Source organism: Genypterus blacodes, unplaced genomic scaffold (assembly GCF_046128005.1).
Source record: "Genypterus blacodes isolate CSIRO-AG114 ecotype Tasmania unplaced genomic scaffold, CSIRO-AGI_Gbla_v1 ptg000154l_1, whole genome shotgun sequence".
Lineage (NCBI taxonomy): Eukaryota > Metazoa > Chordata > Actinopteri > Ophidiiformes > Ophidiidae > Genypterus > Genypterus blacodes.
In genome coordinates, this window is record NW_027466956.1 from 666,750 (window position 1) to 810,928 (window position 144,179).

Below are 144,179 nucleotides of genomic sequence, written 5' to 3' on the forward strand. Positions count from 1 at the left end.
GCCCGGTGCTTGGTGCCTCTTTCCTTGAAGTTATAAATATGTCGCTCTCTACGGGGGTTGTACCTGCAGCTTTAATATTCTCGAGCAATTGTTAGCAAATCAACTTACTAACTACCTTGACGCAGATAACCTTCTCAAGCCGCACCAATCTGGCTTTAGGCCACTAGCTTTTTCAGTTCTAATTCTCCTTCGATACTGTGGATCAATCCTACTCGACCGCCTTGAGACCCACATTGCCATCTTCCATGGCATCCCAACTTCCTCTCTATCTAACCTCCCACCGTCTGCTCCACCAAGCTGCCCCCCCTTCAACACCCTCAACTACCTGCATGTACCGCTGCCGAAGGAGAAAGTCTCTCAAAATATAGGACTACATTTTACTGTGCTTGACCTTTCTCTTCATCTCTCTCTCTCTGTCTCTCTCCCCCTCTCCTTATCTCCTTTTGCCGCCTTTTGTACCTCTGTATAATTCCTGTTTACTATTCCCCATTCCTCGTCGATATTTTATTTGTAAAAATAACATACAAAAATATTTCAGTCTCTACTGATATGTAATCATATGGCAACAAACCACATCAAAACAAGTTGTCCAAAAGTGCATGAGCTTTAGCATAATAAAACGTTTTCAACTTTCATTGTTGAAGTGTTTAATGTTTTAGCAACACATTTATAAAAACACACATTACAGATATTAGCAGAAATAAGTTAACGCACCTTCTGGCGGGAAAGCTAACCCCGAAACAACACGCCTTGCAACAGTGTATAAACAACTCTCCAACATTCCTTTTATTCAAAATCTTAACATGACTTAGTCGAACTTTGTGTTAAATAACATTGCATCTTTCTCTCAAAACGTTACTCACCTGCAAAGCAGATAAAACAAATGAGCACTTTGCGTCTGTATTGCTTCACCAATGAATCAATACAGGTGCGTATGAGCCGTAAAATGATTGCCGCAAAAAGACTGCTGTGACGTGCTGCAAACAGTCGCTCAAGTAGCACGATGTGCCCCCTGCTGACTACAGCAAGAAATGTTCACAGAGCAAACAATGAAACAAAAATGAAATGTTGACTCACACATGCAACACGAAAATATATGTGTTCAAGCATACAAAAAGAATTTGCACTACTGTGACCTACACTTAAGTGGGCGTCACACTAACAGCTGATCCCTGGTGTAATTAATGCGTCCATGTTAACGCACAGGATCTCCGGACACGATCTCCGGACACGATCGTCAGCAGAATTAGAAAAACCACCAGTGCGAGCGTCAGTGTTTTGGTGTCCATTGTTAAAAGAGGACTTTTTCCTTGCCGCTGTTGTCAGTGCTGCTTATTTCGGAATGTTGTTCTTCTTTCAGTGCTCTTTATGTAAAGTGCTTTGAGATGAAGTTTGTTGTGATTAGGTGCCATATAAATAAAGTTTAATTTAATTGAAATTTTAACTGTGGTGATTCCAAATACCTATGACAGGAAAGGTGAGTGGGTTAGTTTACTCATACTGATGGATTTTGTGCAAGTGTAAAAATGTCAGGTTCTGTCTATGTCTATGCTCGTTGCACTTTGGCCTCATGTCTGGGTCTCTCTCTCTCTCGCTCTGTTAATTGTTCCTGGCTGAGCATGGTTACCTGGTCCCTGTTTCCGCCATATCATCCAAACACCCATCCACCATTCATCTATCATCAGCTGCTTGTATTTAAGCACTGGTTCATACAACCATTCTTTGCCAGATTATCCTGTCTACTTAGGTGGTATTCTGGTGTATTGGCTTTCCTTGTGGATATATCCTCTAGTGCAGGGATTCTTAACCATTGGGCCGCAAGCGCCCCCCAGAGGGCGGTCAAAAAAAAATCTGTTGTGCATCTGTGGGCCGTGAGGGCCGCGAGGCGCTCAGTTGTAAAACATCTCCCCGCCACTTGTTGGCAGAAATGCGTCAGTCAGTTGCAACCCTTGAATTGGGCTGGAAATTGGCAACCCTGCTAACAAGCTCAAGCAAGCAAGTGACAGCTGCTAGTTGAAGTCAAGTTTTTGAAGAGAAAAAATGATGAGGAAAGTGATGCCAACCCCTGCCAAAAGGCCAAATGTTTTTTCCACAAATACAATTGTGACTTTACGCTATCAAATGAAGCACTGAAGCCGTCAAAACTGATGCGGCATCTACAAACGAAACATCCAACACTCAGACTCACAGACTACCAGGGGCGCACAAAACACTGTGAGTGTCGTTTGAGAGTGGCCTCAGACATACAGAATCAGCTACTCGAAATAATAAAAAGTAGCCCATGTTTCTCTTTGCAACTAGATGAGTCCACTGATGTCACTAATGCTGCACTGATTTTGTTTTTTGTCCGCCATCGCTGGGACAGCAGTTTGCATGAAGACATACTGTTTTGTGGAGAGCTACCAACACGAGCTACGGCTCAGGAATGTTTCCGATGTATTGATAAATACTTCACAGAGAGCGGTCTAGACTGGCAGAACTGTGTCGGGGTGTGTAGTGATGGTGCAGCATCAATGACTGGCAGGCATAATGGCGTCATCAGGCAGATACTGGATCGCGCAACAGAAGCTAAATGGACTCACTGTTTTCTCCACCGTGAGAGCCTTGCAGCCAAAAAGATGTCCCCTGAGTTCCATGAGGTAATGGATATTAGTGTGAAAACCATCAACTTCATTAAAAATAATGCTGTAAACTCCAGGTGTTTTGCTAAGATGTGTGAGGGCATAGAAGCAGAACATGTGCAGCTGCTTTATCACAGTGAGGTGAGATGGCTCTGAAGAGGACAGGTCCTCGTGCGTTTGTTTGAGCTGAGAAATGAGGTCTTCTCTTTTCTCACTGAGAAAAAATCTCCTCTTGCACATTACTATGCCAACATGAAGTTCACAGCTAAACTTGCCTACCTCTGTGACATTTTTTCATTGCTTAACCAGCTGAACATCTCACTTCAAGGGAGAAATAGCAACATATTTTTTGTTGCAGACAAAGTTCAAGCTTACAAAAGGAAACTTGCTTTGTGGACTAAGAGGGCCCAGGAAGAGAGGATGGACATGTTTCCACTATTGTCTGACATTTTGGAAAACTCCCCTCAGGTGAAGATCAGTGACTCAGTCTCGCAGCACCTCTCACAACTGGCAAGGAAATTTGCTGAATATTTTCCTGAGGATCCTAGAGAGGGACACATGTGGATTTTGGACCCATTTTCTGCGGATCCTACTAGACATGATGTTGCTTTGCCCTCAGATCTGGAGTCCTAGCTTCTGGAAGTTTCCACAGACAGCACATTAAAGTTGAAGTGGACCTGGGCTCCTTCTGGATCGCTGTCTCAAAGGAGTACCCATGTCTAGCACTAAGGGCTGTGAAACTCCTTCTCCCATTCAAAACTACATACTTGTGTGAATCAGGATTTTCCATTGTGGCCAAAACTAAGACCAAAGCCCGAAACAGACTCCGATCAACACTAGAGGCAACTCTGAGAGTTTGCCTTTCCTCCATTCCACCCAGACTTGATCTGATCATGTCTGAGAGGCAGGCCCAAGTGTCTCATTAAGAGGTGAACTTTATAAGGGAGTTGTGTAAGAAGTAAAAAAATGGAGTTGTGGCTGTTATTTTTTATTTGTCACTGTTATGAAGAGCCCGTACTGGCTCTGCAATGCACTTTTAAATTAATTTGCAGATTAGAAGGCTGTATTTTCATTTGCACTTTACATTTACTTATACAGTTTATTTATTTAAGAAAAAACATTATTTGAAAGTATTTATTTTATCACACACCATAAATTTATTTATCACATGTCCAGTTTTTTTCATCAGTTTGTATGAGTCCCTCGTTTTTGTTGTGCGGCATGTTGTTTGTTTGTTGTTGTTGTATGTGCTGGTTTATGTTTGAAAAATAAATAAATATCTTTGTGATGAGCACATGGTTCACGTCATTTGACAAGGTTTAGCCCTGTTAAACTATAAGTAGATAAGATATAGTTATTGAATACAATCCAATTTAAGAGTAAGATAACCAATTCAGTGTTAATATTTGAATGGGCCCCGGGCCCGTCTGTACTGGAAAAGTTGGGCCCCGAGATCAAAAAGGTTAAGAACCCTGCTCTAGTGCTTTCTAGTGATGTCTGTGATCATCTTATCCTGATTTGCCCTGTGGATCTCCAGGGTAAACACTCCAGCCTCTGGTCTTTCTGTGCCCAGCCTCCACAGCCTCCAGCTGGCCGACTGCATCCTTGTTCCTGACAACGGCTCCATTTCCTGCTCCCACAGCTCCCCTGTGCCGCTCAGATTCTATCCCTGTTTTTTTTTTTGCTTGTGTTGTGCATTAAATCTCTTGATTTCAACTCAGCGCTCCACATTTTGGGTTGATTTTCAAAGCTACCCACTTAATCACAACACTATCTGTGGTAGTAACAAAACAAGCATGACCTAATTTTTGGATATCTTTGATATGTGTACCTTATGCAATGGACAGTCATAATTTAACTTTTTATTGTAAAAGTTTAAGTTTAGTAATCAATGAATTAATTCACCACCTTTGCAAAAAAAAAAGATGCAAAAAAAATGCCTGCAATGAAACAGGGAGTACCAAGTCTACCTACAAGTTGTATCATATTTCCAATAATGATCTACAGGCAGTGTCCCTCCCTCCAGATCAACTAGAATGCCACAGTATGGTTCTATTGTGAATCAACAGCGTTTCTATAGGGCCTTATCAAGGCAGAAATATCACTTAATTTTAACATTATATATTTAAATGTATATGTACTTCTAATCATTATCTTATAATACTGTAATTATGCTGACAATTACTTTCATGTGGTCATTGACAGATTGTTATCAGTCATCAACAACTTTATTTTTTGTAATCTATAATTGTTAGAATCGATAGATTCTTACCCAAAATAGTACACAAAAATGCCTGCTCTGGGACAAAGAATATACCAAGTTTATCCACTGCTTGTATGTACATACTTCTGGTTCTCAAATAGTATCTCTACACCCATAAAGTAATCACAATAGTTTTATTTCATCAATTACAGATGTGGAAGGTTACTGACACAAAAACACAAAAATGTAATCTTTGTTTATTAATTTGTTTGGGGTCCAAGCACATAGTGCTGGATTCCAATTGTTTTTGCTCTGGTTTTTATTATTATTAATATTTTTTTTCCACCAGAATTGACCTAAACATGATTTTTCAGTCCAAAAGATGCAACATGTAAATGTGAAATTTGAAGACATCACAGTGATGGAGCATAAGATCTGGACATGTGAGATAAATCACACTTGATAACCATGAGGGGGCGCTGTAATGGACAACAGTTGATCTTAGCACATGATGGTTTATAACTTGCAAATTGGAAGGCTCTATCTAACGCGTTCCATTAATAGATAGAATACAATCAGCATGGGCTACAGCTTTTTCTACCAATTGCTTTTTACACGTCCTTTTTCAAACTACTCCCTGGGATTTTGACATGTAGTTTGCGTGAAACGATTCGTTGGAATGTTCTGTTCAAAATGATCAAAAAAATTGTTTCAATTATGATGTTATATGCTAGCTATGTAGATCTGAACTAGACATTTTTAGTTCCTAGAGTTTTTTCAAAATCATTCCTCTAAGGATTCTTTGAAGAATGAGGATTTGTTTGATATATGATTTGTCCATATTCATATTCTAGTTTTTCTTAAATTAATCTTTAAACTTGCATGAATTATAAATCAACGTGTTTCATTATTATTCATTATTCATTTATGACCTAATTTGTGATTTTGAGGTTTTGGTTCTTATGTTCTTCAACAATTGATGTATTATCTGTAATTCACAATTTGTCAGTGGGTTTGGAAGGCATTTTGTTTTTAAATTGCTAAAATTTCACATCTTATCAAAACAGTTTTCCATAAGGAAGAATACATCTGTGTGAGACTGTGACTGTGGGTTGACTGTAGACGCTCCACTCAGGGGACAGTCACTCTACTCCACTTTCAGGAAATGACCCACAGATGAGGTGGAAATAATCTAAATCTGCTTCTTTTCTTCTATATCAATGAACTAGTAACGGACGGATTTGTGCGAATGTGTGTCGGTGTTGGAGTGAACTGCTCTGACTGGTACATAACTTGATCAAGTTAGCGCAAGGATGCACAAGTGACTACAACCTTTTTTTAAAATAAATCATAATGAAATCAATCTGTGGGTCAGTTCGTATCAGTTTCTGCAAGGCAGAGCACGTTGCAAACCCTGGTCTATTGATTGTGTATGTGCTGCGCGTGACGTGATGGCTGCTGATACTGTTACGGAAGAACTGTCACGGCTCCCTCTCCCACTTTGCCCCCCCCACCCCATCCCATCTTCCAGGTTATCCCACCGTCTGCTCCACCAAGCTACCCCCTGCATTGATGTTTTGAGATGCTCCCAGCGCTTGCTTTCCGGCTTTATTCTTTTTTCTTACCTCTAATTGTATCTTTTTGAGTTGTTTATGTTTCTGAAGGTTAAAGGTTCCAGACTGCACAGGTTGGGTGGAAATGTGCTACATGCTCTGTACAAGGTGGGGTAGATATGTAATGAACATTTTTCCTTGTTATTTTTCTTCAAGAGTTGGCAAAGCCGACAGCCGTACACAATATTGTATCTTGTCATGGTCATGTAGGTTAGAGTCTGAGGGTCATAGCCGGTAAGCAGGATTGTCAACAGGTGCCAAGGCAGGAGCACAGAGGGGTTGTAAACAATCAGTGACACAAAGCTTGTAAGCGACCAGCAGAACGTTATCTGAACAATCTAAAATAAAAAAAAACTTTATGAACATGTTAGACGAATAGATAGAAACCAATCAGTAAAGGCCCCGCTGCTTTCTGTCAGGGGCTTTTTACACAAATTTGCAAAAACAGAAGAATTGCTTTTTCCGGTAAAATCCCTGGATTTTTTACTCAGAGACATGTAATAGGCGTCAAACTATTCTTTAGAATGTGTTCTCAGAAAATATGCTAGCTCCATAGATCCCAACTTTTGTTATTAAATACTTTTTTTTAAAATATTATTTTCCAAAACATTCCTCAAATAATTCATTAAAAAAAATTGGATTCGATTGATATATGATTTATTGGTATCAATATTTTAGTTTTTTTACATGAAGTTTGAAAGATTGCATTAATTTTGAATCAGCGTGTTTCATTTTTATTCCTAAAATATGACCTAATGTGTGTGTTTGAAGATGAAGTTGTTATTTTCCTTAATAAGTGATGAACAACTTTCACAACTTTCCAGTAAGTTTGAAAGTTTTACTGTGCAGGAGTCGACTTGAATCGTGTGGTCTTTACTGTCTCTGATGATTCTTGACTGGCCTCAGATGACACGTACTTTACCACCTGCTTCAAGCTCTTCTTTAACAACCACACTTTCCTCACTGCAGCCCATCTGGATTTTAGTGTGGGTATTCAGCAGGTTCCGAATTCCGCAACCAGGTTGTGGACAACGGACATCTAAACAGCAATCCCAGCAGTACCTCTAAAATGTTACGCCCCTGAAACGGAGAGAAATAATCATGAGTGATACGGTAATGTTCTCTCATTTAGTGTTTCACTCCAATGAAAAGCACAACATGCGATAACTGATATATGGAAAATATGTAAGGTTGAGAAAATAACTATTCAGGTTACAACGGCATACATGTGAATTTTACAGTTAGGGTTGCAAATTGCGAAATTGTCGGCTGCACTCGACACGACAGGGTGCTCTCCTGTTCTGTAGAGGGGCTTAGCTCACACAGATACATTGCTAAAATTCACATAACGTAACTATTTTATTCAAAATGTCACCTATAAACAAAACTCTCACTCCAACTCACATTTACAACACACCTGAAACGACACAGTGATGTTCTCTCATTTAGCGTTTCACTCCAATGAGGAAAATATTTCCCCAGGTACTTGGGTGGAGACAAGAGCATTCGATCCCAGATTAAGACCACCAGATCACAGACAAACTCTTTCACATCTTGAATTTAATAATAATCTTTATAGCATTTAAACCATTTTTGAATTTTGCTAATCTGACACTTTTACAATTTATGGTTTTAATCAATTCCTATGACCTATTACTCCTCTGTATATGATTTTTTAAATCTCGTTTCAGAATTTAACATACTTAGTATGCTTTTTAGATTAATGGCTATGACTGTATCTTCTTTTAACGTCTCACACTATGGTGAGCTCTAAATTTAGACTGAAAATCATTGAACAAACTATTGATAAGATAAGATGAGATAAGATGAAAGTTTATTATCCCGAGGGAAATTACTGTGGAACAGTACAGTACAGTGCAGAATGAAACTAGATTACAGTACAAATACATAAGGAGGACAAGGGTACTGTTAGGGTATTGTTATGTAAAAATTCACTTAACTGACTGGCGGCTGCTTTTTGGAGGATCTTGGAGAGAAACGGAAGGTTAGATATAGGCCTGTAGTTGGCCAGTATGCCTGGGTCAAGTTTTTCAATAAGAATTTTAACTTCGGCTACTTTAAAGGACTGTGGTACATAGCCTGATATAAGAGAAAGATTGATCATATTTGGCAGAGAAGTGCTAACTATTATCTTCAATGATTTTAGATTAAGAAATCATCGATAATAATATTTGATCTTTTCTATTAGTAATGAGTAATAGGCCTGTAGGCTCTAAGGCTGTCTTGCCAAATTGATCACGAATATAAAGCTGAAGCAATTTGAAGAATTTGAAGCAATGCTGAATTTGAAGCAGTTTCTTTCATCTGGTAAGGAAGAGCTTACATTTTCTTCCAGGTTGATCAAGTTTTCTCCGATAATATGTATACAGCCTTTTAGTTTTTTGTTTGATTATAATCTCCTTCTATAAAGCTTTCAAGAAAGTGCTCTACTTTGTGGACAACAATTTGTGTCACGTGCACTTGTGGCCAAACAAAGGTTCCTAATCTTTTTGCAAGTCAGATCTATTAATTAAACATTGTTTCTTGAATTAATTCCCTGTCTCTCTGTCTCGCTTCATGTTTGCTCCTTTATTCTTCTTGCACTCCTGCAGGTTTGATTATACAAATGACCTTGATTCTGTTTTGAATGCCTAAATTTAATTTAATTTGATGATATATACTTTGATAAAAACTCTTCATTCTGACATGAACTTTGCCATTTTGATTTCTGAAGCTGTAGATTAAATCTATGCAGGTGCATGCAGCTCTGATCACATGGTGCAACATAATCTCCAAAGGAAATCAAATTCAACGTGGCATTCTGATTCAATTAGATCAGGAAAAATATTTGTCTCGTGTTGAAGATTAAATATGTATAATAACAACTGCACTGGACAAAAACAGCTCCTCCACCGTCATGGTCTTGTGTTGATTTTTTGACAGTTGGCATCCAAATTGTTGCATTACTGCCATCTGCTGGACTGTTTATTGCCCTGTGTAATGTTCAAGGTTGTAGCATGTTTCAATAAGAGCAAAAGGCGCACTATGGCATCATCCCAGCAGGTATTTGCCTGTGTGAATACTGAAAATCACCAGCAGTGCCCAGCATTATGCAGTTTGTGAAAGGGGCTTTGGTGAAGTTACTAATGCGTCTTTCGTTTCATTCTCCACTGTACTGTGACTGTTGCACAGCAATTTCCCTCTGGATAATTAAGTTTTGTCTTATCTTATCTTATTTAGATGTGACTACAGTCAGAGAGCAAATGTTCCACTTTCTGCCCATGATAAATGTTTGTGTAACTAAAAGTCCAATCTGCCTCACACCTTTGGCAGTATCCCCTCTTGGATCTGTTTAGTAACACCTCAGTCATTCCACTATTCAGCTCTCCTCCTGTGCTTGACTGAGGCTGCCAGTGTTTCTCTTCAGGCTTCAGTGTTTCCAGGGCAGAGTTGCTTAATCCCCACACCTGTGGCTGATAGGATCCTTCTGGAGTACAAAGGCTCTGATTTATAGCCCCAAGGAGCAGCAGACCCAGCTACAGCTGCACACGGGCCGGGGGGGGGCTTTACCAGCAGCAGTCGCCATGCTCTCAGTGCAGGCCAGCCCCTTGAACTTCAGTTAAAAGACAGCTGGCAAAATAATGCATATTATTTAACCAGTGAGTACATTGCCTTTTTGTACTTTGCATTTGCATGTTCAATAGAATTCCTTTCTGCAACTAAATGAGAATGTATGTATGGAGTGTTGATATGGTGCTGCTGCAGTTAGGGGAAGAGGTGGGGGATGGTTGGGGGTTAAAGGGAGAAGGGTGGTGACTGCTTTAGGGTTTGGTCTTCACTCACTGTGTGACATGAGGCACACCCATACAGTGAAGTCAACTGAAGTCAGCATGCACTCATATCAGTTTAAGGCATGTTCATTTCAAGTTGTTTGCAGGCTCTCTTGACAGCACATGTGGAATTTGGTGAAGAGTGAGTCCATTGGTTAGTTAAGTCCTGAGCAGTGCCTTATAAAGACAACATTTCCATTCATTTGGCCCATAGTTGTTTTTTTTTCTGTTTTGATAATCCATATTGTTTCCTTTAGTTTGTTTTGCTAAATGCTTTACATTTCTATTTTTACATTTTACTGTATCAAAATGCTTACATTATGTAAAGCAATTTGTAAGCTGTGTTACAAACAAAGTTTGTAAAGCACAATCATTCACAAAATAAATGTAGTATTATTTGGCAAAAACTATTAATAAATTTAGAAATTAAAACAATAACAGTAATAGTTGTAGTTGATTAGTTTGAATTAAAATATTTTTCAAATTCTCCAGAACTCATGGACAGCAGGCAATCAGAATGAGCATCTGTCACAATGTCAGTTCTGCATCACTTCCATATGTAGATTTTTCAACAGTTTTCTAAAGGTTTTGCTGCCTCGGTGTTTGAAATCTGAATCTTCGTCAAGAGCAAAGAAAAGTCCTGATCAGTTTGTTTATGTATGCTGTAGATAAGAGATGTGAATGCACATTGTGAAAATTGTGAATTTGTTGGCTGTTGCATTTGGAAAGATGTATGAGCTTGAAAGATTATTTCTGTCCACTTTCAGGGAAAAATAAAGAAATGTTGAGCTCCTTTGCACATGTGAGTTTGGAATGTAAGCATGGAACACGCACGGTGAAATTAATGCATTTCGTCATTCCCTTTCAAATCATTTCCATATGGCATGTTGTCATAGCTCATGCACACTGGAAAGAACGTTTGTGTTAGCAATAACATATATGTCATCAGTTAATCCAACTCATTACCAGAAGTAAAAAATATATGCAGGGAGTACAACGATGTTTTACTACTTCAAAATGTGCAGGTAAATAATTTGGTCATATTTATTTTTTACTGGTACTTTATTCAAGTGTTTGAAAACATGTCACAGTTTTAGATAAAAGCTGTGTAGAATCTTGGTAGATCTCGGGAGAGCTCATGATTACTTTGAATAGACAGTGGCTCTCTTAAGACTCTAAATCAGTGACATATGGCTAAAGGAGGCCGTGCTGTTACTCCTCGAACCTTGGCACACTGATCCTAGACACAGCTGTCTTGAAACCCAGTTCTCTTGTTTGTGTTCCCATTTGCACATGCATGCTTTGGAGTTTTATTTACAGATCCTTGAGTATCACAGCTATGTTGCCATAACCAGACCACCTGCAACAATTATAAATGACTCTGCAGCTTGCTGCCTCAGTGGGGTTCTGATCAAGACTGAATTATATTATAAAAAGTTGTTGTTTTGCGAATGTTTATAAAAGTGGATCTGGTTTCAATCGCCTGGTGTGATCTAGAGCTGAGGGGCCATGATTTCATCACAATGTTCTATTTCTAACAGTAATGAGTTAACCATGGATGCAGAACATATTCTACAGCAGGAAGGTTTGTTAAATCAATGCTTCTCAAGTTCAAGTTTCAAGTTCATTTTTTATTTCTGACTGCTGGCCACAATATGTCATTCACAAAGTCCCTTGACAGGCAGAAGTTCGAGAACAAAATGAGTGGCTCTCATTAGAAGCTAAAAAGCTATATTTGTGTCTATGTGGAATGAAAATCAACAACTGTGCAGAACTAAGAAAGCGCTGCATTTTTAAACACAAAAATAACGCAACTGACATGAGATCCTGTTGTAATTAAATCAAGGAGAGCCGCTCCAACTACAGTGCACATAGGTGGAACAAGTTTAATCCCTAGATTGGCAGCATCATGATCAAAGGAACATATTCTAAAGAACACTGATCAAACAGTCTGGAGTAGCTTGACAATGTGGAGTCTGTCCCTGGACCTCATCCTGCGCGATGATTAATATTAGGGGTCCAAGCACAAACCAGAATGTGTCCCGATTTTGCCATATTGTCATATAGTACTGCAACTGCAACAAACAGTTACCTGCAGTTACCTGCTGCAGGCTGTGTTTCACTGGAGGTAACTGGAGTGCTGGGTGTTGCTTGACCTGCAGCTGTATTCAAACATACTGTATATCCACACTGTACACCACTGCATTAAGTCCTTTGTGTCATTCTACTGCATAGCAATGTACAAATTTAGGTTGAACCTGCTTCAGAGAGTGGTGTTAATGGGAGAACAGATGTTCCTTCTCCAGCACCTGGGGACTTCGGCAAATATTTGTAGACTGTCTAGAGTAGATAGCCTATGAAAAACATGTAGCTGCAGAGCAGCACAAACAACTGCTCTAACCTGTTGCACCAGCTGTGTTCAAACTTTGCCTAGTCATAACACATAAATTGTGATTTATATATTACTAAATTGATGGTGGTTGCATCACAGAGATAAGTAACTTTTATACATTTTTAAACATCACAATATTGGTTTCTAGGAGGAAGAAATTATCCAGCTGCTGGCTTGCTATTCAGATGTTGGGCCATACAAATGTTTTGGGGTCACTTCTTATGTCCTGCTGCCACCAGGCTGTCTGTGATGTGCCTCAAACAGTAACCCATCCCTCACTCTCATGTGCTCAGCACAGGTGAAGGCCAGGGCCTTAATGTGTGAGTTATAGGGGCAAAAGTGTATTTCTTTCTTTCTTTCCTTCTTTGTTCATTTGTTACATAAAGGTAGAAAATGAGAAAAGGTGCCAACAGTGAATTAATTATTTATTATCTTTCTAGGGCTTGCAGTTCCCACCAGAAGGGAGGGTGACACCCTGGGAGCAGTGGCGCCTGCAGAAATTATTCCTGGGGGTGGCCAGAAACGTCTGCGATCCTTGTTGACAGATGAATAAAGTATCTTATTGGAAGTGTTGTGGAGTTATCTTTCTGCTGTAATGTTGTTTGTTAGGGATTAAATGATTAATAATTAATCTATTGGGGAGAGATGAAAGAATATCAGTGTACATGGGTCATTGGTGATCTAGTTAGTACACATCCTCTTTTGTTTTGTAGAGAGAGAGGGAGGGAGAAAGAAGATGGAGAGAGAGATATCATGAATGTGTGTATGTATGTCCACTTCTTTGGTGGCTATAGCAATGAGCATTTATCCTTTTCACACTAAATGAATGGCCACAGTATACTGTAGAAGAAGAATAAACTTTATTGGGTCAAATCACATGCAAACACATCAATCTGTGACAGAGGGGTCAGAGGGGTCAGCGCAGGGCAGCCATGGGTTATAGGCAAACTGGCAACTCTGCAGACTCTGTGAAGAGTGAGTCCACTGGTTAGTTAAGTTCTGAGCAGTGCGGTATAAAAACAACATTTCCAAAACTTACATTATATTACCACCCTTCGCAGAGGGGGGAGCAATTGAGGGTTCGGTGCCTTGCTCAGGGGCACCTCGGCAGGGACTCGAGCCGGCGACCCTCCGATTCCCAGGCGGAAGCTCTACCGACTGAGCTACTGCCTCCCATATTATATTTTACTGTATCGAAATGCTTACGTAAAGCAATTTGTAAGCTGCGTTACAAACAAAGTTTAGCACAATCATTAATAAAATGAATCTAGTATTATTTGGCAAAAACTGTTCATAAATTTAGAAATTAAAAAGTTGAAGTTGATTAGTTTGAATTAAAATGTTCTTCAAATTCTCCAGAACTCATGGACAGCAGGCAATCAGAATGAGCATCTGTCACAATGTCAGTTCTGCATCACTTCCATATGTAGATTTTTCAACAGTTTTCTAAAGGTTTTGCTGCCTTGGTGTTTGAAATCTAAATCTTTGTCAAGAGCAAAGAAAAGTCCTGATCAGTTTGTTTATTTGTCCTGTAGATAAGAGATGTGAATGCACATCGTGAAAATTGTGAATTTGTTGAAAGATGTATGAGCTTGAAAGATTATATTCAAAGTTATTTCTGCCCACTTTCAGGGAAAAATAAAGAAATGTTGAGCTCCTTTGCACATGTGAGTTTGGAATGTAAGCAGCTTGCAGTCCACTTTCTTGATCCATACAGGACTTGAACCAGCGACTGGTTCCCAAGCTAAATCCCTATGGATTGATCTACTGCCGCTTGAAGAGAAACAATAATGCAGAAACAATGGCGGCTTATCTGCAGCCAGTGTAAACATTGGTTAACATGGGTGCCAAAATGAAAAAATAACTGCGTGCCACAGACGATCACAATTTCGCCAGTCCATTGACATGCCAGTTTTCATGGGCTTTAAACTTCCATCAACTTGTTGGTCATGTTACGGCTGTGTGCTATTTTACCTAAGGAGAGATTTATGAATGAGTGGAAATTATCACGGCAACTACAGTATTAAATATAGAGACATGTTTATAGCAGCTGGCGAATTCAGCAAAGTGAAGTGAAGTTAAATATATTTATTTTTACATTTTGACTGAAGTAAACCTGTGCTGTAGTGGCAGTGGCAGTGTTTTGGCATGCAATCATAATGATTTTCTTACAATGAGAAATGTCTTGCGGCACATATCACACAGTTTTGCAGTAGTTGCTAGTAGAACTCCAGATTGGAGTGGACCACGTGTAATAAAATTGCACTTTAGTTCCAAGTCTAAATTGTGGATAGCTGAAAACACAAATTTCAGCCCACTCACCTTATTCATGTAAGTCATCAGTTTGGCCAGAGGTTCAAATTGGGAATGCGTTTTTGTGATAAACATTTCCTAATCGCTAGCTCTGTATCTTAATATAATGACAATATGTAATTACAACTGATGATGCCACATCACACCATCTAGCTAAACTCTAATTGATAAGTGTTTGATCATTAATTGGCTGTGTTGGCTTCTTTCTTTTGAGTGGTAATAGACTTAAGTAGTAAAACACCACATAAATGGTCTTAGGACCACAGAAATGCTTGCCTGCATTGTTATTCCCTGAGGTAAAAATTACAAACTTCCAAAAATTAGAACAATGTGTTGTCCATTAATTTACAACAATGCAACACAGAGGCAGCTGAGTCACAGCTAAAGCAAATGAGCAGGTGTGAGTCCATAAAATGCCTCTTTGATATAAACAGCAGCAGGACCAAGCTGAGTCCTTCAGTCAAGCTGTGAACATGACCTCAGACATGGAGGAACTACTCACATCTTCAGTCAGCTTACCACAGTGCTGTCATAAACAGAAACACGGTTTCAGTAGACATGTATTTATGTTGAAGACTAACAAAGAGGCAATTTTATCCAGAATAAATGCCTGTTCACTCCAAAGTCAGGAATAAGATGACCTGACGTCACATGACATGAAGAGATGAAGTACTTTTCACATCAAGTCCAACATGACTTGTTACAATTTTATAAGGAAATGTTGCACAGTAAAAAATGCAGCAGCATGATTGTGGCTCAGTTTGAGTCACCACTCACCAAATTGGCAGCAGACATATTGCAAACAGCAGACACATTTCCAGAGCCGGATGAACCCTGAGGAGCACGCACGCACGCACGCACGCACGCACGCACGCACGCACGCACAGGCCCCCGTCACCTCTTCATAATTTTTCATTGCTGCTGATACAGGTAATGTCATACAACAAAAGACAGCGCCTCGTGAGTGGCAGCTCCTGCTCCTGAGCATTTTCTGAACTCATTTTTTAAATTTTGTATGCTGTGTAGACTAGTAGTTTCAATGATGGACACCGTAATCCTGACGTTCGCACTGGTGGTTTCTACTTCTGCTGACGATCATGTCCTGAGCCACCAGGGATCAGCTGTTAGCAACCCGTAGCATGTCGATGCCAAAAACGGTAGACCCGATGTTCCTCGTGAGCTTGAAAGAGATTCTCAACAAGCTGGGAAAAGTAGATGGGGACCTCGTGCTGGGGCTGCGGTGCAAGCGAAAAGGAGGCGCTACAGACCTGTCCTCCTGTCGATCATTATGTGGAATGTAAGATCTATTTCCAATAAAATGGACGAGCTACCAGCGCTGACCCGGCACCAGAGGGAATACCGAGAGAGTAGCAATATGCTGTTCACCAAGACATGGCTAACGGAGCTAACACCGGACATTGAGGATGTAAAGAAAGTTCACACATAAACACAACACACTAACACATTTGCCTTAACTAAGAATGATTCACAGACCCCATATGAAGAAGGAATACTGTTGCCTCGCCCAGGTAAGGGGCCCCCTCCTGGAGTCAGACCTGGGAGGGGAGCTTTCCAGCAAGTGTCTGGTAGCCAGCCCTTGACCCACCCTGTAGACAACAAAAGTTTTGTCCGCGACCGGCAGATCGCTCCACAAATTTCGAAGTGCAAATAATTTAGCATGGCCCCTGAGATCAGACCGTGTGTGCCGCCGAGTGTGCCGCGGCAGAGGCCGAGTGTGGCGGCGCCGGCAAGTGTGGGATATTGTGAGTGATGGAAGGTCAAGTGGCTGATGGTGGCGCCACTGCTTCCAGTTTGTTGGTGACATGGTTGTTTCATCTCTGGACCTGCTCACTTACTTCTTTACATCTTGATGACTGTTAGCTTGATTTAATGTCAAAATGACACATCTTCCAAGCATGTCTTGAATATACCTTTGAGCACTGGCTAAGCTTATGAAGTAATGGGCATTGTGAAGTCAGTGTATAATATTCTAATTTATAGCTCAGGTATAAACAAGCTCTTAGAAAGAACCCCCCCCCATGGCAGCTACCTCATAAAGCATTTCTCTCTCACTCACATTAGCAGCACAGATGCAGCCTTAAAGGCATTTATGACTACATCTGTAAAATGGACTAATGCTCAAGACCAGCATCAGTCCCTTTTAACGTGAAATTTGCACCTGCTAGCCTAATGTAATCTTCCTCTGCTTTGTGGGAGAGGGCTCCTGATGTTTTAACACCTTTGAGGAGTCCCAGCTGCATATTCCTCCTCTCTTCTCCTGGCCCACTCTTTCCTGTCCATGTTTTTTTAGTGTTAGGAAAAGGCATGATCACTTTTTAGCAAATGCCATGTCATTACAACTGTGTGATCTATAGGTGCAGATATATTTGATTGTGCCAATCCATTTATGTATATAAAATGGATATGCTGTGTAACCAAATGGATATGTTGTTTAACCACATAATAACAATATTTATAATAACAAAATATACTTTGAAATTAGTTTGCAGCCAGTATAAGGAGAACGATACGGGGACACCACCTGGTCACATTTATGGGTGCCAGTTAAAATCTGAGCTGAAGCATTTTGTACAGGCTGTAAGCAAAGACTATGTAGTATACTATGTACTATGTGCTTAGTAAATATGATGCCAAACTCAAGGCAATCTACCCATTACAATTTTATATATTTTTCTGGACATGATGGACATGATACTGGTGGTAATGGCAAGCTGCTGATGCAGTTCTACCCCTGGATTAGGACAAAATCAATCAGTTCAGAACTTGTTCAGTAATCTCGCCAATTAAAACAAACTGAACCTCTAGTGTAAAATAAGTATGAACCCAGCAGTTAGAGGTGCACCCTTGTCAATTGAGACTGGTTTTGTTTGTTGCTTAAAACATACTGCAATAGGCAACCTGAACAACAATCGTTTTACCTCAAAGGTGTTTCAAGAGTTCTATAATTATGTTCATGTTGTTGATTAATAGGGACACAGCTAAATGAGCACAGGTGGAAGATGGTTAGGTAAGTTTAATAATAACTATTACAGTGGGGAAAAAACTGACATTGGCACTTTAAGGGGCATATTTAAACCTGATCTGTGCAGAGTAAACAATGTTTTCTTTTTATGAGTCTGACTCATAGCTCACATTAAAAGCTTCACTTTTACACACACCGGGAACCATCTGCAGTCATGCATTGCTCACTGTCTCTCAGCAATCAAATTAGACATGCTTTGCAGTTTACGACACACTACATTATTGCATCAGAGCTGACATATGCTATCTCTGCTTATATACACATTTAAAGTGGTTTTGCTTTAAGTATGTCATTTTACTGTTATTCTACTCTACATTTTCTGCATTAGATAGTGGAATAAAACTGCATTACAAACTATTGTGCTACACAGAAAACATGTTGGGCAGAATGCTGTATAAATGATGCATGTGAGTGAGTTTGCAGTTGAATGGTTGACAGTTGGGTATGGCCAGAGTGCTTGCAGCAGAGGCAATGTTCAACCTACCTCATCACCCATCCCAAACCTTTAATCCTATTAATGCTTTATTTATTTGTTTCTTTCCCCACTTATTGCACAACTAGTTATTCTAAGAGATGGTATGTATTTGAATTGCAGCCCTGTTTTATAAGTGCTATACAAATGGACTTGACTTGACCTATTCTGTAAGGAGTTTATTTCTGGCGTTTTTTCCCTTAACTACTTAGAAAGCTTTGTGCTGCTTGAGAAACACTGAGGACAATGTGGACTTGTAAGGACACATAAAGTTGAAAACACTGGATGTGATATTGTGGGAAAAAATAAACTTTGCTCTGGTGCAGAATGAGAAGTACAGACTCTTCACATCTACACAAGTCTGTGTGGTTACACACAAACAGTGATTGGAGTTCTGGTCAGGGTCCTATGGATGCTATTTCAAATAATAGCCCATCCATCCCAAGTTTCACAGTACAAACATGAAGTCCGTGTAGAATTGTTGTACAGGTTAGTCAGATGATGGCGGTTTTTTAATGATTCAAAACAAATGTATGTGTGTATTGAGTGGGAGACATATTAATATTTATCTTGAGTCACAACATAACCAACAGCCACAAAATGGATGGTATTGGCTTTGGACTGCAGCAGTACTGCTGGCTTTCCTGCAATACAATGAGGGTTGTTGAAGCTAATCTAACAAATCGCTAAGTTACATTGTGATGTTCAAGGTCAAATCAGTGCGACTTACTCATCTCTTCATCTTTCAGCAAACACACAGTGTAGCTAGAGCCCTGTTCATTTAAATATTGGCCTTGCGTAATATGTTTCCAGGTTCCAACTGTAATGAGGGGTTCCAATGCGTCATTTTATGTTCAGTGATATAATTCCATCTAGTGGACAAAATGCAGTACTGCAGGCATCACTTGCGCGTTAGCACTGATAATGCTGGTTTATAGAAAATCAAAAATCACTCATTTGGAATTCCATATGACAAAAGAAATAAATCTGTCTACGAATCACAGTAATTCCCCTGCTCATATACAAAACAAGAAGAAATACTTCAAAATTAAACAGACTGCTAAACTTACCATAAACTCCCATCTGTATCATCATGTGGCTATGATGAAGATGAATCTGCATTTGTCTTGGGTTCTAAGACTGTTTTTCCACAATATTGTAGTTAAGCTTCAAATGATTCTAAATTATAAATATTTATAGAATCTTGTTGAGGTTAAGTGGTCCAGTCAGTGTCACATACAGGTGTATCATGGCCTCTAATGTTGTTGCCCAGCCGGCCAGAGGATAACGGACTGTTATGAGTCAGTTCATTCTATGTACATGTACAGTATTGGTACAGTTTGATTATCCTATATGTTTATTGCTACCAGGGGTGAATGTAGGCAAAAGTTCTTGTCGGTACTACTACCCCATTACTGAAGCTTATAGCGAGATTACATCTCTGTCTCCATGTCTCCTCTGCTCCACTGTGTTGTCTGTCTCTTGATGATGCAGTTGCAGGCTGGAGCTGACGCATTTAGCTGAATGGGCTGTCCCTCTTGCCGCTATGCAGTACTGGCACTGGATCTTTTAGCAGTGTGGTGTACTAGGCCATACTGGCCTACTTTCACACCTGATTGTACCATCTTAGTTCGGCGGAAATTCTCTTTTGCACTACAGTGACAGTGTGTGTGTGTGTGTGTGTGTGTGTGTGTGTGTGTGTGTGGTTTGTGATATCTGCATTTCAGAATAATTACAATATCTAAGGGCATCAACTTAAGACTTATATTGTATTGATTACACAATTAAACTTCATACTACCAAATGACCACTAGGAGTCAGGGTATTCTCATTAACAAACAGTATGGCTGTATACTACACAGTTGCCCTCAGCAAGTGGCAGGTCAAGTTACCAGGCTAGACTGACGGCAGTTGCTGTGTTCATTGCACTTCAACAATTCCCCATGCTATAATTTGTAACACACTGATATTTATAAATGAAGAAAAGTTTATTAAATAAATAGTCAATCAAATGAATGTGTAGTCATTTTACAATGACAGATTGTAGCATATAATGAAGCATAAATCTCTCTGCTCAATAACTAGGTGTGGCACCCCGTGAGTTAGGCTAGTAGCATGCTACTTACCATCCAAACTTTTAAACATTACAGAATAATTGTAATGAAAATGTAATATAGCACCATGAAAATGTAACGTGAAGCATTGTTTATGATCATTTAAATGGTCACCTATGCACACTGTTAAGGGAATAAAGAAGATTGAATAACGGACTAGCTGAGTGAGGGAATTAAATAATCACATAGTCAAGTCTATAACGGAGTGTGCACAGAGTCAGACTGGGAGTGGCATGCTGTGACGTCGATTCTCTTAGAGCAAGAGATTTTATACAGCTGCTCCCCACATTTATAATCCTGAATGTGGAGAAATACAAAGTCCCTGCTGTCGTTTGGGGATGTTCTTGCCATCGTCTAGCATCTTAGGGCGCAAAACCAGCTTGGTGTCTGCTGACCGAATCCTTACAGATGAACGCAGGAGACCCTTCTAATGGCCCAGAGAACCCTGGGATGCTGTGGTCAACTACCATGACTTAGTTGGACAGCAGTGGAACTTTATTTTCACATTATTTTAGACTGGATGGACAAGGTTAGCTTGGCCTGGGCTCCAGTGAGTGCAGCCCATAGCTTCATTGACAACTGTGATGCCATCATGAATGACACATACTGTATGTGTGTGAGTTCTCTACTTGCAGGTAAGCTACTGATCTGTGGGCTTCTCAAATGCGTCAAAAGAATGTGGACGTACATCACTGAAGCATCATGATCAGCATCAGCCGGCACATAGCTCACCTTCCCAGGCCTACCACACTGGAAGGCGTTTGTCTGTAATAGGTTATTTATTATTTTATTTTTTGTTTATTTGAATAGGGACAGGTATGTGACATAAACCAATGCCACACAGCATTTATAGCCTGAGCTAATTTGCAATGCCCGTCCCTAGAGGGGCCTTTAAAACACATAAAACATGAAGACAATACACAAGCGACAGTAAAAGACCAACCTAACAATAAGTCTGTTTATAAAACATAAAACTCAGAGCTTGACAACCAAACAGAAAAAACAGCACAAGATAATGCAATAAAGCACCATAAAACAGAAAGCATCATTAATGAGTACAGGACTGCTCCCTCTCTAAAAACTGTTTCAGTTACGATTTAAAATGATCCCACCCTGGGTCCAGTTTGAGTTCAGTAGGGAGGGAATTCCACATGTTGATCCCCCGAACAGAAAAAGCAGTTTGTCCAAAAGCAGATTTACGTAAAAGGACCTTACAGTTTCCATTGGATGCTCCACAAGTTCCTGAGCCTGAAGCTCTGAGTGGAAGCACGGAGTCACTGAACACCTCAGAGGCCGGGCCATGTAGGCATTTATACATAAGTTTAACATTGGAACATTTTATAAAATTATCAAAACTTAGGATGTTTAATTTCTTGAGAATATGGTAATGATGTTGTGATCTAATTGATTTTCTGTCCAAAAATGTAATTGCTTGATTGTATATCATCCTAAGAGGCCTGGTTATTTAAGGTGTTGGTTGTGACCAAGAGGTTATGCAGTAACTTAAATGTGAAAAAATCATAGAGTGCATGAAACTATTTGCAGCATGAAATGGAAGGCAGTCTCTGATCAGTCTAAAAGTGTGTAAAGTGTGCTTTTGCAACCCTGCTCGCTCTCATGACATGTTAATCAAATTTAAATTGAGAATCCAATAAAAGATAGAGATATTTGACCTCTGAGACCTGTTCAATATGGTGCCCATCAATTGTAAGATCTAGCTCAGTTGATTTTATTGTAACCGCAGTATTGTGAGAGAAACAGACTGAAACACTGAGACATGAGTTTTTAAACCATGTTGCTATGGACTGTAAATGTTTTGACAGCTGTGTGGAGACTGATAAAGTGGTTTTACCAGATATGTATATTACTGAATTATCTGCATACATCTAACAACCTGCTCCAAGACATGAAAGTGGTGTTGATGTATAAACTAAAAAGAAGTGGACCAAGAACAGAACCCTGTGGAACTCGTTTTGTTGTGTAAAGTAAGTACATTTTTCATTATTCAAAATAACACACTGTTCACGGTTGGAGAGATAAGATTTAAACATCTCACGCAATGCAGGCGTTTCCCCAATAGATGGCGCACTACTAGCTACTTCGCTTTTTCACATTTCCCTACGAGCCCTTCTGTAAAAATGAGCGGATCAAAGAAACAAAAAGTGGACAGTGAGTGCCGAGTGTTTAATACGGAGTGGACAACTAAATATTTTTTCACTGAAGTCCGATCAAAGGCTGTATGCCTGATATGCCAAGAAACTGTTGCGGTTTTCAAAGAGTATAATATCAGCCGTCACTTTGCTACGAAGCATGCTAACTACGCTAGCAAGCAGTCAACGCAAGAACGGGCGGCTACGGCCCAGAAGTTGGCGGAGAATTTACAGACTCAGCAAAAAAATTTCACCGACAAACTGCGATTCAGGACTTAACTACCGAGGCAAGTTTTTTGCCGGCATTCAAATTAGCAAAGGCCAGCAAGCCTTTCTCCGAAGGCGAGTTTTTAAAAGAATGTATGGTGGAGACAGCAGGTCTCTTGTGTCCGGAGAGCAAAGGGAAGTTTGAAAAAATCAGTTTATCACGCAGGACTGTGACTCGCCATGTGGAACTGATTGATGAAGATATAGCAAAGAGAATTAAACAAAAAGGCAGAGGCCTTTTAATTCTTATTCACTGGCACTGGATGAAAGCAATGATGCCAAAGACACTGCTCAGCTCCTAATTTTTATCCGAGCCATTAACGACAGTTTTGAGATAACAGAGGAGTTTTTAACCAGTCCCTGAAAGGAAAAACGCGGGGAGAAGACTTGTATAACCAGGTGTCTGCTGTCATCAAAAGAATGAAGCTACCTTGGAGTAAACTTGCCAATGTCACAATGGATGGATCGCCAAATTTAACTGGAAAACATGTCGAGCTGCTGAAAAGAATCAAGGATGAAGTGAAAGAGGAAAACCCTGACCAGGTTGTTATTTTTCTCTCATTGCATCATCCATCAGGAATCTCTGTGTAAGTCTATATTGCAGCTTAATCATGTCGTGGAGCCAGTCCTAAAACTTGTTAACTTTATACCAGCAAGGGGACTTCGGCATCGTTTATTACGTTCCTGGAGGAAACTGATGCTGATCATCAGGACTTACTGTACCACTCTCATGTCCGCTGGTTAAGTTTGGGAAAAGTATTTCAACGAGTGTGGGAGCTGAAAGAAGAGATCAGTGAATTTTTCAAGTCAATGGAGAAATCTGATGAATTTCCTGAGCTAAGCGACAAGAACTGGCTTAGTGACTTTGTGTTTGCTGTGGACATATTTTCACACATGAATGAGCTGAATGTGAAACTGCAGGGAAGAGATCAGTTTGTGCACGACATGTACAACAATGTTAGAGCCTTCAAATCCCAGCTAAATTTATTCTCCCGACAAATTGCAAACAAATCTTTCGCTCATTTCCCCACACTTGCCATGCAGAAAGAGGCGACGTGAAACGCAAAGAAATACAGCAAATCACTTGACGACCTGTACGGAGAATTCTGCCGTAGGTTCTCTGATTTTGAAAATATTGAAAAGTCACTTCAGCTGGTGTCCTGTCCCCTGTCACAAGACCCTGAAACAGCGCCACAGAAGCTGCAATTGGAACTGATCGATCTTGGATATGACTCCGCCCTGAAGGAGAAGTTTAATTCTCTTAAACTGAATGACTTTTATGCTTCACTTAACAAAGCCACGTTTCCAAACCTCCGGAGGACGGCACAGAAGATGCTGACTTTTTTTGGCTCAACCTACGTTTGTGAGCAGACATTTAGCGTCATGAACATCAACAAAGCGTGTCACAGATCCAAGTTAACTGACCAACACCTCGGATCTATCCTGAGAATTGCCACAACAAAAATAACTCCAGACTTTGATGCACTGGCAAAAAAGGGAGATCAACAACACTGTTCTCACTGAAACTGAACGTGAATTTCTCTACTGTGTTTATGAAAATAAAATGTCATTAAAATAATGCATTTGGAAAACAATTTGTACAACGAGCCTTGTATTCATGCTTTGCTGCCTGTTAAAGGCCAAATACTTTCATATAATAGCTTTTACATGTCATTTATATTAGTTCACACAAACACTCCATCCATCCTTGACTGGCTCGGCCCCTCAATTTTAGTCAAAGTCACCCCTGATCTAACTGGTCGGCCACAGTTTGTCAGACTGCAGGGTTGTGTGTCTGACACTGTGGTGTGCAACACTGGGGCCCCTCAGGGTACGGTCCTATCACCATTCCTGTTCACCCTGTACACACCCGACTTCCAATTCTGCCCGGAATCCTGCCACCTGCAGAAATTCTCAGATGACTCTGCAATAGTAGGCTGCATCACCGAGGAGAAGGATGAGGAGTACAGAGGTGTCGTGGTCTCCATGCTACTACTATACTACATGCTGCTGTATATCATTTATACACACGTGTATGCTGCAGTTATATTACCAGATGCACATCTGCACTTGTACCCTTGTCCTCCTCATGTATGTGTACTGTCATTTGTACTGTCATTTGTACTGTCATTTGTACTGTATCTGTACTGTCATGTACTGTTGCCCGATTGTATGTACTTCGTACCCCTTATTGTGTGTACTTATTATGTTGTACTTAGTATCTGCATGCACTCTTGCACGTTTTCTATATTGCACTAGTTTGGTGAGTTCTCGTTCTGGTTTTATTCTGCACTTTACTGTAACTGTTGCACAGTAATTTCCCTCGGGATAATAAACTTTCATCTTATCTTATCTTATCTGATTTGCATCTTACCTATTCAAAGACGTGTTCTTACAAAGACTCTCGTTGACCAGATGAGTATGATGACAGTTTCTAGGTTGGCAGAGATTCAACTGGCACAGATAGAGAGAAAACCAGAATTGTTCCCTATTCCAGATTACATGCAGGACACGGATGCTGACTCAACAGACTCAAGGGAGACCGACGCACAGGCGCCTGTCTGAACACGAGTGGTGAGCTCTGAACTCTTGAGGTCACTGAAGGAAGTGGTTTAAACAATATCCCCCGTGATAGTGCTAGTAACCTCTCCGGGGTGGTTGCTCAGAATGTGTAAAAATGCACATAGAGCTGAAGTTTTGCTGAATGTGCAGACATCACACACTGACATGAATAAGGACATCCATAACACCATATGTGAACTTTGCCTGTATCAGCATTTGGTTTGATATCATAATCTGTTATATATACACGGTAGCCATAAAGTTGGAATTATTTTTTATTCCAACTTTATAGGCAACAGTGTTTATGTTGCATATAAAATATATAAAACAGTATATATATATATATATATATATACTGTTGCCCATAAGGTTGAAATAATGGTTTATTCCAACTCAATGGGCGACCTTGTACTCTGTATCAACATATTAACATGCATTTGTAACTCGTAGTATTTGCATCTGGATTGAAAAATGCAGGACCTACTTTTTCTACTATTTATTTCTTGCAAGTGGTGTGATTGTGGAAGGTTATGTGAATCTCATTTGGAGCCAATTTTCAGTTAAGCAGATAATTCTGGGCTCCCATGCATAGAATGGAGAGTAATTATAGGATATACTGTTTTTGTATTTTGTATGTATTGTTTTTTTTATTTTTGAAGTACGCACAACTACACACCGTAGGCAAATGGTTGACATGATCTGCCAGGCTTACATTTCATTTGTAACCTATTTTATATAAACATACTGTATATTTATGTTTGGAACCAGTATCAGCGCAAAACGTGATCACCCATGATTTAGTTTGAGGAAGGCCTTCGCACCCACCCCTACAATCATTTGGTATTCAAATCTCTATTGCTCTTGGCAGGTCTTGGTGTATGTATTCACTCCACCTTGTGATGCATCTCTCATGTATGAATGAATGAAAGAAGAAGCCTCTCTGCTAAATGTAGAATTGAAACATTATTGAAGTTTCCAGTGATCAGTTAACTAAGGGTTGTTTTGTTTACATATACATACAAAACAGTGTTCAGACTACGCATCATAATTAATGTTGATTTTGGCTCAGAGTCTGCTGATTTACTGGAATATTGTAGATGTTTAACTAGAGGAGGCGTGTCATCTGTCAGTGAGTGTGTAAGATTCCATCTGCTGTTTGTTTGATTCTCCTCCTCTTTGTTCTCTACACCCCTTGGCACCACACGGACAAGGTTTTGATCTCCTCACACAGATAACGGTCCTGAGCAGGAAGCCTCCAGCTCTGATTTCAGGTCAGCTTTAGATCAGTTTACGTAGGGAAAGTTGGTCAGTTTTTAATCATCCAGAGCTGTCGTCAGAGTAGGGCACGTTTGCTCTGAACTGTTTTTCCGCTGCAGTGGCAAAGTCTGAGGACCACAGACTCTCACCATGATTAACAACATGGACTTTGAGAAGCAACAGAAGCGCTACTGCATTGCTGGTAAGCATGTAATCATTATCTGCATGACAGTGGTGGTCTGTTCTTTGGCAGTAGGCCTTGGTGTGGGCCTCAGCACATCAGCCACCATCACAACCACTCCACCCACCCTGGCTCCCACAGAGGAGCCCCTACCTGACAGAGGGCCCTGCAAGCCTTCTAGTAACTCTGGTGGGGATTGGAGGAATTTTAGACTCCCTAATTACATCAAACCAGTTCACTACGATCTGCACCTGGAGCCCAACCTTATTGATGACACCTACACAGGCACTGTGAAAGTTCATTTGAAAGTCGAGAAGCCCACACACTACCTATGGCTCCACATCAGGGAGACATTTGTTAGCTCTCTACCCAGGTTATGGCTAGACAGTGGTGCAGGTCAGAGGGAGATTGCAGTGAAAAGCTGCTTTGAGTACAAACCTCAGCAGTATGTAGTCGTGGAAGCCACAGAAGAGCTGGCGGCCACTGGCCCAGGAGAAGTGCACGTGCTCAGCCTGGACTTCCAGGGAAGCCTCGATGGCTCTGTGGTGGGTTTCTACCGTGTCACATACACTGAGGAGGGAGTCATGAAGTAAGTTCTGTCTAATTGCTTTTATTCTGTTAAAAAGTTTTATTGAAGAAAGCATTTGACATGACAATGATGTAGCCCATACAGTTATGGGACATTTTGGAGATTGTATTCTTTATATTGTATGGTGAAAATATATATGCCAATAATAAATACAATGACGATTGTAGGGTCAATATAAGGTTTAAATTCACAACCAAGGTTTTCGCTCCGGCAGTGGTTTTGTTTCAATGGATAAGGAAAGAAAAATACAAAATAAAGGCACATAAAACAACATAGATATAATCAGTAAGAGGTAGATATTGTTATTTAATTTTAATGAAATGTAATGTAGTGTCACCCAAACTGGGATTTTTTGTATGAGGATTCAGAGTATAGAGTTCCGATGCTTGCACTGCTTTTGTTGCCCCTCTACCACCTACCGATTGGCAGTAAAGTAAGCAGTGAGTGAGCAGGATGGAAGGGGTCGTGGGTCTTTGTCCTGACTCTGACTCTGCAACTGCTCTGGGAGCGGGAGATGACCTCCAGGGAGGGCAGAGAGCAGCCAATGATTTTCTCTGCCGTGGATATCACCTTCTGCAGGGCTTTCCTGTCTGCTGCCTTGCACCTGGCATACCATACAGTTATGCTGTATGAAATGACACTCTCAATGGTAGAGCAATAGAAAGTCACCAGTAGCTTTTCCGCCTTATGTGGAAAAATCTGATGCAACCCCCACTGGGACTTTTTAACCACCAAGTGGGGTCGCATCCACTCTGTGCCTCCTAAAGTCTATGACAATCTCTTTTGTTTGTAGGGTGTTGATTGAGAGATGGTTCCTCGCTGAGTGTAAGGGTGGAGGAGCAGTGGGGGTTGGTTTTAACATTTTGTGGACAGCTACTGAGGAAGTCCTTAATCCAGGCGCACAAAAGGAACCATGTCGAAGGGTTAACTGGATTTACACTGACACATCACATGATGTACTGTGGTCGTCCACTGTGAAATGAAATGAGGATGTTCTAGTCTTTAGAAAAAGGGTGTCTGCTTCATTCTCAATTAATGGGAAATAATTGAATGTCAGTACTCAGAAAAAGAGGTAATTAGAAGTTTCAAGTAATACACAACATGTGAGGTTTAAAGCGTTTATATTTTCGTTCAGTTGTTTTAAAATCGCATGGCAAGAAAATTCATATGGAATGAAACTCACACTGTATGCAATGCAAACCTGATAGATATGGAATGAAATCTAGAATATATGGAATGAAAAGCGATATATGGAATGCTATATTGATATATTTTGAATGAAAGCTCCCTGACAGAATCGGTCTCCTCGTCTGATGAGCCTGTGTCTAACTGCTCTTTAGTTTCCACATGTGATAGTTTAGAGTTGGTACAGTGGGAATAGAATGTGGTTGTCAACCATCACTTCACATATTAAGATACAGTACATTTTGGCAGGCGTGAAAATAGTCAAAAAAATCCCTGTTGTTGAAGTTGTGATTTCCAGGATAAAATGGACACATGATCAGATGTCACCAAGTCCAGGTAGTGCTTGGGGTGGCTTTGTTTGTGTTTAATAATGGAACTCTGAAATCAATGTACTCCATCATGTTAAACCCAGAGTTATGTACATATGTATTAAATTGAATCGCATGCATTTCAAAATACATAGCAATAAACAAATCACAATTTCTCAGATAGTTGGGTAATTGTGATTATTTGTGAACATTGTAGGTGAAGTGATTGATTATTGTGACCCACATTACCAACATTCTGTCCCCCCTGTACCATTTCTAAACTATCAAACAAAAGACAGTCTTGACAAAATCAACTGCATAAATGATGATGATAATCATGAATAATAAATATTGACACATGATTTCTCCAGAGTTTTAGGTGCATATGGTAGTTGAAGCTGAAATTGGTGCTCTCTAAAGTACAGTTTATTGTTTTGTCTTTCTTTAAAACAAACCCTCTATCATATTATCCTGTATTTCTGTATTCATCCACCCCCGTTTTCAAGTCACACTAGAGGAGCAATCTACAACTCATTTTTCAGTAGCTGTCTTTCTTTTGGAATGAATCCTGCTTTGAGTTTTTTCTCTTGCTTTGGTACTGTTCTAGTGTTAGTGACATGGAGAAAAAGGAAAGACAAATACCGATCTAAAGTTTAAAAAATAGAGAGTGAAGAACAGTTAGACCCACAATCACCAGAAGAATCAGATTCTTCAGGGGGAGCTTCCATTCAAAATATATCAGTTTAATTCCATATATATATATGTATCACTGTTTAATTCCATATCTATTTCCATTTCAGAAATTAGCTTTTTAATCCTTATATACTGTACATGATGATATGACCATGAATGAACCAGGAAGGAAATGCGCTTACGATTTCTTGTGACCTGAAGTCACAAGACTTCAGGTCACTTTGGATAAAAGCGTCTGCTAAATGACCGTAATGTAATGTAATGTAATCCATGACCTTGAATAGAAATCATGGTACCTAGCACATTATGACTTTTAGAGGACAATACACACAGAGTTAAAGATAAGATGAGATAAGATAAAAAGGCTTGTAACATGACTTTGACCTTTCAAGTTAGGGCTTGAGTACCAAGACTTCAAACTTACATGTCATTTGCAAAACAATGAGCTGACTCTGGTAAAAATTAGAAGGTGGATGCCAAACCTCTTGTCTTTCACATTCTACAACACTGTATCCTTTATTCAATTACCAGAAAGATTGCTGCAACTGATCATGAGCCTACAGATGCCCGAAAGTCGTTTCCTTGCTTTGATGAACCCAACAAGAAGGCCACCTACAGCATCTCTATTACTCATGATGCTGCTTATAGTGCTCTATCCAACATGCCACTGCAGGTATGACTCAAAGCTGAGGTAAACATTAAACACAACATTCAATCCACTAAAGCAGGGGTGCCCAATACGTCCATACGAAGGTAATGTGGGTAGATCGCATGGCATTGAAAAAAAACGGCCACTTGACCTTCCATCACTCGGGGGTCGGAAGAGGAGCGATACGAATAATTACTGCCGCAGTAATGAATGAGGCGATACCTCGTCTCGCTGCAGGAGAATGAGCGTCCAGAACTGTCAAGTGTGATTTGAGCCTTAATGGCAGTGCTGTGAACATTACAGGCATGCACTCAATCTTGTTTTGGGGCACAAGTTATTACATATTAACCCTGTAAGGCCTTTTCATCTACCACTTCAGGATTCCCCTCAACAACTGCCAGGCAATAAAATGAAGACCTTCTTCCAGAAGTCTGTTCCAATGAGTACCTATTTGGTATGTTTTGCTGTGCACCAGTTTGGCCATGTGGAAAGACTGTCGGCCCGAGGAATTCCTGTGAGTTAGCCACTATTATGTTTGAAGCATCCTCCAATCAGTTCTCAACACGTACAAATTTATTGTAAAAAAACATTTTTTGTGATGTGGTATGGATGCTTTATAATCCATTTTTTAATTATGAAAATAACATTTCAATTTTACTTTGCTGCAGTGCTGTGTGCTAGCACCCATAGATTATATCTACATTTGAGTTTTCTGAGCTTGTATTGCATTTGTTTTTCATGTGAATTTGTTTTTCATGTGCCACCTTATTTTTGAGAGAGGACAATTTTCATCTTTTGAAAAAACATTTTGATAAACCAGGCAATTTTCTGATTGTTTGGAGGAAATAATGTGGTTCAGAAGAAATTTACCAGGGAAGAATGTTGGCATTACCAAAACTAACTAAGAATTTGAGGAAGGCTATTTAACAAAACTTTTTATGCTGAATTATTATTTTCTAATTTTATACAAATCCCACTTCCAAAAAACTTTGAATATTGTGTAAAATGCACATACAAAAAGAAAGCAATGAATTAAAAAAAAAAATTAAGCTTATACTTGATATATAAGTACAAAAAAAAAAGTTGAAAAAATGAAAGATTATCCCCAGTTTTCCCCGGTTTTCCAAAGAAAGTGTATCATGCAAAGTCTTTGCTTGTAAACTTACTGACTTAAACTGTTTTCTGTTCTTTCCAGTTGAGAATCTACGCACAGCCAAGTCAACTAAAAACTGCAGAATATGCAGCCAACACCACAAAGGTCATCTTTGATTACTTTGAGGATTATTTCAACATGTCATACTCCATCTCAAAGCTAGGTAATTTCACAAACTTTAAAAACTTGATGGGTGATCATCCCCTCTGATCATTCCGCATCATGATCTTATTCAGAAAATCACAATGTTGTTACAGGTGGACATACATATATTTATATTCAGATGTTGCACCTCCGAGGGACAGCAGTCCTTCACATATTAATTATCAATTAGTTAATTCCCCATATTTTGTTGAAATAGTTCAAAGCAAAATCCATGTTACATTCATACATGCAGTACTGAAACCACACACACACCTATAAACGCACCTTTCACACACAATTGAGAAACCTCCTGCATACACACGGATGAAATTGCACATAAAATGCTGGTAAAGTGCACACACACACACACACACACATACGAGTGAACTTAAGATAAGATAAGATAAGATGAAATTTTATTATCCCGAGGGAAATTACTGTGCCACAGTTACAGTACAGCATGAAAAAACAAGACCCAGAAATCAGAAATCAGAAATCACCCAACTAGTGCAATAATGAAAAAGTGCAAGAATGCAAGTAGATAATAAGTACAAGATAAGTACAAACAATAAGGGGGGTACGAAGTACATACAATGGGGGGAACAGTACATGACAATAAAATAAGTACATAAGGAAGTGCAAGTGCAATGTGCATCTGACTGAGGTATGAGTAATGACAATCTACAACTACAGCATACACATGTGTATATGTGACATACAACGTTTAGTGCAATATACTATAAGTGACAGTGAAGCAGGTTGGGAGGGGGGGGGGGATCGGGCTCAGATCCCTATGTCCCCACCGTCCCACCTTGACCCGAGGTAGCTTGTTTCAATGCGAGGTGATTGTAGTCTGTGAGTGAGGTAACACCCTTCCACGTGTGCGCTCGTACTTGTGTATGTAATTTGTCACCCAAGAGGCGGGGTTTGGGGGCCGCTGAAGGGCACTTCACTCCTCTGCTCTTTGTAATTCACATGACGAGTTTTACCATAAATAACCTCATATATGTATTACGTGTTGTGTTCCTAACAGCTGTACATGTATGTCCACTGCTTCGGTGACTATAGTCACTCGTTTAAATTTCTCCACAGTATATAGGAGTGTTTGTTATCAGCATTGTGCAGTTCAGTCTGTAGCAATAATATAACATATGACATAAATATATTTAATTATATTTTGTATTATTGTATTATTTTGTATATATATTTATATTATATTGTATTTTGACTCCAAGCTGCTCCTATGTCTGACTGTGTCCAGCTTGACACATTTTCTCATAGAATGAATAGACCAGACACAATCGGTTCTTATCAATTTTTTCAAGAGGGATGTGTTGAAAAGATGTAGTGTTTATGCAGTTCTAGACCTCACATAAGATATGGCAAGAAAGCTGAGACAAAGTCAGCCTCTATCGCTCTAAAGTGATAACATTCCAAATGCAATATAGTATTACATGATAAGCGGTAACTCCAGCGGACTTCTTATTTTGTTGTGATCCAGATAAGATAGCCATTCCTGACTTTGGTACTGGTGCCATGGAGAACTGGGGCCTCATCACATACAGGGAGACAAACCTGTTGTATGATGAAAGCCAGTCATCTTCCTACAACAAGCAACGTGTGGCCAGTGTCATTGCCCATGAGTTGGTCCACCAGGTACTGCACCATCATTTAACACCTGTTTACCGACTATGTCTGGTAGAGATGAGTCCAATCTGTTGACTAGATAAGCCTTTTCAGGCATATAGCAGAATTCAATTATAAAAATCTCTTTATTTGTCAAAAATCAAAAATTAAACTTATAGTTTAAGTATTTCCTAATAGTTAAATCTGACCCCTAGCCAGAAAAATGTGAGAAAACATCCAAACCAAAATATTCCTCCCAACCCTACAGATCAGAAGGCTGTAGACCAGGGGTGTCCAAACATTTTTCACCGAGGGCCACATACTGAAAAATATATGAAGGACTGGGCCACTCGCTAGAGGCGGAGTATATTGCCTCACCTCAAGTGTAATAAAGTTAGCAAAATCAATCAAATGTAGATAAATTATGCCTGAGAATTGAATGTGCTTAAAGAGTCCTGTGCTCCTGAAAATTCCTCAGAGGCAATTATTATGTGATTTTCATAAATTGTCAAAAATAAAAAAGAAATAACTTTTCCATACTTTATTTCCTGTATCTATGATCATGATAAAGATCATGATGTTGAACCTTCGCAGATAATGATAAACCTCTTTTGTATCTCATGAACAATACTGGCTGACAATCGGTAACATGGACAGATACACATGTTATGAATGGACAGCATAATGCAAGAAGCAACTTAATCCAACTCATTAACTAACATGACATGGAGGTTAAACATCAGCCCATCAGTGAGTACGCCGCCACATTCGACCTCATTTGGTTGGAAGAATCCATGGTTAGATAATGTCAGTGAAAAACAACAACAATAAAAATATTCCATTTTGTGTACTGAAAGGATTATCCTAACATATACAGTTCAGAGCTAAAATATGACTATAAAATTGTCTGAAACAATCCAGAAATTAGTGCTGTAAAACCCCTCACCACTCTCTAAAACACTATTTACAACAAACAACCCAGTTATTAATGACTGATGAGACATTTTGGGATTCAAAATATATTTGGGGTTGAAAATTTAGTAAAGAGACTAATGTAAAATATATGAAAAGTCTAATTAAATCTAAAATGCTGCAAAGGGAGATCGTATAGAGTAGAGGTATGGTGATGCTGCTGTTTCTAGAACTGCATCCAGATTTTTGCTATTGTTTCAGTAGAGTAACTTTCACACTGACAGAAACAACTGTAAACTGTAGCTCCCTTTTCACCTTCAGTGACATAATGCCTTTATCTGTATTACACATCTGAAAGATGATGATTGACCATGGAATGATTCCAAAGATCAAGGTTTAGTGTGGAAATTGTTTAGAATTTGTTGTTATGTTTCATGACTGAACATTCATTTACAACATATCAGTTGTTTCATCATGACAGCAAACAAGATTTCAGTAAAATTTGGCAGGATAAATACAAACTGCCAGCACAGTTGCTGAACTCATTACAGTGCTCATCATTGACTCCCCTTTTTTTTTTTTTTTAAAGTAGCTCCAATTCTGTTAAGGCTATGAAAAAAGTAATTAGTTAGTTGCTTCAGGACTTGTAGCTAACTAAACCCCAAGACTGCTGACTTCAGTGCTGATTTCACTGTAACTCACGGTAACGGTACACGGTAGGGTATCAGAACTTATCTTGGCAGGTGTACCACTGGAACATTAATGGCTCAGTTACTATCGTTCCAAGATGAAAATGTGTCTGATTCGTTGTTGCAGAATGTTCCTGTACTCCAGAAACTGACTTTACACTGACAGAAACGACTGCAAATGATGGAAGAGACGGACAAGTTGTATTTGGGTAGCTCTCTTTTCCCTTTGCAGTGACATGATGCCTTTATCTTTATTACACACCTGAAAGGTGTTGATTGACCATCATATAGTTCCAGAGCTCAAGGTTTATTGTTGATATCTTTACAAGCAGTTCAATTATGAAGGCAAATAAGAGTTCAGTAAATTTCTGTCCAAACACAAGATGTTCTATTATATTCTTTCACACACACACATTTTAAATCTTAGTCACAGGATCATATTCTGAAGAAGTTGTGCTGCAAAAATGAGAGTTTCTACAGCAGGGGTCGCCAACACGTCGCTCGCCAGCTACCATTTGTGAATTTCTATCTAATCAAATTCACAAACATTCCGGCCCCTTTTGTCACAAAACGATCATGAACCACTCAGCTGTCAGTCCAACACATCACGCTGCTGTCAAGTTTGGTAACGTGACACTGTAACATTCGACTAGCAAGCGCACGCTGGATTTGACGATGACAAGTTTCAAGATTCAAGTTTCAAGTTTCAAGTTTCAAGTTTATTTGTCATCTGCACAGTAAAACACAGGTCATACTAAACATTGAAATTCTTTATGACGTGGCAACAACAGCAGCATATTGAAATTGAATTTAGTGCAATAAAAAGATTGAGCAACATAAAGGCAGAATGCAGAATGAAGCCGTCACGTCGAGCAGGGTCCACAAAAAACCTTCACAGACATGATAACATGTGCATCCAACAGTTCAGTTGGAAGAAAAAAGAAGCTCCAGCCAGGCTCTCGATCCAGTGTATGTTCTTCCAAACAGGAAAACACTGAAAAAAAACATTCCAAAACTGTACGACAGAGAACATGCTTCACTGCAAGAACATTTCAAAACTATTTTAATTCCTAATGGAAACAGTACCACACTCTCTGTCATCTCACTAACATCAGAACAGACTGAATGCATGTGAAGTACAGATGATATTGGAACTACAGGGAATTCCCTGAATTACAGAGAATGTTATTCAGCTGGTTTGGGTGGAGAATCAGCCATGTGGATAAATGTTTCTAATAATGTAAAACATGAGTAGCTCTCGGACACTTTTATTTTGTCAAAGTAGCTCTCAGAGACAAAAAGGTTGGAGACCACTGTTCTACAGTATATTTATGACCTCAAGCCTCAACAACAACACTTGTAACAACTGATTGGAAGAATGCTGAATATTGTCACCTTCTTAAACTAATGGCCTGAGTCATATTTTGACTTAAATGTTTTTGTTGCCTAAATCATCTCTTCATGATGCTGACCACCTCTGGTAAAATTGCCTACATCCTTATTCAAATGTGACATAGGCCATTAGTTTAAGGTGGTGATGATATGTGATCTAGACAATGACATTTGCATTTACAGTATGCATTAAAGACAATTATGTATTGTATTGTCTGGATGCTGACTGGGTGAGGTTTTTTTTTTAACTTGTTTTCAAAATCACCTGAATATATCCTACCTGCACACATTGAATTTACACCTGGAAAGCTGTTAATCAGAATCTGACCGGCAAGTTAAATCCGAATGACCAACACAGGTATCGACAGGTAGAAAATTGTTTTTTATGTCTCTAATATGACATTTTTCTTCACACTCAGATAATTCAATGCTATGTATTTCACAACAATTGTATTCAGATTTTAAAAAAGAGTCAATTTGTAAACATCGTGGACATTCATTTCCATGTCTAAAAATTTGTGAGGTTGTAACATAACATGGCTAATATTGTTACACATTATTGGATTCATGGAATCATGTCAAATCATTCTTCCTCAACATCAACATCAAGTTGGAGAAATTTTGTAGCATTGTGAGGGAAGTGCTCATACAGACTACATTTCCCAGAGGGCTGAGCAAGATATGACTGTGGGATATGTTCAAGTGAGTAGCAGTGCTGCTAGTAGTATTGACTGAGTTTTGAAGTTAACATTTATAGCTCATTCTTAAACTCCCCCTTGAATACTCATGGAAAAAATATTGCAGGAAATGCCACATTGTTTTGAAAATAGCTGTCCTTCTGTAAAGCCTCTGAAAAAAGTAATTAGTTTGTTAAACACTTTGCTTGTAAGTAACTAAACCTCAACACAGCTGATTTCACTGTATCAATTACAGTCACTCCAGGAAGGTGTACCACTGGTGGTAGTTGACATGCTCCCTGATGGTTCAAGTCAAGTCAATTTTATTTGTCTAGCCCAATATCGCTATAAGATGGTATGGGTTGGGGGTGGCAGAGGGAGCCGCAGAGTCCTGACAGCTCAGAAGCCATGGAGCGGAAAATCAGCTGACCCATGGACACCACACAAGGGTGTGGGGCCCATGGGCCAGAGAGGTGATCATTACAGACATGGAATGTAAAATGAGCAGATTAAGGAAGGGTGGAGAGAGAAAATCACATAATGTGCCCCATCCTACACTCACAGTACCACTGACCAAGAGTCACTGGATATCTTTGGAATTTTCAGCAGTTACAAGAATTATTACTAACTCTTCATTATTTTTTTTCAAAAATCTATACAAATGTTCAAAATATCAAATGAATGTGTCATTTTTATATTCAGTATAGCAACCTTTACAAGATGTAACATTGTTTTGACACTACCGTGTAATGTTTAATATTTTTTAGTGGTTTGGGAACATTGTGACTATGGATTGGTGGGATGATCTCTGGCTGAACGAGGGTTTTGCCAGTTTCTTTGAGTATGTCGGTGTGGAGGAAGCTGAACCAACCTGGAGAATGGTGAGTTTTTCGAATTACTGCATGACATAGCAGCTGGACATGCAACTGGACATGCTGTTTAGACCAGGGGTGGGGAACCTATTTCCTATCGTGGGCCATTTTGATGTCACCATCACCCCACAGGGGCCGTACTAGGCCGTACTGGTTTAGATGATCAGAATCAGAATCAGAATAGCTTTTAATGCCAATGAAGTTATCACTCAAAACTATTTTTTTGTGGTTATTGGTGCAATATAAAACATATGAGACATAAGACAACAAGACAACAACTATGCAAAGAAATTGAAATAGATAAATTAGAAAACACACAAAATTTAATAAATTAACTAAATTGAATAAGATTAAACATACAAGTTGCTAGGGAAATTATGTGGTCAGTGGCAGACCTGGGCCTTGTTGATGTGGGCCACTGCAGAGGGGAAGAAACTGGATTTGTGGCGTGAGGTTTTGGTCCTGATGGACCTCAGCCTCCTGCCAGAGGGGAGGGGTTGCAAACAGTTTGTGTCCAGGGTGAGAGGGGTCAGCCACAATCTTGCCTGCCCGCCTCAGGGTCCGGGAAGTGTGCAGGTCCTGGAGGGACAGCAGATTGCAGCCGATCACCTTCTCTGCACAGCGTATACGGATGACACACGAACCAGACGGTGATGGAGGACGTGAGGATGGACTCAATGATGGCAGAGTAGAAGTGCACCATCATTGTCTTTGGCAGGCTGAACTTCTTCAGCTGCCGCAGGAAGACTATCCTCTGCTGGGCCTTTTTGGTTAGGGAGCTGATGTTGAGCTCCCACTTGAGGCTCCCACTTGAGGTCCTGGGAGATGATGGATCCCAAGAATCGAAAAGACTCCATGGTGTCAACTGGGAGTCACACAAAGTGATGGGGCTGCGTTCAGTCGGAAATCCACGACCATCTCCTTTGTTTTTAAAGCATTAAGCTCCAGCTTGTTCTGCCTGCACCAATTCACCAGACGGTCAATTTCCCGTCTGTAGGCGGCCTAGTCCTCATCAGAGATTAGTCCAATTAGGGTGGTGTCGTCCGCGAACTTCAGGAGCCGGGCCGGCTGAAGACTGGAGGTGCAGTCATTGGTGTACAAGAAGAAGAGCAGAGGGGAAAGAACTCAGCCCTGAGGGGAACCGGTGCTGATCTTGGCTCCTGGCGTAGGTTCCTGCGGAGTCCAGGTGCTGGAGGGTGAAGTGGATGGCCATGTTGACAACGTCGTCTGCAGACCTGTTGGATCTGTAGGCAAACCGCAGGAGGGGATCGCCGAGGGATTTCAGGTGGGGCAGCAACAGAGGACTTCATGACTACAGAGGTCAGAGCGACGGGTCTGCAGTTGTTAAGTCCTGTGGTCCTTGGCTTCTTAGGGATGGGGATGATGGTTGATGCTTTGAAGCAGGCTGGTAAGTAGCATGTCTCCAGTGAGGTGTTAAGGATGTCGGTGAACACCAGAGACAGGATGGAGGGGGAGACAGAGTCCGGACGGGCAGCTTTGCAGGGATTCTGTCTCCTGAACAGCCTGTTAACGTCCCTCCCTAGAAGTGAAAGGGTCGTTGATGAGGTGGGGGTGAGGGGGCCTCTGTGAGGGCCATATGTGAGGAGGTGGAGGGGAAGGTGGGAGGGAGGGGGGGCCTGGTGATGGCTGTAGGTGTCATGTGGGATGGTGTCAGGGCTGGCAGCTTGACCATCAAAGCGACAGTAAAACTCATTCAACCTGTTTGCAGGGCACAGATCATTTAAAAACTGAGCAGGTTTAGGCTTGTAGTTTGTGATTCCTCTGAGACCCTTCCACACAGCTGCAGTGTCATAAGCAGCAAACTGCTGCTTCAGTTTCTTATTACATTACATTACAATCATTTGGCAGACTCTTTTATCCAAAGCATTACATTGCATTACACTACCACCCTTCGCAGAGGGGGGAGCAATTGAGGGGTCAGTACAGTCAAAGCACGCCTGAAGATACTCCAGAGCCTCACTGGTCCACTTCTTAGATGTCCTCACAACAGGTTTACTACTCTGGTCGGACATTTTAGAATTGTCTATATTTGGGGAGTTCATAGCTGAGATTTCCTTTGTAAAAGTCGCCGAGGACAATAACTAAGGAGTTCGGGTTGGTCCGTTCCACACACAGTATCTGCTGAGCTGTGCCTCCTGTGCATTGGCGTGCGGTGGAATGTAACACCGACCACAATGAATGACGCGAACTAACAGGGGGAATAAAAGGGTTTGCAGTTAAAGATGAACGTTTCTAGAGTAGGAGAGGAGTGCTGTAGGATCACTGCCACATCGTTGACACTGATCACATCGTTGATCACTACTCATTCAAGAACCTTCATCCTAGATCGGTCAGTCGGGGACAGTTACATTTATTCTTTGAGAGTCTTTCACGCCTTTGACCAGTACATATGGGTGTGATATTGAACTTGTTATGAATTCTACATTACAACATATATACTGTATAACATGACATAAATAATTAAATCATGTTTGTCACTGTGGCATTTATATGTGACAAGGTCTTCATGTGAAGAAGATCTGTATTCTCACCTAACTTCTCCAGCCTCCATTAAAGGTCATGTCTAGATGAGGAAAAGCAGTTACCAGTCCTTCCAACCACCGGGAACAGCGGGTTTGCCGCAGCGGGTGTGCCGCAGCGAGTGCGCTGGGGGGCCAGAGGTTTTCCAGCTGTTCCCTTTTAAATGGTTTCCCATTTGTAAGGAACATGCATTTGTGGGATGAGCAGTACAGCTGAGTATGTAGGTAGCGCTCATGAAAAATTTGCCAAATCTTCTCTGCCAATGCCAAACAGCTTATTCTGCTGTTGCTATTGACTCTTGTTTGGTGCTGTTTGGTGGATTGGATGACTGAAGTCTTTCAGTAACAAGGAAGAAACAAGACATATTGGCAATTTTACAATATGAGAGTTGTGCATGAAAATGTGTGAGTATTGGGAGTTCTGAATGGTAACTTGCGCACCCCACCTTTTTTTACTTGTATTCTCCTCCTCTTTCATGCAGCGAGACATAATGATCATCAGTGATGTGCTTCCTGTAATGGAGGATGATGCTCTCCTGTCTTCTCACCCAATCATTGTGGACGTGTCAACCCCTGCAGAGATCACCTCTGTCTTTGATTCCATCTCATACAGCAAGGTGATCACAGTGACAGGCCCCTATATGGGGTCATAAACGGCCTCTCATGTGTAAAATGACATGTCTATCGCTGTATCAAGAAAACTAATATCAACTAATATTGATAAAAAATATTTTGAACTTTTTGCAGGGGGCTTCTATTCTCAGGATGCTGGAGAACTGGATGGGGAGAGATGTATTCAGAGATGGCTGTCGAGTAAGTCAGAAAACATCTACAACATAGAAAATCTATCTATCTATGAATAGTTTCGTTCTGAACAAGAGTGATACGTGCAAAGCCACGTTGTCCTGGTGCTGTTAGCTTGGTCAACGTGTGTACAACATTGCTATATACAGACGGGGGAGAGAAGCAGAGACGGGGAGAACGAGGAGAACTAAAGCCATAAAGCAAAACAGGCTGTGTGATGTTCAGGTTGATTAAGAAAATGGGATGACAAACAAAGCGACAGCAGATAGCCACACCATGCAAAGGTTATGTTGACAATAATGTAATCACAGTTACAATCCTGTAGGTACAGATTTTACATGTCGACATCATTCAACAGTGCAGCCTCAGACCGCATGGGCTGTGGTGGGAGAAAAGAGAAAACAAAATTAAAAAAGGGGGAGACACAGGGAGAAACAAAAAAGAAAAACGTTAAGGGAAGAAATCCCACCCAAAGACCTGTCCCACCACAGCAGTCATACAACCCCACATCCACACACCCCCACCCTGGCCCATCTGCCATAGATAAACTATTTAGCGTTCAAGTCTGGTCTGGCATAGCCTGTAGATCTGCGAAGTAGGAAAGAAGTGGTTGCAATCTGTGTTGGAGCTTATCCGGATGTCCCCACAGTGTATTTTACTTTCTTGAGTTTAAGAAAAAAACATTGTGTCCTTCAGCGATTGTGAAATAGAGGGAGGAGAGAGGGATTTACACTGGAAAAGCAGGTGCCGTCTAACAAACAGAGATGTGAAATTGATCATTTCTTTTTGCACAGTGTTTAGATGACATAATTGGAGTTCCCAAGATGGTTATATGAAGAGAACGTTGAAGCTGCGTTCCCAATATGGTGGACATTATGTTAAAATAACCAGACCAGTAATTGTGTTACCTAGCGCAGAAGAAGAAGCATATGGCTTAGATTGAAGTGTGGGTTTGAACATCTATCACATTTTCCCTCTACCTCTGTGTACATTTCAGTCTTGTCTTGATTTGGAGAAGTGGACCCTGTGTATAACCTCAAACTGGATGAGTGCAACTACTCACTATGCGTTGGGCGACAACTCACGATATCATGCTATATATTATATATATACCTGTAGAAATGAAGACCCTGTCCTGCTATTTGTATTAATATCATTCGTCATATTTACATTAGCACGATCGTTACTAATTACTATTGTTTTTGCTGTGCCTCTCTGTGTGTCTGTCTCTCGCCTTTCGCTGTCTTTCTCCCTCTTTCTCTTTCCCTCTAAACCCAACCGGTCAAGGCATATGGCCGCCCACTTTGAGCGCGGGTCTGCCTGAGGTTTTTTACCGTTAGATTAGTTACCTTTGCGCTGTATAAATAAAGTTGAATCAAATTATATTGAGTATTTTGAAAATTAAGATTTGTTGAAATAGAGGGTTGAAATTACGTTTGTTTCCCAATTAATGGAAAAAATATATAGGAGCTGGTAAAGACACATATACTCCCTACCCTTACGCGTGTGGGCCCCTTAATCAGCTGTTTTGATCAACTCTGAAGGTATTTTAAACCCAATATAGGCAGTAGCATAGGCAATTAAATTGCTTCCTGTATCTCATACACGAGGAGTGTGCGTCTCTCTCTCTCTCCCTCCCTCTGTCTCTCTCTCTCTCTCTCTCTCTCTCTGGGGCCAATAATACTTTCTCCTTCATCTTCAAATGTTTTGTCTTTGTTGCGAGTGATTTTGTTTTTACACCTTATGAATGATAATCATACATTTTGTGATCTGTAAAGATTTTTATCTCTCACCAGCAATACCTCAAAGGCTACCACTTTCAGAATGCCAAAACAGCCAATTTCTGGGCATCTCTGGCTGAGGTTTGTTTAAATTTGATGTTGCCATCAATTTCTGAAGAAATAACTTAAAATTGATTTTGCATATTTTCATTGGAACCACACTTATATGACCAACTCTGCCTAGGTGAGTGGGTTGCCAATTGCACAGGTAATGGACACATGGACCAAACAGATGGGCTATCCTGTGCTGGACTTGACTTTTGCAGATATGAATGCCACGCTGTTCCAGAAGCGTTTTCTCCTGGATCCCAGAGCTGATGCCAGCCAGCCTCCTTCACCTCTGAGGTTAGAGATATAAGATAAGATAAGAAATTACTGTGCAACAGTTACAGTACAGTGCAGAATGAAACTAGAACGAGAAAACACCAAAACTAGTGCAATATAGAGAAACGTGCAAGAGTGCATGCAGATAATAAGTACACACAATAAGGGGTACGAAGTACATCGGGGACCAGTACATGACAGTACAAATACATAAGGATGACATGGGTACAAAGTGCAAATGTGCATCTGGCTATATAACTGCAGCATACATTACATTACATTACGGTCATTTAGCAGATGCTTTTATCCAAAGCGACTTCCAATAAGTGCGTTCAACATAGGTAGATTAAAGAACTTCAGATATATACACGTGTGTATATATGATATGATATACAGCAGCGTGTTGTGCGACATACTATTAAGTGACAGTGAGGGGGGGCTCAGATCCCTATGACCCAACTGTCCCTGCCTGACCCGAGGTAGATTTATTGTAAAGTCCGATGGCCACAGGGAGGAAGGATTTCCTGTGGCATTCAGTAGTACACCTGGGACACCTGTTACTGATGGTGCTCTTGTATGAGGCCAGCACCTGGTGGAGAGGGTGAGAGTCGTTGTTCATGATGCTACATAGCTTGCGCAGCATCCTCCTCTCCGACACACGCTCAAATCAAGTTCAACCCCCAGGACGGAGCCAGCCTTGCTGATGATCTTATTGATCCTGTTGGCGTCTGATGACCTCGCCCTACTGCCCCAACACACAACAGCAAAGAAGATAACCACTTCTTCTTCTAGATAGCCTAACTATACAGTAGTGGCTGAGAGTAGCTGTGGCTGCTGATCATTCTTCAGGGCCCTTGTCTTAAACTCATTCAAAACATATAGATTGGTTAGAAACAAACTTAAGAAATATATGCAATAATATGGCCTTTATTCCTCTGATATTTAATTCTAAATATTAATAGTCCTTTTCATTTTTTTAGTTTATAGCGTTGTATGTTTTCTTACTGTTGAAACTTGAATTATGCTTTGATAAAGGCATACTCGCTTTTTTCAAGCCCAGACATATGTTTACATATAAGTGTCACACTTTCTTACCTGATGACTGCACAGGTGCCTGCCTTCATTTTGAATTATTTTAATTCCTCTCTGCCTTTAAAAAAATGGAGATCCAACTCTTTCATGAAAACCTTCATACCAAACCTTTTTAAAAAACAAACTAACAAACAATATCTTGATCTGCCTCCAGGCACTGCCACTTGGTACCTATGTCCTGTTGTTCTCTTGACTAGATAGTTGCTTGTTATACTCAAATCTGTACACCGCTTTGGATAAATCTGCCAAATGACTGATGTTTCATTTTTATAGTCCATGAGGTCCTGCTACTTGTGCAAAATGGACATAAGCATAACCACCTTCCCGGGAGGAAATGGTTCACGATGTGACAAAGATCCAATGTGCCCTCAGTTACACCATGCCACTTAATGTAGCGTAGAGTGATAGTATATGAGAAAACGGTTATATGCTACATGCAATGGCACAGTGTCAACGTAAGCAGAAACATGTTGCTGTGTTATTTATGAACACAACAATTTATGAATAGGTGGCAAACCTAAAGTGTAATTTGCGCTATACGTACGTTTTGCTAGGTGTATCTAGGAACAAGTTAGGCGTGTGTGGTATTGTGTAGTGGGGATGTTAAATTAGATTAGATTCAACTTTTTTGTCATTGCATGTCACAGGTACAAGCAACAAAATGCAGATAGCCTCTAACCAGAACTGTAAAAATGATAATTTAATACTATATTACAATAAAGTATGTGACAGATAGGGGTATTTACAGTAAGACCAGTATATACAATAGTGCAAAGGCAATACAGTAGTGCAAGGATCTATGAAATCAGAATTTTTACAGTAGTGAAAGGATCTATAAAATGCAAATTTTACGGTATATACAGAAGGAGGTTTTTACAGTATGTACAGTAAAACAAAGTAAACGTGAACGTGCAGTCAGTGGCGATCACATAGATCCAGTCTGGGAGGGGTTGGCGAGTGTGCAAGTGAGGAGGTGGGGGATGGGGTCTGGCGAGTAGGTGTGAATGTTTGTGAAGGGGGGCGGGGTGACAGGGCAGAGTTCAGCAGGTAGACTGCTGAAAAAACTGTTCCTGAACCTGGTGGTTCTTGTACGGCGACACCTCGCCTCCTCTATGTAGGCCGACTCACCGTGGTGTCGTCCGCAAACTTCATGATGGTGTTGGAACCATGTCCAGGTCTTCAGTCTTGGGTGAAGAGGGAGTAGAGGAACGGGCTCAACACAGCCTTGTCGGACGCTGGTGTTTAGGGTGAGGGTGGAAGGGCAGTGGTGGTCTGACCAAACATGTTGGGGCCTGTTGGTCAGTAAGTCCAGAAACAGGTGGAAGCTGTGATGCCCACCTGTTGTGGGTTCATTTAAAGTTTAAATATGTCTCACGGCAGTACAAGCTGTGTGTTTATTTAAATCACGGTTAGTTAAGGCAAGACAACTTCCTACATCCTTTTGTGGTTTATTGTAGTCCATTGTGACATAATTTGTAAGGTACTGTATTTTCATGGATTTAAAGGAAATGTAGTCCTTATATGTGGAGTAAATGTCGTATTGAATGTATTTGGTTCAATATGTAATTGAATGCTGTTTAGAACTATGGCATTTATTACATGTATTTCATCCAGTAGTAGCCTGTTTAAGCTGTGCAACCAACATCACTAGTGATTTGTTGTTGGTTGGTTGTGGAGTGCAGACCGTAGAAAGTCAGTGCAGAGGATTACATTATTGTTGGCGCTGCAAACATAGTCGTATGTTGATTTTCTCAAGTCTTTATGTTTGTTTGACTTTTATTATTAAGTATCAATTAGAGCTAGCGAAATTCTACAGAGCCAAGCAGCATGGGATGAATGGAGGGAGAAGGAGTCTGCTGAGCAAGAGCATTGCTGGAGAAACTTTTCACCCAGAGCAAAGCTTGATGAAGCAAATCTCTGAGGTCATGAAACTGAAGCGTTCCATGCACTTCAGCAGTTCAGGCCCTGACATGGAGGTCTGGATCAGAGAGCTTCATCCAGAGACGGGTGAAGAGGCAGCTTAGCTTACTTAAGTCTTAAGCAACTCCAGCCAATTGAACAAAGGCTCATTTAGAAGTATGTGGTGTGGCTCTTAGTCTTGCCAAGATTATGGCCAACACATACAGCAGTCAAGCAAAATAGACAGGAACCAAGTGAAAATCTCAGATTTGTTATGTCATTTACATTACATTACGATCATTTGGCAGACGCTTTTATCCAAAGCGACTTACATTACCACCCTTCGCAGAGGGGGGAGCAATTGAGGGTTCGGTGCCTTGCTCAGGGGCACCTCAGCAGGGGCTCGAACCGGCGACCCTCCGGTTCCCTCCGGTTCCCAAGCGGAAGCTCTACCCACTGAGCTACTGCCTCCCTATGTCGCCAGACATTACGATCATTTGGCAGACGTTTTTATCCAAAGCGACTTTAAGCGACATTACCACCCATTACAGAGGGGGGAGCAATTGAGGTGCCTTGCTCTGGGGCACCTCGGCAGGGACTCGAGCCGGCAACCTTCCGGTTCCCAAGCGGAAGCTCTACCCACTAAGCCACTGCCTCCAGACCACACACCATGCACTCAGCTCACTTCAATATTGTTACTTCCATTCCATTCGGTCTTTATAAAATGCCAGTCATCACAAGCTCTGGTAGACACTGGTAGTCGACAGACCTTAGTGCTGTAGAGTTTGTGCCTAATGGGGAATGGAAAGAGCATTTTTCTTGCTGGTAGCACCATGGTACCATACTTACTTCATTCTGTTGTGCTAGGTCAAAACCAGCCCATTCTTGTTGACTTGCAGCCATGGTGCAAGGCCGGTAATGTGGTTACACATGCTCAGAGTGCATACAAACATTGAGTGAAATACCTTTTCATGGTGGGTATTTGGAAGCAAACCCAGGAGAGTCGTTTTACAGGAAATGGGCTCCTGACGACACTCTCACACACACCCACAGGTATTAAAAACCGTATTTGTTAAGTTACGCAGGTGGGTGTTGAGGCCCAGGGGTCCCAGTTTGCTTACCAGATGCTGGGGAGTAATCGTGTTGAATGCTGAGCTGAAGGGCAGGTGGAGCGCAGAAGAAATAGCGTCCTCATCCGAGCGGTTTGGGTGGTTAGCAAACTGGAGCAGGTCAAGTGTGGGGGGAAGTCTGGAGATGATGTGGTTCTGAACCAGCCTCTCAAAACACTTCATCATGATGGGTGTGAGTGCTACAGGGCGGTAATCATTTAGACCTGTAATTTTAGATGTTTTTGGCACAGGAACAATAATTGCAGCCTTCAGACATGATGGAACAACAGCCTGGTCCAGTGAGGTGTTGAAGATGTCTGTGAGAACATGGTCAGCGCACTCCTTGAGGACTCTTCCTGGTATATCGTCAGGGCCAGCTGCCTTCCCAGGGGTGACTTTCCTCAGGGTCCTCCGGACTTCTGCTGTGTCAAGGCTCAGTGTTTGTTCATCATGGTGAGGAACAGCTTTCCTCGCAGTGAAGGTGTTTAGTGCCTAAAATCGACCAAAATATTTATTGAAGTTATTGAGGATGTTTGAGTTGTCCGCACAGGGTGGAGGAGCAGCCTTGTAGTCTGTGATGGTCTGCATGCCTTGCCACAAGCGACTGGTGTTCATGGGGCTGTGAAGCAGCTGCAGATATTCTAGTCTTTGGCATCTTCTACTACGACAACAACAACAACAGCTCTGTAACAGCCCTCCTCCCCATTCTTACCAGTTGCACCTGTCCTTGTCTCACCTACCTGGAATATTTAATTAGCCTAAACACCCATTCACAATACCCTGCCATTGGAGCTGAAACAGGGTGAAAAAGGTAAACGCATCCCTGTAGGTTCTTTTCCAGAAAATATAGGTCCACAGAGCATTGTTTCACTGTCGGAGACTGAGAGCTATAGGCCATCATGGGTCCAATGCATGAGTGGAGGCACTGGCTGCACCTCTCAGCAACTTCATTCTGGTATGGGTCACTCATCAGCACTGTCTGGACGTGGGTCAATTTCAGGTCTGGAGTCAATAATCAACTTAAATGGAACAGGACTCTGAGGAAGTATGAGTCTGGCAGGTAATTGCGATCTATGAGCAGAAATGGAATACATGTTAGTTTTTTAAATTCCTTAGCTGCACATATCCAGTGACATGGTCTCTATTTACTGATACTATGGTAAGAGCTGCCTGACTGCACTTACTACAGATGCTTCTAGACAGACTCAACAACCTTTACAAGTTCACCATAGAGAGCATTCGGGCTGGTTGCATCAGGGCGTGGTATGGCAGTTGTTTTGCTTGCTACTCAATTATTATCATTATTAGGTTCTATGTGGCCCCTGACATGCTTTGCCACTTTGAGGTTATGACTATTTTAAAGATATTGTGGCGAGCTTGGCGGTTGAGAGAATCACAAACCACTGAAGAGGTTGGTAAACGGAACAGTGCCCTTTGCTTGAATCAACTGGATGAAGTTATATTGCATTTGAATCACATACACATTGCCGTCTCAGATGGGGAGTCACTCACAAGCATAGAAAAATGCAAAAATAACCCTCCTCACACACTAAATGTATGTGGTCATCTCCTTTTTGATCAAACTTAGAAACATAATATACTGAGATTGTGATTTGTCAGGGCCCAGCTTTAAATGCTGATCTGAGTCGTTTTATTAGCACTTCAGATAAACTACCTGAAAGCAGCTCAACATATTTCCTCCTTTGAAAGAATTAAATGACTGCCCACCTTCTTCAAGTGTCCAATTACTTTGACTATTTTATCAAGCCTGTACTGGAATTGAATGAGAAACCCTAATTTCTACGTTTAATTTCTTACTCTGAAAGCTGATATTACTTACTAAAAAGCTATCATTTTGTTTAATTTGTCCGATACACATTTTCCAAATACTTAATATTGTTTGCATGCATTTTGACAAACTTCAATCTGGCGTATTTATGTTTGTATTTCAAATCAGGGTTTTTATGGGTCTTCCTCCATGGAGCCCGGTTTCATTCACAAATGGGGTCATTTATCCTATTGCGGCCACATCCACGGAGGTTGGCCCATAGATCTTAAACTTTTTTTTTTAGCAACTGTGGTCATAGTACCATCAAGCTGATTGTGGCCTTTACCTTGACCATGCTTGGAGATTGTTTTCTTGCTTATTTTCTCCTACAACTCTCTTCTTTTCTTTCTCTTGTTCGTGCTCAGTGTGGTGCACACAAACAGCACAGGGATATCATTTCTCCTTTCTATTAGCACATCAAATGGCTTGCAATAACTTTGTCAGGTCCATTTCCATTTGTTTCATCATTTGAAAAAATATCCTCATTCATTGTAAGTCAAGTGTCAGTTCTATTAAATGTGGTAGATAGCTACCAGTCAGTTTAAACTTATTCCAGTTTTTTTTTTTTTTTTTGGAAAGGTACCAAAGCTTTTGCCAAGTCTTTAGAAAATTGTGCTCTTTGTCAGTGAATTACAACTACAAAATCTGTGTTTTTATTACAGCTACAAGTGGACAATCCCAGTGAAATGGCACTCTGTCAAAAGTGACAAGAATATGTTGGATATGTTTGACATGACGAGCACAGGTAGTATGCCCAATTTATATTATAATTACCAAAACATTTCTATTACCATTGATCAGTGCAGCTTTAAAACCAGTGGCCTGTGTCATATTTTGTCAGCATTTTGGTTGCATAAGGTGCTTTTAAGCTAAACTAAGGAACTACTTTAAAGTTTCTTTCTGATTCTGAATGGAAATTATTGACATTATATCTAGTAGCAGCTAAAGCAGGGGTGCCCCCACCCCCACCCCCATCCTCTCATAATAAACTGTGTAAGATCTTCAAACAAAATCTGTCATAAAACAAAGGCAAAACAAAGTATGAAAAGTGTGAATATTCACTACTGTTTCTACATACAAAAAAACTACCAAACAGCATTGATAACTGGTTGCAGCTGGACTTGACACTCCCAGGCCTGATTACTTCCGGCTTTTTTCATTCAAATAATCACATAAATACACTATTTTCTGAAGCATAAAGCTAGCTAAATAGTCTCACCAGTAGCACACATTACATTACATTACCACCCATTACAGAGGGGGGAGCAATCGAGGGTCCGGCGACCCTCCGGTTCCCAAGCGGAAGCTCTACCCACTGAGCTACTGCCTCCAACTACACTATACCAAAATCTTAGGACTTTGCAGAATTGATTAGGAAGGATGTGATAAATACATCAATCTGGGAAAGGTTACCAAGCTATTTCTCAGGCTCTGGGACGCCATAGATCTACAGTGAGAGAACTTATATACAAATGAAGAAGACTTGGACCAATCCAAGATTCCAAAATTCTTCCAAGAGCACAGTGACATTTCATCCAGGGTGTCACAAAAACAAAAAATCCGAGGAACTGCATGCCTCTCACCTCAATAAAGGTCAGTATTCAAGACTCCACTTTCCGAAAGACACTGAGTAGAAACAGCATTCATAGGAAAGTGGGGAAGCGAAAACCACTGCTAACCCAGAAGAACATTAACGCTCATCTGAATGTTGCCATAACATGCCTCGATGACCCTCAAACTGTTTTTGAGAATGTCTTGGTGAAAGGACTGATGAATCAAAGGTTCAACTCTTTACATCAAACACAGAATTACCCCCCCCCCCCCCTGAACCTGAACCCTATTCAAATGCTGTGGCAGGACCCTAAAAGAACAATCCGTGCTCACCATATGTGTCTCGAATGTGGCTACACTAAAGCAGTTCTGCAAAAAAGAGTAGGCCAAAATTCAAACACAGCAATGTCTGAGGCTGATCTCAGGTGAGTGCAGACATTTGGTTGCAGTTGTTGCTGTATGGCCCAACTAGCTATTAAGTTCAGTGGGTGATTACTTTTTCACACAGGCCTAGTTGTTATTGCATAAACGTTTTACTTCAATGAATATAATAATAAATTATCATTTGTGTTTGCCAATGTTGCCTTTGTTTTATGTTAGATTTTGTGTGACAATCTTTTGTGTGGCATTATTATTATGACGCACCTATACAGAAGAAATAAGGAAGGGGCTGAATACTTTTTTACATTGTGACCACCACATAATTTCCATAATTCAAACATGCATTACATTCTATGATAATTCCTTGTGCAGACGACCTGCAGAAGTTTTAATCAAGAAGACAATTTATTTTCAGTGTAACAGCGTGAGCTAGAAAATATTTGATAATTACTGTTTCAAGGAAAAATGCCTTGTACTTCAGTTTTACAGTGAGTGACTCTGTGCTGATTTTCAGAGCTTGTTCTGCATAACTACTCGGCTGCATCAGATGGACTACTGAAGGTGAACAATGATCATGTTGGGTTCTACAGAGTGAACCATCAGGAGCAAATGTGGAGTACTATTAGTGAACAGCTTCTCAAAAATCACTCGGTAAAGTTCTGTTACATCATACACATACACATACATGCAGCATTTCAACAGTCAGCAATAAAGTGTCAGCGTAGACATCCAGAATGAAATGGCCAAAGACACAAGTGATTTGTCTGACTGAGGTATCATTACCTCATCCTGAATGAGTGACTTGCCATAATGTAAAATATTTCTTCGGTGTTTATTTGAATTAAATTAAAAAAATGTATTTGCTGTATAATTAAAGATTAGTTGTGTGTTATTTAAACATCCTGTTTGCTTAATAGGAATTTGATGCAGCCGATCGTACAAGTTACATTGATGATATATTTGCACTTGCAAGGTAAGTTTACACCTAAAGACATATAAAAATGCATCTTGTAATATATTCAATGATTTTTCTATGACAAACTGTTTTTTGTGCTAAGTTGTGTCCTATTTGATCTTGCTTTTCAGGGCCGATGTTGTAGATTATGGCAATGCATTCAATCTCACCAAGTACCTGAGCAATGAGACTGACTACATAGTGTGGAACCGCGTGGCCTCTTCCATCGCTTATGTTCGTGATATGTTGTCAGGAAAAAATGAGCTCTACCCCAGTTTTCAGGCAAGTGAATAGCTGACTTTTCAATGTTCACCCTCAAACAGAAATGTCATTCACACTTTGTGTTTCCATCATTTCTTGGACAGGAAATGTCACAGTATGCTTTGTCTGGCCTACGGTGTGTTCACGTCTTCATTTGTTGGAAGTTATCATCTCTATTTTGATGGACAGCAACAGTTGTCTGTTGGCTACATTGTTTGTTCATCACTTATACGTTTTATCAATTCCAGCTTAATTCTATGTAGATGGTCTGATATCTTTTTTAAATAGCTATTTATAAAGTTGACAATCCCTCCCAATTGAAAGCTTTTGCCAGTTCTACCTGTTCAAGCTGACTTTTTTTCCTCCAAACCGGCTAGCTAGCTAACAAATTTCACCACCAGTTTGTTGGGGCTCAGCTCGTTCATCCAATACTCAATCCACTACATGTATGTGTGTCCGGGTATCCCCAGCCTCCCTGCTGTCCAGTTACTGTTAGCCTCCATTGCTAGCAACTGTCATCTTAGCTGCCAGCTCAAACAACAAACTGACTGAAAATTGGATATCCAAAAACCAAATCTGATGTGCTGGCATGCTGTGTTTTCTTGAAAAATTGTCTCTGTGGCCTAGGGGGTGCATTCGTGTCCATATGTCATCATCACAACAAAGAACACGTATGCGCTGACTGTCTGAGAGCTGTGGCCAAAGAGCCTCGCCCTTCAGAAAACGGTCCATTCTAAAACACTATTCAACAAGCACAAGCACTTCACAAGAACTATTAAACACGCTTTAAATAACCAATTTATAATAGACCATACGCTTGATTTCCTGTCTCACTGAAACTTGGCAAAAACAATTATTTTTTGTTTAATGAAGCCACTTCTCTCAGATAATCATATGTTGACAAACCTCAACATAAAGGTTGCCGTGGTGGAATCGGCATTGTCCACCATCTGGATATCAAAACCAGACTGCAAAACAATTGAACTTCTGGAAATTTTGACATATTTTAACATTACATCTCTGTCCAGTCAGCTGTCTCAAAACATTTCAGGTTCCCCACTAATGCAGAATGCTTGAACCCATTCTGAAGTTCAAGCATTCTTAACACCAAACTGGTCAACTTTTATAACACTATACTCTCCTCCTGCCTGGACCAGCATGCACCCATGAAAACAAAATTTGTCACTGCCACAACCTCCTTGAACGAACACCAAAATCTTTGTAAAAACATTCCTATGGAAAAAAAATTTGAGTCCTTCACCATAGGAAAATGCAATAAATGCTTACACGAAAACTGCCTTTTTCCACCCCAGTTACATTGCCACTCACATTCACATCCAGACTTGACTTCTGCAACAGCATGCTAGTATCCTTTATGGCGCATAAACAATGTCCTCAACAAACTCTTCTGCCTGCCTTCTTATCAGTACCCCCTCAAGTGACCATTTCAACCTAGTCCTCCACGACCTCTAGATGGTGATGGCTCCCAGATAAAAAGGATACACATGATAAACTTTAAGATTCTACTCATCACCTACAAGGCCCTCAACAACCTGGCTCCACTCTTCTTGTCCCACCTCCCCCATCAGCACCCCTAAGTGTTTTGTATACACACATGGTGACTGCCTGAAAGGCACAGTAACAGTAAGGGTTCGCTGTTCAACTGTGTAAACAAATCCTGGGGCCTTCTGGCAACAACTAGATGAATGTTTGCAGATGAATTCCCTCTCATGACAACAGACAATATCGTGGCGCAAATAACATCCTTTTTGTTTTTGCCTCGGACGCATTGGGAGCGCTAGTGGAGGGAGTGACGTAAATATTGAGTCTTAAATATGTTCAAGCAAGTATAGTAGTAGATCTTGCACTTGAATGTGAAGGCAGGCTTCCTTTAAGGATCTCAGCCTTTACAAGGGAAGGAAACTACAAAGGAAACAGTCCTTGGCCTTTTTTGCATAAGATGGCTTCACAAAATAGTTTAGGTTTTGCCATGCTGAGATATGGACTTGGAAAATGTTTTTATTGTGTCGCTTACTTATTGTCATGATTTTCATTGAAGAAAAATAAACAAAGCAACTTTGTAGTGTTCTGATCAAAGATATATGGAAAAATTAAAAATAAAGCTGACCTACATGGCTCCTTGAAAAAAACATGGCTTCTGTTGAAAAAATCGCATGCAAAAAGCACTTCATCTGTGTCAGAGTGATCGGATCAGGACCTCGGACTTATACAATTTTTTAGCAACAGAAGTGTGCGATTGTCTGTAATGTTGAGTCTCCTTGTGTAATCACTCACACCAGGGTGACGTAACACCAAGGTACAGAGCTGTGTTTTTATGCCATTTGTGATGATATCACATTTTGGGAAAGTCCTATGAGAAATCTTACAAAAACAATATGATATATGCAAAGGTTTTGTATTTTCCTGGTGTTAGTTAAGAATGTTCTTTGCTCCTTTTCACTAGAAACTGTTCCGTGACCATGTTGAACAAATCTCAGCAGAACTTGGTTGGCAAGATGAAGGCACACAGACACAGAGGTATAGTTGGAACAATATATAATTTCGAAATGTTTTGCCAGGCTTTGAGGTAAAAGGGTTAGTCACATGGCAACATGCGAAAGCAGGGATTTCAAGTCTGCTGCACTGCAGACTGCATCCAATTTACGTCGGTAGTTTGAAGTGGGAGCTAGGACTAGCATTATACCCATACATTTTATTTGTTCAGTTACAACTTGGAAAACCAAGATGGACGGACTTCAGGAAACACTTTTTTTGTTAAGTTAGCCATTGTTAGAAGTAAAAGTTTATAACCACACATTGCGCAGTATTTATGCGCAAACACCGCGCCAATAGGTCCACACATATGACTGCAAGGTGTAAGTGGGGCCTACCATATATGCTTTATACAACTTTTCATATCTTGTATGAAAAGTTGAGATTCTTTTCTGCGGATAGTGCTACAGTAAAGCCTAAAAAAGATTTTCTTTGGACAGCATTTGAACTGATCAGTAGAGCTTATGCTCACATTTTTGTCAGTGTCTGCTGTGTTTTACGCTGTTTACTGTTGCTGTGAGATGGAAACTTTGTTTGGTGGATGTGTGACAGGTTGCTGAGAGAGACCGTGCTTGGCATTGCTTGTCAGATGGGAGCTCGGGACACTCTGAAGGAAGTTTCACACATTTTTGACCAGTGGATTGAAGGAACTCTCAGGTATCATTATAATTGTGTATTTAGGTCTTCAGTTAACCACAACCACATAAGGTTCATGTTAATGTCATATGTTATCGTGTAACCAATCAGATACTACAATTATTTTCCACAATCACAAGGAATATTATGCTGAAAACTCAGACTACTCTTATTGACTGAGTCCTCTCAGTCCTCTAAATGCAAACTGATGCTCACATGAAGCCATGATATGGCGCCCATAGAGCAGTGTTGGGGGTTCGGTGCCTTGTCTAGGGCACCTCAGCAGTGCCCTGGAGGCAAACTGGCAACTCTCCAGCTGCCAGTCAACTTTCTTGGTATATACAGGACTCAAACCGGCGACCCTCCAGTTCCCAAGCTGAGTCCCTATAAACTGAGATACTGCTGCCCTAATAGATATGTTTATCAAAGCTGAAACTAAATTTTAGGACAGATACAAACTCTCCTGTAATGCACCCCCCATATACCACCTCCATCATTCATGACACTGTTAATGACATCATTCCAGTTGACATACACACTGCTTTGAGAGCACATTGGAGAACTCATTGAGCACCATTCCTCCCATTGCCTCTCAACTTGCCAAATATGCAATAGTTCTATGTGAATACCAAAAGAGGAAAGTACCCAAAAGGTGATATCTTTCTCCCCCTGCACCTCCTGCAACAGGGGGAGGCTTTTTACATAAGGGTCAGCATGGAAAGCTAGAACCAAAAAAAAGGGCACTTTTAAGGGAAAGTGTCATTATTAAACATCAGCCATGATCTCAGAGTTCAAGCTTAAATATTAGGGAGGATATTACAGGGGGGTCAGCGAGTAAAATGAGGAATGGATGTGGACAGTGTCCGAAGGGCGCTCCGCTTTAGTTATTATTTTTTGGGGTCGAAGCATTAAGTGGTGGAATTATTTTGTTTATTGTTATTGTTATTGTTATTGTTATTATTATTGTTATTATTATTATTATTAGTAGTAGTAGTAGTAGTAGTAGAAGTAGTAGTAGTAGTAGTAGTAGTAGTAGTAGTAGTAGGATTGATGAGGCCTGTACCGAGAAAGCCGACTCACAAAGCTGACTCACTTCTGATTACACTCAAAGTCAGCAGTCAAGAACTATATCACATCCATCTTACAAGCACAATTATTTATTGTTGATATATATATATATATATATTACATTTTCTTTTCTAAATAAAAATTATATTACTTGTGACGATGCAGTACAACAAAACAAAGACAGACACCAGAGTACATAAGTTAAATTAAATTATATGTCTCTCAAGGGTGTGCTGACCTCGGTCAGATACCTAAAATGAAGGCGCATTTTGTCTAAAGAGTTGGAGAAAGGGTAGGAATAAGGGAAGGTAGGAATAATACTTTCTGCAATTGAAACAAGTACAGAAATTTAGGGAAAACATGCATTATGATGTTATTAATCGTTTCAATTAAGGAATGTGAAAGTCAGATTTCTGATTTGTGATGAGAGGGCTAAAGTCGACAGATGATAGGCCTGAGATTTTGGGCGTCACATCGATGCTGAGATAATTCAACCCACAACAACTGAGCTTGAAGGGCAAGTCAGCTTGACAAATGTAAACATAACACGTTCATGTGGTAACAATCAATCTTTTCAAGATTTACTTAATACCCAATTACTAAAGGTTTCCAAAACAAACAGGGTGGCTGGAAGAACAGATACAGGGTCAGTCATGTATTTCCTGGATAGGAATACTTAGTTACAAAAGACAACTATATTCAGTACATATAATTATCCGTCATGTTCCCTACATACAGTATATACCATAAACTTGACATTTCCATTTATTTTGCAAAAAAGGTGTCAATGGTGCGTGTAGGCGACCCGATGTTAAATTATGGAATATAAAAACAAAAGATAGAACCACATTTTCATTTTCTACACAGAGACTAACTTAAATTCAAGGTCTGTAAAACATCATTCTATAAGACAACAACTGACACTGGAATGCGATATTGGACTGTTATCTGCTTGCCATAATAAAAACATCAACTCATCTCTGGACTGAAAGTATCTGAACTTCCTTTCACTTCCATCTTGTCAAGAGACCTGGAGTTACAACACTGCAGATTTTCTCCCAGTCAAGACTTTGGAATTGGATTTGGAAATCATTTTCCTTTTTGGAAAGAGACTATGGGACACAGTGATGTCATCAACTTATTTCAATAAGATCAAGAACACTCGCCAGAGGGAGCTAGAGTCTTGGCGGTGGAGCACCCCGGCATCCCTCTGGGAAAGCAGCAGGCTATTGCTGAGACAGCTCAGGAGCCACAGAAAACAGGAAGGATAGAGAGAGCCAAAATCAGCCAACGTGCCCCATCCTATCACTGACCAAGAGTGGACAGAGTTTATCTAAGCCCTAAACTAAACATGGGTCGGCTTATCACTCTCCTGCAAGTAGAAGACTGTGCCATGTAGCAGTTATCTAGATGCAGTGCAGTGCAGGAAGTACATTCCAGAGAAATGGAGTGTGGTACGAAAATGCTCTTGGTTTGACCTTTGGGATGACAAGCAGAACTGCCTGCTAAGATCTGAAAGATCGCGCGGGAACATAAATGGCAATAAAGTTAGAAATATAAACTGGAGCTAGGCCATGTAGTATCTTATATGTAAGAAGTAAGACCTTAAAGTCAGCCCTGGCACTGATTGGAAGCCAATGTAGCAACGCTTTCAATTGAATTGAGTATATAAAGAGGCCCAACATTCCCCCATGAGCAAGCAACAGCAGCAAGGAAAAAACTACCCTTCAACAGGAAGAAACCTCAGGCAGAACTGGAGTCTAGGTGGGCGGCAATCTGCCTTGACCGGATGGGTTGAGAAGGAGAAAGAGAGGCACAGTGACAACGATACAAAAGGGGGGTCTTCAACAGGGGGTCCGCTTTGTGGTTGAGTAGACAATATTCTATTTTTTTAAACCATTTTTTTTCCCCACAAATTTAAATGTCTTTAAATCAGTGGTCTCCAACAGGTCGCTCACCGGCTGTTCAAAGAATACATACATTTGACAACACGTCACTTGGTAAAGCTGTTAAAATTTCTATCCAACTAAATTCACAGAGATCCCGCCCCTTTTGTCACAAAAGGGTTATAAGCCAATCAGCTGTCAGTCCAATAAATGACTGCTGTCAAGTTTGGTTACGTGACACCTTAACATTCGGCTAGCAAGCGCACATCAGATTTGAGGATGACCGTGGAAAATGGCCCAGATAAAAGGCAACAAATATACTATCTTCATAAGGAATTTAAAAAAGTTACGAATGTGAATGACAAGTGTGTGCGTGTCTCGTTTGCGGGGAGAACGTGTCTGTGGAGCGCCACTTCACCACGGTCCACAGCAACTTTTCACGGGACTTTCCGACTGCTAGCAGGGCGTCATGTGTCGTTAGCGAATGCAGCGGCTCAAAGAGCTGTTTTTATATTTTCTGCAACTTAATACAAGACAGAATGATAGGTTGGTCTTCTCCGTGCCATGAACACGGGGAAGACTGGACGCTTGAACAGATGTTGTGCCGTCCGACCAGAGAAGCAGAGATGAACAAAAGCAGCATTTGGATGCATTTTAACAATTGTGACAACACAAAGGCAGAATGCAGATTTTAGGGGTCCGCTTTGTGGTTGATTAGACAATCTTTTATTTTTTTAAATATTTTATTAAACCTAATTGTTTTCCCACAAATTTAAATGTCTTTAAATAAGTGGTCTGCAACAGGTCGCTCACCGGCCATTTCTGAGTAGCTCGCAAAAGGTTAAAAGAATACGTACATTTGACAACACGTCACTTGGTAAAGCTGTTAAAATTTCTATCCAACCAAATTCACAGACATCCTGCCCCCTATAGTCACAAAAGGATTATAAGCCAATCAGCTGTCAGTCCACAAATGCTGTCATGTTTGGTTATGTGACACCGTAAAATTCGACTACCACTCAAAATGTGAGTGTTGGATATCGAAATTGTGTAAATGTTCATACAGAAAACGCTTATTCAGCTGGTTTGGGTGGAGAATCAGCCATGTGGCCAAATGTTACTAATAATGGTAGACATGAGGAGCTCTCAGACACTTTTATTTTGTCAAAGTAGCTGTCTGAGGCAAAAAAGGTTGGAGACCACTGCTTTAAATACACATGTTTATACAAAGCACTAGGCCCAGTTTGATACAAAACACAATTTTATACAATATATATAGTAGGGGGTCCCCGCTCCATCCCTCCATCAGTTTGGGGGTCCTTGGCCTGAAAAACGTTTAAGACCCCTGATTTAAATAAAGTGAAAGAACACAGAAAACTCTGGGGGAGAAGTAGAGTTAGTGGAATGCAGTGTTAATGCAATGATATGAATATGCACAGATAGAGAGGGGAGGAGGAGAGAGGAGCTCAGTGCATCATGGGAAGTCCCCCAGCAGTCTAGGCCTACAGCAGCATAACTAGGGGCAGGTGCAAGGCAAACCAAGCCGGCCCTAACTATAAGCTTTTTTTTTCATTTTCTGAGATGTGGTTCCACAAGAGGGGAGCCGGATAACTGAGAGCTCTCCCTGATGTGATATGATGGAATCTACAGGCTTTTGTCAAGAGTCTTGCTGAAGTGTTTTGAACAACCTGCAGTCTTTTAAGGGCAGAGGAGTTCAAGCCAGAAAATAGGGCATTACAATAATCCAGTCTGGAAGTGAGAAATACTGTACCTGAATTAGCGTTTCAGTATCATCTTTGCTAAGAAACGGTCTGATTCCTCTGTTATTCCGGAAATGGAAGTAAGCAACCCTTGTCACAATAATAAGGCTAATGAATGTTACGCCCAGATTCTTTGCCGTTGTGGAGCAACGGATGGGACCATCGTCAAAATTAACTGGAAGGTTTTGAGATTTTCTATCTCTGCTTTTTTGGGCTCAAGATCAGCATTTAAGTTTTATTGACGTTAAGAAGCAAATTTTTTTTGTCATCCAGCCTTTAACGGCTATGAAACAGGACAGATTGAAAAGAGTAATGGGCCTGTGGAATGTCAAATTTTACTGGGTAGCGAGGCAAATGATAGTATTATTATAGTGTTATTTAATGAGAAAAAGTGGAACCTATTTGTTCAGTAGGATCTAAAACTATACCATGAATGACAATGTGATTTTCAAGACGACTGAGTAGGATATTATGATTCACGGTGTTAAAGGCTGCTCTTAGATCAAGGAGGATTAGAACCAAAATAGCACCAGAATCAGCGGTAAGAAGTAGGTCGTTTGAGACCTTGGTCAGAGCGGTTTCGGTGCTATGTAGAGGCCTAAAGCCAGATTGGTGCACAAATCATTTATGTGAATCAAGGTAGTATGTAAGCTGATGTGCTACCAGCAGCTCAAGAATTTTGGAGAATTTTTTTTAAAAATAGGTCTATAATTGTTTGGGTCTGGGTTCAACTTAGACTTCTATAGCAGAGGTTGGATGACAGCTGTTTTAAAGGCAGCGGGTGCAACCCCCATGGAGAGTGACTTATTTGTAACGTTATTGCAAAGAGGCCCCAAGATCCGGGGGAGAGGAGAGAGCAGGGAGAGGATCAAGCAAGCAGGTAGTGAGCTTGGAGGAGGCAACTAATTTGAAAAAACTGGCCAGTGAAACGGTGTCAAAGAAGCTTCGGCTACAGGACAGAGGGTCCTATCGAAGTTTCCATTGATTAATTAACTGAGACAGAGTTGAGAGGCTTCTAATTTTATTCAATCATACAGGAGTGTTGCATCACAAGGCAACAACAAAGATGTATATTAGAGTATGTAAGGGCAGTTGCAAGAGATGTAAACATTTCCTGCTATTGTAAGTCCTGGTAAATGAATATAAAATAAATGAATTACCTTACTTACTTTACTGAAAATGAGATTAACATAAATTTACAAAATCAAGATAACATAATAATAATAATAATAATAATAATAATAATAATAATAATTATAATTATAATTATAAATTCATATGATGTGTCATCATGGAATATTGTAGCTGTAGGTGCAAATACTATGACTAAACAAATGCATGTAAATATGTTTATACAGAGTATACATATACAGTATTTAGTATACATTACCCATTATGATATCAAACCAAATGCTGATACAGGAAGTGCAAAGTTCACATATGATGTTATGGATGTCCTCATGCGTTGCAGTGTGTGATGTCCGCACATGCAACAAGACTTTAGCTCTTTGTGCATTTTCACACATTCTGAGCCAGCACCCCGGAGAGGTTACTAGCACTATCAGGGGGGATAAACATATTAATGCCACAGGTGCAAGTAGCAATCCTTCATGTGATCTCCACACACTCCTTTAGTCAGCTGACGCCCCTCTCTGCCACCACGTGCTATGTTCATTTGGGCCAGCTTTCTTCTGCATTAGAATTATGTCCTCTGTGGTGGTAACCGGCACCAGGGACACTAGTGGTGCCAAAATGGCCATTTGACTTTTAGTTTCAAGTTTTGCTGCCTCATCCGCTGCATTGTTTCCTCTTATGATGTCATCCTTTCCTTTCCTATGTGCTTGGCATTTGATTATGGCAAGTTTTGTAGGCTTCATCATCACTGAAATTAGATCAGTAATTTGCCTCGAGTGCTGAATTGGTGTCTGTTTTCTTTAATCCTCTCTGATTCCAGACGGCTCCGAATAAGTGACATACACTATGTGTGTATATACACTAGAGTCAGTGTACATATTAGCAACCTTTGACTAATTTAAAAGCTTACGTTTAGGCTTTCAATTGAGCTTGTTGTGCTGAGCATGGCTGTTCACACTGCTTGGCTTTTACAGTTGCAAAAGTTCCCGATTCCTGCTCTACAATAGCAAAGCTGGCATGATTAACTAAGTGGTCCCTGTAGCAGTTACGTTACATCTGCATTTAACAATGAAGTGGACTCCAGATGTGGTCTCAGTCTAGTGTATTTCATTGCTTCAGCGACACATTCATGTGGTTCTAATTAATAGAGTGCCTTGAAACAGCCCCCTCTGCTTCTGAATGACATTCAAAAATACACTGGTGGCGTGTAGAAAAAGTAGTAGTTGCTCCGTGGTTCCCTTTGTTGGTGCGTTGGTGAGGATGAGGAGGTCGCTCTCATCTGAGACTTTATGATCTTACCCGGCTTCCTCCCAGTATCATCCTGTGATAGAAACGCCTCGTAGCAAAGAATAGAAACATGAATGGAATAGCATCAGCAGGATTTATTTTTAAACATTTCTTTATGGTAACATCTGGATATGTCAATAGGGGAGTGTACTGTAGGCATCTTGCTTGAGTTACCACAAATTTCCCTTGGTTTATCAACTCAGTGTTTATGATGTGTGTATATGGTAACTGGATAACACATTGTTATTGTTGATGCCTTTCCATAAGTGTAAAGTACATCCAGGCCTTAATAGCAAGGTGGCCTTCCTACTTTTGGCTCATTTGTCCAGTTTCATCATCATCATCAGCAATGTTTCCCACTGGGCCTGAGGGGCACGTCTACTCAGGGAAACGTTGTTGAAGCAGAGGAGTAAATTCTGTCCTGTTCATCATCTTTCTAGCCTGTTGGGGATCGACGCCTAAGAGGTCCTTGAGTTTCACCCTTGTTCTCTTGTCAAAGAGAATCTGCTTCTGCATCGCATCATTTTCCAAGCGGCATACATGGCCCATGTACTTTAAACATTGAACGTGGCAGAAGTCTCAAATGGAGTGAGAGCTTGTAATTTCCCGATATCGCTCATAGTATCTTGAAAGACCAGTTGATCTGTCCTTCGAGTTGGGTTGCTGGGTCTATACCCTCCTTGCGCTGGCTACAGGAAGGAGCATTCTCTCTAGCGTATCCTCCTGCCACCATCTTCCTTAAGAGTCCATTCCAGACACTTTCAATCTCTTAGAGATCTGAAGCCAACAACTCCCAAGCTTGAATTCCATACAGCAAACGAGACCTGACGCACTCGTCTTCATACGAGTGCTTAGATATATTTCCCTGTCAGTCAAGCAGCGTTTCAACACGTCCCACTTCTTGAAAGCTGATGAAATTCTCAAAGGCATTACATTACATTACATTACGATCATTTGGCAGACGCTTTTATCCAAAGCGACTTCCATTACATTACCACCCTTACATCCCCGCAGAGGGGGGAGCAATTGTGGGTTTGGTGCCTTGCTCAGGGGCACCTCGGCAGGGGCTCGAACCGGCAGCCCTCCGGTTCCCAAGCGGAAGCTCTACCCACTGAGCCACTGCCTCCCCAGTGCAGCGCTGCTGATGACTTTGCAGTATTATATAGACAATTCATTAAATGTAACCAGGGTGCACCAGGGTGAGCTTTAACAACGACAAACCCTGGTTCACGGTGAAACTCAGGCAGCTCCGCTGGCAAGAGGAGCAGGCATTTAGGAGCGGGGACAGAGGTGCGTTAAAAGAAGCTAAGTACAGATTTAGCAAGGCGGTGAGAGATGCTAAGAAACTGTACTCTGAGAAACTGAAGCAGCAGTTTGCAGCTAATGACATGACAGAAATCACCAACTACAAGCCTAAGCCAACTCAGTCTCTAAATCATCTATGCCTTGTGAGCAGGCTGAATGAGTTTTACTGTCGCTTTGATGGTCAAGCTGCCAGCCCTGACACCGTCCCCCTTGACACCTACGCCATCTCCAGGCCCCCCTCCCTCCCTTCCTCCTCCCCCTCCACACATATGGCCCTCAAAGAGGCCCCCTCCTCCCCCACCTCATCAACCTCATCATCAACCCTCTCACTTCTAGAGAAGGACGTTAACAGGCTGTTCAGGAGTCAGAACCCCCACAAAGTTGCCGGTCCGGTCTCACCCCCCACGCTGAAGCACTGCGCTGATCAGCTGTCTCCGTTGTTCATCTTTAACACCTCATTGGAGACATGCCATGTACCAGCCTGCTTCAAAGCTTCAACTATCACCCCCATCCCCAAGAAGCCAAGGACCACAGGTCTTAACGACTACAGACCTGTGCTCTGACCTCTGTAGTCATGAAGTCCTTTGAGCGCCTGGTGCTGTCCCACCTGAAATCCCTCACCGACCCCCACGTGCCCGACTCCACCTGCAGGTGGATCACAGACTTCCTGACTGACAGGAAGCAGCACGTGAATCTGGGGAAACAAGTCTCGGGTGCACGCACCATCAGCACTGGTTTTCCTCAGGGCTGGGTTCTTTCCCCTCTGCTCTTCTCCTTGTACACCAATGACTGCACCTCCAGTCATCAGCAGACGACACCACCCTCATTGGACTCATCTCTGATGGGGACGAGTCCGCCTACAGGTGGGAGATTGACCGTCTGGTGAATTGGTGCAGGCAGAACAAGCTGAAGCTTAATGCTCTAAAAACAGAGGCCCCGCCCCATCAATCTGTGTGACTCCCCAGTTGACACTGTGGAGTCTTTTCGATTCCTGGGATGCATCATCTCCCAGGACCTCAAGTGGGAGCTCAACATCAGCTCCCTCACCAAAAAGGCTCAGCAGAGGATGTCCTTTCTGCGGGAGCTGAAGAAGGTCAGCCTGCCAAAGACAATGATGGTGCACTTCTACGCCATCATTGAGTCCATCCTCACCTCCTCCATCACTGTCTGATTTCCTGCTTGTTTCATGATTTCTCTGAGTGGAACAGTTTTGAAAGCATAGTCTGCGATCCAATCTGAACTGAAACCTGTCATCCCTAAAAATGTCATAATTTGTCCTACTGTTTGTGGCTGTGGTGCCTTACTTACTCCCTCCAACTGTGCCGGTGCCACTGATATGGTTCCCTGGGAAATGACTCTTCCCAAACACTGAACTTGAGATTGACAGTATTGCAATTTAGTCTGTGAGTCTTTGTAGCCCCCTTCTGCTAGTTTTTTAAACAATTTAATTGTGTCTCGATGACAGTCACCTAGTCGGTGTTGGTGAACAAATAAATAAATAAATAATCGTCATCGTTAAAAATAAATTGTCTACATATTGAATCAGTGTACTGTTAATCATCAGGTCGTCCAGATCTTGTTTGATGAAAAGTTAAACTTAATTAGCTTCTGGGGTTTTATTTGCTTTCATCAGAGCCTTGGTTGAGGTTGAACACATGAGGGCTGTGTCTAATACGTTGTGGCATTCTTGTGTAGCAGTACTACTTACCTCTATATCTGAATGCAAATAGTCATCTGGATTCTTCAGCCAATTGAATGCTAAAGAAAGCTGAACACATATCAATCACTGTAAAAAAAAAACTTTGCTACAGCTGGCACATTTGTTAGAAGCATCAGGGGATTTGGCACCTCTGCCAGTCAATCTTGTACTACATCATTTACTGCCCATAGGTCAGCACACGGCGGTATTTGGATTTGTCTGCTTTTAACACTGGTAATATTGGAGTATTGCAAGGGCTTTGGGTCTCAACTAGCACCCCTGCATTTAACAATCTTTCAATTGTTTTACTTATTCCCTGTTCTGCTGTATGTTTCAAAGGATATTGAGGGTGCCTCAGCAGTATTACATTTGGCTTCAATTTTATCTTAACTGGGTTAGTTAGGTTAATCGGTGTCATGCTTTGCACAAGTAACTCAAGCAACAGTAAACTTCAAACCTTAAAGACCTTGCAACTGAGCCCTCAACCAACTTAGGCGTCCACAGACCAGATCAGGTGTGTGGAATGCACTGAAAACCGTAGGGATTGAAAATCATCATCATTTCATCGCTCATCAAACCTGTCAAAATTGCCTTCATCGCTCGGTCACTTCAGTGAAAGAGAGAGCTGCTGACTAACTCTGATATGAGATTGATTTGATAGAATTGTTGAAATTTAATATAATCGGGTTTGATTAATTTCCCCCCAAATTTTTAACTAATTTATCCATTGGTAATTGTGGCCCAACAACGATTGCAAATACAGAAGTATTGCTGTCTTTCTCCTAGACAGGGAAGCAGTTCCCCCTATACCCTGCTTGCCTCCTTTTCAATTAAGTTTTACATCACTGAGGGGGAACACAATCTTTTTTTGGCTGGTTCATTGGCTAAATTGGCTCCCAACTATAATTTAAACATTGTTTACATGTGTCACTTGATGTGACACATCAGGGAGTTGTCAGCATCAATGTTGATGGTGCCATAGCACAAATATTGGAAATGTGGCGTAATGCCAAAGATGTTACAAAAACTTTGTGTAAATGAGTTTTATGTGTTTAATGATTAATAACAGAATAGAATACCACCATTTCTTTGTATACACAAGTTCAACTCTAATTATTCCATATTCTAATGAGTATTCTCCCTTTATCTAATTCTATTTGTGTCCCATGGGTTGTGTAGGATGGGAGAGGCTGTCGATGCAAGGGGTTGAACATCCTTTACTACTTTTTGCTCTTCTTTTGTATGTAAATCCCCTGTAAAGTTACAAAAGAAAATCAGCTGACAGATATTCTCCGAATTCCATAGCTAGATATATGCACAAATGTGGAACTGCTTTGTCCCCCATAATGCTGGTGGCCATCTATAGGTTTGAAGACCATGCATGTCTCCCTGATGGTTGTGGAGTTAAGACATATTGTCTTGTAAAAATTAAGACCTTATGTCAGTCTGATGGTAAATTATAGCAGTTTGAAATGAAGGGATGTTTTATACTGTGGTACACGTGTTTGTGATCAATCGAATAGCCCACTCAATTCATTATTCAAGTCATGTCAAGGTGCACAATTCAATTTGTGCACATTGAGAGTTCTGATCTGCTCTCACACACATTCCTATTGCACTGTGCCTTCCTCAAGCATCAACCCATGCACTCTGCCTCTCTCTCGTTCACACACATCAAACCACCCCATTGCTACATTTCTCTTGTACAATGACTCAGCAACACAAATATTTGTGTTCTTTCAAGGGCAGATCACTAATACAGAGAAGTAAGGTCCTTTGTTGTTTTTTCTTGTTGGTAAAGTTATCCCAAATTGCTTATTAACCTAAGGGGAGCTTAATAGATAAGTTTCAATAATCAAAGCACTTGTTTTGTGAGGCACTCTTCTTTCTTTTTCTTGTACTGTGCACATTATACACATTGCATATCACGAACACAAATACACTCCATTAATTCTAGTAAAGACGGGCATGTGGATGTAAATGCAGACATGTACAGTATGTGATACTAAACTTCTTGAACTTTTAACTTCCAGAGATGTGGCAGTGAACCTCAGGCTGCTGGTCTATCGATATGGCATGCAGATCTCAGGAACTGAGGAAAAGTGGACCATCATGTTTCAGAGATACAAAAATGCTACACTGGCTCAGGAGAAGGATAAACTGCTTTATGGGCTGGCATCCGTGCAGAATGTGAAGCTTCTACACAAGTAAACAACAGCACCTCTAGTACTAACCCATGGCAATACATTTTGTCTTTTATTGGTCCCCTATTACTCAACAAACTGAATTTTTACTTTAAGAATTGAGACTAACTGCTAAGACTTAGGTTGATGAGATCTTATTCAAATGAATTTTAGAAGTTTGTCCTTGTCTTCCTCAAGAACTTTGGACTGGAGAGAGAGCTGTGTGGGTCTGTGAAGCCCTTTGAGATATTGTATGTGATACTGGGCTATACAAATACATTTTACTTGACCCTAAGTAAACATTTTTGATACCCATAATTCTATCTTCACTAGTAAGAATTAATTAAATATATCTCTAATCCAGTAATAAATATTGTTGATCTCCAACCTGTTCCCATTGCAGATACCTGTAATGCAATTTTTACTTGTTAAACTTATTATTGATATCAGCTATGTGAGATATTAAATTATATCATATTATAGTTAATATGATATTAACTTAACATATATTATATTACATTATATATTATATTACATTATATATTATACTAATACTGTATATATTGTAATATATATCATATATATATATATATTCCAGGAGCTCTTGCGCTCTTCTTTTTTCTAAGTGTTTTTGTATGTCTTTCAGTTTATTTTTCATACTCAAACTATGCTGCCCATTTCTGACCATAGATGTGCACAAATTGAGTGTAGTTCCATCCAAAATTATGTGGTGTGGTCATTCTGGACTTCAAACTTCGTCATTTACACTCGGGACCAGCTACGGTTACTGCCATGAAGAAGACCTGCGGTACCTGCGGTTATATAGCGATGGAGATGGGGCTGCAAAGCAGGGACAAAGTGCCAGGAGAAGAAGAGGCAGTACAAGCCTTCTGTTCCCTCGGTCATCATGGGCAACGTGCGATCCCGCACGAACGGGGTGGCCGAGCTAACGGCTCTGATCCAGGTAGACAAGGAGTACAGAGAGGCGAGCATCCTGTGTCTCACCAAGTCGTGGCTGAGCGGACTTATACCGGCCAAATTGAAATAAATGGCTTCATTAGCGAACAGGGAAGCTGAAGGATGCGGTAAGAGGAGTTGGTGATGTTTGTAAAAACAGGTTGTGCCACGTGGGTTTTAAGGAGCAGCGCTGCACTAGAGACATTGAGCTGCTGGCTGTCAGCATGCGGCCATATTACATTCCGCTAGAATTCTCACATGTTATCACTATAATTGTGTACATCGCTCCTTTAGCTGATGCTACAGTTGTTCTGTTAATCTCGGCACTCTGTAGTGTCCCAACTACAAACATCCCATTTGAATTATGCCTACCTGTCCTCAACTCTCCCCACCTTTACTCAGTAAGTCGACTGCTTCACAAGGAACAATAAAACCCTGGACTTGCTGTATGCAAACACCAAAGACGCATACAGCATTAGGACCACAACCTTGTCCATCTTCACTGCGTTTACATGCCAATGGTGAGGAAACAACCCCCCACCACCAGTTATATGAGGAGATGGACAGAGGAAACTAGCGAGGTGCTAAGGGACTGCTTTGAAAACAACGCCTGGGACATTCTCTGCAAATCCCAGGGGGAGGACATCAACAGTCTGACCCATTGCATCATAGACTAAATACGTTTCTGCACAGAGAAAATTGTACCCACCATAAAGGTACAGCATTTCTCTAACAATAAACTGTTGACGACCCCTAATCTGAAGGCCCTGCTAAATGAGAAGAGGAGGGTCTTCAGATCAGGGTACAGAGAGGAGCTGAGGAGAATGCAGAGGGATCTGAGGAGGGAAATACTGAATGGTAAGGACAGATATGAGAGGAGGAGGTGCAGGTGAGGAGGGGGCTGGAGAGGGTCGTGACAAGAAAGGCTGTAGGCCCGGATGGCATTCCCTCTAGATTGCTCAGGGACTGTGTGGATCAGCTCTTAGGAGTGGTCCTGCACATCTTCAACCTGACTCTCAGTCTGGAGAGGGTGACCTCCTGTGTGGTGCCTGTCCCAAAGATAGCACATCCCAGGGAGCTCAACCAGTTAGGACTGGCAGCTTTGGCGTCTCACCTGATGAAGACAATGGAGATGTGGGACATTACACTGTAAAGATAATGTTCTTATTCTCCAGCGCTTTCAACACCATCCAGCCATTACTGCTGAGGGCAAAGTTGGAGGGAGCTGGAGGGAGCAGGAGTTAGCGGTCCCCTGACTGTATGGACCATTGACTGCCCAACAGACCAGCTTCCCAGCTGTGTGTCAGACAGGGTGTTCTGCAGTACGGGGGCCCCAGACGGCAAAAATAGGAAACTAGGAATCACGAGAGGAAATGCCACGGAGGACAACAAGAAAAACACAAGTACGCCTAACATAGCAGAGGGTGGTGGGGGTCCTTGGTCCTAACAGGGGCAAAATGTCACACTGGACAAAACAGAGAAACCAGCTCTGGTCGCTGGCCACGACCACTCAGGAGGGCGGCCTGAAGACCAGAGCTCTATGCGGGAAGGCCGCGCAGGAGGGCGGCCCGAAGACCAGCGGTTGGAGTGGGGACGCTGCTCAGGAGGGCGGCCCAAAGACCAGAGACTGAAGCCGGGAGACTGCTCAGGAGGGCGCCCGAAGACCAGAGACTGAAGCCGGGAGACCGCTCAGGAGAGAGTCCGAAGACCAGAGACTGAAGCCAGGAGGACGCTCAGGAGGCTGGTCTGGCATCCAGAGGTTGGAGTGGGTAGACGGCTCAGATGGACGGCCCAACGTCCAGAGGCCAACTTGAGATGGCAGTTCAGGAGGGCAGTCCGATGGTGGCGTGGGGACAAGAGCCAACCTCAATGTCCCAAACATCAAATCCGACACTGCAGCAGCACTGGATTCTTTAATTTCTCTTGAGGATTACACTCCTCAATCAGAGCCATGCAATCTTAAAAAGTCCCTGGACCCGAGTTTTTCAAGAAAATGTGTACTAAACTCTCACCCCTTCTTCTTTCGATGTTTAATGAAGCCCAAGAGAAAGGCACACTTCCTCCAACGTTGTGTCAAGCTTCAATAGCTCTCCTCCTTAAAAAAGACAAAGACCCCACCGCCTGTGGCTCCTATAGACCTCTATCCCTATTAAATGCTGATGTTAAGATCTTAGTGAAAGAATCGCTCTTCTCTTGGAAAGGGTCTTCTCCACTATTATCTACAACAGGGGTGGGGAACCTCCGGTCTGTTTTTGAAATGCGCACCCCGCCGTCAACAAAAGTTTTGTCGGTAACCGGCAGATCGCTGCAGGTTGCGGACAACAGGGAACATTTACAACTTTACAATTATTGGGCGTGAGCTATTTTTCTGTCACTGTGTCATGCATTCACTTAAGATGACTAGATTTGCCTCATACAGGATTGTTGGCATCCTTTGAATATGTTGAGATGGATGAAAAGTGGTTAAGTTGAATACATTTTGTTATCTCTTACAGGCTACTGGAGGTGTCCAAAGATGAGAGTGTAATGAGGAGTCAGGATCTGTTCACCGTGGTGCGCTATGTGTCCTACAATCCATTGGGAAAGACTATGGCTTGGGACTGGACCACACTCAATTGGCAATACCTGGTCAACAGGTCAGTGCAAAAGGAAAATTTAACTCAGCAGAGTCAAATCCACTGAGGTCACATCTGCTCTTTTGTCATACACATTAAACAATCCAATCCACAGAGACACTTAGATTTGGGCAAGTTAGGAATACATGGTCCACTGAAGATGGGCCTTGGTGACTCGGGGGAATACAAGGGGCACTGTTTTAATGACAGTAGGAAGATGTGTATGAGTATATGCAGAGCATAAACTGCCAGGTTATCATGGAGACAGGAGAAGGGGAACTTGACGTTTTGGATGAGGAAATGGTAAGAGTTAGTGTTATTAGTATATGTTTTTGGGGGGATTTTTGTTGCTTATTTTAGTAATTATAGAAATGTGTCGTTTTGTCTTTACATTTCATTTTTAATGACACAAACAAACAAGGAAACAGTGTAGAATAAGGAGTCACAACCAGTCAGTTTGATGTGCATGAGAGAACAGAAATTAACCAATTTTGATTTGTTCTATATTTAATTAGATTAATTAGATGGATTACCATAATTATGCACACACGGTCTACTAATTGCATTTGCTGTGTGAATGAGAGTTCAAATTGTGTAGTTCAATGGTGGAAGCTGTCCAACATAGTGCCCTCAACAAGCTTGTAAAACAAAAGACATTCTAAATTCAGGGGTATTGAAATAGAATCGATGAAGTAATATTAAAACAAGGATGTAATTCAACTTCATCTGCTAAACTGAATTTGGGTGTCTATTACTCATGAAACCAACAAGAGTTGGCAGAAGAACTATGTCATGGAATTTCTGTTATTAAATTAGGCTCATGGTCCAAGAAGAGTTGTTAATGGTCTTAATGGGCACTGGGTAATCAACACCGCAACATTTGGGAACAGAGCCAAATGGAGGAAAATATTCTTTGATGCCAGAATGTCTGCGGTTTCTTCCTTAGATTACTGATGATCACATATAGGTGCTAATTAGATTGTATTGTTGTTGCGTAACAAACAGATGCTAGATGAAAACATCTCAGATCATCACAGGAGGAAGGGGGTCTGGTCCTCACGCAGCAGGGGACCAGAGCCAGGGCAAGACAAACAGTATCTTCAAAAGGCACATAGAAATCTGATGACATCATGCCCACTCTCTATTTGAGTCAATCCAAGAAACATTTCTAGGAGTTTTCCAGTAAGCAGGGGCTCCCATGTAGTAATGCTGCAGTAACTGCTCGTTGCTTCGTGACATAGACGGAAAAGTATATTTGGATCCTGGTATACTTTGTGATGGGAATTCAAACGGTAATGACTAGTGATATTTGTGTAATTATGAGACAGGCATCGCAAATTAGCCCAGGCTATAGATGCTGTGGTGTGTGGCATTGTTCATGTTAAATACCTGTCCCTACTTAAATAAACGAAAAATGAAACTTTCAAACGTTCAAATGTTAAATAAATTGATGATTGTTAAACTTCAAAATACTTCTGATATCATTTATGTGATTGTTTTAGTATTCTCTACGGGACTCGTATTTTCACAGGACGGGATCAGCTTTCTCGGTCAAGATTGACTTGCAGTCCGCGTTATGCACCGCCAGCTCTGAACTGATGCGAGCCTGATGGTCGAGATAATCCCTAGTTGAGCAGGACTGGCATATAGTTAATTAGAAGGAATTATTTCGTTGGACTAAGGGTATTGCCTGTTAAACATACATGTCTCTGAATTGAAAGTTTTACATTAGTCTGAACTGCTCTCGAACATGCTGTAAGAGTGCTTATAACCCGGCCGGTAGCACTCTTTAAGCGATATGAGTGCGCCCTGTTTGAACGAACAATCCAGCTTCGGCGTAATTACGAATGGATAATTAATACTAGGTTAATGCCGAATTCCCGAACTAATATACTGATCAGAAACTAAACTTCTCATTCTAAACAGAGAATTGGCACTCAAACAGAATCAACCACTCAGTGTAAATTATCACTAGACACAAATACTTATTATCTTATGGAATCAGATAAATGAGATCATTAAACAACAAAAAGAATAATATCACGTTGCCGAGTTTGGAGATTCTTCGCCGCTATTATTGGCTGCCGTCTTTGGACCGGGTTTTACAGTACAGAACAGCAAACAGTGTCAGTCTGGATGGCTGCAATGGATAAAGTAACTCTCTCTCTGTCTTTACTTTATACTCACACAGTGACATGACATGGATACACAGTTACCCAGACCTTTAACCTTGGTACCTTCTAACAATATGAGGATGTCTTTTCTATCACTGTCATCCTGCCTAACCTTTCCATGAACGAGAGTAGGAGAATAGGCACCGCCTGTTTTGTGTAGACCAAAGTAAAGCTAATATGCTGCACATGCATTGGTTATTTGACTTTGTGTTGTTCTTCTTTCATTAACTATATGAGTGTATATAAAGGCAATAGTCAATGTGATTTTCCCATTACAAACTACGGCTGAAATACACTTGTGAATTAGGTAAAAAAGGAAACAAAGCAACAGCAACAAAGCCACAGCCAGTTATGATGAAATGACATGACAATCTAACACTGGAGTTTCAGTTGTCCTCAATGCTGTACGATGATATCCCAGATGCAAATTTTTCGCAGAATGACATGATATTAATCAACTTCTGATGGAATTAAAGAAAGAAAGTAATCATCAAGTCCCAGCATTTTCTGGGTGTTTCACAGAGGTAAATGCAAAGGCAACAGTGAAGAAGGGTCAGATCTCTGTTCCTGTGACTGTATTGAGGCTACTGACATATTCACTCCCCTACAATGCTCTATTTGCAATATTTGTGATGTACATGTGAATTGAGACAAATGAATAACAAACATAGCGACAGCCACTAGTCACAGCCAGTAAAGATATGGTGAAATGTCAAGACAATGTAACCATTGAGAATCAAATGACATCAGTGTTGCTAATACGATATTTCAGAGGTGTGCAGTTTTTACCGCAGGGGTGTCAAACTCATCTTTGTTTAGCAGCCACATACAGCCAAATTCTATCTAAAGGGGGCTGAACCAGTAAAATCATAGCATAGTAACCTATAATTGGATGTAAATGGAAAACTCCAAGTTTTCCCTTTGTTACAGTGCAAAGAAGTACAAGCACATATTGAAAATGTTTACATTTGATGAACTATATTATTTTACAAATAATAACAATATAATATGTATGGAACAACTTTCAAGAGTTAGAAATTATTTTAAAGGTACATAAATGTCCAGATATTTGTAGAAATGTGAACTGAACTGACTCAACACACCATACAAATTTCACATTTTAATTTGCTCCTGAAACTTGGCATCTTTTAGCCTTCACAACTGCATCTTATCATCTTATCAGTACCAGGCCTCAAATCCTGAGTAGCTGCCAAACATAAATGTGTTCAAGCCTGCCCTAGGCAAATTTGTTCTTCAAATCTGTGTCACACTGCAAGTCAATTATCTCAAGTTTGATGTTGATGGGCAGATCAGAAGCCTTGACTGTGAATGACGAGCAAAAAACTGAATTCTGTCTTAAGTTCACCCAAACAGTTGAAACCTTGCGAACGTAGGTAACCTTTTTAACACTGAGAAGGCTGTCAAACTGACAGTGATTCAGATCTCTGGCTTGGATGAAATCCACAGTTCTGACAACCCATTCCATAACGTGATCCCTTTTTAACGACTTGCAGCACAATGCCTCCTTGTGCAAAATACAATAAAAAGGCCTCAAAACCATGTCCTCCATTTGCGGCCTGTACTTTCTCCCTAATTTTGACACACCTGCTTTTTGACAGATTATTGAAAGGCATGCTGATGGGTTGATGGCATGATTTGAAATCTGCCACAGTTTTTCTGGTCAGGCTAATGTTGGTAAAAACGTGTCACTTTTCAGGGCACATGATTTCTGCAGCCTTCAGCATGCATGTTTTCACAAACTCATTTTCAGAGTATGACTTTGATGCTTACGCTATTTTGCTAGCAATAAGGTAGCTAGCTTTCACTACTTCATCACTGATCTCTCGGCTACAGGTGAAAACAGACTGTTGTTTCATCAGACTACGCTAAGACCGCTAAGAATTAGTTTATTGTCCCTCTTCTCCATTTTCCTCTCAAGCTGTTGTATTTTTCGAGTTTGAGCGGTACTTCCCAACTACGAAAGACCCACTTCCATTTCCAACATCCTCACTCACTCGCTCACTCACTCACTCACTCACTTACAGAAAGAAAAAAACAAAGACAACACAACTGCTGGGACAAAAACTGGAAACAAAAGATAATGATGATAACCCACGGGGAAAGTGCTTCACCCATAAAGTGTAAATTTTAAAATGTTTTTGTGTCACTGCTTTAGTCTGACTCCAGTCCAATGCATCACCACAAGATTTTCCATTTATTTTGGAATTTAGGGCCAAAAGGCCTTGTTTAATACAATATACCCTATTTTTGAGTTTAAAAAATAAATTCAAATTTAACTTTTTTTTTTGTAAATATTTGGTATGATCTTGACTATTTGACACGAATCAGAGTGGAATATGTCAAAGTTTAGTGATGGTGCCGTTTTTGAATTTTTTGAATTTTTTGACAATATGAAAAACATATGACAATCTTGTACACCAGAGAAAAATCAGTGAGTACTCGAGCCGAGCCGCACGTCAGCCGTGGGATCAATAGCGTTTTGCTGCCCCTCATATTTCGAATCACGCGTCAAACCAACTACTCAGCTCCTGAATCAGTCACGTGGTACGGCAGGTTCGCGAGGCTTTGAACGTCACCACATACGTCACCAACATACGCCTTGTACGTATCTGGATTACTCGACACACGTTTTGAAGCCTCTACACGAAAGGACACATCACTAGTTAAGATAAATGTAGATACCATTGTGCCTTGGATTGCCAGGGACAGGCCTCCAGGTGCGCCTCTCCTCCCACTGTCGCAATGTCAGTCACCAAAACACCCACCTGGCAGTCATCTGCAAAACTCAGCTTGTGCTGCAGGAAAGTCTCACAACAAAGGCAAAAGGCTGAGCTTTGTGCCAGTGCGCCTGTAATAAAATCGACCACTATGAGTGTGCTTGAATACATTACATTACGGTCATTTAGCAGACGCTTTCATCCAAAATCGACTTCCAATAAGTGCGTTCAACATAGGTAGGCAAAAGAACTTCAGGTCACAAGAAATCGTAAGTGCATTTCCTTCCGAAACCAACAGCTAAGAGCATTACTAGTGCTAGAGTAGGAGTAAGTTAGGTGATTGATAAATCCTTAAACCATTGCACTGTGCAACGACAGCCACAAAATAGGCCAGAGAGGGCCCTGCTCATTCTTTGAGGCTCAAGTAAGTTTGGCTCTGTTGAAAGCCCAAATGAAAACAATCAATGGGATTATTTAACTCCTTAAACTTTGTAAGAAGTATAGTATATCTGACATTTCTAGTTAGATTTATATAGATCATTATATTAGTGTGTAATACTATTCATATACACTGCCTTTGTCTAAGTCAGGGGTGGCTAACCAGTCAAGCTCAAAAAGCCACAGCGAAACCCAACACCATTTCCAGTTACAAGACGATCAATGGCATGAAATACAGTATTTCAACATAAAATAAGAGCCATAGAGAAGAGGTGATGGAGATTAAATCAAAATACAGGAGAGCAAGGTGGAGGTAAAATAACTAACAACACACACTCTCACTCACTCACTCACTGCCCAGTGACTGCCAGCGAGTGCGGACGGGAAGAGAGTGAGGAAGAGACCGGCCCAACTCATAATAAGTCATGTTTACAAATATCACATTAAAATCTAACAGCTTTTTGTCTGTATTGCCAAATATAGCGTATGCATTTTAGATGTTTATTTTACAGTATGAAAATTCAGTACACCAAGAGAAAAATCTGTGAGCACTGGAGCTGGAGCACAGCCGCACGTCCGCCGGCAAAGACCCGCATGCGGCTCGCGAGCCACCCCTGGTCTAGAGTCTAAGCACTGTGTACAAATTCCAATCTTCAGAAACATCATTATATCTTACAATTACTTTAGTAAACAGCTGGCCTCTCAGTTCTCACTATGATTTACAAAATGTTTTATTTTTATTAAACTGGAAACCAATATTGTTTTTCCTTGCTAGGATGTTACAGAAGACGGTGCTGTTTATGTTTGTTTGTGTGTGTATTTGTGTAACCTGAGGGAAACTCAGGAAGCCATCCCTGTTCTTACTCCTTATTGTTTGGTACGATTTGGTTTTGTCATACTTAAATGTTATTTTATCCGAATAAATGACAATGTTTGTGGTTTGCGATGTGCCGTTTAAATCTTATATAGCTGACATATTTATTATGTCATATATATTAACTTTGCAATACAAGGAAAGAAAATAAATTATAGTAACAATGAAACAGTGTTCTTCGCCAAACATTAAAAGATAGATTTCCTTGTGTGAGACTCCATCAGCTTTTACTCCTCTTTAGACAGCGGGCTAACAGAGATAAAAACGAAGCAATAAAAGGAAGAAAAAACCAATACTTTAATATGAATTTTTAATCATGTGTTTAATTTTTTTGTAACAGATACACCATCAATGATAGAAACCTGGGTCGCCTACTGAGTTCAATTACAACCACCTACAACACAGAACTCCAGCTGTGGAAGGTCAGGACCAACGGATGTTTGTTATTGCTTTATGTTTTATGCTATTGTATCAGTATGCTACCGTGCTGTGTACATGAAGAAGAGACAAAGGACTCACTGTGATCATTCATTCAACGGTTGCTAAACTTCAGACTCAACATCCCCCTTTTATTATAATTACTGGTGACTTCAACCATGTCACTCAGGATAAAATTTTACCAACATTTCACCAGTATGTTAACTGCCACACCAGAGACAAAAGAACAGGGGTCTCCAACCTTTATTCTTCTGAAAGCTAATTTGACAAAATAAAAGTGCTACTCGTGTTTTACATTATTAGTAACATTTATCCACATGGCTGATTCTCCACCCAAACCAGCTGAATAAGCGTCTTTTGTGTGAACATTTACGAAATGTTGATATCCAACAGACATTTTGTATCAAAAAGCACTTAAATGCAGCGACATGAGCATGCTTTTTCCGTATACATTTTCAGTGTGTCAAGCTCACACTATCATATTATCATATTAACCTCATATAAAACAAAACACTTATTTTACTTATGTATTTCATATTTGTCGGTCCACATATCACTGTCACAATGTCCCTTCCCTGTAACTTGGGAATTCCCTGTAGTTCCCATCTCATCTGTACTTCACATGCATTCAGTCTGTTCTGATGTTGGTGACATGACAGAGAGTGTGTGGCATCTGCTGGAGTGAATCCTCTTAAGTTCACCCTTATGGAGCTCTTTTACGTTCTCTGTTCATAGCCTGCTAGCAGCCAGAAAGTCCCGTGAAAAGTTGCTGTGAACTCTGTTGAAGTGGCGCAGACATTGTCAAATCTGGCGCGTGCTTGCTAGCCTGCCTACATCGTCTAATGTTATGGTGTCACCGAAGTAATAAAACGTGACATTTGTTCGTCTAACAGCTGATTGGCTTATAATCATTTTGTGACAGAAAAGGGCAGGATGTCTGTGAATTTGATTGGGTAGAAATTCAAACAGGTTTACCAAATGACACAAGTGTTGTGTTGTCAAATGTGTGTATTTTTTTAGTCTTAAGTGAGCTACTCAGAAATGGGTGGTGAGCTACTGGTAGCTCGTGAGCGACGCGTTTGAGACCCCTGCAATAGAACATTGGACCTCCTGTGTGCACATAACAAGGATGCATACAGTGCCACTGCCTTTCCCCCCCTTGTAAGATCGGACCACAACCTAAGTATGTCCCTCTGGTTCAACGGCTGCCTCAAGTCCACAAGGGCTGTGAGGAAGTGGACTCAGGAGGCTAATGAGGCACTGCAGGATTGCTTTGAGTGGACTGACTGGGATTTGTTGTCTGTGCCACATGGGGAGGACATCAACAGCAAGACTGACTGCATCACAGAATATATAAATTTCTGTGTGAACACCACCCTGCCGACCCAGACTGTACGCTTATTTCCCAACAACAAGCCCTGGATCACCAGTGACCTGTAGGAGCTTCTTAAGAAGAAGAAGAGAGCCTTCAGATCTGGAGACAGGGAAGAACTGAGGAGTGCACAGCATGAGCTGAGTGACAAGCTGAGGGCTCCTACAGGAGGAAGCTGGAGGCCAAACTCCAGCAGAACAACACCATGGATGTGTGGACTAGAATGAAACAAATCACCGGCTTCAAGGTGAAGGAGAGACAACCAGGAGGCAGCATGGAGAGGGCAAATGAGCCAAACTTTTTCTTCAACAGGTTAACTTCACAGCCATCTGCTGCCCCCTCCGCCTCACACCCAGGCCTCCACACACCCCCACTGCTCCCAATGCTTGTGCCCTCCCAAAGTGCTTGCTCATGGGGGAATTTTGAGTTTCTTTAATGCTCTGTATGTAAAATTCCCTGGGAAAACATTTGTTGTGATTTGGCGTTATATTAATAAAGTTTAATTGTGGGGAGGCAGTGGCTCAGTGGGTAGTGCTTCATCTTGGGAACCGGAGGGTCGCCGGTTCGAGCCCCTGCCGAGGTGCCCCTGAGCAAGGCACCGAACCTTCAATTGCTCCCCCCTCTGCAAAGGGTGGTAGTGTAATTTAAGTCTCTTTCGATAAAAGCGTCTGCCAAATGATCATAATGTAATGTAATTGAATATAATTAAATGTTATACATCTCATAATTACCAACATGGTTCTTGTCTTTCAGATGGAGCATTTCTTCAGTCTTACTACAGATGCGGGTGCGGGGGAGAAGCCCAGGGAGCAGGCACTGGAGACAGTGAGGAACAACATCGAATGGGTCTTGAGGAATGAAAAGGAAATTGAAAGGTGGCTGAAAAACCACTTTGCCTAAAACAGCAATGCAAAGACCTGTAAGAAACAACTCTAATGAGTGGACACACACACAGTGTACATCCATGCACCTTTTTACTTTTTAATGCACTGAGCTTATAGTCTGTGTTTGACAACTGATGGTGATGGATGGAATTTTCCTTTTAAAAAGAGCAATTGAATCATCACTAGAAATGACTAAACAATCAAAGAACTCACTTTTTAATAGTTAACAATTAAATTACAGTATGGATCGCAGCAAACTGTAAGACCCTGTTCACACATAATTACATGGATTCAATGTATTATTCAATATCTGGATAAACTCTTGATGGGGACAAATCCCATAAAGATGCCAGTATAAAGCACAGATCAGAATCAGAATCAGAATCAGAATCACTTTATTTGCCAATTAAGTTTGCACTTAAGAGGAATTTGCTGTGGTGCTGGGTGCAACGTGTAACATATAGAAAAAGACAACAGAAGACAACATATAAAACAACATAAAACAACATTTACAAACAGCAGCTTGGTGAATACTCAAATTAAATTAAAAACACACTAAATTAAACTAAATTAAATAAGTTAACTAAATGAGTGCTGATGAATAAGGTGTTAAAAAACGTGCAGGGGATTATTGAATAAATTAACTTAAGACTACTGTTAAATAAAGTCAATGTGCAGGGGTTTTTGTGAGGTCAGTGGAGGACCTGGGCCTTGTTGGTGAGGCCCACTGCCGAGGGGAAGAAGCTGGATTTGTGGCGTGAGGTTTTGGTCCTGATGGACCTCAGCCTTCTGCCAGAGGGGAGGGTTAAAAACAGTTTGTGTCCAGGGTGGGAGAGGTCGGCCAAAATCCTGCCTGCCCACTTCAGGGTCCGGGAGGCGTAAAGGTCCTGGAGGGACGGCAGGTTGCTTTCCCTGAAACAACCTCAAGAGGTAAAGCTCTGGGAAGAATAACACCTGATTTCATTGATCAGATACGTGAAGGGCAGGGAGAGATGAAAAATATGTTGTGCTGGGGGCCCCAAGGAACAGGAATGGGAACCACTGCCTTTGGTAACGTGTAATAACATCATATTCAATCATATTTTTTTCCAGTGTCTTCAATATATTTCGGCAAACCTTTTCTGCACATAAAGCTCTACAAGATTTTGTCTGCAAACTTAAGTACGCTACACAATTTCACATTTCTTTAAGTCTCAGGGGTTTGTGTGGTCATGGCAACAGAAGTTGCGTTTGTATTGGAAATTAGGTCTGAAATTGTCATGAGATGTAAATGTGGGACTGTAAGCTTTGTTCCAATGAAATCAATGAATAAATATTTACTTAACTGACTTTGTGTGGTTTTCTTCTTGTGTGCCTGTATGGAAGCCTGTTCGTGCCTATCTGAAGCAGAGTTTGTCTACCCATGTCTACTCTGTCTACCCATGCAACTCAACACAAATGGTAGAAATGATGCGAAAACAGACACTTTGTGAGGCATGCCAATCATGCGCAAAACATGAAGGATCTGGCCCTAAAATGGCATCTGAGACCACATGCTTCCTTGTTCTGGAAGACAAAGGAGAGCCTTTCCCAGGATCCTTCACGTTTCCACACAATGGACCCTGTTTTCAACCATCATTGGTCAAGTGTGACCACCGACCTATGATGTCATTCTATCCATAAAACCATGAGACCGTTTCAAATGGACCTCTCTTTGTGATGGTCCGGCTTGCTGTTAAGTGACCTATTTTCCCTCCCCTCCCCGAAGAACAGAGAACTATGTTTCCTAATCGCAACAATTGGTCACAGTAGAGTAACATTAACTAGTCTTCGATCTAGTATCTCAAGTAGTATTTGGAAAGTGGTTGTTTATTTCACTCACTGTAAAACCACAGTAACTTCTCTTTTTTGGACAAAAAAGGCAGCCAGCTCCCCTTTACACTGTCGTTTATGTCGATGATTCCATCTTCCACCACTATGACTAAAGATTTGAAAGCAGAATGTGTCTTCGCGCTGATGAGCATAAAACAAAAGGATCAGGCCATATTGCCATTTCAACCAACTCAATTCAGTCTAGAAACCCAACGGATGTACCTTACTTACCTTACCTTACTTGCAAATTGCTTTCCTCCACGTTTTCTGTTTGACTTAGACTTTCCTGCCTGCACTGCCAGTTATGTGGTTTGTCTTCACTTCTTAAATTGCAGATTCAGCTCCATTGTTCTGGACCCAATTCTGCCATCTTACTTTTCACTTGTAAGATAACAAATAAACATCTATTTATTATAGAATAGGATAGCTTTTATTGTCATTGTACATGAGAATACAACGAAATGCATTTGTGCTGTGCCTGAACTTTAGAACAGTAATAAATAAACAGCATAAACAGAAATAAACTATAAATAAACAACAATAAATAATAAATAACAATAAATAAATAACACATAGTTCCATTCATACATTAAAACATAAGTTGTCCCATAGCTCAAGATGTTCCAATATTGCAATGGACTTTTGGGGTAGTAACTTGTCTAATGGTGTTGGCCCTGCGGAGACAACAAGTCTTAAAAATGTCCTCCAGAGAGGGCAGGGGAAGTCCAATTATTTTTCCTGCTGTTTTAACAGTCCTTTTGAGTTTTTTGCGATCTGCCTCAGTGCAGTTTGCATACCAAGCTGTCAGACAGTATGTTAGGACGCTTTCTATACAGCATTGGTAGAAGGCTCTGAGCAGCTCTGCAGACAGGTGGTTCTTCTTCAGTGTGCGGAGGAAATAGAGTCCCTTTTGACAAGGGCCGAGGTGTTCACAGTCCAACTGAGGTCTTCGCTAATATAAGGCCCCAGGAACTTGAAGCAGCGAACTCTCTCCACCTCCTCTCCCCTGTTGACAAGGGACTGTGGTCCTCATGGTGTCTCCTGAAGTCAATGATGAGTTCTTTTGTCTTTTTAATGTTGAGTGTGAGGTTGTTGTCCATGCACCAGTCTGTCAGATTGTCTATTTCCTCACGGTAGTGGGTTTTCGTTGTTGTTTGAAATGAGTCACACCACAGTTGTGTCGTCGGCAAATTTGATTATTGTGTTAGTTGGGTGTGTGGAAATACAGTCAAAGGTGTAGAGTGAATACAGCATTGGACTGAGTACACAGCCCTCTGGCGCCCCAGTGCTGGTGGTAAGACTGGGAGAGAGCTGTGAACCGAATTTGACTGTCTGTGCGCGGTTGGAAAGAAAGTCTTTAATCCACATACAGAGGGAGCTATCGAAACCAAGGCCAAGCAGTTTGTTGACCAGCCTGCTGGGAATGATGGTATTAAAGGCTGAGCTGTAGTCGATAAAAAATTCTCACATATGTACCATTCTTGTCAAGGTGCTGTGTGGAGGGTAAGGGGAATGGCGACCTCTGTGGATCGGTGTGCTCTGTAGGCATATTGATGCTGGTCCAAGTTGGCAGGGAGACTGGATTTAATGTGTTTTAAGACCACTTTTTCAAAACATTTTGTGATGATGGGAGTGAGTGCTACTGGTCTGTAATCATTCAAACAGGTGATGTTACTCTGTTTGGGCACTGGGATGATTACGGCAGACTTGAGGCAGGTGGGTATGGTGGCCTAGGACAGTGATAGATTGAAAATGTCTGTGAATACCTCTGCAAGCTGGTGGGCGCAGTCTCTGATCACTCTCCCTGGTATTCCGTCTGGGCCCCCTGCTTTCTTTACATTCACTGAGCTAAGGATCCTCCTTAGCTCATGTGTCTGCAGGGTCAGAGAAGGATGAGCAGCATCCAGTAGGGGTGTTGCTGAGTCAGTTCCACTCTGCCGTTTCACAGCGAGCAAAAAAGTGGTTATCCTCCTCTGCGAGGTGTGTATCGCTCTCTGGCAGTGGTTGCTGATTTCCCTTGTAGTTGGTTATTTGCTAGATGCCTTGCCACATAAGTGCTGGTTCTCTGTTGGAGAAGTGGTCCTCAATTTTATTCCTGTACGCGGACTTGGCCTGCTTGATGCCCATCTTCAGGTTGTGCCTGGCTGCGCTGTACCGGTCTCTGTCCCCCGCTTTGAAAGCTGCATTCCGCTCATGTAGTAGAGCCTGCACCTCCTTACTCATCCAGGGTTTCCTGTTTGGGAAAACTCTGATGCAAGTGTTTGTTGTTATTACATTACATTACATTACGATCATTTGGCAGACGCTTTTATCCAAAGCGACTTACATTGCATTACCAACCTTTGCAGAGGGGAGCAATTGGGGGTTCGGTGCCTTGCTCAGGGGCACCTCGGCAGGAGCTCGAACCGGCAACCCTCCGGTTCCCAAGCGGAAGCACTACCCACTGAGCCACTGCCTCCCTTGTTATGTTCTCAATGCAGGTCCTGATGTAGCAGAGAACAGTGGTGTTGTAGGTATCAAGGTCAGGGTCGGAGAAGAGGTTCCAGTCAGTCCTTTCAAAGAAGTCCTGTAGTTGTAAAGATGCGTCTTCCGGCCATTTCACAACAGTTCTAGTGGTGGGCTTTAGCCTTTTAGTAATGGTGCGGTATGCTGGTGTCAAGAAGAGTGACAGGTGGTCAGATTGACCGAAGTGGGATAGGGGATAAGCTCTGTATGCTTTCGCGATGTTAAAGTAGACACAGTCAGTGTTTTGGCTCCCCTGGTTGCACATTTGACTTGTTGGTCGAACTTCAGCAGCACACAGTTCTCTGCACTTCCCTTCTGGCTTTCTGCCACCGCTGTTTGGCGGTGCTGGATGAGGGGTTTCTTAGGGTTTCTTGATGTGCTTTGTGCATGTGGTTTAGCAGGTTTTGGATGGAGTCTGAGTTGTTATCAAACCAGTCTTGATGGTTCTTTTTCTTATAGCCAATTGTTTGAGCTGCTGCTTTATGAAGGGCTTCGGCAATAGAGGACCATTGTTGCTCTGTGGCAGTCTCATCACTCAGGAGGAGTTCCAGTCCACCTAGATTCTCAGCCAGGGAACAACGAAACTCACTCCTAGCAGTAATGTCTGCCAGGCGGGCACAGTCTAGACGCCTCCCATTGGTTCCACTTTTTCGCATGGGGGGACGCACTTGCATGCGGACCTTGGTCATGATCATGCGGTGATCTGTCCAGCATTCTGCACCTCTCATGGCCCGGGTTATGAGTACGTCACTGATGTTGCAGCGTCTCACGATGGCATAATCAATCAGGTGCCAATGTTTGGAGCGTGGGTGCATCCATGATGTTTTAGATTTGGTCTTTTGCTGGAAGATGGTGTTGGTTATGGTCAGGTTGTGCTCTGAGCAGAGGGTAAGCAGCCTCATGCCATTTGAGTTAGCCTTACCAATCCCATGGTTGCCAAGTACTCCTTTCCATATCCCACTGTTTTGCCCAACACGAGCATTGAAGTCCCCAAGAAGGAGTATCTTGTCGGTCTTGGGGATCCGGCAGAGAGCCTCATCTAATGCTTGGTAGAAGGAGTCTTTCGACTCACTGTCAGATGGTAAAGTTGGAGCGTACACACTAAGGAGTGTGGCATAGCGGTCCTTCACCAGAGGGATACGGAGGGTCATCAGTCTTTCACTGATGCCCACAGGTGTTTCAGGGAGCCTTGATAGTAGTGTGTTCTTAATGGCGAATCCCACACCATGCAAATGATGATGTTGTCCACCTGCGGGATAGCCTTTCCAGTAGATGGTGTAGCCCATGCCCTCCTCTGTTAGCGACCCTTCATCAAGGAGCCTGGTTTCGCTCAGGGCAGCAATATCGATGTTATACTTGCTCAGCTTGGCCGCAACCAGGGCTGTCCTTCTATGGGGTCTTTCAGACCGGCCATAGGAGTGCAGGAGGGTTCTTATGTTCCATGTTGCCAGTTTAACGTTGTAGGACTTGTTTTTACTGTTTTTAGTTTTAATTTTTCTGTTTCGACCGCAGAGGTGGAATGCCCGACAGGAGCGGTAGCCTGTCCAGGCTTAAGTTGAGTGGGCATTTTTTAGGCCACCTTTTCTAGGCCTTTCCTCACTTGAGGTGAGCAGTGTGGTCCCTAAATAGGGGCTGCTCAGTCACACAGGGGTCTGCCGAGAGCAGCTGCCACTCAATCCCAGCTGCTAGCGACCAAATACCCTGTGCCGCTGACGTGCAGGGTTCTGACTAGGAGCTTCCAGACTATTCAATCCTGCTCCCGTCGCCACTGCCCCAACGCCGCCAGACTTCAACCAGATGTAGGTCCAGGAAGAAAAGGTTCACTGTGGTCAGAGGTGGATACCTGCGCCAATGACATTTTTAAAGTGCCGTAGGGGGTGCGCTATCCCCAGAAGCACTATCTTCACCATGATGAGGTACGTCTGGTGGCATGGGTAAGCCCAGGACAACCAGCTCCCCATCCTGGCTGCAGGAGGCTGCCGGAACCAAGCTCTGTTTTGGCCCGCCTATTGCGCACCGCCAGCGCGTTTCTTTTCTGTTGGGGTGTGCTCCCTTAGCCTTGCCTCAAGAGGCTATCCCACAAGGCAGTGGGGCTATTTGCCCATAGCTGGGGCAGTGGTTGATGGGTGCCAGGACGTGTCCACCGTAAGGTGGGCCTGCACACCGCATCTCTGGGGCCCACCGCTGCTCCGAGATCCCCTGCAGTTTAGCCTGGGACTGCGAAGTACCCAGTTACCATGTGTTGCCACGAGGAGGCACTGCAGAAGTCTTGGTGGTGGAGAGGCTATGTACTGGCAGAGGAGGCTTACGCACTCGGCTCCTCTTTTCACCTTAAGGAGGCTAGCCAGCGGCGGTAGCTGAAAGCAGAAAGTTGCAAGCAGAAAGCAGCAAGCAGCAAGCAGAGCAGCATGCACTAACTACAAGCACTTCTACCGTTCTGCACTAGACGCTTCACACACACCCTGTGTCACACACACACTCCCCTGGTTGCACATTTGACTTGTTGGTCGAACTTCAGCAGCACACTCTTCAGATCGGCACGGTTGAAGTCTCCAGCAGTTATGAAGACGCCATCCGGATGCATGTTCTGTTGTTTGTTTACAGCGGTTAGCAGATAGCCGAGAGCTAACTTAGCATTAGCGTCCGGTGGTATGTAGACGGCATCATAATAACTACTGATAGCTCCCGTGGAAGGTAGAAGAGTCTGCATTTTAGTGCTACATACTCCAGGTCTGGTGAGCAGTGGTGATCTATGACAGTGGCGTTTGTGCACTATAGCCTAGTAAGGTGCCCTGCACGGCATCCTCTCTTCTGTTTACATTCTCTGCCGCACATGTCTCTTGGTCGGCAGAGTCATCCACGGAGATGTCGGTGGTCTAGCTATTCCCGCAGGAATCTGATGCGAGTGGTGAAAGTCACTCGAATTTCCCATTTGGTGCTAAATTCCAATACTTATAAGTTCATCTCGGCTGTAAGAGAACTGCAATTCTCTTGACACACTCAATTCCATACTTATCAACGCACATAAAAGTATCCACATAAAATAATCCACAAAATTTCAGGAAGCACTGAGCAGCTGCGACTATGCGGGCGGCCGTACGTAGGTTATATTCACACCCAAGATACCGGCTCCAATCGTCTGAGCCCAATACACAACACCCAGTAGACTGATGGCCTTTCACCACGGAAGGCCCGGGAAACATGCATATGACTAGAGGTGGAGGAGAAGTACCTGAACTTCAAGACAAAGGTTTTTAACACTTCGCCCATCAAGGGCTCGTGTCTTTTTCACACACACGCACACGCTTGCTTGCTTGTGGTTGTCCATCGAGTCCGATGATGACGTCCACTTCTGACTATCGGTGAGTTTTTTGATGACTGAAAAGTCCAATCCTGGATCCGTAGGTTTTATTGCAGGTTGGGCATGTGAGCGTAGTGTTGGTGTTGCTGGCAGTCACAGCTACGTTCCTCCTGAGCCTTTTCTGCTGCCTCCTGGCTGTCCTGTCCTCCTCCAGTGATTGGGTCCCATCAAGACACATCTGCCGCCAGGTGTTGCGGTCAGCAGTCATATCTTCCAGGTCCCCAGGCTTAGTTTTGCATTTCTTTAGTGCGGATTTCAGTTTGTCTTTGAACCTCTTTTTCTGTCCTCCCGCAGAGCGCTGGTCGTGGTGTAGCTGGCCGTATAGGACTCTGCGAGGCAGACGATTGTGGGGCATTCTAATGACATGCCCCAGCCACCGCAGTTGGTGTTGAGTAATTGTGGCCTCAATACTCCGGCAGCCTGTTCTACTCAATATTTCAGTGTGAGGCACACGGTCACGCCAAGTGACCCCCAGGATGCGCTGAAGACAGCGGATGTGGAACTGCTCCAGGGACTTGACATGACGGCTGTAGATGACCCAGGCTTCACAGCTGTAGAGCAGGGTGGTGATGCAGACGGCCCGATACACAGCACTTTTTGTTTGGAGATGGAGGTTCTTATTCTGAAAGACCCGGCGCCTGAGTCTCCCGAAAGCAGCTGATGCTTGTTTAATCCGGTTTTGCACTTCAGTGTCGATGGTGTTGTCTTCTGAGAGGATGCTCCCCAGGTATTTGAAAGATGGTACTACAGACAGCTTTTTGTCGTCGACAGTGAAGACAGGTGGTGTGGGTGGAATGTTGGCACTCCACTGGCAGACTACCTCTGTTTTGGCAGTGTTGATGGTCAGCCCCATCCTGCTGTATGCCCTCACTGCTGCATCCAGGACAAGCTGGAGGTCTTGTGGAGAGTGAGATACAAGCGCGCAGTCATCTGCATACTGCAGCTCAAGTATTCTTAATTTGTTCAGTTTGGTGGTTGCCTGCAACCTCCTGATGTTGAAGAGGTTGCCATCCAGCCTGTAGACAATTTCCACCCCACTGTTGTCTTCAATCTCCTTGTGGAGAAGCTGGGTGACACAAAGGAGGAAGATATTAAAAAGTGCAGGTGCTAGTACACATCCTTGCCTTACTCCTGTACGCACAGAGAAAGGGCTCGACTCTTGACCTCCTACTCTCACCCTGGCAGTCATTCCATCATGGAACTGACGCAGGATGTTAACAAACTTCCTGGGGCAGCCAAACCGGAGGAGGACGCCCCACCAGAGATCTCTCTGTACAGAGTCAAAGGCTTTGGAGAGGTCAACAAAAGCCATAAACAGGTCTTTATGTTGCTCCCTGCACTTTTCCTGCAGTTGCCGGGCTGTAAAGACCATGTCGACCGTACTCCTGCTCTTTCTAAACCCGCACTGTGACTCAGGTAACAGAGACTCTGTGATGTTACTGACCAGCCTCTGAAGCATCACCTTGGCCAGGACCTTGCCTGCCACAGCAAGAAGTGCGATGCCCCTATGGTTTCTACAGATGGCTCTGTCACCTTTGTTTTTATATATGGTGACAATGCTGGCATCTTTCCATTGCTGGGGGATGCTTTCATCAGCCCAAACTTTGGTGATGTAATGGTGTATCGATCTTGTGCAGAGGTAACCTCCCTGTTTCAGTAGTTCTGCTGGGATATTGTCAGAGCCAGGTGATTTGTTGTTCTTCAAGGAGCGGATGGCTGTCAGGACCTCCCGGAAGGTTGGAGGTTGGCTGAGGTTGTCAATGGGTGGAAATTCAGGCAATTCACGCATGATGGTGTAGTCTACATCAGCGTTCTGATTTAGTTAGGCATTGAAATGTTCAGCCCACCTCTCCAGGATGCTGGACTGATCTTTCAGGGCTTTAAGCCCATCCGATGTTTTCAGGGGAGTGATGCTGTGACTTGTTGGGCCGTAAATAGATTTCACTGCATTGTAAAAGTTGTGCATGTCATTTCTATCAGCGAATGTCTGAATTTCATTGGCCTTCTCCATCCACCATGTGTTCCGCATGGTTCGCAGAGTTCTCTGCACTTCCCTTCTGGCTTTCTGCCACCGCTGTTTGGCGGTGCTGGATGAGGGGTTTCTTAGGGTTTCTTGATGTGCTTTGTGCATGTGGTTTAGCAGGTTTTGGATGGAGTCTGAGTTGTTATCAAACCAGTCTTGATGGTTCTTTTTCTTATAGCCAATTGTTTGAGCTGCTGCTTTATGAAGGGCTTCGGCAATAGAGGACCATTGTTGCTCTGTGGCAGTCTCATCACTCAGGAGGAGTTCCAGTCCACCTAGATTCTCAGCCAGGGAACAACGAAACTCACTCCTAGCAGTAATGTCTGCCAGGCGGGCACAGTCTAGACGCCTCCCATTGGTTCCACTTTTTCGCATGGGGGGACGCACTTGCATGCGGACCTTGGTCATGATCATGCGGTGATCTGTCCAGCATTCTGCACCTCTCATGGCCCGGGTTATGAGTACGTCACTGATGTTGCAGCGTCTCACGATGGCATAATCAATCAGGTGCCAATGTTTGGAGCGTGGGTGCATCCATGATGTTTTAGATTTGGTCTTTTGCTGGAAGATGGTGTTGGTTATGGTCAGGTTGTGCTCTGAGCAGAGGGTAAGCAGCCTCATGCCATTTGAGTTAGCCTTACCAATCCCATGGTTGCCAAGTACTCCTTTCCATATCCCACTGTTTTGCCCAACACGAGCATTGAAGTCCCCATGAAGGAGTATCTTGTCGGTCTTGGGGATCCGGCAGAGAGCCTCATCTAATGCTTGGTAGAAGGAGTCTTTCGACTCACTGTCAGATGGTAAAGTTGGAGCGTACACACTAAGGAGTGTGGCATAGCGGTCCTTCACCAGAGGGATACGGAGGGTCATCAGTCTTTCACTGATGCCCACAGGTGTTTCAGGGAGCCTTGATAGTAGTGTGTTCTTAATGGCGAATCCCACACCATGCAAATGATGATGTTGTCCACCTGCGGGATAGCCTTTCCAGTAGATGGTGTAGCCCATGCCCTCCTCTGTTAGCGACCCTTCATCAAGGAGCCTGGTTTCGCTCAGGGCAGCAATATCGATGTTATACTTGCTCAGCTTGGCCGCAACCAGGGCTGTCCTTCTATGGGGTCTTTCAGACCGGCCATAGGAGTCCAGGAGGGTTCTTATGTTCCATGTTGCCAGTTTAAGGTTGTAGGACTTGTTTTTACTGTTTTTAGTTTTAATTTTTCTGTTTCGACCGCAGAGGTGGAATGCCCGACAGGAGCGGTAGCCTGTCCAGGCTTAAGTTGAGTGGGCATTTTTTAGGCCACCTTTTCTAGGCCTTTCCTCACTTGAGGTGAGCAGTGTGGTCCCTAAATAGGGGCTGCTCAGTCACACAGGGGTCTGCCGAGAGCAGCTGCCACTCAATCCCAGCTGCTAGCGACCAAATACCCTGTGCCGCTGACGTGCAGGGTTCTGACTAGGAGCTTCCAGACTATTCAATCCTGCTCCCGTCGCCACTGCCCCAACGCCGCCAGACTTCAACCAGATGTAGGTCCAGGAAGAAAAGGTTCACTGTGGTCAGAGGTGGATACCTGCGCCAATGACATTTTTAAAGTGCCGTAGGGGGTGCGCTATCCCCAGAAGCACTATCTTCACCATGATGAGGTACGTCTGGTGGCATGGGTAAGCCCAGGACAACCAGCTCCCCATCCTGGCTGCAGGAGGCTGCCGGAACCAAGCTCTGTTTTGGCCCGCCTATTGCGCACCGCCAGCGCGTTTCTTTTCTGTTGGGGTGTGCTCCCTTAGCCTTGCCTCAAGAGGCTATCCCACAAGGCAGTGGGGCTATTTGCCCATAGCTGGGGCAGTGGTTGATGGGTGCCAGGACGTGTCCACCGTAAGGTGGGCCTGCACACCGCATCTCTGGGGCCCACCGCTGCTCCGAGATCCCCTGCAGTTTAGCCTGGGACTGCGAAGTACCCAGTTACCATGTGTTGCCACGAGGAGGCACTGCAGAAGTCTTGGTGGTGGAGAGGCTATGTACTGGCAGAGGAGGCTTACGCACTCGGCTCCTCTTTTCACCTTAAGGAGGCTAGCCAGCGGCGGTAGCTGAAAGCAGAAAGTTGCAAGCAGAAAGCAGCAAGCAGCAAGCAGAGCAGCATGCACTAACTACAAGCACTTCTACCGTTCTGCACTAGACGCTTCACACACACCCTGTGTCACACACACACTCCCCTGGTTGCACATTTGACTTGTTGGTCGAACTTCAGCAGCACACTCTTCAGATCGGCACGGTTGAAGTCTCCAGCAGTTATGAAGACGCCATCCGGATGCATGTTCTGTTGTTTGTTTACAGCGGTTAGCAGATAGCCGAGAGCTAACTTAGCATTAGCGTCCGGTGGTATGTAGACGGCATCATAATAACTACTGATAGCTCCCGTGGAAGGTAGAAGAGTCTGCATTTTAGTGCTACATACTCCAGGTCTGGTGAGCAGTGGTGATCTATGACAGTGGCGTTTGTGCACTATAGCCTAGTAAGGTGCCCTGCACGGCATCCTCTCTTCTGTTTACATTCTCTGCCGCACATGTCTCTTGGTCGGCAGAGTCATCCACGGAGATGTCGGTGGTCTAGCTATTCCCGCAGGAATCTGATGCGAGTGGTGAAAGTCACTCGAATTTCCCATTTGGTGCTAAATTCCAATACTTATAAGTTCATCTCGGCTGTAAGAGAACTGCAATTCTCTTGACACACTCAATTCCATACTTATCAACGCACATAAAAGTATCCACATAAAATAATCCACAAAATTTCAGGAAGCACTGAGCAGCTGCGACTATGCGGGCGGCCGTACGTAGGTTATATTCACACCCAAGATACCGGCTCCAATCGTCTGAGCCCAATACACAACACCCAGTAGACTGATGGCCTTTCACCACGGAAGGCCCGGGAAACATGCATATGACTAGAGGTGGAGGAGAAGTACCTGAACTTCAAGACAAAGGTTTTTAACACTTCGCCCATCAAGGGCTCGTGTCTTTTTCACACACACGCACACGCACACGCGCACACACACACACACACACACACACACACACAGATAGCTGACTAGAGGTGGGGGATATCAATTGTTGGCCACCTGTCTGAGGTCTTTTCTTTAGATCCATGATTACTGTAGAAATGCAGATTGTATTGTATAAATGGTTGTGTAACATGTTTGCAGACAGGAGCACTCAGGACAGAAAACATCTGTGCGCACCCAGCAAGACACATCCCTATCAAAAGAATAGTAATTTTATGACCTCCTGCTTAGTCTCTATTTTAGGCAGAGAAGAAAATAATTCTAGGTTTTTTTTTCCCGCTAACGGGAGACCCACATATGCTCTGTGTTCTGCGTACAGCTTTGTGTTAGACTTTTGGGTTCATTCTGTTATAGGAGGTCCCATGTAGTAATGCTGTGTTAACTGCTCATTGCGTCGTGACATAGACGAAAAGTATATTTACATTCTGGTATACTTTTGTGATGCGAATTCAACTGTTAATGACTAGTGGTATTTGTTTAATTCTGAGACTTTCAAAACCTTCAAATGTTAAATAAATTGATGATTGTTAAACTGTGATTTATCTCGGATTACCGTTTGTGTTATGATTGCGGCATTTCAGAGATACTTTCGTGTCAGGGATCTATGATCCTTAGTTCGGGAAAGCGGACCCACAGATGCGGACACAACACCAGAAGTTCGGATCCGGAAAAAGGGAACAAAGGTTTATTTTGCGTTGGGTCCGAGTAGCGTTCAAAAAACACAGGTGAGCTGGGTCCGGAACGTCGGTAGGGATGGAACCGAATCCGACACGGCAGATGAGGACGAGCAGCCGGCGTGGTGACTGGAAGCAGGGAGATCGTGTCTACAAAAGGAGCCCATGAGGAGACACAGCACAATTACAAAAACTGACGAGCCAACAAAGGTACAAGCCACTATACACCACCTCTATGTGTCTCGTACAGAGCAGCGAAGCATACGGAACTATCTGGCGAAGACTGGTGGGATGATCCGGGGTTTAAATACTTCCAGCTGATGAATCCTAAATGGCTGATGAGCCTCAGGTGTGTGGAGAAGATGATGGCAACCGGAATCAGGTAACCACGCCCCGTCAGGAATGACAACACAGGTAGGGAGAACACAGAGAGGAAAACAGGGGAGAGAAGAAACACATAACAAACAATAGCGATCGCGATCAGCTCCTGACAGTACCCCTCCCCTAACGGGAGCCTCTTGGCGACCCAAGCCTGCCAGGGTGATCGCGGTGAAAATCCTTAATCAATCGGGGGTCGAGAATAGAAGAGCGGGGCACCCAAGACTGCTCCTCAGGACCATAACCCCATAACCCTCCCAGTTCACCAGGTACTGCAGGCCCCTGCCCCGATGGCATCCAATAATCTCCGGACTGAAAAGGCCGGATGTTCATCAATGATCCGGGCGGGTGGAGGCAGTCTAGCCGAAGGCACAACAAGCTGGTCAACACCGGTTTCAATTGGGAGACATGGAAGGATGGATGAATTCTCAGTGATGCTGAAGCTTAAGTCTTACCACACTAGGGTTGATGATATGCTCCACCATGAATGGCCCAATGTAGCGGGGGGAAAGTTTCCTGGACACGGTCTTGAGTGGTATGTCCCTGGAAGACAGCCAAACTGACTGGCCTGGCTGGTAAGTCGGTAAGGGAACCCGGTGCCGGTCCGCCAGTCGTTTGTTCTCCTCCGCCGTTCGTAGCAGGGCACGATTCACCTTCCAGGTCTTGCGGCAGCGACGCAGATGGTGTTGCACGGAGGGAACGGCCAAATCCTCTTCCTGGGCGGGAAACAAAGGAGGCTGGTAGCCCAAGGAAGCTTCGAAAGGCAACACTCCAGTGGCAGATGAAGTTAGCGAATTGTGGGCATACTCTACCCACGGCAGGTAGTCACTCCAGGCAAAAGGGTTGGATGCGGTGAAAATTAACTGTAAATTAATCTGTCCCATGTCCTGCCATTTCAGCAACTGAATCAGACACTGAAAATGTAAATGGGGAATACTTTAATTTTAAACCGATTTCAGTGTCAGAAGTTCATAAAACCCTCAGAGACATTGTTCACAAAAAGTCTGCAGGTCCAGATAATCTGGATCCCTTCCTGTTAAAAGTGTCAGCTGACTATATTGCTGAGCCCATAGCGCATATTTTTAATTTGAGTCTTCTTTACAACTCTATTCCCAAAAGTTGGAAAGCAGCCTATCCTCCCTTTACATAAAGGTGGAGACGCATCAGAATTGAATAATTACCGTCCAATATCAAAACTCTCTGTTCTGTCCAAGATTTTGGAATCACTTGCGAATGTACAGTTAAAACAGTATTTAGCTGACAAAAACATTTGAAATAATTTTCAGGGTTTAGAAGTGGCCACGGCACTATCACCGCTGCTACATTTGTGACAAATTATATTATTGGGGTCTTAGATAAGAAGCAACACTGTGCTGCATTATTTGTTGATCTTTCCAAGGCGTTTGATTCAGTTGATCATGTATTGTTAATGACCAAATTACGTTCGTGGTTTAAGTGAGAAGGCTGTTGCATGGTTCCAAAATTATCTTGTAGATCGTACTCAATGTGTTTATGCTGAAGGTTATAAATCTGATTTTCTTGAGATAACCAAAGATGTCCCTCAAGGATCAATCTTAGGACCCATTCTGTTTTCAATTTCTATAAATGATTCAGATAGAGATGTTCAAGCCAAATTACATTTATACGCTGATGATACAGTGGTTTACACCCAGGCTTCCACCATTCCAGCAGCAGTACATGAACTTCAGGCTGCATTCCAGGCTTTGCAAAATACACTATTGAGTCTAAAACTGGTTTTAAATACACAGAAAACAAAGTTTATGGTCTTCTCAAAAGCTCGAGCACAGCTACCTGACAATTGTGGCCTCTTGTCCTTAGATGGGAAATCAATTGAGAGAGTGTCTTCATACAAGTACTTGGGGATATGGATAGATGATAAGCACTCCTTAAAAGTACATATTACTGCTTTAGTCAAGAAACTTAAAGTCAAGCTTGGCTTTTATTTTAGAAACAAATCTTGTTTTACTTTTAGTGCTAAGAAGAAACTTGTGGAAGCTACTTTTCTGTCTGTAATTGATTATGGGGATATATTGTACATGCATGCTGCATCTTCCATCTTGCGTCATGTGGATTCAGTGTACCATGCATCACTACGATTCATAACAAATAGTCCCTCACCCATCAGTGCATTCTTTATGATTTAGTTGGTTGGACATCACTTAAAATTCGTAGACAACAGCACTGGTATATCTTTATCTATAAAGCTATACTTGGCAAACTTCCACTGTACCTCTGTAACCTCCTCTCTGTTTGCTCTGGTACCTATTAGCTGTGCTCCTCAAAGTGGTTGCTTTTTAATGTGCCACGAGTTGCAACCGAATTGGGAAAAACTGCTTTCTCCTATTCAGCACCTTGGGGATGGAATAATCTACAGAAAGAGCTAAAATTAGAAACCCTCGTGTCCATAAATGAATTTAAAACTACTGTAAAGAATGTAGTGATGGAGACATGTTCTTGTTTTTCTTGAGAGGCTCATTGTGTTTTTAACATTTTGTACTTCTTTTATCATTAAAATGTAACTTGTTGCTTATTATGTATGCATTTGTTGTGTGGTTTGGCTGCTACCTTGGCCAGGTCTCTCTTGAAAAAGAGATTCTGAATCTCAATGGGACTTCCTGGTTAAATAAAGGGAAAATAAAAATAAATAAAATCCTTCTTCGCAACAAAAAAGAAACCTGCACCCAGCTGAGAAGAGGATGGGCGAATAATTCCAGCCATTTGGGACTCGTGAATGTTCTTCTCCATGGCCTCTCTCTCCGGACGAGAGAGACTAAATAATCGGCTAGAAGGGAGCGGAGCCCCCGAAATAAGATCTATGGCGCAGTCATATGGTCTGTGAGGAGGCAAGGCTAGTGCGGAGTCCTTGTCAAAAAACCCCTTTAAATTATGGTAATCCACTGGCACAGATGACAGGTCCTGACTTCCCGAGTTGAGGTTCTGAGGAGGAACACCGCCACGGAAGGAGTCTCAAGCTCAGAAGTGGGGGAAAAACTGGATTGTTCCAACAGAACCCCCACGTCTACTGATGGAACCTGTCTTTTGGCTTCCTAGGACAGGTGGGAACGAAATGGCCACGCTCACCGCAGTACAGACACTCACCCGAACGAATCCTCCGCTGACGTTCCATGAGCGAAAGTCCAGCTCCTTCGAGGCAGTCGGCGTGTGAGCGGGGTTGGTAATGGGGAAACGAGGACCTCCTCCCGGCTGGAGCTCCGAGGAAGTGAGGTGTGGGACATCGACCGGTCCCGACGGCGGAGCTGCAGCCTCTCATCTATCCGTAGAGCCAGGGAGATCAAGGAATCCAAATCCGGCGGGGCTTCTCTGGACGCCAATTCGTCCTTCATCCTCTCGCTGAGCCCTTTCAAAAATGCCCCCTTCAGTGCCTCCCCATAACATAACATAAATAATCCTTGTCTGGTCGGAACAAAAAGTTGATGGGCGCTGTTGAAACATAAGCGTACATTGAAGCAAAAAGCCCCTACACTTATATCATATACCATATCACCTGAAAACGGCTCCGGGTTTGGAGCAAAGGACTCGTTGATGGCCTGATGCGGTGAGGCGGAGCTCGCGGCGGGGATAGACGAGCCGGTCCTGGCAGTGAAAAGGCTGTGGCGAGGGCGCCGATCTGGGCGGTGAGCTCGGCCATCTGCCGTCCCAGTCCCAGGCAGATCCCGGAGAGATTATCCAGCTGATGACGGTGTTGGTCAAGCTGCACTTCGTGGCTGGCGACAGCTTGAAAAATCGGGGGGGACTTCTGGCATCTCACGAAATGGCCACGCCAGGTGAGCTGGGTCCAGAACGTCGGTAGGGATGGAACCGAATCCGTCATGGCAGATGAGGACGAGCAGCCGGCGTGGTGATTGGAAGCAGGGAGATCGTGTCTACAAAGGAGCCCATGAGGAGACACAGCACAATTACAAAAACTGACGAGCCAACAAAGGTACAAGCCACTATACACCACCTCCATGTGTCTTGTACAGAGCAGCGAAGCATACGGAACTATCTGGCGAAGACTGGTGGGATGATCCAGGGTTTAAATACTTCCAGCTGACAAATCCTAAATGGCTGATGAGCCTCAGGTGTGTGGAGAAGATGATGGCAACCGGAATCAGGTAACCACGCCCCGTCAGGAATGACAACACAGGTAGGGAGAACACAGAGAGGAAAACAGGGGAGAGAAGAAACACATAACAAACAATAGCGCTCGCGATCAGCTCCTGACACTTGCGTGTTCGCGTTACTTAAACTGGTACAACTTTTACCCACGTGTGCGCAAAAAGGCTACCGTTAGGACAGATTCTGATAAACTAGGCTTGAAGAATCTTATGTGTACCACGCCAACAGATTGGCAAGAATTATGATCGCACACGTTTTTATGACATATTGTTAACTACACCTCTGAGGTGATAAAAAAACATAGCTTGTCAAGCGCACTTGAACGGCCTCTGAGTCGGTAAGAATATGTTAATTCATGTTTTTCAGGACAAGTTATGAACATGTCTCTGAGTTAATCAAGGAAAACCTTATTAAACATGCATGCATGGCAATGTGAATTAAAACCGCTGAGTTAAGTAACCCATATGGCTTATTCGAACACGCTTGGTTGAACCGCTGAGTTAGTCAAGAATATGACGTATATTGCCACCTAAACACGTTTGTACTCAACGTAATGAGGAAGAAGTCGTTGTCTTCCTATTCAGGAATAACAGAATGATCCGAAATTAAAACTTCTTATTCGTAACAAACAATTGGCGCATCTATTTACAGAATCAACCGAATAGAGACTGAATTATCACTATCAAACAAATATTTTATCTTATGGAGTCAGATAAACGAGATCATTAAATTACAAAAATAACAATACATAAATTCAAGTTGCCTAAGTGGAAATTCAACCGGCCTTCCTCGCTGCTATTGGCTGCGGTCGTTGGCCCAAAGGGCGGGTCTTCCGAGTTTTACAGTGGCGACATTGCGTGATTTCTAGATCCGGTGGAATCTCCATGGCGACAGACGCAAAGCACACGCTGTCCTTTCGGCAACAACACACAGCATGAGGTTTGAAAAACTACCCATCCTTCAGTGTCTGTGGTGAGTAAGCTATTCATCCTTTCTTTCAGTGTGGGTTGAAGAAAATTGCACTTTTTTTTCAAATCCACTTATTGAATGGGTAGGCATACCCATTGTGAAACTGAGGTAAGCGAAACTTAAGTGGTGTTGAATTGTAAATACAAAGCATGGCTGACTAGGGAAATGATAGTGGTAACATTGACCGAGGAGTGATGAATTCTCTTGCTGTGAATGTGAAGGACTTTTTGACGCAGACGCGCACCAACGGCCTGATTGTAAATTGAGATAGTAGTCAACTGTTGTTTTGGTATTCCACGCAAGGCTGTGCGTTGGAATCTAAGAAAATTCCATAATTTACCCCCAGCTGTATTGTTTTTGTTGCGGCGTAACAATCTTGTGGAGCTCACAAAAACGGAGCGGTCACGTCGAGGTGTTGAGCAATCTTAAAGCGGCTAGAACACAAGAGCTAGCCCGGTTGCAAGCTAAGGTTAACACGTTTATCATAAAAAAAGATACATCGCCAAACTGCTGAGTGCGCATGTCAGAGATTTGCAGGAGAAGTTGCAACATGGGCGAGAAGTACGCCAACCACGTACAGAGCATTTGTGATAACGAAAGTTGTTTTGTTGTATTTCTGGTTTGCACTTTTGTCAGACAGCTGTAGAAGTGTATGGCTCTGAGAATAGTTATGAGGATGATTTCGTTAACACTTTGCGAGGCAAAGTGAAAATGTGTCGATTCGTGAGGCTTGCAACCGCAAAAAACTGGGAAAGTAGATACTGATTATCAAGTTCACTTTTGAAAACACAAATTTTGAAAATCCATTTGTGAAAGTTGATTCAGTGTTATGTGAATACGCGTATACTCTGATGCTTCATATGCTTTCACAGCTGTTAATACTTGGGACACTTAGATTGTACACAGCAGTGTTTGGGATACTAATGCTTTGTAGTTGTTCAACATCTATTGTTTGCACTACAGCATTCAGGATTTGTCTATGGGCCATTTGCAGGCTGTGTATATTTCTTTGCATGCGCAGTATCAGAGTCACATGGTTATTTCACAGATATCAATGTTGTGTAGCCAAGATATTCAATACATGAACTGTACAGATAAGTTGTCACTGTTTTCAACAGATATGTCAATGCTATTCGACTAGGCCTGCGGTAGCTAAGTTTGCTGTGGTTGTGGTCATAGCCCTTTACGTATTCTTAGATGCTAATTGTAATTTTTAGACATTACATTACATTACATTACGTTCATTTGGCAGACGCTTTTATCCAAAGCGACTTACATTACATTACCACCCTTCGCAGAGGGGGGAGCAATTGAGGGTTCGATGCCTTGCTCAGGGGCACCTTGGCAGGGGCTCGAACCGGCAACCCTCCGGTTCCCAAGCGGAAGCACTACCCACTGAGCCACTGCCTCCCCTTGTGAGTTGTTTGCACATGGTGCATAGACGTCCAAGTTGTTTGAAAGACATTTTCTGTGTTTTAACAGTGAAAAATCTTGCACAAATGTGGCGAATGTTTGGCTTTTCTAATTGAGTCAACTCTCACTGACACCTTAAATGTAACAATTTAACGCAATGAAGTTTTAACCCTGTCTCCGTTGCAGCTGTTCAGCTGTTTTACATACTCCTTGATAGTCACTGGTTCCACTATCTTGAACTGGGTCCAACATTTTGTTTTCATTTCCTATCCTTTACCATACACACTCACACTCATGCTTGCCGGAATGGTGCCTAGCCTTATATATCCTTGGCTTATCAGTTTAGACTTACTGTTGTGTTTAGGGTGACACCTGACACCTGTTCACCTACTGCAGTATTGACTGTAAAGTTGTTGCTGCTAAATTGTAAATCAGTCTATTGTAAATGCCTTTGTGTGAATGTTGGTTTGAAACCACCCTCTCATGACAAGTACTAAAAAGTTCTGTCACTTTGGTGGCACTATAAACTCAACAAGTAATCCGATTAGTGTTGAGTTTAGAAACAAATATTCCCTTATGAGGATTTTAATAATAAATAAGATATTCCAAATTCCTGGTGAATCATTGATTAGGCTAGATCAGTAATTTGTTATCTATTTTTCCCTTTGCAAAAGGCATGGTGGAAGGATCGTGAGGAACTGTAATTTAATTAGCTCTAGCCCTGGCCCAACTTCCTTGTGGAAATCCATTACCTGTTCCACCTACACACATCGGGAGGAAACAGTTGCATTGATTAGCAATCAGAAATAGAAAGTGTATTTACTGTACATTGCAGTAGTCCATAGGCATGCACATGACACACATTGTGTAATTTAAAAGGCAAAGAAAAGTCCACGACTTTTTGTTTGCAGATAGAAATTTCGCTTGGGTGTTGAAATCAGCATATATGATGAACAGCCACACAGAAAGTCAGAAATGATTTGCATATGGTTCACTGCTTAATATATGTATAGCAGTCTGAAAATACTGGTTGGTGGTCAGTTTAAATAACCCACCAGTTGAGATGTCATGAATGGAAGCAGCAATCTGAAGCTCTACCCAGTTGGCAACAAAACACACCAACAAAAACCGACTTTGCTTTATTCAGATCAGTAAGGACTCATGTTCTCATCCGGTTTTGTTAATATGGCACAAAACAAGCTGCATGTGTGTGGAGGTTGGTCCTTACAGATGGCTCATACAGATGACACATTGTGCTCATGTTGGTAACCTGAATGTACAACAAAAAATGTGTGTGCCTTTTTTTATATTATGTATACATAATTACCGTATTTCCGGACTATAAGCCGCTACTTTATTCACACGCTTTGAACCCTGCAGCCTATACAATGATGCAGCTAATCTATAGATTTTTACGGGCTAACGGCCACCAGGGGTGGCTCTAGCAGGAAGCGCAAGAGCGAGACAGACAGGTGCAAGAGATAATACGCCGAGGAAGACGCTACAGTAGTTTGATTGTTTTGAACAGACATTTGCACATCATGCACACCCCCCCATTATGGAAAACACACAAAGAAATGCATATGATGCAGCTTTTAAGTTAAAGGCAATCGATCTAGCTGTCGAAGTAGGAAATACAGCTGCTACACGTAAGTTTGGCATCAATGAATTGATGGTGAGATGTTGGAAACGGCAGCGTGAAGAACTGACTCAATGCAAAAAGACGACAAAAGCATTCAGCACCAGGACACCTGCGGCTTATAGACAGTTGCGGCCTATTTATGTACAAAGTTTTTTTTCTCTTAAAATTTAGTAAGTGCGGCTTATATTCAGGTGCGCTCAATAGTCCGGAAATTACGGTAATGTGTGCCAGGACATGTGCTGCAAATTCAAACGGGTAGGATCTGATTTTCCAAATGACCAAAAGAACAACATACAACTTCCAGTGCGCCGTAGAAAGGCTGCACTGACGACGGCTCCGCAATCAGCATATAGTTATGTGATTATTTTTATTTGCACTACTTTTACTTTCATAGATTCTGCACTGTTGCTCATCCAATATGACCGACTAGCACTTTTGGCGATCCGTTCTTCACTGGATACGGACTTTTTTAATACTTTCCGGAGCGCAAGTTGGGATTCCCTTTGTTCTGCCGCCATTGTGTTCACCTACACGCCGACGGTACACCTATAGAAGTTTCAGAGAGTTTTAGTTGACATGCCAAACTTCTTGAGTCTCCTCAGGAAGCACAGGCATTTCTGGGAAGTTTTCACTGCCATGACAGTCTAGAGCAGGTGAGATCGTCACTGATGTGTACACTGAGGAACTTAAAATGGGAAACTCGCTCCACCTCAGCCCCGTTGATGTGAATGGGGGTGTGCCCCTCCTGCCGTTTCCTGTAGTCCACAATTATCTCCTTTGTCTTGGGGATGTTGAGAGAGAGGTTGTTTTCCTGGCACCAGGTTGCCAAGGCACTGACCTCCTCTCTGTAGGCGGTCTCATCGTTGTTGGAGATGAGACCCAGGGTGGTGGTGTCATCAGCAAATTGTATGATGACACTGGAGCTTCTTGTGGTCACACAGGGCGTGAACAGGGCGTATAGCAGGGAACAGTGGAACAGTGGCGCCAGGGAAATTGGCCGGCCCCCCCACTGACCCCCCCTACGGCCTCTTGCCCTTCCATCACTGAAACTCCGGAGTTTCAAGGTCGCCTTGGTACTGCAGCGCAGGTGTGGGGGGGATGGGTTTATTTGCTTTTGAATATCACACCTACAGCAAGAAGCAGCATCTCAACTTTGACCCGAGGCTCCGCTTCACTCTCAAACTCCGGACTTTCAAAGTCGCCGTGGTACTGCTGCAACAGGACAGCGCAGGTGACAAGGGAGGATGGGCGTATTTGCCGTTGAATATCACACTGACAGCAAGAAACAGGCAAGCAGACTCTCAACTTTTACCCGAGGAGGCTTGTTTGTTGAAAGGTATATATTCCTGTATATTTAACAGCTTAAATAAGACTTTTGGTGTAATTTGAAATTGTTAAATTATGCTCAATGTTATAAATACAATGTATAAATATAATTTTATACTTTAAATCTCGGAATTTTTGAGTCTTTGCTCGAAAATGGCTAATAGTTGCTAACAGCTTATCAGCTACGATTAAGTGTCATTTTGTGGCGTTTTATCAAATTGCAGACAATGAAGAGAAAGTCGACAGGCATCTCTTTTTATTTTAAGAAGAGAGGAGAGATCAAGCCGACGGTGGCCGAGGTGAAGTTATTACTGTTTGGACCTGAAAAGTATATGGATTGCTCAGCTAGAGAGTAATGCTATCTGAATAAATGTGTGGTAAAGTGTGTCTAAATTGAGTTAAGAGTTGTGACAAAATCACTTTAAGCTTTTTGATACATGTTTATTGGTAGTTGAGATTGAAAAGTCTGAATCGAATTTTGAATAGACTGATATTAGAGGTGTAGTCAATAATTACTTTGTAAAAGTGCTAGCTATCCATATTAGTATTATCATTTTTATATCATAATAACTGAGTTATCCTTGTTTCATCATAGATATCTCCCAGTCAAAAGCAGAGCAGCCCATGCAGCCACAACTGAAGAACTTCCCTCGAACCTATCAAGGGGATAGAAGACTGTGCTTCTCTAAAGACTAGTATAATGTAAATAATGTGTATAATGTATAAGTTTTCATTTACAAAAAATATGCAGCAACAGAGAATTAAAGTTGTATTGAACAAAATTGCAGGCCAGTGTGGTATTTTTAAACTTGAATAGGCTTGCTCCCAGTAAATGTTTGGTCCAGTACTATTAATGTACAATACTCTTTCACATCAAGTTTTATATTTGTCTTTTTAAGGAAAAGGACAACTAGTCTATTTGAAAAACAATGACTTGACTAACACATATACAGATACAAAACACATTAAAACAGGATTCTTGTGGAACTGTAAGTCAACTGTACCATTATTAGTCTATCTAGCCTTTATACAACAACAGCGTCATACAGCGTTTGATTTTGGTGCAGGCGCCACTGGCAGGGAAGGAAGTCCAGGATCCAGTTGCAAAGGGAGTTGTTGAGGCCCAGGATCCTGAGCTTGGGGACTAGCTGGGCGAGCACAATTGTGTTGAATGCTGAGCTGTAGTCTACAAACAGCATCCTCACATATGTGTCCACGTTATCCAGGTGGGAGAGGGCCGTGTGCACAGTCAGGGAAATGACGTCGTCGGTGGATCTGTTTCGCTGGTAGGTGAATTTAAGGGGGTGCATAGCGGTTGAGTTCATCTGGGAGAGAGGCGTCGGGCGGGGCATCACTGCTATTCCTCCCCTTGTAGCCTGTGATGGAACGAAGTCCATTCCACATGCATCTGGGGTCAGGGCTGTGGAAAACAGACTCCAGCTTGTTCCTGTAGGATCTTTTGGCATCTCTGATGGCCCACTGGAGGACGTATCTGGATCTCCTCAAGGCCTCCAGGTCCCCTTAGTTGTGGGCAGATGACCGTGCCAAGAGCTTAGCACAGACTTCAGCATTTACCCAGGATTAATTTTTGGGGAAACACCTGACATCATTGATGCACTTAGAGATGTAGGCAGAGTCTGTGTATTCGTCGATGTCTTCATTGGCTGCATCACAGAACATCTGCCAGTCTGTAGTTTAGAAGCAGTGCTGGAGGATGGATCAAGAGTCTGATCACCAAGGGTAGGAAAGTTGATGTGCTGGTAGTATTTGGGCAAAACTTTCCAGGGCACTGCTGAGGTGCCCACCAAACCCCAACCTGCTCCACAGGCACAATTTTCAGATGTGTGTGTTTGCATTGTGTGTGTGTAAAAATGCATGTAAACATCAAACAAAAAGTTCGGAAATTTGTGATTGGTAGATTATTTCTCTGTTGTAACAATGCTTCTTGGTAATACATTATATACCGTTGGAAAGCCTGTTTAGTCCCCTTTTAAATGGTGCCCCATTTGTAAGGAACATGCATTTATGGGATGAGCAGCACAGATCTACAGGCTATGCCAGACCAATGACTGAAAACCTGAACACCGAATATTTTCTTTTTCTTTTTTCTTTTCTTTTATATCCCAGGCGGGCCAGGACGGGGTTGTGTGAATGCAGGTTTGGGTTGGGCTTTGGGTGGGATTTCTTCTCTCGTTTTTTTTGGTTTGTTTTTCTCTTCTAATTTTTTCTTCACCACAGCCTATGATGCGATCTGTAGTTGCCTACATTGCTGTTTGACATCATCCTGTAAAAACTGTACCTATGAGATCATCGCATCAACATCATTGATGCCATACGTCCTCTGCGTCCAACAACAATAATAACAATATTACAACCTTATTTCTTTCTCTCTATCTCTCTCTCCTTTTTCTCCTCCCTCTGTATAAAAAACGATCTCCAAAATGTGTCAAATGTTTGCTTCAATAAAAAAATATACATATATGAATAAATATATATATATATATATATATTTTTTTTTTTTTTTTATATTTATATATTTGAAATTTATAAATATAAGACATAATAGCGGGGAGACGACTCATTTCTCCCAGGGGGGCATGACAAGTCCTGTACACTTATGTTTATCAGATTGTTAGGGTCAGATTAACGAGTACCTCTATAATGAGTGTGCCGCACTGACACTACACAATCAATTTTTCGTGGCCTTGGAAAATTTAAGCGAGGCTCATACTGAGTGGCAGGTCGAGGAAGCACAGTCTCAATCGAGTGAGTTAAACTATTGTGAGATTCTCTGCCCTCAGTGGACGAGTGCCTAACAGGTTCTCTGAGAGACTGTGACCTGGCACGCTCTAAACTAGCAAGTCACTTTAGTGCAAGGTTTATTTTGAAAGCAGATGGGCTCTGTTAATATTAGGGTGGAGGCCATCCCTTTTCAGCATGCCAGGTTTGCCCCAGAAAGAGGCCCAGTTATCCACAAAGACTAAGATCTGCTCCTTACAGAACTTTGCCAGCCAGTGGTTCAGAAGCAACAACCTACTTAATCTTTCATCATTACCTTTTCTTTCCCAGCCAGATGCAGATTCTGCACTTTGTACCCTTTGTACTCCTTATGTACTTTGTACCCCTATGGTTTGTACTCTGCTCCCCTATTGTATGTAATTTGTACCCCTTATTGTGTGTACCTTTATCATCTTGCATGCATTCTTGCATGTTTTTTGCACTAGAGATGATTGACTGATTCTTTTGTTTCATTCTCCACTGTACTGGAACTGTTGCACAGTAATTTCCCTTGGGATAATAAACTTTGATCTTACCTTATCTTAGCTGTAATTAAACCACTTCTTAAAAATCTACTCTTGATCCAGGCATTCTGGCCAACTACAGGCCTATCTCACATTCCCTTTCTCTCCAAGATCCTCCAAAAAGCAGCTGCCAATCAGTTATGTGTATTCCTACAATTGTTTATTTAAGGTTTTTCAGTGTGGATTTACAGTAGAGCCCACCGTGGCAAAGTGGTGAAAGTCACAAATGACCAAAGGAATTATCTCTGTTCTTGTCCTATTAAATCTTAGTGCTGCATTTGAGACAATTGACAACCACATTTAATTGAGACTAGAACATTTAGTTGGTATGAGGAACCGTAAAACTGAAGTTATTGTGCTAGGCCCTAAACATCTTAGAAACACATTTTCTCATGATGTAGCTACTGTCGATGACATTGCCTTGACCTCCATCGCCACCATAAGGAATCTGGGAGTCAACTTTGATCAGGATGTGGTTTTACTCCCACATCTTCTTTTTTCACATATGTAACATTGCCAAAAATCAGACACATTCTGTCACAGAATGATGCAGAATAGCTTGCCTACACATTTGTTACCTCTTGGGTTGATTATTGTAATTAGTGTCAGAATGCCCAAATAAGTCTCTAAAAATTCCCTAGCTGGTCCAGAATGCAGCTGCATACGTATGTGTTGACAAAGACTTGGAAAAGCGATCATATTACTGCCATTTTAGCTTCACTGAAGTGGATTCCTGTGAAATCCAGAATAGAACGTAAAATCCTTTGTCCCTCTTAGTCCCACAAAGCTCTTAATCGCTCTCTCTCCTCTCTCTTTCTCTTTAAGCCCAACATGTCAAGGCAGATGGCAGCCTGGTTCTGCCTGAGGTTTTTTCCCGTTAAAGAGGACTTTTTTCTTGCTGCATATTTATTAAATGAGGCATTCAACCTTATGAATAACTTATTAGACAATAAACTAGACAAAATTAAGAATACTCACTGACACGGAAGCCTTGTGGAATCCTGCATCCCAAGATCCACACTTCTATTTTTCCCACCTACATCACTTGCCCAATACTTGGTCACAGATATTTTCCAACCCCTCATAGCTGTTGCAGCTGAATTTAATCCGCTCTGAATATAATCCACAACCATCTAAAAAGCTGGTAAAACAAAAACATAAAAAATATTACCTGAATTTCTTCTTCTTGTAGCAGGATAAACTGTTCCATGAGCTTGCAGGGATCCTGCAAGCTCATGTCTGCTGCCGCTGTGGAGCGTGGCTCTCCTGCGGTTGCTGTGGCTTGACCAGATCGGGACCCTACAGCACCTGTCTGATGCCGCTATGGGACGTATCTCTCCTGCAGTGCAGTAGCCTGATCCAGGAATATTCTGCTGTTTTTGTTTGCTGCAATTGTTTTGCCTTTACAATTGTGTTTGCCTTTACAATTGTGTTTGTCTCTGCAATTGTTTTGCCTTTACAATTTTATTTTGCCTTTACAATTGTGTTTTGCCTTAACAATTGTGTTTTACCTTAACAATTGTGTTTGCCTTAACAATTGTGTTTGCCTTTATAATCTTGTTTGCCTTTACAATCGTGTTTGCCTCTACGGCTGTGTTTGCCTGGACGGCGGTGTTGGACTCTACGGCTGTGTTTGCCTCGAAGGCTGTGTCGACTCTGCGACGGTTGTGCCTCGACGGCTGTGTGGTCTCTACAACTGTAGTGCCTACGGTGTCACGGTGCGTTATTTTACCCAGCCATATTTCCAAGATTGTGATGATTGTGGACTGTTAGATTAATTTCTGTTTGTTTAGTTTGTTTTTGACCATGGAGGTTTAGACTTGTTTATTTATTTCAGTTAATAGTTATATTTGTTGTTGATTTCCCATTGCCTTTCTACTTGTGTGTTTTGTTTTGTTTACAATATTTGTTGACCTTATTGTGTTTTCTTTTTGGTTTTTCTCTCTTTAGTTGTATTAGTGCATATCAACTTTAGTGTGTTTTCTTTTGTTTACAATATATGTTGACTTTAGTGTGTTTTCTTTTGGTTACAATATTTAAATACTGGAAATAAAATAATTGGTTAGTTGGAACTACGTCTCTTGCCCCTCAGTGCCTTACAGGTCCTTGGAACTATCATCTCCTTGGGTGCACTTGGGTTTACAAGTAGGAGTTCGGACAACCACTCCCACGTGCCGCTACATTCTCAATGATCCCAATCAGATCCGCATCTAAATGTTTTCAGTTACAAAACTCTAGTCTTGTCTTTTTGAAAACTAAATACCCCAAATTAAGCCCTCCACAAAACCATTTATCAACATCTGCTGCATCTTGCTGACGACTCATGGACTGAAATAGAACAGATAAAAAGCAGTAACATGAAAGTGTCTGAGCCACCGTTCATAACCTCAACCATCAAACACAACAACTGTTTCAAAAAACCCACTGCTGTCTATGACAGCCATAGTTTCGGGGACATTGCATCGCTCAGAATCGCTCAACATTTATAAAAGTCGAGGGGAAGAAAGAAGTAAGAAATTCATGAATGTCATTGAAAATCTTACTCTAAAATTTACAAAAACGTGGCGGAACAGGCCTGAAAATGTTTTCTGCCTTGGTTTATTTATGATGTGGGTATGGAAGTTTATGAAAAAAGCATGACATTGCTTTGAAGAGATCCCAAATGATAAAAACAGACAGATATGGTCCCCAGGTAGGGGACGTATCAGATATTATACTGATAAGAACAGATACTACCCTTGATTTTAGCCAAAAGGCCCCATTTTCGTCAGGAACTTTTTTGTCCCTCCGTACAAAAAAGTTGTACCCCCCCGGCCCGTATTAACCACCAGGGGCATTCTACTGAGCTCAGTGTCTGTCCACCGTCCCTACAATTTGAGCTTGCATTTGTCTTTGTTCAGCTTTGCTGCCGACGCTTGCCCAAACCACAATGTTCTGTCCCAAGTCCTGTCAACTGCACCCTGGTCTGTACAGAGCACAGTCACGTCGTCCATATACAGAATGCTTCTCGCCTCTTGTCCTCCGCTTCCTGGAATGCCCAGCCCAGTTAGCCGGGCATCCATCCTCAAAACTTGTGCCAGTGGCTCCATGCAGCACACGAACAGGAGCGGCGACAGAGGGCAACCCTGGCAGATGCCACAGTTGGCATTCACCGCTTTGGATACAACCCCGTTCACCGATCCGGCTGATGGTCAAAGAGTTGTTGTCTGTTACTTGTAAAGGCATCCGCTTAGTTGCTGGTATGATGTACCAAGTTCTCCACTCACAATAAAAGAATGTACCGTGTTCTTGGTTACAAAACTGCTTACTAGCGAAAAAAACCTACAATACACAAGAAGTTTAGCTCCGTTTCCATTTAGGGGGAATAGGTGGCATACTCACAGGACTCCACAGGACGAAGCCGCGCGGCAGCGTCGGTCTAGCGCGACCGGGACCTTTTCCAAAGACCATTTTCCTTCCTACAGTTTGAGAGAGGTGCACAATTCCTGGATTTAGGAATGGTGTCCTTCTCTGCTCGTACCAGCGTTTAGGATGAGGAAAATGGAGACTTAAAAAGTCAAATTGTGCCAAACAGCTCCGTCGTCAACAAACCTGTTTCTAAGTTTTCAGCCACAGAATCTGTGTTGAGCGGGATCGAAGCCAAATGTGCCCTCGCTTGAAATTGGCCCACTGACCCCCCCTATGGCTGCTTGCCCTTCTATCACTGAAAATTTTGCCAAATCTTCTCTGCCAATGCCAAACAGCTTATTCTGCTGTTGCTATTGACTCTTGTTTGGTGGATTGGATGATTGAAGTCTATCAGTAACAAGGAAGAAACAAGGCAAGTTGGCAATTTTAAAATTTTTTCATTTGACAAACAGTCAGGAGCCAAAGGAGCGTGTGGAAAAACCATACACAGCCACAACAGCCTGGCACCTCCTCCTCATGCTGGTCACCAGCCTGGTCACACACTGCTGTGGGATGGCATTCCACTCCTCAACCAGTCTCTGATAAACCCTGCTCTGTGGGGGTGAGCATTGTCATCTTGGAGGATGGAGTTCGGTCCCAGACTGTGGAGATATGGGATTGCCACTGGTTGCAGAATCTCATCTCGATATCAGCAGTGTGTGACCAGGCTGGTGACCAGCATGAGGAGGAGGTGCCAGGCTGTTGTGAGTCTCAAGGCAATCGAGTAGGATTTTATGATCCACTGTGTCGAAGACTGCACTTAGATCGAGGAGAATCAGAACCGAAATAGCACCAGAATCAGCAGTGAGAAGTAGGTAGTTTGAGACATATGTTAATGTACTGTGCTATGTACGGGCCTAAAGCCAGATTGGTGCGGCTCGAATAAGTTATTGGAGTCAAGGTAGTCAGTAAACTGATCTCCTACCAGACGCTTGGGAATTTTTGAGAGGAATGGGAGATTTGAGATGGCTCTTTCATTTATTTAGGGTGTCTGGGTTTAAGGTGGGCTTTTTTAGAAGGGGATTAATGACAGCCGTTTTAAAAGCAGTAGGCACAACCACCGTAGAGAGCGACATATTTATGATTTCAAGAAAAGAGGCCCCAAGCACCGCGCATAGATCTTTCATAATTTTAGCAGGAAGAGGATCAAGTAAGCAGGTAGTGGGCTTGGAGGAGGCAACTCACTTGATAAAACTAGCCAGTGAGACGGTCTCGAGGAGGCTTAGTGTACAGAACAGAAGGTCTCTCATAGGGGAAACATCACAAAGTGATATCCTAGTGGGAGTAGAGTCATCAATTAATGTTTTTATATAGTCAACCTTGTTCATAAAAAAAACTCCATGAAGTCGTTTTGTCTTAGAGCTTTTTTCGAAAGCTGTGCCACTGTGTTGAATAGGAATTTGGGGTTGCTGTTATTGTTATTAATTAATTTTGAATAATAGCTAATTTGTGCAGCTCGAAGTACTTGTGTATAGTCTAATAGACTATTAGACAGGGCAAATTGGAAACTTCAAGTTTGGTCAAACGCCACTTCCGTTCTAGCCCTCTGCATGCCTGCTCAAGTTAGCAGATGTCACTTGAGAACCAAGGAGACAATTTGGTGACAGCCAATGTTTCAGGGACATTGCATCGTTCAGAATCGCTCAACATATATAAAAGTTAAGGGCATGAAAGAAGTAAGAAATTCATGAATGTCATTGAAAATCTTACTCTAAAATTTACAAAAATGTGGCGGAACAGGCCTGAAAATGTTTCCTGCCTTGGTTTATTCATGATATGGGTTTGGAAGTTTATGAAAAAAGCATGACGTTGCTTTGAAGAGATCCCTAATGATAAAATCAGACTGAGCTAATTTTATTTATACAGGCCAATCAAAAGAAGTTGCTCTTAAAGCTAAGACTTAACTACTGAGCTAAGACTAACTACTTTGTTGAAAGGAACCTGAGAATTATTTCATTTGCAAATAAAAATAACAATACACAACAGAGAATAATGGAGAATAAACAATACATATATTTCAGATAATGCCACCATTGCAAATTCATTTTTTATTCAGTCGGAAAGATAATTACAATAAAAACTTCATACCAGCAGAAAAGATATCAAACACAATGACATACAATGCAAAACATTTTGAATATAGGGTTTTCTTTGGTAGAGGTTGATAAGGTTCATCGAATTATGAATTATGTGAATAATTCAAAGGACAAAGAAATTGACAATGTTGATAATATACTATTAAAGAGATATAAAATGCACTTCATAATCAATGAAGTTAATCATATTTCATGTCAAGAGGAGCTTGTGTATGTATTAACCTTATTTTTTTCTTTATTTTTCAACTAAGCTCGACGAAGCTCCAACATAAACTGCTCCGTGCTACGCTTGAAGTGGCGCATAAGTTACTACAGCAACAGAGTGTGTTCAGAAGCAAGTCAACTTTATTTATATAGAGCCAAATCACAGCAAACATTATCTCAAGGCACATTTCTTGCTTACTAACCCCTTAATCCTGCTATGTAACACAGGCCTCTGGAAAATAGTCTTTGTCAACAAGATTTTAAATCTGGTGAGCCAGGACGGACACAAATACAACTTCTCCATGCTCTGTTCTACGTTGGACAGAACAGTTTTTGGGCTGGGCCAGAATCTGACAAGACTGTTACATTACAAGGCCAAGTTTGTACAAAAAATTAAGATCTAGTGGTCCATCAGTAGTTTGTCATCAAGTACTATTTACTCCCTTGTTCTCTTTGATGCTTTCCATTGTTTCACTGCCAGAATGATCCAGTTCTGTTTCCCCGGATATTCTTTCAGATGGATTCTTTTTGACAGTTGCCGTATCTCTTTTGTGAGTTGGTTTTCTTGAGAGCTGTCATAGCTTTAGCCGTGTATTCTATCTCTGACATAGTAGTGTCATGGTGGTCGGCTGTAGCTTCTAAAGCCGCGATGGATGCATCAGTGTCTTTCTTCTGGATTGCAGGTTCCCCAGGGTTGAATTGATTTGTATAGTCGCGAGAAGCCAAGTGTCTAATCTGATTCAAATTTCTAATTTTATAGAAAGCACATGATCTCAAAGAGCTTCTATAGAATACAGTTAACTGTGGGTTGTTGGGTAATCATTTCTGGGTTCTCTTCTTCAGGTGAGGCCTTCCCCACCTTCCATGTCCTCTGGCTCTTTTCTTGTATGAACACACATTAAAGACGATTTTAGCACTATCATTGAATTGTTTTCCAATCCAATTCACTGGAACAAGGCCCTTGACATTGACTTTGTCAATACCTGTATTTGTGAGCCAAATACCGAAACAAAACATTTCCTTGCACACTGAAATCTCTCTGTCTCTGTTTCTACACACACACAAACACAACGACAGGCTAGTATGAGTGAATGTACAAATGATTTGTACGTAGTATGTGAACCTGTGTTTCACAATCAAACAGGATCATATAGGGCCTAGAGGCTGAATGACCCTGCCCCTGACAAAGATGTTTCACTAACTACTGCCACAAGTTCAGTGAATTTTGTTGTTGAGTGCAATGAAGTGTAAAAAACATGAAGAGTAACAATCATAACAAAGCAAATTGAAAAATACAGAAACAATTCCACATTCATAACAGAAGCAGTGACAAACATGGAAACTTAAATGTTAACTAATGTTGAAATAATAACAAATGAGGATAAATGAGTCCCACTGTGTGTTTCAAATACGTTCCTGTGTTCATATATCAGTTGTCATTGCTGTGCCTATCCGTCCAATAGAAAACAACATTATTGGAATAAGGAAGCCATGGTACAGGTAAAATGGCATGATATATTTGTTGTTGCAGTAGTTGAATGTCTGTGCAACCTTAGAAACATCTCTGATTAGATCTGTAGGCTAACAATTTAATTTTTCTTTAAAGTCCCTCTGTGAATTATGGGTTAATAGATTCTGCCAATAAACTATACGTTCAAGCTGTACAATAGAGGTACTTAAATACTAAATTACAATGGTCATGGTATATGTAGAATATCCTACCTACAAATTACAACAGCTAGCATGTAAGAAAACATGTAAACACAGTTGTTGACAGCAGATAGAATTCACACTTTTCACATCAGATTTATTTGTGTATAGATTGTTAACACTGTGGTCATACTGCATTTGTCTTTGTCCTGACAGCTCCATAGAAAAAGAGAACAATGAGCCAACATACATAAATACACCATTATAGACCCCTTTTCCGTAAGAGACGTTCTCCTGAAAATTGTAGAAGGCTTTGAAAGAAAATAGGGTGAAGGGCTGAAAAGTTTGGATTTGACCTTGAGATTCTCTGGCAACATGTTCCCAATTGAACACTATACTGTACTTTCACTGCATTGTACTGCATGGCAATGTACCTTACAGGAGAAGTAGGATGGCATGCATTTCACAATCAGTTGCTTTTCACCACGACAAGAGAAACCAACCACTTGCCGCCAGAACCAATTTTTCGATCTGACTGCACTAGTGGTGAATAAGAGTGAGAATGGCAGATCTCATCTCTGCGATTTTCATTTAATAAACATTTACTCTTTTCTTTTTTCTTTGCTTTGAGCAAAACTGAGTAAAACATCACAGTTGTGTTATGTATAAACAATACAAATTTTTATCATTCTGACACATCAGGTCTTTTTTTTTGATGTTTACAAATGGCTGTGTCCTGACCCACTCTGGTTTAGCACTACATGTTGCTTACATGCTGAAAATGGTCAAGATCACGAGCCGTCTCTCATTAATTTTATAAAACAATTTTTTTTCACTGAAGGATCACATAGCTCTAAAAGTCACTTAGAATGATGAAGCTGGGAAATAGATCTACACTGAAAACGTCTCTGACCAGATAGAAGATTAATGTCTCTAAAGTTGCTATTTAGCCTTCTGCTTACAATAGTAAGTGTGCTTTATATTACAGTACATGTCATCAGTTCAACTACTCAACACAGTATATGATTATTCAAGTCCCATGTTTATACCATCATTGGTCGTATCTCCTCATAAGGAAACAGATTAATAAATGTTCTCTCTGTGCTCTCTTTCTTCTCACAGTCACACATAATATTCTTTGTCCTTGTTTTTCTGTTTCTTGTTGCTGCCTTTCAGGCTCTGCTGCTTGTCCTTCATGATGGCACCATTGCTCTGCACAGCTGAGTTGGTAATGTAATTTCTGCTCTCATCCACCTGGTAGGAGCCTTCGTCCCTGTTCCTGTACTTATACATGGCATACAGAAGGATGAGGATACAAAGGGCAGCAGCTGCCACTATTCCGACGACCATCCCGGTGGTGCTGCTAGATTCATGGACAACTTCCGAGGGCCCTGGAACTCGCCTGATGCCTGGCTCTGTGGGGAGTGCTGTGGGTATATTATGGAACATGGAGGAGGTTATTAATGGGCCCCTCAGGTTGGTGTTGTGTACCTCAAAGGATGTGGGCAATGGAAGCAACACTAGGTCAGGCTGGGGTTTTAGCTCGCGGTTATTCATTTTGCCAGCTGGCCTTTTAGCCGGAGCATTGTGGAGGGTTGCGGTGGAGGCAGAGGTGGCGGAGGTGCGGCTCTGGTCGGCGATTAGTGGCACAGCGGTAGTGGTAGTCCTACCGTGACTGGAGGTTGAAGGTTTATTTGGTCTAAAAGTCTTGTTATCCCACTTGGGTATGTGACCTTTGTAGCCTCCTTCAAAGGCTGATGTAGACACGGTCTTATCTGTTACCAAGGAGAAGGTGGTGTACAAATCTTCATCATCAGTAGGGGGCAGGTTAGACTTGAACGCTTCCCCAGAGCCATACCCCGATATCACCAAGCCATCATCATCACAATCATCGCTGCCTCGGTCCAACAAGCAAGGTACCCCCGCCTCAGTGGCCTTGGACAGGGACTCTTTGGTGGTCTCAGTAATGGTGAGGAGTGGGTGGTGGGTTGGGGGGGGTGTGGGGGGGAGGGGGTGAGAGGTGAAGAGCTACAGGGGGCTAATGTATACTCAAGTAGTGGGATCACTAATTCAGCTCCTGGGTTTGGACACAGACAAGAAGACATTAGAGCAAAGTGTGGGCTGTATAAAACACTGCAAATGACACAAAACAAGTAAAATAAACCATGGAAATTGATCGTACGCAACTGGACTTGCTAGTAAAGACTTGAAGATACTTCGCCTCTTAACCCATGGGCTTCTTCAGTTTTGACAGGTCTTCAAGTCTTTACTCGCAACTCTGCTCTCACCACTCACCACCTTGATGACAATTTTATGAAATTATACTTAAAGTTCTAGTTTAAACATTTCTGAGGTGCAGAGTTGTTTTATTAAGTCTAAGTGAGTGATGCCAACAGTCAGCCAGCAAGCTAATGTGAGCATCAGAAGAAATAACAGTCCTCATTCAGAAGAAGAGAGTAAATATGATGCAAAATATTTTGGATTATGGTGAATCAGGGTTTAGCTTAAGGTGATTACCACAAGATTCATTTTCATTGTTCAGGCTGTTGAACATTAAGGCATCAAGCAGCTGGTTTATTTGCGTGGTGTATTGTAATCTGTCCATCTGTCTGGCCCCCATGAACCCTAATCCTATCGTCTGTCATAATGACTTTAATGTGTCTCTTCAGTCACATTATAACTTTTGAACTGTAAAGAAAACTAATATAAGACCATTTATATGATAGATAATTTATTGATATGATAAGAAATTAATTTTCAGTTTTTTTCCCCCATTCAAACAGGCGACACCCATTTGTTAATTTTTTTCTCACAATTTACTGTCTAAGATGAGTGGGCATGGCTGATTCTAAAAAAGTGCTTTATCTAATGAATAATATCTAAGTTCTGAACCTGACATTGTAGAATAAATATATTTTCCCTCTATTCTTTGGGATCAGTTTCATTTATCCATGTAGACAATGCCAAGATTGTTTGCCATTTTGAATTTTGTCTCCAAGTTTTCAATTGTCTCAAGATTTACAAGTAGAATGATTAAATATATACTGAGGGAGGCGGTAGCTCAGTGGGTAGAGCCCACCGGAAGGTCGCCGGTTCGAGCCCCTGCTGAGGTGCCCCTGAGCAAGGCACCAAACCCTCAATTGCTCCCCCCTCTGCGAAGGGTGGTAATGTATTGTAAGTCGGTTTGGATAAAAGCTTCTGCCAAATGATCGTAATGTAATTAATCCAATTTGGGAAAAAGTCAGCACTTTAACACAATGACATCAACCTACAACAAGTAAAACAGGCACTACCAATTAAGAGGAGTTTTTGGTGGGTAGGTCAGCCATAGCTGCTACTGTGTTAACTGGCTGTGTGTGTGTGTGTGTGATTGGTCTACTCTAGCTGTTTTTGTCAAGGGAGAAACAACTCTGTGTGCATGTGTGTTGGTGCGTGTGTATGCTTTCAGTATGAGTGTCGTTTGTGTAAGTGGGTGTGTGTTTACAGTGTTTACAGTAAAATCGTGACCAAATGTTTTTTTGTTTTATTTAAATATTGGTCTTTAAATGACTGCTGAGATAAGGGAAGTAAAGGACAGAGTGATGGAATCAGACAATTTGTCAGTGGTCTGCATGCTTTAAAGAGCCAGCTATGCCTGTGGTGGAAGGCAGCAGAGTGTCTCCTCACAAGCTGTCTTGTCTTGACTTGACTGAGGAAATGTCAGTGAAATACAATATCTCCTCTGGAAAGACTCATTTTCCTTCACTATGAAAGATAAATTTGAGAGATTGTAGGTTATTCTGACCACATTTTAATGTTAATATTTGAGAAAATGCTGTGAATCGCTTAAAAAAAACTCAATATTTAATATAGTTATTGTTTGCTTAAAAGTTTTTATTTGTGCTATTGATTATTTTTTTCCCTGCCTGCCTGGAATCCTTCCGTTGGTGCCTTAAACACACAGCAGGAAGTCACTGGCAGGGAACATACAGTATGGAGCTGGAGGAACACTGACCTTTTTATGCCCAAGGACACTTTTATTGAAATATTTAGATTTAGAAAAAAATTTCTATCCAAGGAACAACTCTGCATCTAAGAACATGTCTTTAAGTATAATTGTCAGTTAAATGCTAGAAACAGCAGCCCAAAGACACCTGGAAGCACTGACCCACCAGCCCCCTCTAGCGTAAGATATAGGTGCTTTACCTGCCCATACACTGACACATGGTGAACTCAGAATTTCATCCTTTAATGTTTTCAAAGTCTTCAAAGAAATATAACTCTGCCATTGATTTACTATGAATTACTATAACTACTGCAAGTTTCAAATTGCCTTTAGTTTGATTACACCTATTCTCCTTTGCATATTCTTGATGAAGAGCTCAACAACTTGACAAATAAACAAACCCATTAAAGTAAACCTTTTACATTCACAAATGTATTCACAAAATATATAAACATCGAACATAAAGTTCGGAAATTTGTGTTTGGTAGATTATTTCTCTGTTGTAACAATGCTTCTTGGCAATACATTTTATAGTGCAACCCAAATACTAACATACATACTCAGCTGTGCTGCTCATCCCACAAATGCATGTTCCTTACAAATGGGGAACCATTTAAAAGGGGACTAAACAGGCTTTCCAACGGTATAAAATGTATTGCCAAGAAGCATTGTTATAACAGAGAAATAATCTACCAAACACAAATTTCCGAACTTTTTGTTCGATGTAGTATATATATGTGAGGAGCTACACATGATAAAAGTGATTAAAGCTGTGGTCAAGACGGATTTATTTTATTGTTTAAGCAATTCAACATGGCTTTAGATTTATAGCGAGAGTGCAAACTTCTAAAACCTGCTTTTTGCTTTTGTAGAATTCAAGGAGGGGGGGTGGGGGGGAGAGGGGGGGTGGTGCTCAAAGTGTCTTTGAGATGCCACATTGTTCACGATCATCAAGGAAATAATTCAAAATTATACATTATAGACATAAAAACCAAAATAAATGCAGACATTGACATTCACATAAAACACTGTCAACAAGACGAAACAATGTATTTCTTCCATTAAATTCTATTATTCTATATAACAGTTAAATAAAAACACTTCTGAAGTTTAAAGATGCACTTTGCAAAGTGTATTCAAATCATGTAGGGGTTGAAATGTCTTTAAAGGTGCTACAAATAATGAGACACAACCTCCCTCATTCACTGTATGTTGCCACAAACATGTGTGTCGAAAGAGGCATTAATACATTTTTTCCTCATTTGCAAGTTATATATATATATATATATATGTCCAAGGCACCGTCACACAAAAATAAAGAACTGTTTCAGTCTGACAGTAAATTTTGTCGGTTTATCATATCACATAATCTAGTGGGAGCTTCAAATGAGCCATGATTATTCCTAACATATCTGAGGAAGGGAAACAGCTGACCTCTGTTTGTCTACCTGGGTGCCTCTCTATCTGTCTTCACTATCTTTTGCCCCCACCACTCTGCTCAGTATCTAAATGGAAAACTTGGATTAAAATCATCATGTATTATATACCTGTATTTCTATATCTTCACACAAAAGGTCCATGGATTTATTTGTATTGTTTTTTTCATATATTAATTGCTCACTTCAGCGCGAATTGTACATTATTTTTCAACCATACGCCCGATGACACCCATGTGCATCCCACTACAACTGCTACTGAATCTTTTTTATTTGTTCTTGCACTTCTCTCTCTCTCTCTCTCTCTCTCTCTTGCTCTCTCTCTCTCTCTCTCTCTCTCTCTCTCTCTCTCTCTCACTCTCTCACACACACACATATATATATATATATATATATATATATATATATATATATATATATATATATATATATGTATTATATGTACCCCACTTGACAGGGAAAAGTGTGTACTAATTTTATCCTAATTAAAAATTGTGTTACATGTGGGTTTCATAACTTTTCTTACAAAAATGTTTTCTGATATTTACCATACACAATGTGCTTCAATGATAATGATATGGTAATATTTATGAGGTGATAATTGAAAGATGTTCAACTGTAGCACCGATTTAACACACATTAGTCTTTTAGCCTTCACTGAAAAATTATCTCTCTTTTTTTCTTTCCAAATTGCATCTTTTAAATCCATTCCAAGATAATGAAAACATACACATATTGTCAACTTACATCAACAAATTGCCCGCATGATTTAGGCATGAAAAGAAGAATTTACAAAGGAAAAATGTGTAAGAATATTCTGGGTTTGTAGAAATCATTTTTTATCTTTGCACATGATGTTACAGGGAGGAAACGACACATACATCCACACCAAAGAACATGAAAAATAAACACCAGAACTCTATTTTTCTGTTTTTACAAAAACAACTAAAAAACCTGTTTGTCTACTTTTTATCACTGACTTTTCCATAAGTATCTAAGTTCTATCCATTTTACTTTTTTTTTTGCTCAAATACATCTTCAGTGTAGAATGAATGAATGATTTTATATTTTAATATCTCCAAAGACAAGGACAGGGGTGAAGAAGGGGCCGGGCCTATGAGCATACTACAGAGGAAATGAGGATGATGAGGGTGACAGTGTAAGTCAGTTGCCATGTCCATGTAAAGGCAGAACGAAGCGGTCGGGCGGCATTAGAGCTTTTGGCTGTAAGGAAGGGATGTGGATATACAAACAATGAGCATATTCATGCCCATGTACAGAAAAGAACAGAACAATCTAAGACTGACAGAAACCTGACAGACCCTAAACTGCAACTTCTTAGCCATGCAAGTCATTTCTCTTATTGTACACATATGATCCAAGAAAGATTAAATGCTTTGGTCGGGAAAATGTCACATATCAACTGGATGTGGAACTGTTTCATCAGATAAAATGAAGGCTTTGTTGAATTATGGCTCTGTGACTGATCTTTGATCTCACCCTAGGCTTTGTTAATTTATGCGACATGTGTCGAGAAAGCTCACAATCAAACACACAGATCAATTATTGAAGTAGTTCCACATCCAAAAGTCAAAATGATAACATTATCGTAAAAAAAAGCAGATTTAAATATCTGAAATACCCAAACAAACATAAGCCAAAAATCATAATCACAACTGAAATACCATTGATCATTTGAATTAATAGAGAAAACATGTGAGCTGTTAAAACTCCCAAAATAAAAAAGATGTTTAGATGAAAGAAGTTAATAGAAATGAGACACCAGAGAGAGGACGCTCTCCCCTCTACTGTGTTTCTAATGTTAGTTTTCAAAGATGATGTGGCCATGCAGTCTGCATGTGTTTTTCTGTGCTTTGTTTGGTTTGGAATGATGCATGCTTAGAGTAAGTTGCATTTAGGGAAAGTAGAAACAAAAGAACACAGCAAACCGACACTGACCAACGTTAGAAGAATAGAAGACCAAAGTTCAACTTACAGCAGTGGGAACAAACGAAACACACAAACATCTATTAATCTTATATTTGTGTCATGGATGTGTGCAAATTCAAATGGTAAAAATTAAAGCTGGTATTTGTAACTTTGTGCACACTGTCGCCCTATTGTGGTATGTGGAAAAAGTACAACAGATTGTAACTTTGGCAGTTGAATTTCTGCAGTATCTTATATGTTCACTCATAGTACATACATTAACACATATGAACACAATGTAAAATGTACACAGAGGTCTGTCTCATCAAGATAGGTTTTGGGTTAACCAGCTATCTTTGCTCAAGCTGAGTCAAAATGGAGTTCACACTATATTAGTATAATACTATTATTTGTGTGTTTCATGATAATTTTTAGACTAATGGATAATTATTTATTAATGCAGGCAACATATTACAGATACCAGTTTTAACTCTTTGTCTTTTGACAGATGATCCGACATATCTGATGCAATATTACCCACAGCCTTTAGTTTCGTCAGTTTAAATGTATTTCATAAGATGGCACAGCTTTCATTGGACGTTGGTTATCATGCTGCGACCAAATCCACATCTATCAACGGTTTTCTGATTGATCTGAAACTGTAAAATGCACTGGAAAGTGGTTGATAGGAACTTCATTAAGGCCCTTTTTAACACAGATGATTACATGAAGACATTTAAAATTGAAGCACTGGCATATACCCATTTAATTATGTTTTATTGTCTTTTTGTTACTCATGTATTTTTACCTCTACCAAGGAGGCTGTTTTTATCTGTTTTGGTTGGTTTGTCCATCTGTTTATTAGTCAGCAGGATTACTCAAAAAGTTATGAAACTAATTTTATAAAATGTGGTGGGCAGGTTGAGCCTTTTCTGGAATTTTTTTCTTCATTCCCTGCAAGATAGGGCGTTTGTTTTCTTGACATTTGTCACTGTTTTCTTGACATTTGTCACGGCCCTTAGTCATATGTTTATGTTCTTGTCTATGTGAATGTGTCTATGTGCCCTTTGCTCCCCACCTGATTTCCAATCCAGCCTCCTGTGAGTATTAGAGAATATGAGCGTGCTCTGTAATCTAGTTGTTTATAGTATTTGGGTAGTGGTTTGGTGTTTCTTTATATGTCATTGTTATGGCTGTTAGTTTTGAATTGATCACTAAAAATAAAGTTGGAACTGTATTCAGACTGTTTGGTGAGTGACTGTTTTGGGGCAATTATTTAAAAACAATCCGCGAAAACATTTGAACCAAAAAATCAGGCATATAAAACCCCAGGTGATCCAAAGGTGTGAGTGAAAAACAGTATGTTTTTTAGACAGGGGTCATATACAGAATCAATTTGATGTTTCATTAAGGGATAGAAACATACAACTACAACCATTATGTAAGATGAGGCTGATTCAGTATAATAGGGGCTTGAAATTACTATGGAAACCACTAATTGTAATGATGTAATTTTCATTAGCTGATATTTAACCCTTAAAGTCTGCGCGAGTGGGGGCGAAAGATGACTCAATGACTGACAACACGGTAACAGAGCGATGAACAAAGATGTCTACGAGAAACAAGAGCTCTGTACAAGAGAATGCCACAACATCGGCAACAACAACATCGGGACATGAACTGCCGATGTGCAGCTGTGGTTGGAACAAAGTGACATCTGCGGTGGAAGAGTCACCAGGGAAAGAAATTGTGCTTGATGGAGGAGAGAGGGGCCTCTCATTGACCAGTACTTCTTACAGAGTCGGCCAAATCACAGATAACACACTGAAGGCACTATGGTCAGATAGTAAAATATACACACCTGGCAGAGATTGAAAATCAGGGCAAAGGCCACATGAATTACAAAGATGCACAAACATCCCGGACATCCTGCCTCAGGTGGTTATAAGACAGGACAATTAAGAATTGAGGAGGAACATCTGCTTATCAGATCCTTCCTTGTGCAAGCTCTGCTGTAACTCACTGATCTACACGCGTCATAGCCAAAGGTATATTTTGATTCTGGTATACCTTTGTAGTTCATGTATTGTTTATGTTGTTTGGAGAAGTGATATTGCTAGATGAATCAGACTTTCAAATACTGAATGTTAAATAAATTGATGACTGTTAAACTTCACAAAACACTCCTGGTTATTCGTAATGTGACTGTTTCAAGTAGTCTCAAGGGATCCATATTTTCCACGTCTTCAAAGGGAAGGGGCCAGCTGTCTCGGCCCGTTTGACTCATAGTGCGGCAGATCGGAACACTGACTGAGCGGGGCAAAGTACAAAGTATAAGGGAAAAGAGTTTGAATGAATGATATTTCGTTGGTCTAAGTGCATGGCTTGTCAAACATGCATGGAGAACGCGACACTCCTGCCTCTGAATTGGCAAGAATGTTTTGTCTCTCAGTCCACATTAAATCTGAAACCGCTCCCGGACGTGTCATAGGAATGATTGTAATCCGGCCGGTGACAATCTTTAAGCGGTATGGGGACACCCTGTTTGAACGAACAATCGAGCTTCGGTGTAATGCGAAGAGAATGACGGAGACGGAACCTGTGATTCCAAACAAAATAATTGGCAATCCAATTATAAGAATCAACCAATCAGAGACTAAATTATCACTAGCAACAAATACATTTATCTTATGGAGTCAGATAAACGAGAAGATTTAATTATGTCTGAATAACTTCAAAGCGCCGATAGGAGCCCAAACCACGCCTCCTCGCCATATCCGGATACCATAGTTGGACCGGAAGAAGGGAACCCATCCGGGTTTACAGAACCAACCAACCACCACCTCCAACAGAGAGGGAAATAGCTGATAAGAAACAGATAAGCTGATATGAAACAGTGGGAGACAACTAACGGGCGGGGTCAGGAACTTTCCTGATGTTGTCGGCCCATTAAGCCCTCTGAGACATAAATTGGGCTATAAAATAAAATGGACTTGACACTACAAACATTAAGGCAGCCTTTAAGTATGTGCTCTCACAATGAATAATAACATAACATCTCATCCAGTGCCTGTAGTATGAAGTGACATGAAGGTTTTAGTCAGCAAAGTTTCTGAAGTCTGATTTTTCAATGTCATGAAGCTGAGTCATTTCTGATCGGCACAGTAACTTGTGCTCTACTGCATAGCATATGTTCGAGCTTAGTCAGGCTGAAATATAAAGCACCGCCTCTTGATCAATCACCTCATTTGGTTGAGTGAGTTGTGGGAACTGATGCTTGCGTGAACTGATCCTGTGATGCGCCTATTCATTGTGTTCTGTAAAGTGACTTGCATGTAAAGGTCCATGAGCAGTAGTTATGTTTGATCATTGTTACATTTGATCGTCAATAATTTAAAAACATATTTCATATTGACATAACATTCTCACTGTTCTGATTAGTAGATGTAATGAAAACAATTGTGTATGCAGAAAAATCCAACAAACCATCTTGTCTTAATTCATTGGTTCTCAGAATGACACATTTTTCATTTGGTAATTTCTGAGAAAAATAAACATTAATCATCATAAATATAGTATATAAAGTTATGTTGCTTTTGGTCAGCAGGATTGGAAGTGTATAACAAAGCCATTCGGGAGTTGTATGCAAAGCAGTGGCCCTCATCTACATCTACAAAACATACTCATTTAGCATTTTATCCATATCATTAACATCAGCAATAGCAATTGTGAAATGTATTAAAAATGAATTATAGTTAATTTTGTTTTTGCTATTTATTATCGGGCAGTAAAGAGAAGTAAAGAACGCATGGTGGTGTATTTACATAAATGTGTTCCAGTGTCTTTTTTGGTGCCATCTTATGAAATCATTTGAGGAAAAGGGCACATGCAGCAGTTTGACAACAGAAAACAATCATAGCGACCACAAAAACAAGGAGAGAGAGACGACACGGCAGCATTCAATGTCACCGCAACCGCCAATATGAGTTCACATACAACACAAATGTGGATCAAACATATAGCCTAAATGCAGGGATGTGGCGTCAAGGGTCAAAGATACATTATGGAGATAGATCCAATAGAAATGCATGCAGAGGAGTGACTAGAAAAAGAATCATTTTGCCAGACCATGCAAGCATTGGCTGCATAGGAGATAGATACAAGTAGAAATTGTGGCTTTTCTGTTTTTTTGTTGTTGTTGTTTGAAATGTTTCATTTAGCAATACTTTGGTTGGAAGAAGTGAATAGAGAAATGCAGCCCAAAAGTTAATATAATATAATCCTATGATTAGTTATCAAGACCTAAAAGGGTTGATGTTTTTTCATGTTTTACAGCTTTGAGGAAAGAAATTTGAGTAATATAAAATTACTTTTTGTCCACCAAAACTTCATGCCACACATGCAGCAACTATATGAACGTCATTTTATTTTAGAACTGGCACATAGAGAAGAATGATGCTCAGAAACTAAACATTCCTCCACTTCACTCATGCTGAACAAGAAAACATAGGAAGTAGTATTGTCTTCCAAAACAAGGCAACAAAAATACGTGAACTCAGCGGACCATGATGCACACATGTCAGTGTCATAGCATAAAAGGTGTTAGAATGGTGTAAATTTCTGTGTAAACATTATTGGATGACAGGGGCCCTGCCTCTCGCTTACATCATGAAACCCAAGTGTCAGGCTGCATGGCACACCCCATGAAAACCTCACACACACTTTGGAGAAATTTGGAATGACCTTTAACCTGCTGCCAGTCAAAAAGCATCACAATTCTCACCTATTATGTCTCTGATTGTTTTTTGTGATTAATTTATATGGAAAGTGTTGATATTCATTAGATTTTTCAAAATTATAAATTGAGGTGTTTTAAATAAATACTCAGTTTGACTTTATGAGATGGAAAGAAGACTTTTAGGTTCAAGTTTAGGAAAGTCCTCTGGAAAGTCTTTTCAATGAGAACAACTTTTTTTCATGCCTGGAATAGTTCTTGTGTACAATAATCTAATATTATCAGCAGTTTGATATGTTGGACATGGTCGGAAATCTGCATCACTACTTTCCAGCAAAATGTCTTAAAATTTCCATTGTGTTGTGTAAGTGTGGACACCTGTGGACATGTGTGTATCTGTCCTGTCAGTGTAGATTCACGTTGTCACTGTGGCACTATTGTGTCAGTTTGCTACAGAGACATGATAGCCAATGGATGAACTATGGATATTCTAAAATGATAAAGAAAAACTGAACTCATGCCAATATTTTAGCATTTTAGAGTTTTAAACCTTGGAGACATAGTGTTCACTTAGAAGCAAAAGATGTGAGAAAAACAAAAAAAACTGAACAACTACACAAAAATTGGTATCTGTTCTCCATTATACTGTATGTATCAACAAGAATGGAAGCCTGTAAACATGGAGAAACAAAATATGTGGATGTGCTTTGTACAACACACTGAATGTTCACTGAAAGGAATTTTTGATGACATAACTGGTCAAAATGTATCATGTCAAAATTCAAATCAGAGCAGTGAAGGCCAGTAGCTGGACTTAAACACAGTGCGATACATTTTCAAGCATCAATGCAGTGAACGTGTATCACCATCAAACAAATTTTGCAATTTTGGAAACAAAGTAAACAAAGTAAACTAATTTTGCGAATTCATGATGACTAACTGTCATTCCTTTCTTTATGAGGCATTTGCATAAATGTTGGGTACCATGTTAACCACTTCAAAAGACCCAATGGGAAAGTGAAGCTTCTTATGCTAACAGCGTTTTATGTTTCTGTTTCAGCTCATGATACACTCAACAATATGTCTTATTTCAGCTCGGTTTAGCCTGTACTGTAACTTCATAATGTGACCTTGACCCTGACCCTGACCAACTGGGTAATGTGGAATGCAGCTCACTGTTACTGTCTGTTTGATGAAGTTACACTCTGTATAACCATGGGGGGTGGGGGTGATGCTTTGAGGATACTAGGATCCTCAGTTGCAGATGAGTGACACCACAAGAAAGCAAGCAAATGCAAACTAACCTAGCCCACCTGCATGGCCTGTCTCGCATTCCTCCAGGTCTTCGTCATCGCTCGAACACTCTGCAGACGACACTATGTCATCTGTTGTGTGCTTCATTATGGTCGTCAGCGATCACATGGCCACACATACAAACGCACCACATACATGCAGCAAAAATGCAGCAAATACACCCAAACGCAAACAGATTCATCAGCAACAGACCACACAGGACACAAAGGGGAGAAAAAGAACAAGTTATTTACATTTAAGAATCATTACACATGACATTTACTCTTTACTTAACCCCCCGTCCACCCCTCACCCCCACACAGCAATACAACAATTTAATGACTGTTTTTTAAAAGGTTAAAGAGGACAAAGTTGCAGTGTAGAAAATACAGTATTACATTGCTATACATTTCCAGAAGCTGAGAAGAATGCCTTAAGTAGCATAGCATGTTTACTCTGTTTTACCCTGAAATAAGTCTTACCTCATTGAGCAATAATAAAGTCAGTGGACTATAGAAATGTCTCAATCACATTGTGATTACTAGAAGGTATATGAGGATACCACATATGGCAAGTGAAGGCTACGCTAATGGCTGGTGTGAGCTATTGACTCTCTCTTTAGCAAAATAAATATCACCATGGTGGCTACAGTGGGTTCGGTGGCACTTTATTCATGGTAAGTCACAAGTTTGGGAAAAATACTTTTGGACCATCTTTTTGTGGCTGACACCACCGAAGTGGGCTGGTACTAAGTTGTGTTGGTGCCCAGATGTACACGCTCATGAGGAATTGATTGAGTCACGACAAACTGGGGGATCGCTCATATGATAAAACTGGTGACCTTGTTGAAAAAACACTTTCACCTGAAGCTGAGTGAAATAATAGATGGAAATGAGTAGGAAATGTAATTTAAGATGTTGACAACTTGAAAAAAGCGTGATGGCATATGTAGCAGAGCTGAGGAAGCTCGAGCAGGACAGAATACAGAGAAGACTGCTGTCGGAGGATGGTAAGGGGGGACTTTCACGCCAACATGTAGTTCTCAAATAGGTGTAATGATGAGAGTAAATGGCAGGTAGTGTTCCATTTACTCTCATTGTTAGAGTTGGAGATATGAAGCACAGAGCATCCGCACACACACACACAACACAGAGCCGAAGCCAGCACAGAAGACACAATGGAACAATACTTAACAGGGATGTAAAGAAAGGCAGAGAGAGACGGAGATAATGACAAAGACAAAAGTATCCCGAAAGCCAAGACGAGGAAATATGACGAATCATATGTAAGCGCTTGGCTTCACTGTGACAGCGGTGGGAGACGAGGAAAGACCAGTGTGTTTATTGTGTCTAAAAATGTTGGCAGCGGACAGTATGAAGCCAAATAAATTAAGGCGTCACTTGAACACCTCACACCCCAACCACGCTGATAAGCCGCTTGAGTTTTTTCAGCGAAAACGTGCCGAATATGGCCAACAAACATCCCGCTTCGTGAATGCTACTTCGGTGAACCAGCGAGCACTGTTAGCATCATATAAGGTGGCATACCAAATTGCTCAGTGCAAAAAAACCCACACCATAGCAGAGGAGCTCATACTTCCTGCAGCAGTAGAGATGGTCTCTGTCATGCTGGATGACGCAAGTGCCGAAAAATTAAAAAAACTATCCCCCTGTCCAATGACACGATCGCCAGACGTATGACATTGCTGACGATCTTCAAGAACAGCTGGTGGATTAACTCAAAGACAAACGTTTTGCCTTACAATTCGATGAAGCGACTGACGGCAACAAAGACGGCTTGTTTATTTATATTCATTTGAGAACCTGCAGGAATTTGTTGAAACTACTGACTATGATCCCACCTCAGTGATTCCATGTATTAAGCAGCATATTTCATCACTGAAGGGATTCTTTAAAAAGTACTTCCCTGCAAACAGTTCCAAGTATGACTGGGTGAGAGACCCTTTCAATGCACCAGCTCCCACTGGTTTCAGTTCTGCAGAGGAGGACCAGTTCATTGACATGACGTCTGACTCCACATTGAACTGAGGTTCACATCGCAGACACTGAGTGAATTCTGGCTGAGTGCAGAGAGGCAGTATTTATTCATTTTATTGAAGTTTAATTTTAGGATCAAAAGGCTCAATTAGTTGGTTAATGTGTTGCTGTTGAAAATGTTTGGTATAGTATAGTAAAATAGTTTGCACTTTAAATCTTTTCTGGTTCACACTAAAAAAGAAGGTTAATAAAGTTATTCTTTGTTGTAAGTGGATCTATTTCTTTTTTCTTTTTTAGTTTTCCTTAATGTTAATAAGGATACAATGTTATGCAGAGGTGTAATGGTAACAATTTTATAGACAAATTATACTGTTAATCGTCGTGGCAGAGGGTGGGGGGGCACAAATCTTTTTCTTCTTCCTAGAAGGGGCTCGACAGTAAACAATTGAGAAGCACTGCCCTAGATACTGTTTAAAGAGGAGCTAAGCATGTTGAAAGGCTTCACAGCAAAGATACATGTCGCCAGTGATGCTAAACCCTACTTTTATAAAATCATGTCAGTTCCTTTTGCAATAAAAAAGAAGAAGAAGAGCTGGAGTTTGAGAGGCTCTTACATGAGAAGATTATAGAGCCAGTGGAATTCTCAGAATGAGCGGCACCCATTGCTCAAGTGAAAAAAGTGTAGGAGACCCCAGCACAAAACTCAGTGACTGAGCTCAAAGCCTATCTGGGACTGTTGAACATGTTCAATAAGTTCCTACCAAACTTATTACAACATTACTCGCACCATTGGACAAACTCCTGAGGCAGGATGAACCGTGGTCAGTAGCAAGAAGTGGCCTTTCCAGTCTAAATACCTTTTGCAACCCAGTACTATAATAGTGCACTATGATGAAAAGAAAGACTTTACACTTTCCTGTGATCCTTCTTCATACAGGGTCGGAGCTGTGCTAGCTCACCACTTGCCAGGGGGAGAAACCTGAAGAGTTGGCATCTCACACACTGAACACACAGAAAATAACTATTCCCAACTGTATAAGGAGGGGTTAGCTATCTAGCAGTATTTTCACAAGTATGCAGTATATGTGAGGAGATCTGAGATCCCTACAGACTATAAGCCTTTGATAAGTTTACTTAATGAGATGAAGGCTTTACGCTGAATACGCAAGTCCTTTTATTGGGATAATGCAGCTACATGTATATCCACTGAATGCAGCTACATAAGCTGTAACTATTAACTGTCCAAGGACTACTTTTAGCACACATGGTATCCCTGAAATGATAGTGTCTGATAATGCTCAGTGTATTGATAGTGAACAAACCAAAGAGTTTATGACACCAAATGGAATCACACAGGTCACATCTGCACCCTACCATCCCTCATCTAGTGGGTTAGCTGAGAGAGCAGAGAGCAGTGCAGACCTTCAAAGACATTATGAAGAAGAGCACAGGTGACACTGTGGAATAAAGTTAAGCAGAGCGTTGTTTACTTATAACATCACTCCTAAGGGGAAAACTGGACTGTCACCCTGCTGAGATGATGATGGGTAGAAAGCTGAGGTCTATACTGGATCTTATTCATCCACACTTAAGGAGTCAAAACAGCAAAATACCACGATAGACAAACCATGTTGTGGGAGATTCAGTTTACTTTAAAAACTATGGATTTGGACCAAAGTGGAAACCTGGTCTAGTTCAGGATATAACAGGATATATTGTTTTACTAGGAAATGGTAGTGTTGTCAGGAGACATATGGATCAACTCTTCAACAGACAGAAGAGTCTTACTGAATCCATACTGTATTTCCCACATCAGGAGGAGGCTGCGACACCACCACCAACCAGAGTAGTGCCACAAGTCACAGGTACTATACCTACAGAGGGCGAGGTTCTGCCTAATGTGGAACGTACCAAGGATGGTCTCTTATTCTGCTCTTTCTGTTTTTCCCACAGTGTTGTGCTTTTCCTCTCTTCAATCTACCATCTTAAAGGTAAGATAATGACAATATTTTATTGCTTATACTGGAGTTGGTCCTTAATTTCTTTCTTAATTTCTGTGAACTTCTGTTGGCACTGCCCAATTCAGCTATTATCATTTAATTTATTTTTTGGCAGAATATTTTTCACTGTAGAAAGCATCTGAACCGACATTTAATTTCATCTGCAATCTCAATATGGGCATCTTCATCTCAGCCAGTTCTTCTAGCTTCCTGTTAGCATTTTCCTCTGACAGTCATCTGCCTTCGTTGCCAACTCAGTCGCATGGTCAGATCACCCGAACTCGCTGCCCATTCTTCTCGATTTATTGACAGGGGTGCGCTTCACACCTCCCCTCCCACACATATCTTGACCAATCACGCGAGGCTTTAACAGAAAAAAATTTTACCGAGAAAAAAAAGAGCAAGGGAGGAATGAGACTTGAAAGAGCCTGCTCTTTCAAGTCTCATTCCTTTTATTGAAGAAAGCATCAGACAGAATGAAACATTTTGTTGATTGTTTTTATAGACAGAGAGTTGAAGAAAATGAAAAAGAAAAAAACCACAACAACAATGGGAACACAATTATGTGACACACGTGTGAATTAGGTGAATAAGGAAGCAAAGCAACAGTGACAAAGCACAGCCAGTTATGATGACTTGGCTATATAACCATTAAGTTTTGGTTGACACACACTTGCACACGATCATTTCATCATTTGGCAGTCACAAAATGCATCATGAACACAACAGGTGCTGTGCAAGATGAGAAAGAAAGGGGGAAGAAAAAAAAGGGAAAGAAAAAGGGGGAAACCCCACCAAAATACCAACCGCCTCACCCCACCAGCCACACAACCCCACATTAACAAACCCCACCCTTGTTCACCAATAACAACAAACACATACAGTAAATCAGAATTATATTATATAGTGTTTACATTAACAACCAGTAGTCTGGCAAAACCTGCCAATTTGTAATGTAAGGTAAGATTGCCATTTGTGATAGAACTTAAGTATGTCCCCTCATTGGGTATTTAAATTTCTCAAGTTTAAAAAAAACTTGGTGTAGTTCACTTGGCATTGGGGCAAAGAAAAACTCCCCTTAATGGGATGAAACCTCAAGCAGAACTGTGCTCTAGGAGAGAATGAGAAAGAAGAAAAAGAAGAGGAACGATCCTTTATATTATCCCATAGTTGGGAAATTCAGTTTCAAAAACATGCTGTTACTACATGCAGTTACACACAATGCGGTTACACACGTTTGAAGTTTGCGTCCCAATCTTAAACACACACACATGCACATGACAAAGTTTGGTGCACTAACTCTGTTATTACCGAGAGACACTGCTCACCTAATGTAGAGTTTCTCATGGTAAAATGTCGACCTTATTACCTCCCAAGAGAACTCGCATCAGTCATAGTAACTGCTTTATACACACCACCGGATGCTAATGCTAAGCTTGAATGAAAGAGCTACATGCTAGAGAAAACAAGACACTGGACCATGTTTACTCCAACATAGCTGGAGCCTAAAAGGCTACACCAGTCCCCCACATAGGACAGTCAGACTACCCCTCTCATCTTGCTAATTAGCTTTAGCTAACCACCGTAGCAGGCTAAAGGCTTACTGTTGGTGGGCCACACTCATGTACTCCAGAGGTGGTTATAAAAAGTTGCGATATCGCAATAGCCTACAATATCTACAAAAGATTTTACAGTCCCCGTGATTTATAAGTATCCAGGAGTCGCAACTTGTAGTTTCTCATGAGAGGAAAGCAAGTATATCGGCAGAAAAATACAAACAGAGGAGAGAGCAAGCAGCAAAGCGTCTGCACTGTAAGGAAGCAGACATTCACACATATTCACCAAACCCCATCCCCCACCCCCTCACACACACACACTTGCCAACCCCTCCCACACTGAAAATCTACGTGGTCACCACTGCACTGTTGACTGCAGTTTTACGTTCCCTGGTCTTTTTTTTTTATTATTTGTTTTATTGTACATACTGTAAAAACCAACCTACTGTATATACTGTAAAATTCGTATTTTATAGATTACTTCCTTGCCTTGCACTACTGTATTGCCTTTGCACTACTATATATACTGCTCTTACTGTATATACAGCTCGTACTGTAAATACCCCTCTCTGTCACATACTTAATCATTGTAATATAGTATTTAATCATCTCCTTTGCACTTCTGGTCTATCTGCATTTTGTTGCTTGGACCTGTGACATGCAATGACAATAAAGTTGAATCTAATCAAATTTAATGAGGAGGCACCATAACGCAGCCAGCAGCCAGTGCCCATGGAGCAGTTATGGGGTTTGGTGCCTTGCTCAAGGGTACCTCAGCAGTGCCCCGCAGGCAAACTGGCAACTCTTCAGCTGCCAGCTGCCAATCCACGCTTGGTCGACAGGGGACTCGAACCGGTTCCCAAGCCGAGTCCCCTATAAACTGGGCTTCTGCCGCCCCAATGCAAAAGAAAGAGAGCAAGAGAAAGATAGAGAAAGGATAGCAAGACACACTGAGAAGCACAGCAACAACAACAGCACAAATGTAAATAATGTAAATGTGACGAATGAAAATGCAATCTAGCTCACTGCATCATGGTGAGTCCCCCAGCAATTTAGGCCTATAACAGCATAAATAGGGGCTGGTCCAAGACAAGCCTGGCTGGCTTCAACTATATGTTTTATCAAAAAGGAAAATGTTAAGCTTACTCTTAAATGTAGAGAGAGACCCCCCGATTAATCGAAGATACCAGCAACCACTAGTAAGCCTGCATTCTGGGAGTGCAGCGTTATATTGTCGTAATAGGCTCTTTAAGGTATGATGGAGCCTGACTATTAAGGGCTTTGGAAGTGAGTAGGAGGATTTTAAATTCTATTCTGGACTTTTCAAGAAGCCAGTTCAGCAAAGCTAAAATGGGAGCATTACGATCTATTTTCCTTGCTTTCTTTTCTTCTTTTTTGCGACAAGTTTATTTAACATGAACTGAGTGGGGTCCCAAAAATGGCAATAAATGGGGAGGGTTGTAACTGCATTCCCAGTATGGTAGACATTATTATTATTGAAGTAACCAGACAAGTAATCGTGTAACCTGGGGCAGTGGAAAAACATGTGGCTAAGATTGCAGTGTGGGTTCAAACATACAGTATATCACATGTATCCTCTATCTCTAGTTACATTTCAGGTAGTCTCACCTTGGAGAAGTGACCCTGTGTTAAACCTTAAACAGATGGGTGTGAGATGCGCACAGGACGGAAGTATGAAGTTTGCCTCCAACAAACTCCCACCAGACCAAGTTCATTCTACAAGGTCCCCCTTGTTTTCCAATTGCGTCTTTGACCAAAATCAAAGACGCAATGATACATTTCAGAAACAATCCCTCTGAGTGACGTGTTGAACTTAGGGGGGAAGGAATTTCTGAAGATTGTCTGGTTTGGAGTCAAGAAACCATTTTGAACCTTAATTATGCCATACCAAAAATAATGGAGCGAACAGGGGAACTGGACCAAGGGGAGATGCATTTACAAATTTAAAGTGTTAATCCTAAAATCTTTAAAGTATTGAGTACCAGAGGGTTTTTGGAGATCCTGGTTGGGCGAGAGGAGCGTAATATTGCAGTAACAGCAAGATTGAGCCTGCACCCAGCTATATGAGGGGAATCATTCCAGTGGTGTAATTAATGAATGTGTATTGCCCAGTAATAGGTGGAGAAATCTCGGTAAAACATTCATTTTAATATTAATCTTTCCAATTTGAGAGAGAGGCAAATAGTTCCATCTCTAAAAGTCAGACAGACAGTGATGAGGGTGGTAAAGTTGGCAGACTTTTGCACCATGTGGTGACCGAACCAGAATTCCATCTGAATCCATCAGCTATAGCACCCTTGGGTGTTTAACCAGAGAATTTCATCTATACAGATTTTGAGCTATAGCAACCTCTGATGGTTAACCAGATTATTGAATCCGAAATATTTTTCGAGCACAGTACCATCATGTCATTGCAACTGGAAACATTTACTGCACCATCTTGTGGTTTACTTGAGCAATTCAACTTGATTTGTAAAGCATTGTGAGCTGTTTCACTACATACTTTAGACCAAACATCTATACTTGTAAGATCTTAAAGTTATCACACTGTTGTTAGCTAATGTACATGATCTTTTTCCAAGATATTAAATCCAGTTTATAGCTACATAAATAATTTCAAAATTAGATTTTTGATTTTCAAAAAATAGTTCTTGTCTTACTTTGACACATTACAAAGTGCTTGATTGTTTATGAAATCTACTTTGATTTTGTTCACATTTCAATTAAGGATGATTACACTTAATACAGTTTTCAAAATCACCATTTTCTCCTTCCTTATCATTCATTAATCAGAAATTGGCTGTGCCCTATTTGATCATCAAAACACTTTTGTTATTTGGACTGTGTACAGAAAGTTGAGCTCATTATCCAAGTCAATCAACACTAATCCAACTTCTCAGGGAGTCTCCTCCCTTTTATGGAAAATATAGATTCAGCATTGCTGGATATGACCGATGAGTTTACTACCCTACCTGACACAAATCCAAAGAAACCAAGCCCAAAGAGCTTGATGGATTATTGTCAGAACTGGCCAATCTCTGACGCGGAGCGGAAAGACAATGCTAAAATGCTAAGAAGCAAGGCCATTGTTGTTGCTGCAAAACTAAAACACAGGCTCAAAGGCCTCAAAAAGCAACTTGAGGAGACAAAACAGCCGTAAGCTGTTGAGCGGGAACACATCAAGGCATTACGAGCTCAGTTCCACACAAAAGATGACAATAAAAAACTGTCAAACAATGACAAAAAAGCTGAGTTACAAAATTGAATGCAGAACTAGAGCAAGTCCTCCACAGTTGCGGATAAGAGTTGGTTAAGAGAAAAAGTTACCTGAAAGAAGGAAATTAATGTCTTAACTGTAGAAGTAACCATGTTATAGAAGTGACAGATGAAATTGCAGATTTCAAAATCAAGCTAGAAACTATAACAGAGTTAGGGAAGTTGACCAAATACACATGCAACAAATGCAGCAACAACTAAAAGATGCCAGGGACAGTACTGGAGAGTTCTGCCAGGAAAAAAAGAAATTAGAAGAAAAAAAGGAGCTCCTTCTTTACCTCTGGGCAAAAGTCCCCAAGAAGGGAGGAGACAGGTAAAACCATTGGAACTTCCTGGAAGGCTTACCTTCAACCTGCCAAAGTCCCTGCTGCTTGACTTCTACGAGCAAGATACTACTTGATCAAAGCAGAGAAACAGTGCCCCCGCAATCTCACCCAATGCCTGGTGTTTATTTTTTCGGGCACACTGACAGAGATCTAGATAAAATTGCAATTTGCTACAAGTCTACGACAAAATCTACCTGATCGTGGTAACGGCTAGTCACAAGGTCAGCAGTTTCATTGAGCGTCAGCCATGCCATTTCAAATAATACTATGAACTGCTCCGTTGGGCAATAACAGAGGAGTTATCAGACTGCATATTTCAGCCAGGTCTAACCACTGCTTTGACAGTTAAATATGGGAGACAGGCATCCTCACAACAATATTTTTACAGAGGTTCCTCCAAGCCTATGTCGGTACTAGGAATGAACCTGAAATGGGAGAGGATGTCCATTTAAAGTCCTTGTTCCACATACAACCAGTCACCATCTCTGGATCATGCCATGATGAAACAGTCAGAACCTGACATCTTCAATATTGAAGTCCTTGTCAAACCAGGTTCCCACGTAATCAGTAAGAAAACTGACAAGCTCGCAACAACAGAGAGTTCAGAAACTCTTCCCTCAGGGGCAGAACACCCCAAGATCCATCTCAACAGAGAACACATGATGCAGGAACACAATAACAGACAAACCAGCCAATATAATAATAACACCAACAGTTAGACTAAGACACCAGGCAAGGAAGACCTAGAAGTTCTTGAATGTGTCATCAAAAGCATGTGCGGAAAGGAAAAAGAGATAGCTGACTTTGTCTGTACTGACAACTCCTTTGGACCCTAAGCCCTATCCTCCAGAGCCGACGAGGCTCCAAATAGCACAGCCTGACCTATCGGATTAATACAGCAATCCCTTTGCTCGAGTTGCCTCGAGAGTGGCACCAGAAAGACAGTGGCAGCTTTGTTTAATAATAAACAAAGTAGCAGCAGCTCCTGCTCACGTTGAGCTTTTTGTTATTGAAACTTTTTAAAACTTTATTTAACTTTACTTTAAAATTGTAAATACTATTTTTCACTTAGTTTCAACATGTACACGGTAATGCTGACGCTCCCACTGCCATTTTTACTACTTTTGCTGACGATCGTCCCTGGAGATCCTGTGCGTAACCAGGGATAAACTGTTAGCATCCCATCTGGGTGCAGGTTTGCCGACCTTTACCCATCTCTCTTCCTCAAACCACTGAAGCTCAGTGTTATGCTCTTGAAACGAAAAATTGGCATCCAATGCACCATGTAATCAACACAACCAGGATGATAAAGTGTCAGGAATGACACCCAACTTTTGTCTGCATTGCCTTCACGAGATCTGTTGCCTCAATGAGACAAAGGACTCAAGGATCTGATCGACACTTTGTCCAACAGTGGCATCGCTGATGACAGTTCCTTGCAGCTGGATAATTTTTCCCCGTCCTCCCATTCTTGTGGTCTGTGCCGTTGCATGGCAACCGTTACTGCATCTCCTGGCACCTCTGGTCTGCCTGCCTTCTCGGTCAAGCCCTGTTTCTCTGACTCTAACCTTGTGTCACTCCAGGCTCTTGATCCTGCTGTTCATACTTTGCTCCTCTACAGGGCTGATGCATGGCCCATTACATACTCGCATCGGACCTGAAGTCCATTCCCGCTTTGAGACACCTACAGTATACAATGTCTATGTCGTTCTTTGCGCAGAGTCAATGGCCATCTGAAGTATGTCTCTCATGCCCTCATTTCTCCTGCGTTTCTGGCGCCCCAGTGCCACAGGGGGTGATGCTGATCCATGACTCTCCATGCACAAGACATAGAGGAGTCAAAGTAACCACAAACAAAGAAGGGTTCCTTCCCTTTTAAGATGATGATGAGTAGACAGATGACTCTTTCACCACACTACACTGCACTACATCTGTTCTATAGGGCAGGCAAAGCCAACATCGCAATAGCATATACAGTACTACAGTACAGTGACAGTATATGACAGACTTACATACAACATACACCTGAAAATTCTTGCCTTTGCGTAAAAGTGTCAAGATCTATGATAATCAAAAGACATCTCAGGACCAAGTCCAAGTGGGGAACAAACTGTGGTAATACACCCTTACCGAACCAATTGGAAAAAACATTTGCAGTGATGGAAGACTTGCTCACTGGACAGGTCTGTACGCGGTCACATGCAAACTCACCAGCTGTGTACCAGATGTTGACAAGGGTAAGTAAGAAGCAGTTTGCAAATAGATCCATCGCAACCAGATCAAACCACACAAAAAACCCATGGGGCTTGTTGGAGGCACCACTGTCCCATTTAAGTCGTAAAGGTAAAGTCATATCGAGGTATCCAAGGATACCAGCAGCTATTGATCAAGGAAATAAAACTTTGCGCTGTTAGTGGTACATTAAATACAAACTGCATAGACAGAGCCTAACCTGAGAAGAAAAGCCTTCCTCTGTTCACCAACCCAGCTGTATCTGTCAAGCCATGATACGGTGCCCATGGGCAGTTGTGGGGATTCGGTGTCTAGCTCAAGGGCACCTCAGCATTGCGCTGTCCAGCTGCCAGTCCACTTTCTTGGTCCATACCGGACCCCAAAAGTAATGTTTTAGGCATTTAACCTGCAACCCATGTGGGACTTCAACCCAAAATCCTCAGCTACATGTGGTAGTTGTGTAGTTACATGTGGGGGTTAACATAATGCCCAAGGCTTCCAAATCAAGCCAAATCTTCACCTTGTGCCTAACTATCTAACAAAAGATTATCCTGTTAACTTGAAATGCCATTATCTTGCAACTGGCCCCATGCCATGGTTGGTCAGGATGCTTTGACTCCTTCATACTTGCTTGCAAGTCTAGTTTCTACTTTGTTTGTTCCTTGTTTATGCATACTATCTGAGTGTAAGTTACTAATAATTATTTTATTTATGTTTCAATTGGTTCTAAACTGTATAACTGCATGTTTATTACTATGTCTGATTCTGACTTCTATAAAGATACTTATACTAATAAATATATTAACTTCGAGAGATTCTAGTTTGGATTATTTAACATTCCCTATACTCATTTTATAATGTGTAATTCAATCCCTATAGTTGTATTTGTAAATTCAGTGAAGTAAAGTGAATTAAGTGCATCAACCTCTAAAACTAAATGCGAAAAAATTCCCTAAATAATTCTAATCAACCAAAGACCACAGATTTTTTCTTAATTCCTGAAAATACAGGGTTTTAACCAGACATTATACACATAAGGTATGGTGAAAGGTGAGCCGGATGGTACAAAGGAGGACAGCTGAGAAACACTGTCGTAAATAGGCCTTTCAGCTGGAACCTAATTGAATACACAGTGACTGCTAAACAGCTGGACGGAGGATATCGAGCTAAATCAATCAAATCCAAACAAATGAAGACATGAGAACACCTGCTGCAACAACAGCCATGCCTTTTCCAAAGACTCCTGTGATCACTTGCTTAAGAAATTCCCTGACATGCCCACCGAGCATTCACCTTTGACTGCACTGTATAAACAATGTTAAGGCTGTTATGGCTTGGTTTGTCCATGTCCTAATTTACATAATGTTTCAGGGCTATATGGTAATTTATGAAGGAAGAGACGCAATTTGTATATGCAGACCACTGTAGATCTGAAACATTTCATCTAGGAAGAAAGGGCTATCTAAGGACAGAAGTTTGTCCACAAGGAAAAGTGAGATTTTATTTGCATGCCCTCCGTTATTGCGCCAGTTTATAAATTCTTCATATTAATACTCACTAGTAATACTAAAAATATTAAAGCGGTCTGCTCCATTTTCCCAGGTCTTGCCTTTTCCTCACTGCAATTTGGCCTTTTCTGATTTGAATATTAAATGTTTACAGATGTGTTCATCAGAGTAGTGTTGTGTGTAGTGTAGTGTATGTTATACGATTGCTAACACATTGCTTCTTTGTCAAATTATTAATCACCTATTAATAACTCCTGAAAAATTAAAATTCATTGTATTTTGTGACTTTAACAACGAAGTACATGTATATGGTAGCATTCAGAAATGTCTAGGGGCAGGCACTGATAAAATCAGGAACATGTTTACTGTACTTTCTGCATGAAACAATGAGATCATTTTGATTCAGTCCAGGTGCTGGTCATCAGGTTAACAGTAACGTTAATGTTCCAAACATGAAACATGCTAATGTGCACAGGCAGTCTCTAAGTGTTACTAGCCGGACTGGCATAAGCTACTGACGGAATCGCCATGGATGCAGGAAAGCATATTTCATGCCATTGATGGTCTGGTCACTGTGCGGCTCTTTGAAATAGTGTTGGGTTTTGTTGTGGCTGTTTGAGCTGGACTGGTTAGCCACCCCTGACCTAGATCAATATGTCCATTAAGATTGTACTCTCATAGAGGGAGTGCCTCATAATAAACGATAAAAAAGGCTAGTAACCAGCATTGATGAATGAGGGAATGTGGATTCTTGAGGCATTTGCCCGTAATGACAAATCTGGCACTGTGCTTTATGAATTACTCCAGTGACTCACCAGAGGTGTTCTCCTGGGCAATATTGAACATAAGGATTAAAGGTCGAGCAAGACACATAAAAGTCAGAGACTTTACACAGTTTTGTTTTCTTACAGTTTCCAAAATATGTCCTCTAAATTATTCTGATTGTGTTTTTAAGCTTGGTTGACAGTAAATTGATTAATCTCACTACCAATTCACTCCCATACTTCATTGTTTGTTTGTTTTTTACTTCTACTTCTACTTCATTCTAAAAGTGCAGCAATTATTAAGGCCTCCATACCTGTACCGTGGAAGATGAACGATGCTTCCGTGTAGTGGTGGTGGACATTGAGGTGGTCGTCTCGATGAAGGTTGTGGACATCTCTGGAGGCATGGCAGTGGACCTGGCTGAACCTGCCACATTTGGCACATCCCCCACCAGCCTCACACTACCATTAATCTTCATGTTGGAGTTTCCCTCTGCAGCCATATTCAGGACCTTCAGACCATTGTAGTAGAGGCCAGACAACTGACCCTGAAACGGTCTGCTACGATCGCTGCCACCAATAGAGATCGAGGCTTGGGTGTTGAATATTGTTAGCTGCCGGCCTTTTAAGGAAAGATTCACAGGTATTATTTTTAAACTTGACCTTATTTACATTTCATTTGCAAAGAGTGACAGGTATTATTTCAATACTTCAGTATTCAGAAATCAGTCAACTGCAGTCAGTGTTCTGGACATAGATAATACATACATAGATAATATCTGGATACAGGACTCCTACATTAATTTAATTTAATTCTAAATCTAAAAGGTTTGTGATATGCAAAAGTAAATTCCATTAAATCAGATTGTTTAGGAGATACAGGCAGCACTTTGAGGGTTTTTGCGCACCAGCACTTCTCATAAGTCCCCATAACCTTTTCCACTGAGCACTCTGTGTAATGTAATTGCCATAAATAAGTATAGCTGAACTACATTTCCCATAGTGCCCATCTGAGCCAGGTTGGCTTGTGCTTTCCCAATGAATATAATTTTCACATTCTTCTTTTGGTGAGGGGTACTGTCAGGATCATGACCTCGCTGTAATGTTGTTTTGGCTCTTACGTTTAGAGAATGTGGTCTTATTGGTCTTGGGCACATTAAAACAAGCATCTCTGACGCTGGACATATACTGTATGGTTTAACCATGATTTCCCCCCAAATTTGCAATGGTCTACTTATTTCAAATATACAAATATTCATTTCAAATTTCAGCTAAATCTTAATGTGTGAGGGCATAGCATTGTCTTGAGAAATTGCTTGATACAGACAGAGCACTAATATTTGGACTCTTTTTTTCCCCAGATCTAATTTGCGTTTCTTATTTTCGCTTCTTTTCAAGGTCAAACTTTCTGGGATTGTTGTCTTGTTCGGGGTGCAGCCCACTGCATAACAATATTTTGGGATTTCTGTGCTGTTATCTATTCAAGTCAAGTCAAAAAGTCAATGGAAGGGAACATTTTGCTACCGGTATTGTGATAGTACGATCAAGCTGAACCCTCAGCAGTAGTCTCAACTGTTTATTTTCAGGGGGAGCTTCTAGGAAGACACCAGATGTCATCCATTTTGCTGTCCATTTAGGACCTTACTGTGAACTGTGGGAAAATTCCTGGCTATGGGCTCGGCCAGTCACGTCTTCCCATACTGCTCTTGTACTGTACCAATTACCCTGATACCTCCCGTGTTCCTCCCAAATAACTCAACCTCTGGGCGATTTCAAATAAGGTTCAGGGCCGTGCCATCTGATTGCTTCTGGGTACTTCTCTAATCCTTCTACGGCCCTGAGCTCTGAGCTATGGAAAGTTACATCACTAAATTTCTCAGTGCGAGCATCGTCAAATGTTCTTTCTCTCCTGTGGGAGCCAGTTTTTTTGTGGAGAAGAAAGAGAAGTACCTCAGACCCTGCGTAGACTGTTAATGACATTTATTCTAAGAACCTGTACCTACCATCTAGTCAGGGTCTGTGAGGAGAATGAGTGGAAGACTGCACCCAGTGGACATTATGAATAATGAGTCATGGCTTTCATGTTGTCCAATGCCCCGACAGTTTTGCTTTTATTCTAAATCCACAACCATCTCCATTGTCTTCAGAGCTTTAAGCTCCAGATTGTTCTGCCCGCACCAGTTCCCCAGATGAGTCTGAGAGAGATGAGAGAGGTTGGTGTCGTCCTTTGCGAACTTCTAGAGCCGGAGCGACTGATCACTGCACCAGTCGTTGGTGTACAATGAGAAGAGCAGAGGGGAAAGAATGTAGCCTTGAGGGGAACCAGTGCTGATGGTCTGGGATTTAGAGACGTGTATGAAGTCACAGCCTCTGTGTACTCATCCAGACTGTCGGTGTTAGTCCTGACAACATCTCAGTCCGTACAGTTCAAGCACACCTGAAGGTTCTCCAGAGTCTCACTGGTCCACTTATTAGATGTCCTCACAACAGGTTTACACAGTTTCAGTTTCTGCCTGCATGCAGGAATCAGATGGACCACAGCATGGTCTGTGCAGCACGGGGGATGGCGTGGTATGCCCCACTGACTGTAGTGTAGCAGTGATCTACGTAAAGTGTTCTCCTCTCTGGTCAGGCATTTTATAAACTGTCTGTATTTAGGA

The 144,179-nt window shown here is 41.6% G+C and overlaps 2 protein-coding genes and 1 pseudogene across 2 annotated transcripts in view; 1 reads left to right on the top strand and 2 right to left on the bottom strand.

Annotated features, from left to right (window-relative positions):
- The first annotated feature begins 26,772 nt into the window (after nt 1-26,772).
- Nucleotides 26,773-80,542, top strand: enpep (glutamyl aminopeptidase). Its single transcript, XM_076166055.1, has 20 exons — nt 26,773-27,607; nt 30,325-30,466; nt 30,822-30,956; nt 31,638-31,758; nt 33,241-33,395; nt 37,803-37,916; nt 40,930-41,064; nt 41,195-41,260; nt 43,048-43,113; nt 43,217-43,377; nt 49,947-50,029; nt 51,731-51,867; nt 52,134-52,189; nt 52,303-52,453; nt 54,897-54,970; nt 55,538-55,642; nt 67,794-67,967; nt 71,396-71,536; nt 78,080-78,161; nt 80,303-80,542. The coding sequence occupies exons 1-20, from the start codon at nt 26,988-26,990 to the stop codon at nt 80,447-80,449; spliced, it is 2,865 nt and encodes a 954-aa protein (XP_076022170.1). The 5' UTR covers nt 26,773-26,987; the 3' UTR covers nt 80,450-80,542.
- Nucleotides 80,543-109,714: 29,172 nt separating this feature from the next.
- Nucleotides 109,715-109,828, bottom strand: LOC143012781 (U2 spliceosomal RNA; annotated as a pseudogene).
- Nucleotides 109,829-115,583: 5,755 nt separating this feature from the next.
- The window catches only part of nrxn3a (neurexin 3a), a 187,108-nt gene continuing 158,512 nt past the window's right edge, over nt 115,584-144,179 (bottom strand). The window contains 4 exon segments of the mRNA XM_076166051.1: nt 115,584-116,459; nt 116,462-116,538; nt 127,851-127,941; nt 141,834-142,141. Coding sequence (XP_076022166.1) covers nt 115,584-116,459; nt 116,462-116,538; nt 127,851-127,941; nt 141,834-142,141 — 1,352 coding nt within the window.

What these genes read in the sequence shown, in the direction of transcription:
- enpep (XM_076166055.1), top strand. Translation starts at nt 26,988, where the DNA reads ATGATTAACAACATGGACTTTGAGAAGCAACAGAAGCGCTACTGCATT. An exon ending in TGTCGGCCCGAGGAATTCCT is followed by an intron (nt 30,957 to 31,637) that starts GTGAGTTAGCCA and finishes TGTTCTTTCCAG; the next exon opens with TTGAGAATCTACGCACAGCC. An exon ending in GTTTGACATGACGAGCACAG is followed by an intron (nt 50,030 to 51,730) that starts GTAGTATGCCCA and finishes GCTGATTTTCAG; the next exon opens with AGCTTGTTCTGCATAACTAC.